This window comes from Zonotrichia leucophrys, chromosome 1 (genome assembly GCF_028769735.1).
Source record: "Zonotrichia leucophrys gambelii isolate GWCS_2022_RI chromosome 1, RI_Zleu_2.0, whole genome shotgun sequence".
Taxonomy (NCBI): Eukaryota; Metazoa; Chordata; class Aves; order Passeriformes; family Passerellidae; genus Zonotrichia; species Zonotrichia leucophrys.
This window is the reverse complement of record NC_088169.1, coordinates 7,220,216-7,364,394: the sequence shown is the minus strand read 5'-3', so window position 1 is coordinate 7,364,394 and position 144,179 is coordinate 7,220,216. Positions and strand designations below refer to the sequence as shown.

The 144,179-nt window shown below is 41.8% G+C and overlaps 2 protein-coding genes across 2 annotated transcripts; both read right to left on the bottom strand.

The window, feature by feature from the left end:
* Nucleotides 1-34,202: 34,202 nt before the first annotated feature.
* EFHC2 (EF-hand domain containing 2) lies at nt 34,203-91,178 on the bottom strand. The gene is made up of 15 exons (XM_064703509.1): nt 91,113-91,178; nt 83,170-83,355; nt 78,103-78,253; nt 71,416-71,639; nt 68,201-68,455; nt 66,561-66,671; nt 66,094-66,232; nt 57,414-57,579; nt 56,249-56,391; nt 51,969-52,165; nt 48,154-48,287; nt 43,879-44,076; nt 43,207-43,299; nt 36,124-36,229; nt 34,203-34,474 (listed from the first exon to the last, which is right to left on the bottom strand). Exons 1-15 carry the CDS (start codon nt 91,152-91,154, stop codon nt 34,379-34,381), a joined length of 2,241 nt encoding a protein of 746 aa, XP_064559579.1. The 5' UTR covers nt 91,155-91,178; the 3' UTR covers nt 34,203-34,378.
* A 24,283-nt stretch (nt 91,179-115,461) lies between these two features.
* On the bottom strand, nt 115,462-127,071 carry FUNDC1 (FUN14 domain containing 1). The gene is made up of 5 exons (XM_064706330.1): nt 126,957-127,071; nt 125,178-125,334; nt 123,296-123,371; nt 117,625-117,753; nt 115,462-116,096 (listed from the first exon to the last, which is right to left on the bottom strand). Exons 1-5 carry the CDS (start codon nt 126,985-126,987, stop codon nt 116,019-116,021), a joined length of 471 nt encoding a protein of 156 aa, XP_064562400.1. The 5' UTR covers nt 126,988-127,071; the 3' UTR covers nt 115,462-116,018.
* Between the last annotated feature and the right edge of the window lie 17,108 nt (nt 127,072-144,179).

Below are 144,179 nucleotides of genomic sequence, written 5' to 3'. Positions count from 1 at the left end.
AAATAATCAGACCTCATCTTTGTTCTAGAAGTTCTGATGATATTATGGATGTTTTTATTTGTCATTTACACGTCTGTGAAGAGTCAGATGGTTTGAGTCCTCAATGGTTATTTCCATAAAGAAGTAGTCACTGACTTATGTGAGCACTGACAGAAACCAAAATCAGAACAGAATGTCACCAGAACAGGAGACAGACTGGAGCGACACTGGGATATCTCTTCAGCAGGGGAGCATTTTTGGCTCAGTGAAGAACAAACCCTCTGACTGAGCATCTCCTCCCTCCGAGCTGCCCTGTGGCCACTCTGGTTTTTTGTAATGCCACCACTGCTCCAGCTGTCCCACCAAGGCAGCACCTTCCAGCAATGCGAGATGAAGGAGATTTTCTGATTTGTCAGCTCCAGAAACCACATGAGAACTGAGGCAGTGCCAAGGCTTTGGGGCCCAAGAAGATAAAAAGGCTCAGGCCAGGGCTTTGCTCTCCCAAGGGTTACACACAGACCAGCTAAAACTTGTCCTGGTAGCTCTGGCTGAGTGAATCAGCAGCCCCTGTGTGCCCTGTCCTCCCCTGTCCACAGCAGTGTTTCCTCAGCTTTGCCTCTGGGCCATTCATGTCCAAGCTGGTGCTTCCAGAAGCAGAGAAGGAATTGCCCAGCATCAGTGCAGGGGCTGTAAAATTTGGCCACTCAGAAAAAATAAATTCTTTATAAACCTGAGCAAGGCTGATGTTCAAAGCTGAGGCTTGGAGGGTGGTGTCTGTGAGAGGGGAAGGGTTCAAGAGTAATTAGATATGGTTGTGTCTCACCCAACCCTTGATCTCTCCAGAATATGCACTTTTTGCAGGGTATTTTGTAGGCAAAAAAAAGGTGAAAGAAAAGCAGTTTTAAAGTCCTGGTGTATGTACAGGATGTCCATCTCACCCAGGCAGCTCTGCTGGGAACATAGATTCATCCACTCATCTCTTTCACTAACAGATAAAGATGAACGCTTAACAACATAATGATATCTCCTACTGGTGATTCTGACATGAAAAATACATGATGTGTGTGTCAGGTATTCCGAAACAACTCACATTCCTGGAAATAGCCAGTGCAAGTAGAGAAGCAGATTAAAATTTGATGGCTGAACCAAAAAAATAAATATTTTCTTTATCTTTTTACAAAGCTGTTTTCATAGAAGTTATTTCCCCTGACACCTTGCAAACTCATGTTTGTATTAACAAATATTGTGGACAAGCATTTTCCTTTCTCTCCATCACAGTTTCAATGACTGTATGGGACAAAAGAGTGTATTTTCCTTTAATCCAGTTCTTCCTCCAAACTTAATCCAAGATTTACAGAGCTAAAACTGCATTTGTCCTCTACATACTTCTGCCTTGGCAATGTCAGCTGTGGCATGAGAGTGCTGGCTCCCCAGTGGAATATGTTTGTGGCTCTGAGCTTACTGTCTCTCAGACCAAATATCCTCCTTGGGCTACTAGTAAATTCAGTGAGAAATGTGTCAGATGTGATGGATGCAAAATTTATTATATTATTGTTAAACAGTGGGTGAGTTTAATCCTGGTTTTATGAAACCAAAAAAGAGCAGCAAAGCTCTTGCTGTCTTCTGGAGGGCCAAGCTTTCACTCACTGTGGTTTTTCTACTTAATGGACAGACAGTGCCACTCACACAGGTTTCTTTCTGTCCTTACTCCTCTCCTAGGAAAAGTCCTACATCCCCAAAATGCCACACTGCTGGCCAGAGATAGGAGATTTATGTTTTATTTCTTTGGACAAGGCAAAAAATAAGAAATAATTTATTTTATTGCCTCTGTATTGTGCCAGATGCCCCGGGGTGGCAGAAGAAAAAGGCATACTGTTACTCAACTCAGCAAGCCCTGCTTTGAAATGATGCAGCAAGACATAGTGGCTTCTTGGAGCAGAACTGCACATTATCATTTAGCTGGATGAATGCATGACACAGAAAAGTTGTTCTTGATTAAAAACAAATATCCAGCATGGCAAGAAAATGAGTAAGGATAAACAGTGATTAAGTGTGATATGTCTGAAGGCTTCCCACAGTATAAAAGCCATATGTGGGAGGCAAGAACCTAAAATTAAACTCCTAGCAGTGTGAGTTAAGGTTTTTGAAAGAGGCACCTGACACAATCCAAGGGGGAAAGTTTGAGTAATTGGCTCATCGAGGGTGGTTCTCACCACTTTCCCATGATCTTCACCTTCTTTCTCCCCCTGTGCTCATCCAAGCAGGGAAACACCATCCAGGGGTCAGCCCAGACAAGCTGATTTACTCATCCCTCCAGCCCTGCCCCTCCAGAGGAGTTCCAGTGCAGAGCTGAGGCAGACGAGCAGCTGTGGGCAGCCCAGGCTAAGCCATTCAGGCTGAAGGTGGAACAAATGCTAAAGTCAAGTCATCCTAAGGCAGCCCAACCAGCTAAAGCCCTCACCACAAGCTCCAGTAAGGGAGAAAGAGCTACAGTTAAAAGCTACAGCAAAAGCAATTGCCTGGGACAGCAAGTAATTAGCACAGGCCCTTCCTTGCAAAGAATGAGCTGGTGGTTGTTTTTGTGCTGGGGTTGCCTCAATGCCTTCACAAGCAGGAAGGAAGAGAGGCCTGGTTTCACTTGAAGCGGGCACTTCTTATTTCCTTGGTGGTGCTGCAGTCTTGGATTTCACAAAGAGCCTAACAGGAATCTCATCTGCCTTTTCTGGCTCCGGGTGATCTCAAGGACAGGCAGAATCCCCAGGGCCTACCATCACTCTCCACTCTGCCATGGGACTGGATGCCCTCCCAGAGCTCTCTCCCTAACAGCAGAGGAGAGAGGGCCTCTAGTTATTGGGAATGTGTCTCCCAAGGCTTCATGACAAACTGTTTGCACTGGCACTCACACCATGTTTTGAGGCAGCTGCACAATCAAGGGCTCATTCACCCAGACCAAACTCACTAACTGCAAACTGCTTTGGCTTGTTACACACTCAGTATTCAGATGTCTTTCCCATTAATCTTCATTGCAGACCCAACCAACAACATCTTCTCCTTGTCTCCACTAAGGAAGAAAGAAACCAGATATAGTCCGGGTGTATTTGTTAGCAACTGGGAAATCCTGAAGCTTTGGTTTCTCCCTGTAATGCTGAAAGCCCGATTCCTGCTGCCAACACCTTGTCCCAAGGCCTTTGCAGAGGGAGGCCACAAAGCAACCTGGAGACTTTTCCCCTCCTCCTGGACATGCTCAAGGAGTGAGACTGAAATCACTTCCATGAGCACCCTTGCCCACACAAAGACCTGTTGTGACCACAGAAGGAATTCCAGCTCAGGCAGAGCATAAGGAGCCTGCACATAATATGTGCTGCAAAATAAAGGTGTAAATTTACTCTGCTAAGAGAAACAGTGGAGATGCAAACGCTGAGGGGGCCACTATGACTCCCAAAATATGAGCAAAACTTGCCAGGCTTTTGTTACTGACCCCTTTGCCAGTTCAATAGCTTTCCTCTCTTTGGCAGCCCCCTGTTGCACACCCTGATGCAGGATCAGCCTCTGCACTCTGCTCCCATAAGGAAATGCAGTGACTGGATTTGTTATTTGAAGCTATCACCCATTATTAATTTGAAGCTATCACCCAAATTTATTAATTTCAGGCATGAAATTAATAAATTTAATAAGGAGAGCCTTCCCTCTTCTCTGCCTGTGGAGGAGCTGTCTTCATCCAACTCTGCACTGCTCCAAGATGAAGTAATTTTGGCTTCTTGAGTTTTAGCTATTTGAGATAACAAACTCAAATTCCTTAGTCATCTTAAGGCCAAACTGTCTTGATGTTATGGCTTCATTTTCACTCTGACCTGTGCTCTTGGATTAGCAGGACACAGAAGCTGCTCCCACACGAGGCAAGTTTCCTGAATGAGATGTTGAGGAAGGGCAAGAGGTGAAATTCAAGCATTATTAGTAAAATTTCCATGCAATACCCACACAACTGTTAACAGGAGAACTTAATTACTTAATTTGGTAAAGTACAACCAAACAATCAGACAGAAAATTGTGCTGGGGTTTGCATTGTTGCTCACAGGCTGCCCTCTCTTAGTCATATCTGTTTATTGAGGTTGGACACAGCAAAGGGATTAAGGGAAGGAGCTCCCAAAGCTTTAACTGTTACTAGAAACCCAGAGCCCCAGCATGCTCCAAAATCCAAAAGAAGCCTGTATTTTTTCCCATCTATGTTGCACATAAAATTTTTTCAGACAGCTAAGTGCACCTTTCACTGTGTTACATCACAGATATAGCTGGATAAGAGGTATGGTCACTAAAAACCTGATTTTTTGAGCTGCATTTCCTTAGGCAGAGAGCAAATGTGTGAAACATAATAAAACACACAACCAAAGCATCTACTATTCAATGTGGCCTGCTCTAGGACAAGACAGCAAGAAATACTTTTGAAAAGTTATGCAGAAAATATTGTTGATTAATGAATGTTTTCAAAATAATGAACTCTCATGAACAGGCACTTAAAAGAAAAAAAAGATAGATTTATCAGATAATTTTTCCTGACAAATTATTAAGACAGCTTTTTCGAGTAGCAACAAAGGACTGTATGAGCTTCTTTCCTTTAATTGTCCTGTAATTGCCCCTTGTATTCTCAGTTGGGTAGAAAACTTTTTCTCTTCATTTGAGCTTAAAAGAATCTTCCATCAAAAAGAAAAAAATTGGATTTGAGTTCACTAGCCTGCGTATGATTAATTTCCATCTACTTCATTCATCTTAGTCACAGTGGTCAGCCAAAATCTGAGATCCAGAAGACTGTCACATTAAATAGATAATAATAGTTGACATATTGAAGGCATCTGTTTAACTAACAAATTAGGCACAAAGAAGAAAACCACCAAAATTATAAAGACCTGTTCTCTTCAAGGTAGGGATAATCAACATCAGGAATGGAGCTCTTTGCTGGTACCCCTCACAACACTTCTGGACAGCAGCTGTTCACAAAGTGCTTGGTCAGAGCTGTGTTACCTTTCCATCATCATCATCATCATCATCATCAGTCTCCTTCCATAGTGGTCTCTCTTTCAAACATCAGTTCTCCCCAAAAATCCCATCTATCCATAAAGTTTAAATTCTTGAGCCAGTTGTGACTCTCTGAGCATCATAATTGATACATCTGCTGTCTCCTAAAGAAGTTATATCACCAAAAATGTGCTTTCTGTTCCTCAAAAAAAGTTGCCAGCATTAGCTTTATGGAGATATATTAAAGGTTTAACTCAGACAAATTGAATTTGCTCTGGTTTGTGTTGGCCATACAAATATGTGCCAAACTCTTCGTGTGTGTGCACAAATGTATTTTTATATGTATGTATGTATATATATGTATATATACACACAAAACCAATGCACATACATATTTTTATGATCACACAGGACATATTTCCCTACAGTTAGACCCATATACCCCAAACAGTGAGTCTGTCACTGTTTTATCTTATCTACTACTATCAAATAGTATATCACTATCTTATCAAATAGTATGTCACTATTTTGCCACCAGACAGAAGCCTGCAGGTATTACAAATCTTCCATCCCTTGAAGAGAGAGAGAGAGGAAACTGATGAGTTCTGGGCAGATTAAGACACCCACAGCTGGTGAGGAAACTGAAGGTTTGTGGAGTTGTTGCAGCCAACTCAGTGTGTTAGCAAGATAAGGGGAAGAGATCATACACAAAGGTGCTCCAAAACAGGAACATGAACAAAACCTAAAAAAGAAAATTCTGCTTCTTCTTCATGGTGAGACCATCTCATGTCACGAGGTTTTAATTGAAACTATCCTCTGGGGATGATCCTTTTATTTCCCAGTCTCCTACTATGAGTTAGCTAAGATTTTATGACCGGATAATGTAGTCTAGGATGGCCAATGCTCATATTCCTCACTTCCTCACCATTTCTTTTCTCTGTCCTAAGGAATCAGAGCATGGACAAATGCCACTGATGCAAATGCTGTGGAGCAGGAAGAATGTTTGCCACCAGGCCATGCTTTGGAATGACAAATATGCAAGAATTAGCATCTATAACCCTCTATAAACATTGGGGTTAATCTCCAGGGTTTACAAGACTCTTTAAATGTGTTTTAATAGGACAATATGTTTCAGAAAAGACCCATCCAACACTTCACATATCAGTGAAGTTTACAAGAAGGTAAACTGAGCTGGGCTAACAGTTCAAATGTACAGCCAGGGCCCTAATGAGAATGCCAAAGTCAAAGTAATAAATTGATTTGCAAGTCTAATACCTTCCCAAATTGCAGAAGAGCATTCCAAGTCTGGCAGGACATTTGGAAGGGAAGAGCTGTAGGAATTCCATTGTTGCCTCTCAAACTCCGAAATGTAAGAGGATCAAATCACATTTTCAGCACACAATGATGACTGGCTCAGACCTGCTCTCTGCCCCCCTCACCCAGCCTGGGCAGGACTCTGCTCCTGGGACAGTCCTGTTGAGGGGACAGCAGAGCCTCACAGAGTTTGGGGCTGTTGAGAATAAACAATAATGGTTAATTAGAACTGAATTAACTCTGTGGACACCCATGTGGGCACCTGTTACAGGAAACGAAAAATGAGACCCCTGACAAACCTGCCATTCCCCACTGATGACATAAAAGTTTCCTTCCAGCTTCCTAAAACCAGGGGAGATAAATCCTGCCCTGGGTTTATTTGAGCCTGGAGTGCCTACTTGCTTCAGGCAGACTCCACCTGAATCTACCTGAGCAAGCCATGAACCTCAAGTAGATTTATTCTAGAAAATGGTTCTTTAGATGTCCAGGCTCAGCCTCACCACTACCATCCAACTTTTGCATGTACAAAATGAAGAGTAAGCATTTGCTAATAGGTGACCAGTTTGTTTCAAGTTGTGTTATTCTTTCTGTGTTTTTCACTCAACAGTGAATATCAACAAGAAATTAAAGTTGAGATTTTAAGAACTGATACATTCCCATTAAATCAACATGAAAACCAGCCAGATAATCCTAATAAATAGGATGAATGAGACACTCAGAGAAGGATGACTTCATGTTTCCCTTCTTTATCCTAATTATTGCAGAACATTGGTCTAACCTTGACTATTTTTCCACATCTTTGTAAAGACCTGAGGGGACTTTTTGGAGGGAGTCAGCCAATATTTTAGCTGTGTTTGCTATTGTTTCTGTTTATCACTTGGGTAGACTTGCAGTGAAAGGATGATTGCTTCATTATAATAATTCAATCTGCACTGAGACAGGCTGTCTCCTGTGTTACGTGAGAAACAGCTAGAAACTTTATTTCATAAGCAAAACCACCACTGGCCATTTTAAAATACCAAGAGCAGCTGTCATGACATTGTGGTTTGGCTGGTTCTGTTCTCTGGTGCAGGGGCTGTGGTGGGATGGGGAGCCTGTCTCAGGAAGGGACTGACCTCCCTGACTCACTGGAGCACAGGGGTGAAAAGCAAGAAAAGATCCAACCATTCATTTAGCATCCAATCAGAAAGTCTAAAAACAAGAAAAAAAACTGTAATTGCTCATAGAGTGAATTGGGAGTCATTTTTACTCCTTTAGAAACACAGGTTTGACCTGGTCACCATGACTGAAATCTGACAGGAAGATTCCCATGGCTGGAATGTTTCAATCAATCTTTATTGGGTATTTATTGAGCTCAATATATATTAATATATTATATATATTATATTGAGTACCATCTGAGAAGGACTTGCACTGTTGGTGAGAAGAGTTTTGGCCTGTTTCCAGATTTCTAACAGCCTGGGAACAAACACTCTGGAGTGTGTTCTCTGATCAATAGTCAGTTGAGAACCTGTACTAAAGACCTAAGTCCAGAGAAGTAACTAATCAAAAATATTGGGTAAATTGGTGGTAATGACTATGAATTACAGGCTGTAAATTATAGCATCATGGTAAGAGAAGGACAAATGTAGACATCTCTGGTCAGCAGGCGTTCTAAAAGTATGTTAGCTACAAATGGGATCACTAAATAGGTATCAGATTTCTTCTAAATGGACAAAGTCTATTGGATGAAACTGTCAATAATAAACCCAAAGCAGTAAAAATTATGAGTAAATATTTCCCACTTCTGTTTGGGAAAAAGCCAGATAACGCATTGTATCTTATGTAAGAAGAACAAGGCTTTCTTTTATAACAATGCTTTCTAAACTTAGAAATTTTTAATTGGCAGTTCCTGAATAATTTGCATCCAAAAGGGAAAGATACTCACCGAACCCCTGCTGCTGATTTTGAATAAGTCTTGGAACACTAGAGAAGTTACAGATGTGAAGCAAAGATAAAGTTGTGCCAGCATTTAAACACAGTAACTAGGATGATGTGAATAAATATAGACTTGTCAGCCTGACACCAAGCTGAACAAAATAATAGAATGGTTATTTGGGAACTCTCTTAAGAATTACAGAGAGAAAATAGAATTACATTGAAATTATCATGAGCTTATCAAAAACAGACCCTATCAAAATAACTTTATAATGCTGGAACATGAACACATTTAATCAGTAAAGGTGATAGATCTGATATATATACTGCTGGACTATTTTACCAACTGGACTGTTTTACCTCAGATAAAACTGTGTTTGGGGAATTGTCCAGTTTCATGAGCAGAGTTCTTGGCTCATCACTGTTTAACTGTTCCCTGCTGATGGCAAGAAATAGAGAGACTGAGGGGCTGGTGAATGGCAGAGCTTGTTTGCCCCTTGACTGTGGAAGAGCACAATCAGGGAGAGCAAAGCAGCCCAGAATTGCCAAGGGAGCAGACTAGGGAATCTGCAGAGATCTCCAGATCCTGGTAGAAAGTCAGACAAACGTCAGCTCAGGGCCTGAAGAGGTCAAAAGAGCTTTTAGCTGCGCAAAACAGGGTCCACCAGGGAGCAGGTATCTGCTGTGTTTCACAATGGTGTGATGGCTCGTACAGTTGTTTTGGTGTTCAGAAAAAATTAAAAAAAAAAAAAAAAGAGGGGATTTAGACAAAAACACACTAACTTGGTTAAGGACAAGAAAACATGCCTTATTCTGAGAGATTCAAGAGCTAAATTTATGTGACATGTCCAAAGGAAGGCTTAGGGATGACATGATGCTAATGAGTTATGTCTGCACAGACAGCAGAACTTGCCCAAAGACAAAGTCCTTCACTTCTTGGACAAAGGTTTAAGAGATCTCATGGTCTGATGATAGATAGATTTATTCTGATGCAAATAAGACATTGTTCTTCAGAGGGGAAAATAATTAACTGCCAGAAGTACTTACCAGTACTTGTTAACTTGTTATTAATCAGTTTCTAATGAAGCCTATAAAACCTAGAATATTCCCTAAATTAAAAAAAATAAAAATAAAAAGGTACTCTAAGACATTGATATTGGGAATTTAAAGCTGAATTTGGAGAAACTGATGTAGGTTCCATGGGCTGCATTACAATGAATTCAAGAAGGCCCTAAGGTCTATTCTAACCCCCCAAAAATCTGAGAAAATAGAGTGGCAGAGTGGCAATAGTGGCACATTCTTTCAGTGGGTTTTCCAACCATCACACTGTCTCACCACTGAGAGAACTGGGAAGACTCTGTTCTACACCATAGAGTGCTCAAACATTCCCAAAGCTGCTCTTTGCTTTTACCAGAGAGATCCTCTTACAGACAAACAGAATGTTTTAGCTAGTGCAAGCACCATGTTTACTCAATGTTAAGCTTTTCAGCCGTTGTTCTTTTAATTTTGTCTTGACCACACAGAAATTTCCTCAAGGCAGAGGATTTAACCGGTCTTGCAAATCTGCGAACATTTAGTAGCAAGGAAGGTAGAGGTTCAAAACCATTCATCCCATTTCTTCATACTCCTCAGCTCCTTTTGTGGCCTCGTAGGACTTCTTGCCCACTGATTTTGGGAAGAAGCTGGGCATGTTTTTGTGCTTAAAGGTAATGAACTGATCTGAGAGGAAGCACCTCTGTGAGTAGATCTGCTACACTTGGGGAAGTTTCCATTTACAAGACTTGTTCTTTTATTTCACATGGCCTTGCAGCCCATCAATTTGACCAAGTCTAAAATTCTAAATCACAACTCAAGCAAAATCACTGTGGTTTTTCCCTTATTCCCATTAAAAATCTGTGTAACTACCAAGTTTTCCATGGCTTTTGCTCAAAACCACAACCTGCTGCAAATTCATTGAAAAATAATTCCAAACTTAACCCAGATTAATAAAGCTTCCAATTAGGATAGCCAAGTTTTGCAGTTTAGCAGATTAAAATTTGTCAGGTTTCATGTCTCTTTGGGAACATTGTGTTCCACTCAAACCACAATCTGACAAGAAATTATTACTGTCAAACTAAAGCTATTTTAAAAAATCCACCTTTGCATTTTGTAAGCTCCACACTTTGGAGTTCAGTTCTGCAGTTTAATTTTGTCCTGTTGCATAAATATGGGAGGATCCTACTTCTAGATCCAGAAGGGTTTCCAAGTCATAGCCCTACCCAGGCTGGGGTATTTGGACCCATATGCTCTTATTTGGATCCTTTGCTAATCTTTTCCTTAAAATGGAGGGTGTGACCAGATCATCTGCAAGTGTTTCAAGCTGACATGTTTTCAGCCATCAGCCTCCCTTCAGCTGAAAATCATTGCTCCTTGATGAGAAGGGTGAACACCAACCAATATGCTAATTCAAGTATTTGTGATCATGTTGGATACCCCATACATTTTTCCAATGTTTTTTTTCCCCTGGCCTCTTTTTCTCCCTAGGTATAATATTTGGAGACAGAAGCATAGGCTGATGATGACTGAAACTGCACTTCCCTGAACAGGATGGCCCTTGCATTTTCTAGACCAAAGCGCTCTCTGGCACTGTGCTGGAAAAAAAAGATTTATGGTTTTTAATCTCCTCATAAGGTATGACTGAAGTACGCTATAATATATAGGACAGGAATTAATCCTGAATTTATTTATTATTTTTTTTCTTATTTCATCTGTCAGAAGAATGCCATTTCAATTATTTATTAAGAAAATTATGTTTTTCAAGGTAAATGCATTATTTCATTATCTGCTTTCAATTAGCTGGGAATTCACTATGTTCAGCCAAATGTCCATTCATCAACAAATTCCAGATTCCTGGCAGTCTGAGCAAATTCCCATTTTCTTCTTTTATGGGTACAATAAGTGAAGATATTCATGCCTCACGCTAAATTATGGCTGGGGTTAGACTACCCTGGAGGGAGGAGAAAACAACTGTGGAAGGTCTTGAAATGTATTAATAGATGTTTTTATTGAAGTACAGCTACAATATTTCATATATTTTTTCTTCAGGTGCTTTGTTATTGTTAGCTAGATGCCCTCTTGCCCTTCTTTGGGGGCAACAATGATCTGACCTGGTCATCCTCCAACATGTGTACCATGGGCTCATGAGGACAGCTCTGGCAGCAGGGACAGGGACAAAAACCATGGAAAACACATCTTTCACCACTTCAACTCATGCCCAGTGAGTGCATTCCCATTTTTTCGTGCAAGGCTGTGCAAAGTCTCTCCAGCAGTGTCACAGGCTGCTCCAGGGCCACGTGGACACCCTGGAGCACCGAGGGAGGAGTGAGCAGGGAGAAGGACAGCATCCAGCCGTGTGCCTGGACAGAAGAGGGTCTGCCTTGGAAATGTTGCAGTGCTGCTCCTCCTTTGTCCTGCTGCAAAAACAGGGCCCCTGAGCTGGGTGCCAGCTCCCATGGCCTGTGGGATCCAGCTCCTCACCCAGCACATCCCACCTTGTGTGGCTGCTTCCATTCCAGCCAGCTCCCTCCCCAGGCAGCTGCTCACAGCGAGGAGAGAGCCCCAGTGTGGGAGCTGGGCTTCTGGCAGAGGGGCTCTCTCTCTCACAAAGGGAGAATGAGCACTTTTCAAAATGCAAACCTGCTTTTTAAAATGCTTCATGCCCAAAGACACTTTTACTACCTACTTGCAATTGACACTTCACCCTGCACTGGGCCAAAGTCCTTTAGAAGGAGTCTCTTGGGCAAAACAGGAGAAAAGCTCTCTCCCTGCCAGCTGTTGGGATGGAAGGCAGCCAGAAATGTTTCTCCAGCCTCTGTGTATGCCCACAACACTCTGAGCTCAGTTCCTCACCAGGCACTTCAGTGTACAGTGTGAGTGTACAGCCTATGGGGAGAGCAGAGGAGTTGGGTGATGTCACTGTCACATCTCCCTCTTTTTGTGGAACTGCTTCTGCCTTCTTCTGTCTCCTCTGGCTTCTTCAGCTGTTGTCAAAAATCCTGTGTCCTGTCATCTCCTATGGGTCATACAAAGGCACCTTGCTTTTCTGCTGCCTTTCTGTTTCCCAGCTCAGCCACCACTGACCCTCTAATTATATTTGCTTGGTCACCTTCTCCTTCCTCCTTTTCACTCACAGTGGGTATTTTCTGCTCCTTTTGTTCTGTCTTTCCAATGATTTGGGGTCAGCAATGCTTTGCTTACACTGTGGAGCAGGAGTTTTCAGCCTTTCTCATCATACTCAGGTGTTTGTAGGCCTCTCCCCCTCCATGCATGCTCTGAGAGAGGGCTCTCTTGTGCACTGTATTTTTCATCATGTGAATGAAGAAACAGAGCCACTGCTCTGCCTCATTCCCCAGGTTGTACAGAACCATCCTGATGTAGGCTGATACCTTTCCCACCAGATGTAGGAGTTTTTCCCTTGTGTGATTTGTGTGCATCTCAGCCATTACTCTCAAGGAAGATTAGGCTGATTTTTGGGGTTAAAGCTGTGCCATCCTCACTTCTCAGGGATGCAGAGTCCTGAGAACCTCCTCACCACTCAGCAGCTCTGCCAGTGGTGAGGGCTCTCCCAACAGGCAAAACCATCACCATCCCACCAACATCTGTCTAATGTCCTATAGCCCAGACAAGTGAGCCCATGTGTTTGTTTTACTGGTGGAATACACCTGCAACTTAAATATTGTATGATAAGCAGATGTTCACTTCTATAAATTGAACAGCACGCAAAGATTTATGGACCCCAGAGGTTCAGATTTAGTGAGTGGGAGCCAAGGTCACAACTGGACCTTCAGATTCAATAAATCTTGACATTACTGGAGCACTGGGGGAGGGGAGAAGAGCATAGTTATAGACTTATAACAGTTTTTAAAGTATGCCAGTGATGATCTGCAAAGCAGATGTAAGCCAGGCTGATTTTGATACTTTAAACTTCCTCTGCCAGGTAAGAGATGAAATACCTCAGGGGCTGATGTGGAGCCACATATGTAATATAGGAGTGGGAATGATGATAATAAACCCCCGTTCACTTGGGAAGCAGAGGGGAAAAAATGCTCCATTAAAAAGAACAAATGTTTTGTTTTCATGTTTTAAGAAGAACACTATTGGTAACATTAGAGGTGAATTTATTCTAATTAATACATTAAATGACATATCTGTGCTGTTTCTCTTTCATGCAGTGCACTGATGAAAACCACTGGTTTAACTCTGATAAAAATTAAGTCCTGAATGAGCAGAGTAGGTACATCCTGATGGTGTCTCCCAGCCCAGGAGGCAGAGTCAGTGCACTCAGAGGACTGGCAAAGGGAATAGACTGCCAGAAGTTATTCAGACTTTAATGTCACTTCAGACTCTAAGAATTGTGAAAGTTAGGGAGAGTGAGAGGCAATGAGGAAGGTTTTAAATGGGCACCAAAATGTCCTGACACTGGTGTGTTATAGACACCTTTCTAGGGGCAGCTCAGAAGCCACTCCCTTGTGACAGATGAAGAAAAATAAGGGTGTAAATAGAAATGGTTAAAGCCTGAAACACCAGAGGCTGCCTGAACTGACTCCTGCCAGCCCAGAGCCCAGCCTGGGCTGTGAATCCCTCCAGAGGATTGTACAGGTTTGTCTGCTCCAGACTCCACAGCAGACCCAGTGACTCTTAGGTTAGGACACTCAAAGATAAATTTCATCAGCCAACATGGAATGTGTCACATGTGACACATGTGACCAGCTGCAAATGCAAACAATGGAAAACAAACACCAAAATGTTTTACTCTTTTTTTTTTTCTCAGTGTAAGAGCTGTGCATGTGAAAAACTCCCCCGAATTCAAGTGTGTGAAAGCAGAGCTGTCTGAAGAAGGAGCAGCCAGGAAGATGAAGCATTTGATGGCTTCTGTGACAACTAAAATGAAAATTTTCAAGCCAAAGTGAAGTTATCACTAATGGGCAGGTGAGTGTGGGATATAACCTGTCTGCCAGCTGTAACACAGATAACTCAGAAAGTATGATAGGCTGAAGCAGCTTAAGATTTTCCAAGTGCTTGCACAAGGATGCTCCAGATGTCCATGAACAGGTTCCTTCATTCCCTCCTGAAGGGAAATCCAGTGTGAAAAGTTGGAGTCAGGCAGGGGAGGTCAGTGTCCAGTGCACTGCCCTTTTTAGCTCTCGATCTGGATCAATCCTCTCCCTTCTGGGCACAAGGCTCATTTCAGCTCTCACACCCTGCATGCCAGACATGGGTGTATTTTGCTCCAGAGGGTGTAGTGAAGCTCATGATGTCTACAGGCCTGGAAAAGGCTGCTCTCAAACCTGATGGACAACAAACCCTCTGCCAACTGGCCTTGCATGATCAGTGATGTTTTTTCTGCACCCAGCTCCCAGGTGATGGGATGGAGGCACAGGGAGTGATTTCCTGCCCCAGTGCCACCCAGCAGTCCCCTGCAGTGATCCCAGTCACCACCTCCCCACACCTGGGGAGTTTTTCACTATGACCACAATATCCAGGGTCATTAGGAAAAGGCATTTCTCAGCGGTTTTTCCACTGCTCCTTGTGAAAGTGTCACACAAGCAGGGCAATCAGGTAGTGTTTACATTATCTGGCCTTTGTTCTTGTGTCTTTAAACACTGATTCCAAAATAATTGTCTTTTCCATGCCAAACAAGCACATTGTGGCCTCTTTGCTGGTGAGACACAGACTGTGGATTCCTCTGCTCTGGAAGTGGCAAAAGACAGCTCTGGTAACTGGAACATCTTTTAAATGATGTCCTTAATGAAAAATTCACTTACGTAGGTCAATACTCAGCTTCACTGTTGTCCTATACCAGACCAGGCTGCAGGTATGGGTTTAGTGTTTACTGTTTATCCCCAGAGGATTCCCACTGCTGAAAAAGGCGTTAAAAACAAAAGCAATGCCTCTCTGAAAGGAAGACTTTCCCAACAGCTGTATCCTTCAAAGGCTTTGGCCTTTTCTTTCCCCTTACCCTCTCCCTAGGTAGCCCTCTGGGACCCACGGTTATGTGGGATGCCAACTGCTTGCTATTCATCACAGTCCTGCTCCCCACGGGCCCATTGACTCTCAATAATTTATCACTCGATGCTTTGTGTGCTCCTGCAGAAATAAATCAGGGCTGGGAGCACCAGATGCTCCCTCATCCCATCACACTGTGTTAATTTATTAAAAAGGGGTTTTCTCAGCCCAGCCGAGGGGCGCAGGGATCTCCTCCACGAGGAGCAGCGAGGACAGGGGTTAAGGTCTGCTGAGCCAAGTGCAAAGAGTGCTGAGAGAGAGAGTGGAAGCTGAACTTGGAAACCCTGGCAGGGTGAGCAGGCTTTCCAAGCAGAGCTCACTGGGACTGCGCTCCAAGAAAAATACATTTAGTCCTTAAATGTGTATTTTTCGTTCTGGGCTCACGGTCTCTTTTTGTTTCTTGGACTGGGTCTCGCACCCGGATACAGCAAGTAAATACCAAGCCATAAATCACAAATTCGATGCTTGCTTTTCTTTCTTCAAGGTTGTATAATATAATGGAAAAGATCAAGCAAATGCAGAGCTATTTTATGCTGCACATGCAGAGTGCAAAAGGCCCTGGGTCTCTTCCAATGACCCCGCAGGAATGATAGGCCTCCTGCTAACACGGAGATCTGCTTTTCTGAGGCATCACACAAATCCTCTCATGGATTGAAGAGTTTCTCCTGCTCTTGTTTTCTTTAATGTTCTTGCAATACAGTTAATTTAACATATAATGACCCTTCATTCAAACCTTCTGCACATATATATTATGGCTGTTTCATCAAATGTGTCTCTGGCAGAACAGGAAACACAAATTTCCTACGTTCTCTCCCAGAGTCCTGAACGCATGTCAACAGCTTTTTGGTACTTATCACCTTTGGTCATTTCTCATCTCCTCTTCAGAGGGGGAGGATCATGCCTGCTAACACACAATCTTGCCTCTGACACCAGAGAACCAAGCTGACTCCACCTGGAAGATGGAAGAGTGCTGGGAATTCATGAAGCTCTGGGAGTTTGTCCTTGAAATCCAGCCTTGCCTAGGTTGCACATTCTGTTCCAGCACTCCCTCATGCAGCAGGGCCTGAAATCACACCACTGCTCCTCTTACGAAATCACTTTCTAGTTACCTGGAAGAGCCAAACCAAGAACCGAGGTTCATCCTACCCCCCAAAACCCTGTTCAGGATAATTCCTCTTCTCTAGCACGGTGCCCATTGCCCAGGAATGGTATAATGGGATAGGAGCATTGCTGTTTCTGCTGATGCATTGCCAGCCTCTCTGTGCCACTATAGGACGGGCAACAACACGACACACACACTGCTGCTCTCAAGGAGAAGAAAAGGGAAGTTTATTTTCTGACTCCAACATTTATAGTTTTCCAAAAGTGACAGTGGATTGCAGGGTGACAGTGCCACCTCTCCAATGACACTGGACAAACCAACAGTCTATCAAATTTCTCCTCCTCCATAAAAGAGTGCAAAACAATGAGTTATTTACAGAAAGTGTGTGAGAAAGTTTCCTACAAGAATGTAAACATAAGAAGGCTTAGAAAATCTGAAAAAATCAGGGCGACACTCTCTGCTCATCTCCGAGCATGTAAAAATGGGATTGTAGAGGATCGTGTTTCTAAATGACAACTGTTTTTTGTGGTGACACCAAGAAAACTCTTCCCAGGTTTTAAGTCACTGCCACACCTCCACAGGGACTTCATAACTTTTAGAGGAATGAGCTGGCAGGTGGGTTGTAAACCCCCATTTCTGCTTCCTTTCTCTCCTGCTCCTCAGAACTTTCCATTTGCACTGACATTTCCCCAAACTTCTAAGCTGGGCAAAGATATCCAGTGTACATAATACTAGTCTAAAGAGCTAAAGCTTGCCAATGTTATGAGAAAGCATAAGCAAGAGATTATAATGGGAAATGTTGGGCAATGCTGTCTTTACTTAAGGCAAAATCCCCCGCTGGGCCTGCCACCAAGATTAGTTCCAGATTTCCTTAGGTTCTTGTGACATGCACAGGGCCTGTCCCAGCCCTGCTTAAGTGCTATCAGGTCTAATGCTTTCTTTCAAATCTCTCCTCCCTAGCATCAAGAGCATTATTCTGAGGAGATCTTTCCTGAAATCTTCACGAGACAACGTTGGGAAATGCTGGTTAGTCAGTAAGACCATTGTTTATCCTCCTGGTAAAACACAGCTTCCTCTGAACCAGAACCCTCCTCTCCTTGAAGATAAGCAAATGTTAGAGAAATGACTGTAAATCATGAGATTTCTGGTTAAGGTTGCAGCAAAACTCCATTTGCATCTTAACTCTGTTTTCTCTCATTTACGGTCTTCTTCAAATGTCTTCTTTGGCACTGAAAGCATTTGTCTCAACCTAAAAGTGAACTTTGGAGAGGGGGAGTCTGAACAAAACCCCTACAGCTGTTTTTGAGTTATCCAGGAAGACAAAAATGCACATTTCCCAGTATAAACATTGTCTTGGTTTTATTTTGGGGCTTTTTGTTGTTTTGTTTTTTAAGTTCAAGGAGAACATTCCGTTTATTTAGAGTTAGACTGTTTTATTTTATTTTATTCAGAAATCAGCACAGCACATCTGTACTTCTTGGTGAGACAGAGGGACACAAGAGTTGCTCTGTAAGGTCAGAACAAGGATGGGCCCAACCCTGGGTCCTGTTCCTGACCATGGCTGGTAGCAGATGCTCAGAGCACAGCAAAGAGGAAACCAGTGCCATGGGGCCTTTCCTGGTGTTCCTGCTGTGCTCCCACCACTCCATGCTCACCAGGATTCCTGAGCTGGAGCTGCAGTGCTGTGTTTGACAGTCACCAACAGCCTGGTTCTCTCTGTACCTGTCGAATTTGGAGCCCCTCTGCCCTCTTGGCCTTTGCAGAATCTTGTGGCGAGGGCACTGACACGAGGCAGCTCTGCTGTGAAATCAGCAAACCCTCACCCTCTTTTTAAACCTGGTCATGTCCTTGATGAACTCTTTGTTCTTACATTGAGAAACACTGAATAGGCTTTTTTTCCCCTGAACAGGCTTTTTCATAAGCTGTTCCATCACCCCTCTCATGCAAGCTTGGTCACAGCCTCCTTGTTCTTGTTTCAATTCTCTCTCTCTACCTCTGGTTCCCCCATACCCATTTTAGGGTGGTTGAAGCATGGCATGGCTTGGGCTTATGATTCATATGACATTTTCCTGGCCTGGTAGAATCCAGTGCTTAATTTCACTATTTTTTCCTTCCACTGCTGAATATCAGAACTCTGCTTTCAGAGAATTTTCCATCAATATTCCAAATTCTTTTCTGAAAAGCCAGAGGCATGCTGACTGCCAGCTGCTGGCTGAGCTGTGGTCATTTTGTCACTTCTCCTCTGTTTCATTACTTTGCTCTTCCCTGCACTGGTTTTCTACTGATATTTGATGTCCCAGTCACTCAGCTGAGAGTGAGGGAGATCCTCCTTCAACTGCTGTTGGCAGTTCTGGAGAGCTCTGTACCTTCCACAAATGTCATTAATTCACTGCTTATCCCATCTTACAGACATTTAATTAACCCATTGGAGTATACCACACACATCTACACTGTTTTCTAGACTGCAGCAGCTCCATGAGGGAACTTCAGTCCTTTTTTCATCCTCACTTTGGGTCCCCAGTGTTCCTGGGGCAAAGTGCCAATTTTGGAAAGCTGGATGTGCTTTATCAGTGATGCCTTGCTGACATCCTCACTGACCTCTGCAAAGCCTGCCAATAGATTTGAAAAGCCTGGATCTCCCCAATAAAAGCAATATTTCTTTCTTGCCACCATCTCTCATGCATACAGGATCCACCCATGTCTGCCAGTTCTAATGTGGGACAGAATTTTCAATTCCCTGACTGGTGTAGAAGGTCAGCACATTAGTTTGTAGTTCTTAGTTTCATTCTTGAATTATTTCTAGTTATAGTTATTATATATGGAATAAATGTTCAAAGATGAGGTTTTATTAATAATTAAAAGGACAACAAATATTCCCTGTAGACAAGTTCAGTTATCTGTGATAACTTTCCTGTTAAAATTTCAGCTTCTTCCACAGATTGGGCCAAGGTACATCCACAATTAAAATACTTTGAAAATTTTCCTTCTTTCTTGAATAAAGCATTGATTTCTGCAAAATGCATGGAAAATTTTCCCCTGTAAACTCCAATTTTGTATTTACAATTTTCACTCCTATAATCTCTCATGGTTCAAGCATAACATAAGACACCAACTGAACATCCAGACATTGTCAGATTGTTTGGCATCTGCAATTAATGCTATGATCTGAATTCATAATTAGAGCCCTTCTACACTGGGAAATGCACTAATGTTGTCTTGCCTTTAAAATTTCACATATATGGATGGAGTGGTTGATGCCCCAAGCTTTCAGTTTCCAAGGAACATTCAGACAATGTCCTTAACAACATGATTTATCTTTTGGTCAGCTCTGAGGTGGTTAGGCAGTTAGACTAGAGGACCTTTGTAGGCCCCTTCCAATTGAAATTGTTCCTGTCTAGTCTAGTCCAGTCTAGTCTAAACCAGACCTTTCCCTATGCACAGTCAATGCCTGGAATAATTGTGCATATTTATTGATTTTTTTTTTAGCATATTTTCCTTCAGCCTGATTATTCCCAGTTTTGCAAAACAGAAATTTGCATACTTTTAAAATGTAGTCAGATGTATAACATTGGGTAAAAATATGGAAGTCTAAATTTGATGTGTCTGTGTGTCCTGTACACCCCAGCACATGTGTGAGTATGCAAAATATTTCATGAGCATTCATGCAGGTATTGGAGAGAATGAATGTAAAAACAAATGCATATGTAGTGGTGGTTGGGTATTTTTATATTTATTTATATATGGAGTTGTGGTTTGGGTATTTTTTCCTGAAAACTACTAAATAAAACCCAAAAACTAGAAGTTACCTATAGCAGCAAAGGCACCAAGAATTTAATCATGAACAAAACTATGAATATGAGAGCACTGCCCGTGAAATTAATGCAACCTATCAGCTGCCTTAAAAATAGGCTCCCACTTAAATATTTTGCCCACCCAGGGCTTCAGTGAGTATCACCATGGTGCCACCCAGGCAAATAAAAGCAGATTAATGGAGGAAGTGGAGGTGCTTTCCCCTTGCTCCCTCCACATTGGCAGCGCCACTGCCCTGTGCAGTTCCAGGAGATAACACACCAGGGCTGTGCAGCTCTGCCTCTAGCCCTGAGTCACTTCAGGGCTCTGTTTGTCTCTGGGTAATGTCAAATTTAGGGCCTGAGTCTGAGGACTACTCGTCTTCATTGCTCAGCTCTCCCAGCTGCAATACATCACTGGCAGGCCAATACCCCAGCCCATGGCAGGGAGTGTCCCATGTGACACACACTAATTCATAAATGAGAATGATATCTGAATGCATCACACTGCAGGAAAGAAAAACAAACCTTATGGACTCTTTTAAGGCTGTGATAAATTAGAACGTGCATGATACAAATATTTATCTTGCACCCTTATTACAAGTATTTCCTTTTTGCTGGTTAATTTAATTAAGAGGCGTCCCTTTGGATTAAAACTTTGTAAGATGGATATCTTTTTCTCCAAGCCATAATTCATTTTGAGTGAAGAGAGGAAAACTCATAGCTCCTGAACTTATTAATAATGATCTGAATTAAAATACATTCCTGGCTTCCTTGAACACTTACGTATGTTACAGGATAGCTGGGAGGAGAAACAAGAGGGATTATTTTTGTTTGCATGAGGAGGACCTGATCCCAGAAACACTGCTGAACACGTATGATGAGGAGTTAGTCACAATGATTTCTTTGGCAAGGGAGAAAGAAGCAGAAACAAAAACAACACTGACCCAACTTTCCATCAAAGCGGGCGGGTGGGGGATGAGAGGGCTGGTGTGGCATCATTCTTCTTTCTCTCCTGAAGCCCAGGATCCCACCTCACCCCAAAAAGCCTCCCTGGGCTTGGCAGCCTGTGGCTGTGCAGGACACCAAGGACAGGAGCAGGAGAAATGGTCAAGCCGGCCAGGAGCAGCTCATGGCCCAGAGTTTGTCACCCTCCTGCATGGCCCTGGGAGATGTTGGACCTTCCTTGTGTCCCCTCTCTGCACAACACCCAGTGCAGGACACTGGGCACCCAGGGAAGACAAAACCCACAGGAGAGCCCAGCTGGGAGGTCCTGGGGCTCTGAAGACATTACCTGGGCTGTAGACCCAAAAGGAAAGAGGTAAAGACAAGGACACTGGAGAAGGAGCTTTTCAGGGCTTCAGAGGGTGAGGGTTTTGCCTCTGGTTGCTGTGCTGATCTCAGATGTGCCACTTCAGCTCACAGCTGGGGAACCCTTCCTGACTTTCGTTGGGTGTACCTCCAGGGCAGCACCTGTGGATCCCAACCAAGCTCCTGCTGTGTCTGTGCAGAGACAAGGAGGCTCAGGGATCAGATTTGCTGAAAAACAGGCACCACAGAGGGGTCATACCAAAAATGCAGCTGCTTTTCCAAAGTCTCTGCTTTGCCTCTGCTCACAAAGCAATCCCTAGAACTGTCCACCAGAAAATTAGTCCCCAGCTCAGTTCCCATAGAGGGATGAGTGATTTGGAGCCTGATTATGCCTTGGAGGTAGACTTTAGACATACAAATGTTTAGGAGATGCAACTATTTTGAGAGGCCTCTTCTTCCACAAAGGTTTGTGTTTAGGACATCCATCACCACCTCTGTGGCATCTGATGAGGGGTGATCTTAATAGCACTCAAAGTAGAATAACTGAAAAAGCCTTGTCATTTCCTTTCCTCTTTAGAAGAGAATTTTCTGATCAGATTTGGGCATTGTGTCAATAAACCCTGTCACATTTCCTTTCATTACAGAGCCCACTATTACACTGTTAGCAGACTCATTAACAAGACAAGGGGCATCACTGTCAGAAGAAAAGGCTACTGAAATGTAAATACAAAGTCTAGCCAGACACCTCACTCTTATAGGCTTGAACTTGACTCATTGCTGCAGGCATAATTGGAGGGGTTTCTCCACACATTATTCAAATTCATGTTGAAGCTGTTTTGCTTCCCACACCCCTCCAACACCTGCAGAAACCTCTCTGGTGACCCTGAGACTCTTGGTGAGAATCAAGCCAGAGTGTTTGGTCAATGCCAGCTCTTACATCAGTGACTGGCACCCCTTCATGGCTCCCACGTCCCACTTTTAAAAGAATAATTACAGCAATGCTGTGAGTTGAATGACAAAACTCAAAGAAAAATGAACTTGAAGATGTTTCCTTAGCAACTGTGTGCAGCAGTGTTTCCACCAGGCCAACATTATAGCATCACTCTCACAAACTGAAGAAAACCCCAGACTGAAATCCTTACCACTTGAATGGCAAGTGCAGCCTGGCAGAGACTGAGCCCTCCTTGGTCACAGCAGCCAGTGCCCAACTCATAATGTGGCTTTCATCTTATGTTGAAAACTACTCAGCATAAGGAACAGCCACAGCTATGAACAGTGGTCCAGAGAGCATAGCAACCTCATGAAAATAAAATTTAAAAAAACCTTCATTTCAGTTTTGCTAAAATAACTGTTGATTGTCCCTTTCACTTTCCATTCCTGATCCTTCTCACCACTACATCAGTGCAATTCCAGCATATGCTGTCTAATGAGTCACCTTTGGCCATCTGATTTTCTTGAAGCGGTGGCTGTGAGTTCCCAGAGGGTGAGCCAAGGCTTACTCACCCAACTGTAATTATCTTTGTGCAACCAGTCCTTCCCAGTCCTTCTTGCTCATCATTCCTAAAACCAGCTCTTGGAAACAACACATCCTGCTGCAACCCACTCTTGCTTTCCTGGCAGACCCTGGGGTCCCCATATTTCCTGCATCACCCATAGCAGATACAGTGAGTGAGGCAAGCAGGAGGAGGGAAGAGGCAACAATCCCATTACTATCCTAATAAACCCATCTCTCCTCTGTTTACCACCATCATTTTAACTGATGTAGTCCAGAACAAGGCAAACCTTTTATGCTGACTCCTGCATTATTACCCTTCAGAAAGACAATGACCATTTCACTCAAGGATGGTTTGAATATTTAGGCACACAGATGACATCATACTTTAAATCTATAGACAAGGGCACAATATTTATTAGTTATACTCCTGAGATAAATGCAACTTTATACTATATCATCCTGAAAATTGTTTTTGCTCACCTGTGTTGAAAACCTTCTGTTCCACAAACTTTGGGATCCAGCTTTTGGACTCTAAACATTCTGAAAATGTTCCCCAGTGGTGGAAAACTGATTGCTTTCTTTAGTTGATGCATGGTCAGCATCACTAACATGTATTAAATTAGCAATATTACATCCAAAAACATGTCTCTTGCTGTATGATTTATAGCTTACCTCCTGCAAGAGGAGAGGCCTTTGGCACACTGAGCCTGAGATGCCTCAAATGCCACCAGTGTGTCCGGTTTTCGGCTGTTTGAAGGGCCTGGAAAGGCCCGGAGTGGCCTTGGGGCAGCCCGCGTATCAAAGGACGAGAAGAGGATTCAGTTCTTCTTTCGGTCTTTATGTTTATTAAATGTTTATCTAAAAGATTTTCTTTCGGCCCGACAGAGGTCTGCTCAGCAGCCAGCCATGAGCACACTGTGTCCTGCCCTCCGGACAGTCACCTATCTTTATACCCATAGTTACGTGTACAATATTTATCATTTTTCCCCGATCCTTTTTACTCTTATTATCCGGTGCACTTTCAGTAATGACCAATCCCAAAGTGCCACCATCACCACAGAAGATGGAGGAGAAGAAGAAGAAGAAGAAGGACAGGACACGCCCCAATTCCTCCATCTTACTTCTCTAAACCCCCCTGTACATAAATCCTAAACCCTGTGTCTCACCCTCTAATTAACTAATCCCTTCACCATTCACCCCGGTGAAGTCCTCCTATCCTCATACAGGTGTCGTCTCCCGTGTAGGATCAAAGTCCAACCACCAGACACTTCTGGCAACATTCCAGGACTCCCGAGCCCCCCAAGGGTGGTCTCGGTGACTCGGCACCTCAGTCCTGAGGTGCTGAGATCCCACACCAGTGGTACAATTTTATAAAAAGATTATGAGGGGAGGGAAGTGTTCATCAGCACCCACACATCAGTGGTGCAGCTCTGCCCCTGCTTGCTGGGTGTTAATGCCCATGCCACTCGTGCTTTCCATAGCTCTCCATGTGCCACCAGTGCCATGTGCAGGAAAAGCTTGGCCTGGGGCTTTGCAGGGCAGGGCTCAACAGCCCCAGAGTATCTGAAAGCCTCAGCTGATGGAGCAGGAGGAAGACTGTGCACTCACCCTTACCTATTGTAGCAACAGTGCCCAGAATGGGGAATAATTGCATTGATTCCATGATTGCAGGAGGCGGATCAATTGCTTTATTGCTACTACACTGTATTACACTGTTAAGAAAAACTCATTGCCCTTACCAGACAGTCACAACACACACGTGGGTTCAACTGGTCAATAATCCAAAACACCATCCCCAGAGTTCAATTAAGAAACCACCCTTTGATAAACAATCTCCATAACACATTGCACATGTGCACAACAACAGGTATAGCAAGTGAAGATAAGAATTGTTTCTCATTTTCTCTGAGCTCTCTCACAGCTTCCCGGGAAAATCCAGAGAGACAGCTTGGTCTCTCTCTGTTCAGATGATGATATGTGATTGCCACATTACCCCCAAGAAAGGCAGTGCTGCCTCTTTTCCAGGGAAAGGGGGAGGTTTGTGACACTGAGAGGAGCAAACCAGGAGGGGAAAAAATCATCAAAAAGCTGAGGCCTCTCCTTGGTGTGGAGGCAATCCTACAATTGCTGGGCTTGCTTTGGGAGAACAGACCTCCATCAGCTCCTGAGCCACACAAAGGGACCTGAGAGCCAATAAGAACCACAATCACCTGCAGATTTCAAAAGACAAGCTCCTAACCCTGCTCCTTGGTGGGTCTTCAGAGGACAGGCTGGAACCGGAGACTCCTCCACTCCTCTGGGCCCAGTCGTGGCTTAGGCCTTCACCTCCTTTGGAGCCAAACCACCAGTTTAGTTAAGGGGAAGAGTGAATCTGTCACAAACCCCCACACCTAAATATCTGTGAAATAAACACATGCAGAAGACTTTTCTCCTTTTTAATGCCTTTATTAAAAGTGATGAGCTCGGGTGGGGAAAATCAACAGGTCCGCACTCACGTCACCACTGCTCCCAGGAGTGACTGGGAGGAGAAGGAAAAGTGCAGCTTTTTCCACTGGTCTGTGGGCAGAGCTGGGGGTTCCGTCCTCACAAGAGCATCAGGAAAATCCCTTTTTTCCTGGTTTGACATTTGAGGTCCTCTGTCTACCAACATCCTTAGGTTAGGGTGAAGGGTAAAAAGGGTCATAGCAGATACTAGATTCTGTTCCTCACGTTTAGACATCATTTTGATTCGTCCATTTTGTGTTGGCTCATTGTTTTTAGGGGTTTTTGGCTATGTTTGGTGAGGGGCTTCTTCCTTTGCATGCTGGATCCGATGTCATTTCCATGCCAACTCCAAGGTCTCCTCCTCTTCACCATCTGGGTGCCATCCTCCAGGAAGCAGCAGAGTGCCACTCGACAAAAGGAGGAATTCTTAACCATCAACAACAGGTAGTTAACAAAAACGACACGTGATTACAACAACAGTTAGAACTGCACCCCGGCAGCAACTGGCCCAACCTGTGAACTGTGCAACCTTTTAAGAAAATGGGCAGCTTTTCTACTCATAACATCTGCAATACTGAATTTTGAGGTGTGATCTGCCAGGATCTGACCCAGTCCTGGGACCTGGCTGATGCAGCTGAAGCATGTGGGCTATCCTGAAACAAGTCAGGGATTTTGAGTGCAAGGGTAGGAATGCAGAAAAGCAATTGCCCTTTCCCAGAAAGTAAAGCCAAACCCTGTTCCCACAGGAAATCCTGCTCCTCTGTTTCACAGAAATCAATGGTGAAAGTGTTGGGGCCTCTGGAGTGACAGCTCAGGTCCTTCATGATTGTTTGCCTTCAAAAAGGAATTTTGCTTCATTAGGATGCTGAGTCTTTCTAATTCACATACTTGATTTGCTTCGGCTCTTGTGTTGTCTTCATTCCGTGCCTGACAACAGGGAGTCAAAGGGACCAACAAGGAGTCAAAGGGGCATCTCTGAACCTGCTGGGATGCTGTGAAACTTTACTGGAGAGAGTTTAAATGGATTCTCGAGAATTGGCTGGGGGGAGAGAGTTCATGGGATATTACAAGTGTGATGTGTGGGGTGAGAGGAGGCAGGCACATTCCCGATGCAGTGCCCTCTCTGTTTGATACCATTGTTATGGAAAATTGAAACTTCAGGAAGGCCAGTGAAATGGAAATGCCAGGAAGCCTAAGAGAGACTGTTTGCTCACTCTTTACCAGGCCCTGCAGAACAAAATGTCTGAGTTTCTGTCTTTTGGAGCTTTCCCGGGGTCCTGAAAGCCAAACTCCCTCGTAGGTGTAAAGGTCAGGAATCCAGCAGCAGGGAGGTGAGAGACACAAATCCCAGCAGTCACTTGAGATGCTTACTCTGGAAACAAACTCTCACAACAAAAGTGGCTGGAGCAGGAGACCTGATGCAATGGCAAAACAGATGAAAACTGTGTGCTCCATCCCAGGGTGAGTTACCCACTGGGAGAGGGAGTGCAGGAGCAGTGGCTCTGTGTGTTCCTCCAGCTTTTCACAACCACTTCAACCCAGATGGTGAGGGAGAAAAATAAAAACTTCCTGCATTTTGATGAGCTTGAGCAATATGATTTTAACAACACAGGGAGAAATGTCTTTCAGCAGCAAAGCAGGACACCAGATAGAGGTGGTGGTTCCTTGCACATGAATTTGCTAAGCAGAATAGTGCCTTACACACTGCAAAATGAAGTTCTATTGGACAAAGTGCTCGTTTTTTATTGAAAATAATTAAATTAGTCATTACACCCAGTCCCAAATGGAAAGAGGCTTGAGCTACAAAAGCTCTGCTTGTATAGAAATGTCCAGATGAATTTCCTAAAATTCATTTAGCTGTCAGAAAAAAAAAACCAAAACCAAACCAAACCAAACCAAACAAAAAAAAAAAAAAAATTAAAACCAGCACCAGAGATGTTCAAAAACTATGGACTCTAGGCACTTCAGTGAGGATTTTCCTTCAGAATAATAATAAATGTAATAAAAATAATAGTAGAAAAAGTACACTGAAACCCAACTCTAGAGAAGATTTTGTTCCTATTTCTCCCGAGGGAGAGGCAGGGTGAGGACACCACCAGGCATTCAAATGCAATCCCTTCATGTACATGATTTCCAACGGGAGCTCCTGCCCTTGCCTGCAGACAAAAGCAGAATGCATCACTGTTGCCAGACCACCTGGGACACCGGGAGGAGAGAAAATTTCCAGATGGGTTTTAAGACAATTCATTTATATTTATATAGCCAAAATAAATGTTGGGGTTTTTTTTTCTGCGATAGCATTTCCCTTTGCTCTATCCAGACCACCAAGAGAAGAGGGAGGCACAGAATTTCTATTGCATTAATAGTCCTGGTGTTTACAGTTTTGGCTTTTATGAACTTGTGGGAGCTGTTTATTGAGTCATAAACTCTACTAATGCGAATATTATCTCTAAATTATAAAAGTACTATAGTATTTGGGTTAGTTAAAAGAAAGGCTTAGAACAGATACACACTTACAGTACATCTCAATTACCAACATGATCCTATAATGGGAATTTAATTGCTAATTGCTGGCTTATATTGTAGAAGAACTGCAATAACAACACACAATATATGGCCTATAAACATGTCCAGACAGTTCTATATTACCTCCTTTCACTGCTACCTTCTTATATGGTTGGGGGGGAGGAGGGTAATTACAATGATTTAATTCCTAAATCCCTCAAATTAGGGATTTCTCTTTGTAAGGAAAGCATTACCAGCAGGGCTTTGTGTGACAGATTTTAGCAAGCTGCCTGCACACACTCAGGTGGCTTTGAACAAACAGGACAGCCTTATGCACACGCTTAAATACTTGGCTAAATTAGATTCTCAGAGAGCTCTAACAAAAGAAATTGTAGTTCCATTTAAATCAACCCAGATACTCCTGTTTACCCAGCTGGGGTGAAGTTTGAGCAATACCTACCAGGCAGAGTCAAGCCCAAGCACAGTCAGATCCACCTGATAAACACAGCACTGAATCTGCTCCTCCTGAGCTCCAGGTTATCCCAGGAGAGGCATCCTGTGCATGCTGGGTGTGGACTCCTGGTCTCATGGACTTGTGGTTCCATGGTCTCATGGACTCTGCCCACTCCACCCTGCCCAGCCCAGACTATCCACAGCTGTCCATCCTACACATCAGCCACAACTGCCCACGGGCAGGGATCAGCCTGGTCTCCCTGCCTGGCCTCAGAGCTCCTCTCACAATGCCAGTGGACCCCAAGGGTGGCACTCACTCCCCCCAGCAGCGATGCAAACATCTACATTTAGCTGGCTGTTCCCATCCCTTTGTTGGAGCGCTGGGACAGGACGGAGATGAGAGATCCCTGCAGCCAGGTCATGGAACTTGTGGTTCATTGCCAAGGGCCTGGGTGCAGGGCCCTGCTGGGAGCTGCCAGGCACAGCTCAGAGCAGGCCCAAGAGAGAGGAGAGGGGCAGAGAGGATGGGAGGGTGAGAGCATAAGGAATTAAAAAAGGTAAGAGCGTAAAAGGGTAAGAGAGTGAGGTTCCCGTTACAATACAATAAATCTTCTTCTGTGCTGAATATTCTAATTCTCACTAACCAATCTAGTACAAGATACAAATCCTATAGCATTTCCATACAGCCTATAAGAATCACTACATTACCATACTGTGTTACATTTTAAACCCTATAAACTCCTCTTTGGACCCCTTCTGCCAAGCTGTAGGGTCTGCTCTGACCCTTGGGCCTGTCTGCAGGCAGAGGGAATTGTTTCATCAAAAGGGGGTTACCTTCAGCCAGCCACACCATTATTTTCCCATTGTTCAGTAACTGAGGTATCTCAAAGCTTGCTTTCATTTCAATTTTGCTTATAGTTTCTATAGTCTCAAAATCTTTTGCCAGACAATCATATTTATAAGGCTTTCCTGTTTCATCTTCCCCAACACCCTTCAGTTGGTGCAGAGGGATGGGCAGGGAAATCAGGCATCCCCTGAATATTCCTGTGGGCTGGTCACTGTCCAGAGGTGCTGATTTCCCTTCCATCAGCAGTGAGGGATCCAGAGAGCAAGGGCAGGTGCAGACACTGCACTGCCAGCATCTGAGCACAGGGGACATGAGTGTCACCCAGAGACATTCTAATTTGGGGGTGTCCTTGTCCCTCCTGCAGCATGGCAGCTCTGCAAAGGGTCTTCCTCTTGTCCTCCAAGGCAATGCCATCCTGACAGATTTGCTTTGGAAGTGGGAGTTTCTCAAGTGCTGTCAGGTGATACAGTGAATTTTGTGTTGTTGCAGATCATCCCACCATGCTGCTTGCCAGGGATCTGCATCAGATTTCAGGCAGGTTTGTGAATCAGCTCCTTTACCTCTCTTTGTTCATTGTTCTAAATATGAAACTATCCTGATGAAAGAGAAGTGCAGAGAGGACAGATGGCTGGGGTGAAGGGCAGATGAGGATAGCTCATTCGTGTGCAATACATACCAGAAGAAACTTCCAGATGATTCAGAAATGACCAGAGATGTGTGCAGAGGAAGAGTTCATTTAATCAATCCATAACCTTAATATATTATAGTTGTATTAACTTCCTAAATCTTGATTATGCTTCCTAGTTTTAAACGTTACATTGGAAACTAGCAGGGACATGGACCTTCCCCAAACATCTCTCTGTCTTCTTTGACCATTGCCCAAATCAGGAGGGCTGCTTTTGACTGGGTCTGAGTCACTCCCCCAAACAAACTACAAGAAGAAATTGATTTAGAGCAAAGAATAACTTTTTAAAAGTCTTTTTTCCAGATAGTTTTCTCTTAAATGTTATCTATACTGCCCTCTAAAACCTAAAAACAATTTTAAAAATCTGACTGAGCTCATATTGTGATACTTTTTTCCTCCTGATGTTGTAAATTCTTCACAAACAAGCCACTATTCTGTCTTTCTCATTGTACTGAAGCTTGATGGTTAAATGGCCTTGAAGAGGAAGAAATTCTGCAAGTAATTATACAATAGTTCAGTTACTGAGGGTACAGGACATTATTGCTTAAAGAACTGATGCTTCCCTCCATGGCACTGTACTACAAAATGTTAAAAACTGGAAAATTCTTCTATTAATTCCATGTCTCAACCCACAGAAACACTTAGAAGGGCCCAGCAAGCTCATACCTGGTGAATTACTGCTAATGATACAAGGATTGCTGTTCTCTGAATGCAGTCAAGTGACTGAAAACATCCAGTATTTTGGTTATTGTGGAATTAGGATCCCTGCAGTTTTCCCACAGCAAGTTTTCCTTTGGGAGGCAGTGATGTCTCCTGGGCTAAAAGGACAAAACAGAGAGAGCAAACACAGGAGCCAACTGAGCCCAAACTTTTTCCATGAAGTAGGATGAACTCACACCAGCACATGAGAAACAAATGCAGGATGATTTTCATCCTTTCATTTATACAGATGAACATCTCTGCCTGATGTTGGTGCAAGTGGCACTGCCTGGAAAAATACAGTAGCTGGCTGTATGATGAAAAAATATTTGCCTGGTGAGGAACACCCGTGTCTTGCCTGTTGCCACATTTCTCTTCACAGAGAAATGAAAGGCACAACTCTTCCCAAGGATTCCTGAAATCCACATTCTCTGAACCTCAGAGAAAGAAAACACAATTCTTATCACTTGCTGGGCCTGTGCCAAAGTAGAATGCAACACGGAGATTGTTTATCCAAAGTGAGGATGTTTTGTTTGTGAGAGTGTGTGTGTGTGTTGGGACTGCCGGGTGACAGCCATGAGATTCAGTGCAGTGTGAGCAGTTGTGTGCAGGGTTGAGTGCTTGGCAAATTCAGTTTTAGATGTACAGAATAATATAGTATAATAAAGTAATTCATTCCCTTCTGATATCTATGGAGTCAGATGCATAATTCTCTCTCCCTCACGATTGGAGTCACCGTTGATTTGCAATATCTTGCCCACAGCAGATGCCCCACGTCCGAGGGGACCCAACTGCAGGTGACAGCGCAGGCACTCTGAGCCAACCTGTTTGCAGCCATTTCCTTCCCAGCAGCAGCAGCAGCAGCTATCCCAGAGAACTTGGAGCCTCCTCTTCCCAAATGCCAGGCTGAGGAAGCAAACATTAACACTGAGCACACAGGGGGGTGAGCGGGGCTGTAACGTGAATCCCTGAGCTCCTGCCGGGCCAGTGCAGATATTTGAGGAAAGGAGATACCCCTGGCTGCCCTGCAGAGATCCAGGGCTGAGATTAATGGCAACTGTTGGGGCTGCCCTCCCCTGTGCCAGGCGTGCTTTAAAGCCGTGGCCTCCTGCCATCCCGAAACATAACCCTGTGGTATTGTCTTCATTCAGGCCCCTCATCAGCAATGTGAAAAGAGAGAAGAAGCTGGTGGCAGGATTAGAGGAGAGGTTGAAATATTCTGGGCAGCATATGCTGTAAGTCACATTATACAAAGAGGATTATGGGGCTGTTCATTGGCCAGGGCTTTCCATTCTGGAAGCAGTGCTGCTTGTCGGAGAGAAAACCTGGTGAAAAGTGTTTATAGCATGTTGGACCACAGTGTATGACACACTGAGCACAGTGACAAGCAATGAAAATATTTTTCAGGCCCTGTCTGGCCTCTCCTAGGAGATTGTTTTGTGTTTGTCAGGGTTATGCAAGATGCATGGGAAAAAGGGAAAACCAGAAGTGAGACCGATAATTCAGAATGGTGTCATAAACCTCCTAAAATTACCATCATCAGATGAACCTATCTCAACCTTAAAACTGAGTACATCAGTCCTGGAAGGCAGTTTGAGACCCTCCTTGTTTTAGAAGTGAGAAACCACCTTCTGTTGTCTGTTCAGGTTTAATTTATTCATGGCAAATTATACCCATTTTTTCCTTAAGACTACCTATGTTCCTACCTGAACCAGATAATTTTCTTCACCTGGCAACAAAGTATTTACAGAGAGAAAGGATATTGATTCAATCTGAGCCTTCATTTTAATACACTAAATAAATTATGTTCCTTCAGTCACCTTTCTTATCTCCATTCTCTTGGTCACCTCTCCAGCTCTTCTCTGCACTGGTTCCAGTTTACAGTCCCTTTTCTTGATCATGACCAGACAAGACCAAACCATGACTGAATAGATCTATGAACATGGTTCCACATTAAATTATAAAATATTCTATTTCTTGAACTGGTTTTTCTTTAAAAAATGCTCCTTTTGTCTCATACACATAAAGAGAAACAAACTAAAGGGAATTTATCTTCTCTACAAGCTACTTGAGAGGTTTTCAATGTTCAGAGTCCCCTCTTCTTGGGAACCCTCAGCTGTACAAGATTTCCACAACTGAAAAAAGTCCTTCTGAAGTCCTGGGAACATTAAAAATTTACAAGGAAAACTGCATCCATTTGGAATCAATCTCAGTCTTGGTGGCATGTCATAAAAACATCCAGCTTTCACCAAAAGACAAATTGATGTTTTGGATCCTGACACTTTCCCTGTGGTCAGATATATTTTGTCATATAAGGAACCAATTTACTCTTTTGAATCAAAAAGCAATTCGTAGTCTTTTCTACAACTTGGAGCACTTTAGTTTTTGCCATTTTCATTTTGAGCCTCTGGATATAGAGACTCTTAGTCTTTTTATTGTTACCCCTCCTCAGCAGCCACATTGTTATTATGCCTTGTCTCAAGAACTTTTTGCTGCAAGAAAGGCAAAGAGCTTTCAAAAGCTTTTTATTTTGCCATATAGTAAAAAAGAATAAGAATTTCTTTTACATTATCACGCTAAGGTGTAGGAAGGTATTCCTGTATGGAATCATAAGTGGAAGGGGGATCGCCAATTTCCCAAAAAATTACTATTGTTTCTCCCTCAGTTTGGAGATTTAGATACATTGAATTCTCATCTTTCTAAGTCAAACAATTCCTCCCCAAAACTGTAATTTCAGATTAAAGAAAAAACAGGGTTCTAAGTCTTCCCAAGCACCACAAGAGGTGCACTGGCTCACACCTCATGCCCTTCCCCAGTGGAATCTCCTGGATGAATCAGCTCCACCTTCACCTCAGCTCTTCCATTCTTCAGAGTGGGGTAATTACTCCTCTCACAAAAGCACAAAGTAACTCCAGAGCCAATTATGGCTTTGAGCTGTTATAAGCTTAAAAAGATACAAAAATGCTAACAGGAACTCCATTAAGCCATGGAGAAAGAGAAAGGCATCAGTGAATTTCCAAAGGGCAAGTACATTTCTGCTGCCAGAATGCTGCACACTGGAATTGCACTGAAATCCCTTCTCTTCAGACATGTCCCACCCAAGTAAAGCTGGGTGGGACTAACCTGAGTCACATCTAAAACAAAAAGCAAGAACTGACAACTTCTGTGCCGTGCCTGGAAAACATTTGCTTCCACTTTGGAAGGCTATAATTATCTCTGATACCAGAACAGCTTTATAGTTGTGTGCAAAAACCTTGCTGGCATTTCCTCCACAAAATAACCAACTTTGACATGAACAGCACTTGAGCATCACCAGGGGGATAGAGCAAAACCACAGATAAGAGCTGCAGAGCAAGGGAGGAAACGTGAATGGAATGGCATTATTGTGCTAACACAGTCAAACCCAGTTCTGAGAGGTCATCCAACAAGGTTTGTTCTCAGAACAAAGCAGGGTCAGTCAGATTTTGCAGTGTTTGACTCAAAGATTTCTCAATACTCACAAATTCTCCATGCAACCAGGCAGAGATTAGAGGATCTAACTTTAATTATGCTTGTATAAGTGTGACAGAGTGCTGTTGATTTACAAAGAGTTCCAAAAACATACAAGTATACATCTCTGTTGGAACAAGAAATTAAATGCTGTATCTACTTTTTTCTCATTATACAAGAAATTTTTTTGGTATCTTTCTAAGTAATCTTCAGAGCTGAAGCACCACTCTTAAATCAGTGCCTTGCACAAATGAGATTATTCTTCTTTGCCAAAGAGATCATCCAGAAGAGGAGGGTATCTGATCCCAGTCACAGGAGGGGATCGTGGTAGTTGGTTCCAGATATCTTCCCTCTGAAATTAGTAACCCAGAGAATATCTTAGTATGAAACAATGAAAACAGGAATCATTACAAGCTGGTCAACATAAGATTGAATGAGCTGCTTCAATTCCACAGACAAATCTGTGGAAAAATTGGGTCTTTACAAAGACATCTTCTTAAAAGATTACAACATGCACATTCTTGAATGTTACAAAATATTTTATTCAAAATATTTTCTATTACTAGCCCTCTTGCAGATTTTTAAAATTAAATAATGCTACATTTTCTTCATTAAAATGCTTATGCTTCAAATTCATGTCTCAACACCAAAAATCATACAAAATAATGGGATAAAGAGAAGGAATAATAAAAAAAAGCCAGCTAAACAAGCACAGCTCTGCTGCTGAAATTTATCTGTCAAACACAGGTACTATAGCCTCAAAATACTGGTATTCATTCATGGTAAGTCATGCACAAAATGACAATTGAATTCTAAAGCTGAACAAGATTTAAAACTTTTCCTGTCTCTGATTTTTTTTCCATTTTGTAGTTACCGCTCTTAATATATTAAATATTTAATTATTGCTTAAACAATAATTCTTCTGTAAAAACAAAGAATAAGCAAGAATTCTTCTGCAAAAACAAAGAATACTCCCTCAACAAAGCCTAATCAACACCATGATTCTCAGGACTGCTGTATAAAACATGTGGGAGGGTTCTGATTTTATCTGTACAAGACAGAAAAATTCTTCACAAAGACAAAGCAAAAATAATCAACCATGCAGAACCATGCTCTCCAAAGCAGAGCAAGCCAACAGCCCTGGGCCCTCTTTAGACACCACCAACAGTCTGAGATGCTACAGAAGAAAGTCTTGGTAAGGCAGGCAGGAGTCAGGAGTCAGGAGCACATTGCCTGGTTTAAACTATGCCATGAGTGAACTTGAATTTAAAGGAATGCTGTGTTTCTAAATGCTCTGAACACAATCAAACATATTCTGTACAACACACTGGCCAGGCTAGAACAGCAAAATGATGTGTTGGCAGAAGTCTTTGGATTTATTTGTTACAAAGTATTTAAAATTCAGCATAATTGCCTTATGGACCTTCTATTTTAAAATGTTCCACTCAGCACAAGATGGCAAGATCAGATTAGTCTCTGCAGTTTGTTGATATTGCATTTTTTTTTACCCTGAGTAGCAAGCTGAAGACATACAAAGTTTATCCACCATCACTTCTCTCTGTGCACGCCTACCAGAGATGTGGTGTGCTATGTACAGGTTTCTGAGGAGTTATACAAAATGCAGAACTATTTTCTGCATATGTCTCAGTGGAGCTTAAAGTATTTTCTGTCTACCTCAGCAAGGGAACAGATCATTTGACATGTGACAATGATATTTGTGGGGGAAGCAGTACTCATGCCCATTGTCCATGGATAAGTACACCAGCTTCCCCTTCTCTTTTTCTCTTCTATAAAATGTCCCAGAGATGTGATATCTACTAGGCACTTCCTCATCCCTGTTTGACTTCTCTGCTTCACCCTAAACCTCCCTATTAAATCTATTAAAATTAATTACTTAAAGAAAATAGGTACAAATACACAAACAGGAAAAAATACTGTAGTGTGTTCTGGCTAGGACAATTATGTTAAAGTTGGAGAAATTATACTGAGACTTTTTTTTACCTTAGGTTGCTCCTTTTCCTCCACAAAAGCACGGACTTGATTCTCTCTCCAGTTCAGTGCATGCACAAACTTTTTATAGTCTACCTGCTTTTGGTTATCTTCAAACCTGAGAAGAATATCCATAAGATGACTCAAGGTTAAAGGGAATTTTTAACAAAGTTATGTCATGTTATCTACAGCATACTAATCATTGCCTTTGGGATAATAACTTTTATACTACTTTATTCCCAAACACTGGCAGGAGTGAAAAAAAGGTATAAAATGTCAGGAACACCTATATTATACATGATTTTCCATATTCTTACAGCTTATTATTGTCTCTTACAGAAGAATTCACCTTCTTCAAGTTTGACTTCATTTCAGCTATTTTCATTTTAGTTTTGAAGCACTGCCCAACATTTCCAACACTGATCTCACAGCTTTTGATAAACACAGAGTTGGGATGATCAGTATATGATTCCTTTGTGTAGGAAAGAAACAGAATTACACAGGAAACCTGTGCTGTAACACAGCTGACCTGCTCTCTGTTCTATTATTATTTCTACAACAACCTCCTGAAAATAAGTAATCCTTCAAAAATGCTGTTTGCACACACCTTGGGATCAATTTGCAGTTGACAAACAGCTCACTAATGTATCAAACAATAGCCAGATTTTAAAATCACTGGGTACCAGGTTTATGGTATTGTTCTTTAATTCTACGGATAAATAGATATATTTCTATCAGTTGTGGCTGTCTCCTAAATGCACATAGATACTGCCAGCAGATATATATGCCAGAAGATATAGATGCTGCCAGCTAAGGTCTACAGGTCTATAGGTACATGTGGAAATGCTATTTCCCTCCCTCAGACTTCTAAAATCTTTACCCTGCAATAATAAACCACATGGGAATTTTATAAGTTATAAGTATAACTTATAAGTTATAAGTATGGGAAGATTTATAAGTTACTTCATCCTTCTGCCATTGATTTGGATGAAGCAGCTTCAGAAATAGAAGTCCTCAGTTCAGCAGTGCCCTGAGGTGACTCTTGGGCACCACTGTTCTTCCAGTGTCACCAGGCACATGTTGAAAGACCCTTTGGGTTGAGGCTTGAAAAGAGCAGCTGGAATGCTCTGCCATAAATCCAGCACTGGCACTTTCTGAAGGACACCTGTCTCACCCAACACCTCCCACCTGCAAAAGGGACCCAGTTTGGGCACAAAAACATAGCCTGGAAGTGTCTGTGCTTCACTGGGGTCCCTGGAGAAACACAGACACCCAGCAAGGCTCAGAATCTCTTACCTGGTGGGAGACACCAGGCCAAACAATTCTGCCCTGTTATCTGGTGAGACAAAAACCACTGCACAGGAAACAAGTGTTGCTAAAAATCATTTTGCCTTGTCCTTAATGAAATACCAGTGCACAAAACACAGGCCTCAAAACCCTTCAATCACTACAGAGGGTTCTAACAAAAATTAAGCATGAAGGCACTTTAAGGGAGAATTTACAGCATAAACTTGGAAAACAATACTGGAGGAGAAATAGATCTGGTGACAAAAATAAACTGCAACAAACTGCAACTCATCCTTTCCTTCTCCTCCCCCCCACACCTTTCATTTAATAGTCAGCAGGAAAGATAATAATGAAATATACTGAAAGCCATAAACAGAGATGGCAGAGATAAACTGGAATGTTAAGTACAGTGAGTTATGCTGAAGATGAAAGCAAAGTCAGAAAAGAATGCTACTGCTACCAGAATTAAATGAGTCTGAAACACTGCCATGAGAAACCTTCCCATGACAGCCTGCTTCTTCACCACAGTTCACATGCAAGTTAATATTTCCACAAAGCCTTACTTTTGGGGAATATATCCAATACACAAGAAAATTTCCATTCTCACTTCCAGTGGGTTCTTAGTTTCAGGTTTTTGGGGTTTTTTTTGCAGGTGGCAATATGGAAGACAAACAAGTTTTGCGTGAGATGTAATAAAACAACCAAAAAGCTTAAATAAAAAAGCTTTTTCTCTTGGAAAAATAATGGCAGACAGATTGGAATTTCAGAACAATCAGGACAAATGATTTTTCCTTCTAAGATCATGTAGTTACCTTTTGCTCATTGTGAAAAGTCAACAGATTAATTCTACCACCAAGAGGCTGAGCTGTATAAGCAGGATTTTTAAACAAAGACCAAGTGAAGGTGTAACTATTCAAACTTTCTGTTGAAGAAAGCATTGCTTCTGCTTTTGACACACATTTACAAGGAGAAAAGTCCTTTGATGTGACAGCACTAGTGAGCTGAGATGACAAAATGGGTTTGAAATTATCTATAACCAAGAATTTTAACATGGGCAGAGGAAATGGGATTCCTAAATTTCATAATTAAATAGCTACAAAAAGCATCTTAAAATACTACTCTAGGATAACCCAGACAGAAAATAAAAAATCTGCTCTTTAGATCTTTTTACTACTGTGACTTATTGTATCAATCTACTAAAAGCAGACACTAGAGATTTGGCACAGAGCAGATGGACTGAGATGTTATCAATTTGTGCATTATTAGGACAGAGATGTCATACATTTCAGAGGCTGGAGTTAATAATGCTGAGACAGTGCTCTTCAGAAAAGGAAATTAGATTTGTCTTATCAAGAAGATGTGCCAAAGATAGCTTTAAACCACCCTTCTCTTCAGGTTTTCCCCTGTTACTTCACCAATTCATGGGATTTTAGACTATGAAAGTCACTGCTCCATCCCTATCACAGTTTGCAGGGCTTTTTCTTTTCTTTATCATTACAGAAATAATCACACATTTCTGCTTATAAAAATACATCCATAATTAAATACTGCAGATAGGTGAAAAATCTGGTCAAACATTATGATCATTCCTGAGGATGCTTTGGTGAGTAAAAATTACTTACTAATAACTTTTTCTTTGCCATCAAGAAATCTATACCCCAAAGATTTATGAGAAAGTTTAATGTATGTGCAGAGTTTTTTTAATTCCTTCATTTCAAACATTTATTAACAAGTTAATCTGATAACAACAGAGCAGAAGCATCTGCTGCTGTAACCTTAGAGAAAATGTTGGGATTCTTCAGTCTGTTTGATACTCTCTGTGCAATACAGTTCTACAGGGACTGAATTGCCACAGGTGTACACCTAAATTGTCATAAACTGCTCATAATTAAAGGACTTAAACCAGCAAGAACAACAAGTCACTATTAAATAATAATGGCTACCATCTCCTTTTTAAAATATTTATTTATAATACATATACTCATGTCTTGAACAACCATGAATTGCACTATCAGCTCCTCAGCAAACTGAGTAACAGGAATAATTTGTCTTAAGAGATTAAAATATGAATTTAGAGCTCCTTTTAATCACAAATGGCATAAGGAGTGTCAGGCACCAAAGGTAACAAGAAGGCAGCAGGAGAAAGATCTCCTGATCATTTCCACTGCTGCTCCAGCTACGGGACACTTGCTGTAGCAGGAAAAGAGGGTTTCTTCCTGAAAGAAAACGGTCAGCCCTAAAAATAAAACATTACAGGTAGGAAATCAGGTAAAAAAATTGTTACCCAGTCACATTCCTGGGGGAGACTGAGCAGGCAGGAGTGGCCTGACCTGGCCTGGCAGTGAATGGAGAGCTGGGATCACCATGTAGGAGCCCCTCTGTCATCAGGCACTGCCACCTGAGAGATTGGAGGTTCTCCTTTTCAAAAAAAAAACCCCTTTCAAACAGACTCCCCCCAGCAGTGCAGAGAGGTGAAAAAAGACTCAGCTACTTTAAACAGAAATTTAAAAACATAATTTAAAACACTAGGGACCTACAATTAACAACTGAATTAATGCAGAATAATCAATGTGTAGTGCTTGTAAACTTGTCATCCATTCTTTCTCCTCTCAATTTTCCCCTTCCTTAGCTACCAGCTGTTTATAAATCCTCCAGGGAAAGATTGCTTCTTTTAAAGTTCTTGTTAGCATCAATTTAGCATTGCAGAAAATAAAAATAACAGAAAAACCCCCTAAACTCATTACTTAAGCACTTTGCAAAATTTATTTATTAAACAAACTGTAATTGTTCATTATGCCTGCATAAATTTAAAGACATGTTTATAATGACTACTGTAGTTTTCTGGCAGAAACAACTGTGTACTGTCTGCATTTTTTAATGCAATGTTATTAATTCTGCATTGTTCTGTGATTTAAAAAGTAAGTGAGAAAATGCTGATGGACAAAGCAAATGCTTTTTAACATGCCAGCTCAGGTAAATTGGAAGAATGTTCACATTGTTGGGTACCTAAATCCTCCTATTTCAACATCCCACAATTAAAAATATAAATTTACACTAGATGGACAATATGAAAAGGTCTTATGAAACCCCAGTTTTTGTGCTAAGTCTCCCTTCACTCCATGGCAACTGAGTGGTCTTTGGGTACAGTAAACAAAGTTCTGGGTCATTTGGAGGTGACCACAAAATTAGACAGCAATTTCTAGTCCCATCTCATGCGTGTAATAAGTGACAGATCATTGCAGTATAATTTCCAAATGTAAATAATAAATACTTTAAAAGTACTACCTTTCAAAATAGAAAAATAGAGTCATTAAGTCCTGGAGAAAGTCTTTGCCACCTAATCTCAGATAGCAAAGCTGAATAAACACAGAGCTTCAGCCTTCAGCTATTATCTGATCACATTGTCCAGCATCATTTTATAGCTGAATGGGGTCCAGCTAGTGCATTAGCTATATATACTGATTTTGTGGGACTCAGTCCAGCAGCTTTTATTGCTCCACTTTCTTCCTTCATAAATAAAGATTCACGGAGTAGGACCACCACCACCACTTGTTTCAGAAAGAAATATCCGTGGACACAAAACTACATGGTTTCTCATAAATAAAAAATAAAATAAAATAAAATAAAATAAAATAAAATAAAATAAAATAAAATAAAATAAAATAAAATAAAATAAAATAAAATAAAATAAAATAAAATAAAATAAAATAAAATACAAGGAAAGAATGCTGGAATACTGTTGACAAACTTGGCCCACACTGAATTGCAAACTCCCCAGGAAGGAGACTGCTCTTCATTAACAATAAACCTGCCTGTTTCATGATTCTTCAGTATTGAAGAAAACTTAAAGAAAGCAGAAAGAAAGGAAAAATTTAAATCTCATTAAGATGACTCACCTCTTCAATTTACAGACTACTAGAAATTAAGTCCTATTAAATAGAGTTCAAAAAAATATTTCCCTGGCTCTGCACCCTCATAACACAACAAACTTCCCAAGCAGTGCCAAGTGCACACATGATGAAAAATGTGACAATTCCTCATTACCTGCAGTGCTGTGACAGCACCTGAACTGCCACCTTTGAAGCAGCTGATGCTGTAACTTAGAGGTGCCTTACACAAGGCTCTCTGTCAAATGAAGCACTTCCCACACTGATTTCTGAGGCCCAGCTTCACACCATTCTCATTTACCTTTCTCATACAGAAATCTGTAACACAGGCTGGCCTCAGCCCCTTTAGAACTAAGGAAAATGGATGGGAATTTGGAAATGCAGCTCTGATGCTGGCTGAGGAGATAACTCTCTCCTCCACCACCTACAGAAAGAACCTACAGGAGCTGAAACCTCATCCAGCTATCATGGGTACCTTGCTAAAGTAGGGTGAAATCCAGCCCTTCATCTCCTCCCTGTGTTCTAAGCTTATCTCTAATTTTTATTACAGTGTACTGGGCTTTTTCTTTTTAGCTGCCTACACTCACTCCTTAGTAAAGTAGAGGTTCAGGGCACAGAAGTTTTACCTGGTATAAATTCACAAACAATAAACATGTCCCCAGAGCCCAGGATGTGTCAGGCTTGCCTGCTTGTTATCAGAACTGAGTTAGTACATAAAGGAAAACTTCCAGTGCCTTGCTGTGCATTTATTCAAGTTCAGCCCTTAAGAAATAGAATCTGTGAGAACCCCTTGTCTAACATGGGATGTCAATTGTCCTTCAACAATTGTGTTGGGCAGCTTGGTGGGAGTTCTAAAATGTCATTTGTAGATTACTGTTAAAATTCAGACATTTTTGAAGACTAATGCTTGTAACTCAGGGTAAGAAGTGATGAACAGCAGCACAAGGAAGCTTTATCAAAATGGATTCCACATTTCTGCCTGACAAGGGTGTTTTCATTATTTACTAAACCCAGGTGCTTAATTTGCAACTCCTCCTGAAATCAAGAAGTATATTTACCTGAAAGCATCTAAACATGACAGAAGACAAGACCTGTTCCTGTTTTTAACACATTATGAAAGCACAGACAAAACATGTGATTTAAGGATTTCCCTCAAGGGAAAGAAGAAATCAGCAAGTATGCATTTAATTTCTATTACCAGAAAATCTGGCCAGGAAAACCAAATTCAACAAGACATGAGTGTTCAGAGCACCATAGCTTACTCTGAACTCTAATACAAATGCACTAAATAGTTCCTTTCACTTCTTTTCCCATTAATAAAGGAAAGCACAGTAGCAAAGCAATTTGTCTCAAAAAAGCTAAATGTGCCATGGGAAAGTACCAAGGCCATGCCAACACTCCTTTTCCTTTTTAAAAATGGCAATAAAATATGTTTCAGGTGAGATTAACAGGAGTAGCAAACCAATTTTGTTTACTGCTGATGCTGTCAACTTGATAAAGACACTTCATTTTATTCATGTTGGTGTGTTACTTGAAACTCACATGATGTGTTTTCATAAGATTATTGTTTTTACCTCACATCTATATACAGGAACAACTAAAGCAAAAAAAAGTCAATCTTATTGAAGATGATAATTATCAGTAACTGACTCTGGAAAGATGAATTCCATAGAATTGTGCCAAATCCCAAAGATGATTTACTATGCCAGGCAAAATGAAGAGAAGTTGCTAAGATGGATGCATCTCAGTTGATTATAAATATTCTATAAATAGGAAAGTCTGTGTGTGTAGGAACAAAATCTGCATCATTAAACGATTCATATTAGATAAATGACAAATTCTGAAGATTTGTGTCCACAGCAGATATTTAGCATTGATTTGCACCCTTGCATGCAGGTCCCCCTCTCTGCCCTTAAGTTACCTGGCCAGTAAAGTTTCTAGAAGATCATCAGCAAGTGGCAACTTAAAGGATTTGAAAATAGTCCTGCAGGTCTCATTGGGCAACAATCCACACCTGCACATAAGAAAGAGAGGTAGAAATATACATTAGGTATTTTCCAGGTTTACTTCAAGTGAATGTTTCTGTGCATAGGAAAATGTGTGAGGAACATCATGATAGAGAAAAAGACAACAAAGTTTCATGAAATTTTGCTATTGCAAAGCTGAGAAACTTGAAGGCCACATTGTAGCCTTTCTCATACTGAGATCCTCAGTGATTCTCCGTGACTCTTTATGTGACATCAGAGAACAAAAAGGGTAAATGAGTCACATAAAGATTCATTCTTTCCTTTTTTCCCCCTTAAATCACTGTTTCTCCTCTTTGATTTAAAGTCCTGTGTTTTGACCATGAGCTGGTATCTGATGTAACAGAATGTTCAGTCCAGAATCTACAATAAAAAGCCCATGTACAAAATTTAAAATAGAAAAATAAGCTGTCCTCTTCTTGTCTATTGTCAAGTGCTGAGAGAAGCTTAACATTACACATAATATTTTTTGGCCATAATAAACCATTTGCTCAGCAACAACAGAAAGTAGGAGGGTTTACAAGAAGAGCTTCTCAAACAACAGTTTGGGATAAAGAGAAGAAACTTACTTTTCTCGGTCATTGTACAAAAACACTGTCATCAGTTGTTCAAAATTTTCAAAGGCATTTTTCTTTAGTTTTTCTTGAGCCATTGAAAGGAGGAGGAGCAGGTCTGTTTGACTGTTATCTCTGATGCCATAGTGACGCCCAAGAGTCATAATTTCATGTTCTGAAAATCCTCCAGCAGCAACACTGACTATCCAATTTCTGTGCACAAAAACAACAACTTACATTAGTTTTAAGTAAGTTAAAACCAGTTAATAATCACTAATTTTGGATGAGGATGTCCAAATTTCCTCAGTAGCCATCTATACATACAAAAATACATGAAACACTTGGATGCTGTAAGTGGAAAATGAGATCCCATGCAAGGATGAGTCTGGGATGTGCTCTCCCAGGCCTGTGTGTGCTGCTCAGACAAATCAGCCCAGCTGATTTGAAGAAAAAAAGAAAAAATTTCTTCTTCTAGAAGAAATTTTCCTGAGATCCATCTGATGGGACAGTGTCAGCTCCCTCAGTGTCAAATCTGGATTACTGTAACTGCATTGGCACTATGATCCCAAACATCTGCCTCTGGTGCACTCACATTCAACCAGGCTTTTTAACAAGCAAGCATCAGCAGAGGCCCATGTGTTTCAGTCAAAATTAGATTAATTATATATAATACTTCTGGATAAACTGCACTAAGAATAAACTTCACTGTAATTGCTGGTGCAATTAGTGCTGTACCTTGTGATACCCATGAGGACACTGAATCACTGTGATTCAACTCCAATCCTTGAAAACAAATGGAAGAAATTAGTAGTGATGCACAAAGTTCTGACACAAGAGCTAAATGGCTGCCTGGAGAATACTTGAATTGTTGAATTAATCTGATGAGGGATCTCTTTAACATCCACATGTGAACTGAAAGCATTGAAATTTAGGACCCTTCCAAATTTGCAAACTTTTAACAAGAAACATAGTTCTTCACTTGCTTCCTCTCAGAAGCTTGTGTGGTCCTGTTCAAAGGAAAGGATCATTTCATATAATCAGATTGCACTTACACAACTATTAAAGAAAGGTTAAATACTGTAGAGTGTCTACTTAGATTCAACTACTTCTTTATCCATATTAAATGAATCAGAATTATCTTTTATTTGCAGTGGCAGGAAATAAATACAAGGAAGTGACAAGCTGTTGACAGTAGCAAACTTTATTTGAGGTTACACAAACTTAATGGCCAAGACCTGGTCCATCTCCATCTACTCATATTATCATTATCTTGTCAGTATTATTTTTCCACTTACTGGATATTATTATTTATATTGCAGCAGCATTCAGAGATCCAGCCAAAGCTGGAGCCTCCTTCCAGCAGCCTGCAATAAACACCACTGCACACACAGAGAGGACAATGCTGCTGATAAGCCTGGCACTGCAGTGCTTCGGCTGGCAGAGCTGGGGGCTGTAGATAACATCAGCCATTTCCACAGACTGCATTTCCATCCATGGCACAGAATTTTCCACTGTCAGGATTTTAAAAGTCTTTTATTTTCTCAATCCAGTCAGTGACAATCAAATCACTAAAAGCCACAGATAAAATTATTTCACTTGGGAATTAAGGAATATTTTAGGGATTGTGAGGAACTAATGAGTAAGACCCAAGACTCACAAACAGAATGACATCTAAACTCTCCCTGACCAAAAAAAACCAAGCTCCAATAATTGTTCCCACAGCTTAGCTATCTCTTGTTTTACTTAATTTTTTGTTCTAGAAGAATAGGACAGATTGCAATCTGAATTTATTACAGAAAGAAGTCATAATTAACTGCTCAAGAGAGCTGCTTCTCAAGCTGAATTGAAGATAGGCATCTTTGTTAGACCCACATGGTCCTTTGTCTCTAACAGCAAACAGTCTTGCCAGTAGCATAGGAGAAAAAGCAGCCCGGATAGGGCTGTGTGATGCACAAACATCTAAGTTTTAAATATTTTTTTTAATTCTCTTTTTAACAAAGATTTCAATAGTTCTAATGATAGCTTAGGGGATAGCTTCAGTGTACATCACACATTGATTTCCTGGATGAAGTAGTGAAGATTTGGGTTCTGAAAGCAGTTAAAGTAAATTGTATAATCACAATTTTCTTCACTACATCATACTTATAAAATGTAGTTTTACATGCAGATTATATAAAATTACATAGGTAGAAAGGAAGAAATCTGAACAGTCAAATTCAGAGCTGAGTAAAACCTCAGCTGTATTTAAGATAAGGAAAGAGGATTATCATTGAAGCTGTCACACAGATAATTGCCTGCGCTAAAAATAATCATTTGTTGTTAGTTATAGTAATCAAATGTCATGGTAAATTGAAAATAAACAGAGATGTACACAATAAGAAACTGAAAGAAAAAATATTCAATTCACATAGAAGTATCTTGGAATTTTCATAGATGTAAAGAAGTGCTCTTGTTTTTGTCATTCAAAATGCTTCTTTCTTTCTAAAATAAAATTCACAGATAATAATGAGAACCTTTAGATTACTGGATGTAATACAAACTAACAGAAACAAAACCTACTGTCACTGTAGAGCACAAATGTTCAAAGGCAAATTCTTAGAGGCCAATTCTTCCTCTGGCAGTGTGAACATCCCCTGTTAGACCAAGGCCTTCCCCCATAGGAGGGATGGGGACCCTTAAAGGGTGTTGGGACTGGCCCAGATGAGCACTGAGGCCCAGAAAACCCTGATTATTTGGGTTCCCCAGGTTTCCTGCTCATGGAGAAGCCTCCTGCATTTTTTGTGGCTGAAACCAAGTCCCTCCATTCCACATATCTCTCTCCATGTCACAGAATAGCACCACCCTAAATTAAACCACTGAGCTGTTCGCAGCTGCACAGATTATGTCCACGATTAAATTTACACCCAACTCAGACTCTTCTGGATAAAATAAAAACCTTTGTCTGCCATTTAAAAGCACAATCATCTCTTCTAAAAGTTTGCTCCCCTGATTCTATCATACAAATGTTCCAAACCTTTGAGTTGCTCTTAGTGCATGCACAAAGTTTTGCAGGTGATTATTCCATAATTTGAACTAAAACAGTATTTTCTTTATTTTTAAATAGTTACCTTGTACATAAATTAAAAACCTTTTCCAGGTGCCAGGAACTTTCTCCCATTAAACATGAACTTGCAATTTTCTCTCTTCTTATTCAAGTAATAACATCTTCCCTCTTAATACAATTAGCAATTCAAAATCTCACTTCTGCTGAGGAAAATATCTGAGTTCAGAAATATTTTGACCAAAAGCTGCCAAAAACTGTGGCCTCTTTTAGCTTAAATCCTACATTTAAATCACTTATTTTTCATTTCTGAATACCAGCTTGTTTTAATTTCTCACTACTTTCACTTTGAATTGCTGAAAGAACCTTCTGCTGATCTATTTCTCTTCTGAGATATTTCAGAAGCAATTCCTGCCTTGGTTAGCATTCCTATGGAGATGACATTCCATGCAATATTCATCTACTTACATGCCTTAGTTATTATGACAGTTCCTAAATACAGTGTATTACTCCTGTGAAAACCAAATGCTTCTAAGCAAAGTTTTCTCCTCTGTTTCACATCATTAACCAGTACTGTGCCCACCACAGTTCATACACTCAACTATTCTGGCTGTGGGATAAACTGAAATCAGTTTGTATTTGAACATTTTTTCCTCTTTCAAGTATCTCTACATCTGCCCATTGCCATGTCTGGATCATTGCCAGAATCCAGATTTCTGCTCCCTTTATCTATGCCTAAATTAATACCCATGTATTAATTATGGTTCTCACTACTGCTTTCCAATCTTTTTGAAACATGCTTAGCACTGCCTTCTATAATTTCAATACACTTAGTTCTGTAAAGACTGTCTTCTTTACCAGTGGTTCAAAACGCAAACACCATTTTCAGGAGGCAATTTGAACTTTCCTACTTGAATTTCAAAACCACTGTTTGACTCTCAGGATGGATTTTTCTTTACCTTTCAGCATCTATATTACTGCTGATTGTGCCCTTCTTCACAACATTGTGTCAGCTCCATAAAAAGCAGACAGATTTCTCTTGTGCTTTTCAGCTTATTTGAAACTATCACTTTTTTTTTCTGGAACATGGATTTACTTTCTTTTTTACACATAATCTCCAAGTAAATGCAAAACAAATCTATGCCATTTCTCAGCTACTGGGCAGAAAGCATCAAAACCCAGTCATGCTTTATACATTTTGGGGGAATGTGGCTTTTTTAAATCTTAAAACCCCAAACCCACTGTCTTACCTGAAAGTGTCATACCCAATCACATTGGTATGCTCAGGGTCAGTAATAGCAAATGCCTTTCTGATTTCTTTGCCATGAGATTCAGTCATGCTCTTCAGTTTGTTGAAGACAGCACAAATATCAGCCATGGGGAACTTAAAAAAAGAAAGTAAGACGTGGATTATATAGACCTGAAGGACAGGATGCCATCCAGAGGGACCTGTCCAGGCTGGAGAAATGGGCCCATGGGAATCTCAGTAAGACTATCAAGAATATAAACAATTAAACAAAAATCATCAGATCATGCATTCTCAGAAAGTTTAGTGCAGCAGCATAAAATAAACCACTTTTGTTTGAAACATTGCATTTTTAAAGCAGAAGTAGAAACATTTAAAGTACAGTCCTAATAAGTTGGTCCTCATTTTATGTTGGTGCACCTCACTGAATTCTCAAGTCATAAATTTCACCATGTTAAAGCTAGTTTTTCACCATTGGCTCCAGAAAGGTCCAACAAATATTCTCATTCATTTTGGACTACATTGTCTTACATACTCAGAAATCGCACATTGGAAAATTTTTAGGAACCAATTTTACCAATTTTATAAAAATACTTACATGTATATTTCTTCCTAAATAGACCATTAAAATAAATATGAACTCAGATTAAACAGAACTGAAGCACTAAGGCTTTCAATCTATATTCAGATTGTGTTAGTGCTCTACCAAAGATTTATTTGCTATACCCATTTTTAATATAAAACATAGAAGCATTTAGTAATTAAATTTGGGGTGACTTCAAGTATGATTATCTGCTATGTCTTTATATCTGTCATGCTCTATCTAGCTTAAAAAGCACAATGAACTGCCTGAAAACACTTTTCTCCCATTTCTTCCAACAACAATTATTTGAAAATTGGTATGACTACTATTAAGGACCAGGACATAAAAATCAGGCCTCAGCCCCAAATGTGCTGAAGTGTGTCTACACTTTGTAACAGTTCAAAATGCTCTAGAAAAGGGTATTTAAAGTCCCTGTGGCACTGCCAGAGAAATACAAATTGATCCAAGTTTAATCAATACATCAGCTCTTGCAGGTTTTTCTCAGAATTGGAGAAGACAATTTCTGCCTCTGCCAAAAGCCCAGGTGCAGCCCTGGCAGGCAATGCCCTGCAAGGCAGTGGCTTGGAGCAGCTGGACCAGCAATCAAAGAGTTTTAGAGGCAGCAGCTTTTCCAGGCCCCTCTCCAAGATGTTTCTGTTTGGGACATGAGCACAGAGCCTTCTGCTGCTCAGGCAAGGAACAGGGAGAAAAGACTGAGCAGAAGGGTTCAGAGCGCAGAGTGATTCGGGATGGACAAACTGTTCTGAATATTTAAGAGCCTGTTTTCTCTACATTATCAAAACAGCTATTTTTACTTTTTTTTTTTTCCTAAACTACATATTCCAAACACCTTTACAGGCATTGAGTGTCCAAGCAGCATGGCAATAATTTCACCAGCTTTCCCCCTTCTCATGTAACTCCTGACATGTTTCTAGTCACAGTCTAGTTTGGTTTGGCTGCCTTGCTTAACTCAGAGGTGATTATGCTGAATTCAATGGAAGTAAAATCCCTTTCTGTGTTTGTGTTGCAGCACACAGCAAAGTTAGAACAATTGATACAGTTCAGAGATACTGAATTCCCTTCCAGTGATGCCTTGTTTGAAAGAGTCCTCCCCAAATCTGAATAATACCAGTAGGACTGCACACAACATACCTGTTCTGTTTTGCAAGCAAATCTACACTTTCTAAATAAATATTTTTTTCCCTCAAATTGAAAAGTAAACCAGAAGTGCTGAAAAGTTTTAAACTAAGTCCTTGAAGTTACTTTCGGTAAAGGTAGCAATCAAAATGACAAGACTCTGTGATTTTTCTCTCCCTTTAACACACAGACAATACAATAAGTATAATTTTGAAAAAGAAAACTAAAGCTTTCCAACTATCTCAATGGTTTCATCTCAGATGGTTTCAAACAAATTTTCAATATTCACCTGCACTATGATTACCAATCAAAATTTCATCTAAATCAGCATATGCCTATAGAACTGTGGTCAAAATTTCCATGAAAATTTCCATGAAAAAACATTACATACCGATTTCTTTTACCAGTTTTAGAAAACATACTGATATGTTCTGCTGGAAGGAAATCTCTTATCTATTCAGAAGGAAAATTATTTGTTTTCTAATTTTAGAAACAACTAAAAAACAGCCATATTTATATTGTTTCCCCTTTTTCCAAACAATCTTCCAGCTCTGATCTTCTCTGGTAATTGCTGAAGTTGATGTGATTTGAGTATGTGATCCCCTGATGAACTGAGACAAATTTCTGGAGCTTTAGTCAAAGGATATCAGTGAAGCACCTACCTCTGGGAGAATCAATTTTTTTTCCTACCAGCCTCATTAAAACCTTAATTGTGCAAAGAACCTTTCAAAGGTTCACTGTCTTTCAAAATTCGCTTTAAGGACATATTTTCAATGTTGCCTCTTCGCATTTTGCAGATTTTATTTTGATATTATATAATCACTCAGTCTGGAGAAATAAAGTCTCATCCATTTGATCCAGGACAATCAATGCAAACAACATTCCAAAGAACATTTACAACCTAAAGATGAGCTCTGAATTTTGGAGAAAGAGTTTGGTTTTGATTCTACCAGGAGGAGAAACCATTCAGCAGGAAGGAAACACAATGGATTGCATTTTTGAGGTTTCAGCTTTGTATATTACTGCTTTAAGCTTTTAGCAGTCTTAGCATTTTACATCCACAAGCATTTTGCAGCTCTTCCTCATTGTTTCAGGGAAGGCAGATGGTGCTAATCCACATTAACTTACAAATCTACATTAATTTACAACAAATTTCACCATTCTATTAAAGTATAAAGCAGCAGAGGCACCCCAGCTCCCAATTCATTGCTCTCCCCTCTGAAGGCAACAAGAAAAGACACTGTAAGCTTGAATTCCTGAATGGGATATGAATTTTTAATATTACAAGGTTTTGGTAGAAAAATGTGTATGAACCCAAAAAATCAAATTAGGACATAAAATAGCCTCATCAGTAAGACTAAATTGGATGTGTCCACATCTTGAGTACTGAACACTATTCCAGTCTCCACATCTCACAGTTACTTTGCAAGGACAGACTAAAAAAGGTGAGACTCTAACTTGCACAGGAATAGGCTGAGGGGGAAGAATGTCTTAGATTTACAAAATTATAAAGGGGGTACAGAAGGTGAATGGGATCTTCCCCAAATCTCAGAACAGTATAACTGGCCTTGAAACTAGTGGGAGGCTGGTTATAAACAGATAAAAGATACATCTTTTTTCAGACATTTGTTTTTCATAGCAGGCAGTGACCTTTTCAACCTACTGCCACAGAAAGTTGTGGAAGCTGACAGTATCGGTAGGTTCAGCAAGAGTTAGATCAACTCAGGGACAAGAGGTTCATGAAGAGCCTCAAGAAGGAATAGGCAGGGATATCCCTTGTCACAAACCCTAATGCAGACTGAGTGGGTTCTGGAAAAGGAAAAGGAAAAGGAAAAGGAAAAGGAAAAGGAAAAGGAAAAGGAAAAGGAAAAGGAAAAGGAAAAGGAAAAGGAAAAGGAAAAGGAAAAGGAAAAGGGAATGGACAGTAAAGAGTGGCCAGACTTGCATGCACTCCCAGCTGCCATCCCCTAAATCCATTGCTAGACAGAGAGCACTGGGCTGTGAGCCTTGGGGGAGGAAACAGGATAAATAATTCTGAAAAACAAATGGATAAACCACAGTCCTGAGAGATAACAGAAATTAACAAGAGCCTGCTTCACCTCATTTGCATTCTTCTCCATGTAGTTGAACGTGTATTCATCAGCATCCACCAAAAGAAAGTTGTGACCATGGAAACAAAGTCTGGCTCCAACAAACAGATCCTGAGCCTGGTAGTATTCAGATGGCTCACTCTTAAAGAGTTCCTGCCCAGGCTTCTTAATGCGACTTCTTTCCAGGAACTTCCCACCAGCTATCCCTATGGGAATAGAATTAAAAATAATTAATTATGGCTTTACTTGGGAAAAAAACCACACACACACAGAAAACCTGCAAGCCATCTGCAAAAAGACACCCCAAACTAGATTATTTGTATTTAAATACCACATTTTGTGCTCCAGTTTCCTGTGTCAGAACACTCTCTTCCCCTCCCTCTCACTGCTAAAAGGACTGTCTCTGCCAGTGTCCACAGCAACAGTGACATTGTGCACATTCTGTGACATGTCTCATTTGAATGCCTGCCAAACACCTTCCCTGCTTTGCTTTTCTTTAAAACAGGACAGAAATGTGCCTCTTCAAACTGTTCCCATAACCTTGTCACCAGCCTTGGAACTGGCCCTTGAGAAACCTACATTCCAAACACTAAGATGCAGGCAATTATCCTTAAACTGTTAAAAGCAGAAAAAGGAAAATAAAAATCACAACTTAAGAGAGCCCTGTCCTACAAAGATTGTGAATTCTAATGTATCTTAATTCTAACTTCCTTTAAAGGGCTTTTGAAATGTTTTAAAGATGTAGGAGTGACATGATCCTGTCTTCCACACATTGTTCTGCCAATGCAATTTACCTGTGATCTGCTCTTTGCTTTGTCAGGTGGGGATGTCACATAGTTCCTTTTCACAGTATAATGATTTTATTTGTGTCACTAGAAACTGCACAAGGTGCTCAAGGGTGAGTAAGATGCTGAAAGGAACCTTTCTCTTTCCTGTATTAACTTCTGGTGTACCACAGGAACTGCACTGCATGTACTAAGCTTTCTGGAAAACCTTATGTCACATGTTTAGTTTCACTGGGATATGTGCCCTACAACAACTCTGGGGTTTGCTTCCTGTTGATATTTCAGCTTCCAAAAGCCAAAAATCTTCCTTTAGTAACATTTAATGATGCCTTAATACCAGGTACTGATGCAAGCCCAGTAAAAGGCTGATGAACAGTGTAATCAAATGCCTTTTATAGTCAAAATTATAAATTAGTGTGAAACCCAAACTACTTATTAAAACATAGTTTGGAGCAGATGTCTGTCTTAATTGCTTTATTAGCACCATAAAAGACAAAAAAACTCTCCACTATGGTAATCATCAGATCTTGCTTGAGTCAAAAAACAATTCAAATCATTAATGTGACTTTAATGTTAACACATTCCTTTTCACCCAGCTATAAAAACAAATAAGAAATTTTTAGGTTATATAATCCTGGCAACTGTTTTTAATATTTAATAGGTCTCTGTAAGATTGGAAATTCGCTCTTGCCTCTCTATTTCCCTGCAATTGTGCACTTATATTGGAAACCCACTTCTGTCCCATAATGGTTTTTTAAATGTTACAGGTTAATACATTACAAGTGGTATAAAGAAAAATGACTGAAAATATCTCATTAAGTTAGAGATTTTACACTGAAACCTGATAAGGAGTTTTGATAGAAATCTACAAAAGCCAGGCTCAAAGCACAAAATAAACACCACCACCAAAGACCCTATTCCATTAAGATCAGATCAGAGTTTGCAGGTGTTTGTACAGCTGTTGGCTGGGTCTTACACTGAGTAAAAAAGGGGGTTGTGATCTTCTTCATGGGGAGCCAAAGTTCTCAGGCTTTGATCCCCATCTCAAGAAGTGCTTCAAGATGTCCAGCCCTGTGAATTTCATAGAGTTTCAGTGTAACTAATATTACAGTGAAGTAATTCTCTGAAACCTTCAGGTTGCTGAAGCAAGAAAACTGAGAGCAACTTACTACTTCCCCTTTAGGATTGGGATTTGAAGGATTGGGATTTGAAGCATTTCTTGCCAACTTGTACCAGTTAATGTAAATAAAAAGGTAAAATTTCAGCCCTCTGAACCTGTGCACAAAAGGGATGGCCAGGTTGTAATTTTGGATGTCTTACTCCTTTTTCTTAGCCACTATTACCTGACCTTTACAAAGCCTTATCATTCTTAACATTGAAGAAACTCATTCTCTTTTCCTTCAGTCATGGCTAAAATGAGGGAGGGATAGTGAGAGAAAAGAAGTAGAAAGAAAAGGAAGGTGGGAACAAACAAACTTGAGCAGACCCAGGCCTCTTTCCAACTGCTGCTCTACCTCCTCCACCACATTCATTGCTTCTTCAATGCTGTTCTCACTAAACTCTCCAGTGGCCAGTTCTTAGCCATATCCTTCCATTTCACCTTTCTGCCACCTCTAAAAGTCAGCTACTCCATCCATTTTAACAACCCAGGGAAGTTAAAAGTCCACTTACAGACACATGGCCTTTCATATGTACCTTGAAGCATTTGTTACTATTAGTAGGCAAATTTCCCTATTTATTAATTCATGTTTTATTTGAGCAGTGTTCAATGCACTCCCAGATGAAATCCCAGCACACATTCTCATTCCAAAATAAAAGGAAGGCAGGCAGCAACCTCTGGCCTGGCACTCCTGCTGCTGATGTCTTGACCAGCTGACCACATCTGCTCTGCAGTGTGTGGTTTGACTCTTCTCTGGGTGCTGCAGGATAAATCTGGAGTCACAGCTATTATTACTGTGTATTCAAGGCTCTCTGGGGCCTTGTCTGATTGAAATGGTGCAAAGGAGAACTAGAAGTGACTGAACAGGCAGTACACATGCTTGGGGTCCAAGATTCAAACTGTTCCCTGGACTTCTTCAATTTAACAGTGCAGCTGTACCTTTAGCACCCTTTATGCCTCTGGACATCAAAAATGCCAATCAGACATGTCATTCAGTGGTGAACTGAGCTGCTCTTGAGCCTCACAGCAGCATTACATATTAAATATATGTACATAAGTGTGTGTGTGTGTATTTAGCTGCAACAAAAGAAGTTGCATAAGTTTCAGGCCACTGGATCCCAGAAGTGAGTAAAGTATAGATAAGAAGACACTGCTGCCATAAAAGTGCTAAATCTTGATGCTGTAGTGGAGCAGGATTAACTGGGAATACTCATCAAAGTCCTAAGCAGGTACTCTACACCTTATCAAAACACTTCTCAGAGAATTGCTCATATTTTAGCTGGGGTTGAAGTCCCTATTTATGCACTCATAATATAGCTGGATACAAGCAGAGATGCCATCAGAGGTTCTCTGGATTGAAAAGGCACTTCTGGAGATTCACTGCTCTGAAACTGTTGCTGATGATGTTTTGTGGGCTTCACAGAAATACACTCATCTCTCCACCAGGGTCATGCTCAGCCAAAGCTCCCCCATCTCTCTGAACTACAGAATGAATTCCTGACATCCTTCCCACTGCTGTCTCCTTCCATCCAGCCACAAGACACTTCAGGGAAATAAAAAGATGCTTGAAAATAACAAAAATCTTCATATACTCAGCTGGAGGCAGCCTAAAACAGACAATAGAGGCCAAAAGAATTTAAACACAACATCTGGTGAGCATGCTCCAGCAATAGGATAAATGTGGTCAAGGAACCAAGAAGTAACAAAGCGTTTGTCACTTCAGAACTGTCAGTTTGGCTCTTGGAATACAATTCAGTATTGTACACAAACACACATCCAGACTCTAGCACAGGGCAATCTTCCCTCTTTAAATGCTCAGCACTTCATGATTAATGGTAAAATGTGTTAGAAAGTGTCCCAGTTGTTTGGCTTTCATGAGCTGCTTCTATAAAATGGATGCTATATGGGTTTCATAACACAGTTTTGCAAAACAAAGGATTTAGTCTTTCATTCTTGATGTCTTGTATTTCCTGCCCCTATTTAACATCAGTTACAATACTATTCCTGTATGTTATCCACAACAAAAGCAAATGTTTAAAGGTCAGATTTTCAAATTAAAATGTAATAAAAGTTCTAAGGCATTACACTTGCAGTTCCCAAAGGATATTGTGAAGTACTGTTATGAAATGAACAATGTAATCCTGAGTGAAAAAGATCATCAATTACTATGACATCCAGCTAGTAGATAATAATAATGCAGCAGGTCTGCTGATGTAATTCCCACTGCATTTAAAAATCCATATCCCTGCTCCTGCTCCTGCTGAGTCTGGCCACGATGTTTACTGCAAAGTCCAACCAAATGAGCAGGGAAACTGGGGCTGGTTAGAGACACTGCCACCTCTTACCTGAGTTTCTCTCTGCATATTCAAAAACAGAAATGGTGTCATCACTCAGGAAGTAGGAAATGATGAATTTACGGTCCTTGTCCACGGCGATGTCCGTGATGAGTTTGGCCGCGTAGCGCAGGATGAAGCTGTCCATGCCATACCTAAACAAGCAAAGGAGCAGATAAGGAATCACAAACAGTGTGAGAAAAGTTTTCACCCCTAAGAGATGCCTTCTCCTGCGTTTTGTAACATGCATTAATTGTGTTATTACTGCACCAAGAAGGAAAATGGCATAAGATTCACTACTTTGTCAAAACCCATTTTCAGCTTAAATTAACAGAACCAGATAGAGTTGGTCAGACAGAAAGGAATAACTTTCACGGGAAAATTACTTCTCTGCCACAGGTCTGGAATTAATTTTTATTCAAGTTGAGTTGCAAATCAAGCCCAAAGTTACTTTCCAGAAAATTTTTAAAGGAAGAACACATTTAGCTATGTATATTTTCAAAGCAAATTCTGAACAGCAATTCATACAAGGATTATCTCCCACAAATTCAGGTCCACCAGATGACCTTACTAGCTAGATATTTATTAATATATAGCTAGTGTTTTAAATAACTTGCAGTGTTTGTATACACTCTATCAATACATTCCCAAGCCTTTTTTAACTGCTTTCCTCTTTTACAATGATTTTCCAGGTGAATCTGTAACAGGAGATTTTGCTTTTTTGCTTTGGCTTCCACAACTGCTGCCTAATAAATCATTTCATAATGGAAAGTAAAGTGTTACAGCTTTAGTAGTGCTACAGTAAACTGCACGAAATTCAGCAGATAAAAAAAATAAGTATCAGAAAGTCAAACAAAAACAAATCTGTGTTGGTCCGCTGGATCATCCAAAATTCCTGACTAATGCCTGGACTAAGATTTCTGTCAAACTCCCACTGAACACAGCAGAGGGAAGGAGGTAGAGGATGGAAGGGTCATAACATTTGCCTTCTCTAAAGAGAAATTTTACAGAGTTCACAGAAAATTGGAGTACCATTTTCCAGGCCTCATGCACCTGTCCTTTAAAGTCTGATGAGCTGCATACTTTGCTGAAAAAAAATGACATCCTCACATAACATTTATCTCCTTCACAAAAATACATAATTTAAAAAACTGAAATAGTTTTTCCCACAAAATACCTGTCTTTCACCAGGAATTGCCTGTAATCCTTATGGGGAGTCTGGATGACCACACTCTTACAGGAGTTCAAAGAATCTTCTTCAGAACCAAAGCCATTATAAGGAGGAATAATTTTTTCTGGTTTTGGAGGTGGTGGAGTCTTATACTCAATTGGGGTGAAATCCACTGCAGCAAAGAGAGCAAGACTTATTTGTTACTGCTGTGATGAAGGCATTTTACCAAGCATTTAAACTTCCAATATGAACAGTTATTAGCCCACTTCTGTAACAGCCTACAGATCAAAGTCAAACCAGGATCCCTCCTACTGTTACAGGGTAGAAAAAGACTCCATAGAGCCAATAGCAAAATTATTTCTTCAAGGGTTTCAGGATTTCATCTATAATCTCAAAATGTTTGAAAAATATCATTAAGATACACAGGTAAAAGGAAAGACAAATACAGTTTCAAAATGGGATAAAATAGTAAATTAAAAATTCTAAATTAATTTTTCAGTTTCATCCTTTGAGACAACATGATTAAGTAAATAACTGTCCTATGAGTTTCCTGCCCTATGCTTTTGGCTAGAGGAAAATAAATACATAAATAAATAAAATTTTATTCATTACTTAAAGCAAATATATATTAAAAATCTTTGGTACACTAAAACCAATAACTTTGGCCCACAACTCACTATACCCAGAGTTTTGGGAAGCTTTGTTTTTCCTCATTTTCCCCACACTCAAGTCTTGTCCTGCAGTGATCAGTGGCCCTGACTACCCCAGGTACACAGCAGGAGCTGTCCTGACCCAGCAGAGGCACATCTGGCCAGGGAGCTGCACTCAATTCCTACAGAGGCACCTCCCAACGGTGCTGCTTCCCTGATTGTCATTACTCCTCTCTTGGTGAAATTCTTGTCCCATTTGGTCACTTGCTGCACCCCTGCACTGCTGCAGGACAGCTTCCAGCGCGTTCACATAAAACTTCAGAGAGGAGCTCAGTCTTCTGCTTAAATGAGGTTCATGGAAAATGGAAAAGGGAGAAAAAAAAAAAGGAACTTGCATATGGGAGAAAGCAAATGGGCAGATCTGAGGCAAAAAAAGACAAGAGCCACGGGAACACAGAATAACTCAGGTTGGACAGGACCTTTGGAAGTCTGCTCAGCACAGGGTCTGCCTCAGGTCAGAGGAATTAAGAGATTTGAGAACAGTGTATTTCATGGACCCCATGAAATAAAGCGTTTTTTTCCTTTAAAACTTAACTTTTCTACCCAGAACTGAAGAGAGATGGATAACCTAAAGTTGTAGCATGGGTTTCAGTGCAAATAAAGGAGGGTGACAAAACTGCTGGCACTTTGAACACTGAACTGGTTTGTGATTAAAATGTTTTAGACATGGCTATATCAGGAGATCAAAGAACAACACTCCTAAAATCTGATTTGCCTAACAGCGGTGTGAGTTGAAAAATAAAGCAAGCATTCAGATGTCAGAATTTTTCTTTAGCCTGAAAACAATGAGTTCTCCTTTAGCCTTTACCTCTCAGAATATGGTCTGACTCAAAAAGCTGATACTTTCACCTGAATCAGTCAAAAAGGGTTTTGCAAAACCACACCAACATTCTTCTCCATAAAAACTTCATGTGCCCTTTCTGGGACTCAGAAGCAAAAAGGCCAAGCCCAAAGAAAGACCATTCAGAGATCTTCAAAGTAATTTTCACCATGAAAGAGTATGTGTGTACAAACATGCACCAAAATCACAGACTCATAGGATCATAGAATGGTTTGGGCTGGAAGGGACCTTAAAGATCACTTCATTCCAACCCCCCTTTCATGGGCAGGGACACCTTCCACCAGACCAGGTTGCTCAGAGCTCCATCCAGCCTGGCCTTGAACAACTCCAGGAATCACAGAATCAATCAGATCATCTGAGATCATCAAGTCCAACCTATGACCAAACACCACCTTGTCAGTCAGACCATGGCACAGATTGCCATGTTCTATCTTTCCTTAAAATCCTGGTGGTGACTCCACTGCCTCCCTGGACAGCCTATTCCCAGAATGTCTTCCTAATGTCCAACCTAAACCTCCCCTGGAGCAGCTCTAGACTGTGTCCTCTCAACCTGTCACTGGTTGCCTGAGAGGAGAGAGGGCTCCATCCTCCTTTCAGGGACCTGTAGTGAGTTATAAGGTCACCCCAGAGCCTCCTTTTCTCCAGGATGAATACTCCCAGCTCCCTCAGTCACTCCTCATAGGACTTGTGCTCCAGACCCTTCCCCAGCTCTGTTGCCCTTCTCTGGATCTGCTCTGGATGGGGCATCTGAGATTTCTCAGGACAATCTGTTCCAGAGCCTCACCCTCACAGCACAGAACTTCCACTTAATATCTAATCTCAGCACACCCTCTTTCAGTGTGAAGTCATTCCCTCTTGTCCTGTCACTCCAGGCCCTTGTATAGTCTCCATTTTTCTTGTCTGTTCTCTTCAGGTACTGAAAGGCCACATTTAGGTCACCCCAAACCCTTCTGAACTGCCCAGTTCTCCAAGCCATTGCCCATAGGAGAGGTGTTCCTTCCCTCTGATTAGCTTGGTGCCTCCTCTAGACTCCCCAACAGGTCCATGTGCTGGGACCCCAGGGCTGGATGCAGCTCTGCAGGTGGGGTCTCAGAAGGGTGGATAGAGCAGAGAGGCAGAATCCTCCCCTCCCCTGCTGCCCTCGGTGCTTTGGATAGAGCCCAGCACAGCCCTGACCTCTGGCTGAGAGGGCACAGGGCCAGGGCATGTCCAGCCCCTCATCCACCAGCACCCCAAGTCCTGGATCTGCCTGGATACTCTGGATCTGCCCATCCCACAGCCTGGATTGATACTGGGGATTGCCCCAGCCCAGGTGCAGCACCTTGAACTTGTTCTCATTAAACTTCATGAGATTCCCATTAAACTGTATGAGATCCTCTATTTTCTAAGCACTGTTTGTGACCAAAACACCACATTTTCACAGCTGCACAGCGTGTGCTTGATACAGGCAATTCCTGATAGCATAAACAGGGAGCCTGTAAATCGCATAGGCAGAGCAGGAGGGTAAACCCCGACGCCTGTAGGTGCTGAGCACCGCAGGTAACAGACAGGATCCGCCGGCGAGATTCCTGCTGGATTCTCCGCTGGATTTCTGCCTGTATTACCACTGGATTCCCGGCTAGATTCCCACTGAATTCCCGCTGGATTCCCACTGAATTCCCGCTGGATTCCCACTAAATTCCAGGCTAGATTCCCACTGAATTCCCGCTGGATTCTCGGCTAGATTCCCGCTGGATTCCCACTGAATTCCCGGCTGGATTCCCACTGAATTCCCACTAAATTCCCGGCTAGATTCCCGCTGAATTCCCGCTGTCCCTCCCGCTGGATTCCCGATTCCCGCGCCGGGAGCGGCGGCTCCGCGCTCCCACAGCGCCACCCGGTGGCGGCGCGGCGGAAGCGGCGCGGGGCTGACGCTGCTCATTAGCCCGAGCGCTCGTTTTTAATTAGGGATTATGGAACGGCGGATTTTGGCTGCCACAAGCCTCGCCTCTTTGCTCAGGTGTCACAGGTCCTGCCAGAATCACGTACCAGGTACTCCTTCTCGGGGCACCAGGGCACCTGCAAGGGATCCTGGCTGCAGAGGACAAGAGCTCCTGTGTTTACACGCTGGTCACAGTCTGCATATTCACACCCATGCATAAGGCATTCATTAAGAGTTGCTGAAGCATTTCCCCTTTTGTAAACTTGAGCACATGTGGGTGAAAATTAGGTTTATAAACTAGAAGGAAATTGAAAATTAAGAGGAATAATGTTTTGTCCCTGGAGGATGTGTTGAATGCCTCTCAAGTGAAGCTTGGTGTAAGTTAAATCCAAAGGGAAGTTCAGCCCTTTGGTTCTCATCTCATCTCTGAAGTAAAATGAACTTGTGTCATTCACAGAATCACAGAATTACTAATTTTAGAAGAGACCTCTGAGATCACCCAGCACTGTCAGGTCTACCACAAAACCATGTCCCTAAGTGCCACATCTACGCATCTTTTGAACATTTCCAGAGATGGTGACTCCACTCCACTACTTTCCTGGACAGTCTGCACTAGCTTGACAACCCTTTCAGTCAAGAAATGGTTCCTAATATCCAATATAAACCTCCTCTGAGGCTTTTTCATATTGTCCTGTCACTTGTTTCCCAAGAGACAACCCTCACCTGTCTAGGTTCACTAAAGAGAAAAATACAAACATCCAGCCTTGTGTCACCTATATTTTCCAGGATTTTAAAGGATTACATATTCACATTCTCTCCTGTGAATGAGGAAATTCAGAAAGAAGTTGCCATGGAGAAATACAGGTTACAAAACTAGTCAAAAACTAATTTCTGGAACTTGTGAAGAGCCAACTACACAAGCTCAAAACTCATTTCATCTTTGCTCTGCCACACAGCATTAGAGCAGAATCAGACAGACAGGTGGCACTTAGATATAAAATGTACTCTTCTCAGGGTGATCTCTGGTGTTTAAGAAAATTACCTCTGTCCAGTCTGGAAAAGGAATCAATTCTCACTTCTTCCAGGCTGTAACATTTTCAGTGTAAATTTACAGTGGGTAAAGAGTAAAGTGAAAGTCTGGGATTACAAATTTTACTTCCAGAAAGAATAGCACAGGTATTTTTGCCATGCATATTTTCATCCCTTGTTACTGCAGTAACTTGGGGGTTATTTCACCTTGTTTATCAAACATGGACCACATACTTGTAGATTTCTCACAACTTCAAAACCTGAGTGAGACTGGAAAAAGTACTGGGAACAGCAAGAAACAAAACAGCTCCAGCCACATCTTTAGCATAGAAACAATTTGAAGACAGCAAAGCCTTCTTAGTAAGAAAAACTAAATTCCTCACAAAGAATTTGTTGCCAGAGAGGCAGCATTAAACCAGCTTGAATGAGCTTGTCAGCTTTCAATTTCAATATATATTCTGAGATTCTGGTATGGAGTGTGAGATTACCTTCTGCCCTCATTGAAGAACTGCAGGAAAACCCTCATGTGTTAGATAAGAACATATTCAAGGAAAAGCCAAGTGCCACATACTTTGGATTAGAATGATAACTACACTGAATATCAGGGTACAGAAGCAGGAAAGAAATTCTGCCTTCAGAGGAAGAGGACAGGCACCTCTGAGCAATAAAGCCAGAAACAGGAAAGAGAATAAAAGAGGTGGTGATAACCTGGGGAGATGGCAGCTGGCATAGTGTTCTCTATACATCAGAGGAGATGTATGACAAACAGCTGGGACTTTCTAGTGATAGTCTGATTCACAACTGAGGTAAGAAGCAAAATAAGAAGGCAAAAAAACCAACCATGTCCACCTTTTACATGCAGGAATAAAGAAAACCTAGTGTTCACAGAACTGTCCATGCAGCTGAAACATCACAGTGTTCATCCTGATTCAAAGAAAACCTCCATTTGCAGTCTTACTTCTTAATGATTATTTCAGTTACCTGGGCAAAAGAAGGAATCTATACATGCACAAGTGCATTTAGAAGCTGCTGCTCAGTCTCCACCACGTGCAGTGGAGAGGTTAAACGCCAGAGACACTGACCTCTGCCGAGCCCAGTGAAAATTGGCAGCCGGCTGCGGTGCCCCGCGGAGGGAAAGCAGGGAGCCAGCTGTTCTCCCGATCTCCAGGAGCAGCTGCTGGCCAGCAGCACAGAGCCCTGCCCCGGCAGCGGGTCACGGCCGGAGCCTGAGAAATGAGGGGGTGGGAGGGGTGGAGAGCCGGCACAGGAGAGGGATCGCAGGGTGCTCGGAAAAGCCTCAGCAGCCAGGCTTGGGAGGTGCTGGGACAGGGAAGAAAAAGCTGTAGGAAACCAGATTTTCCTGGTTTTGTTCCATCTTGAGTAATGTGTTATTTAAGAAAGAATACTTTCTACTCTGTGCTAAGATATTGTATTAGGTGAGAAGGACAAATACCAGCTTCCCCCACTGTACATCAGCCTGTTTTCCATTTCAGCAGGGTGACCACAACACCCACGTGGCTACAGAGTCTTTTTCTCCTCCTCTGAGGCTGCACTAGCAAGTCTGGACAGATAATTCACATATTAATGCATTTTCTTTTGCATTCATAGTACTTCTAGGTGACAGTAATGTCATCAGCTTCCTACTGAAGAGCATTAGCTACATTCATCAATGGAGAAAGTCTGCTTCTCACAAACATATTAAAGCAGGGAAACCCCACATTAGAAATACATCACTTTCTTCAAGAAAAATCTAAACTACTCTTCATTCTCCTGAAAGGCAAATTCTGTGGGCAAGAAGCTTGTGCTGAAACTGCAGACTCAAAAATAAATGTCAGCTTCTCTAATGGCTTTGGCAGAAGAGTATAAATTGAAGGGGAGTAATATAAAAACACAATAACAAAACAGCTGGATTGGTGCCATGAGGTGCTGAGTACTGTTCCTTGATGTAAGAACTAATTTATCCACTTGCTTACTCTTGCTCAAGTAAATGGTCTCCCTGGACTGGAACTGCAATTAAGTCAGTTCCAGTTTTAATTGGATGGGAGTGGAATTCTGAGCACTTTGTGGGACTGAGCCCACTGAGAGTACCTTGTACATCCACAGACACACACAAAATGTGTAAATCACTAAGAGTAAAAGGTGAACAGTCACTAGCTCTCTCTAAAAACCTGCTTTTAAGCCAAAACCTACCCTGATTGTACTCCCGGTCCCTTCCAGTTAAAAAGTCATACCTACATTTTTTCAATCCTTGTGGGGAAATCAGGAAAAGAATTTTACAGCCAAGGGTGTGAATCCCTTAGCTCTAAGAAAGTATTGTCTGTGAACAAGGCAGGTTGCATCAAGATGGATGGTTTTCCATGTCAGCCAGAGTCTCTGCCATCATATATCCTTAAAGGTATGTGTAAAACACTTCCCTGTTTCCCAAAGGTCTCAGCTAGAGCACATCTTTGTGTGTTTTGTGTCAACAAGGCAGAGAAACTGGAGAGAGCACTGAGAAAAATTATCACACATAGAAAAGAATGGACTATAAAGAAAGACTAAAATGCTTTCCCTTAGCAGCAAATGGCCTGGGATGGGGGCAGGGGAGTAAGGTTTTGTATTGGAATCTTGTACAGATATGTACAAGATTATTAAAAGAGAGTACTGAGCAGTTGCTCCCCATGTCCAACAGAGATAAGAGAAAAAATTTACTCTTTCAGTTTACACAAACCAGCTTCAGAGTGGCTTTTAAGCAGCATTTTAAACTATGAGGTTAGGACAAGATACCTCAGGAGGCAAAGAAATCTCCTTTACTGCAGAACAGGAACAGACTAGACCACCTACAGTTTTCTAGAATTCTGCACATCAGCAACTTCTGAATTCCCCTAACTTGCAAACCACCTAACTTTCAACATCCAGAGACATAAGCAGTAATTACTGAGCCAGCATTAGGGAGGGGAAGGGCCTTTGCATTTGTGTGTCACTTGGTTGTTTGATCCAGGATGGTCAGCTGCATTTCATTTATTGCCTGCCCTGAGTAAGAAATCCCCACTCTCTGTTTGGGATAATTTGTTCAGACAGAGGATATTGCTGCCAAAAAGCAGCAGTGGTCTTGGCTGAAGAAATTCCCAGAGCAGAAGCCCCTATTTTGCATCTCTAGAGTTAAAATTGCTATTATTACAGGTAATACCATGGTCATTGAATGTGGCTTCCTCACACACTGGCAAGATCAGGATTACTTTGGTACAGACATGCCAGGGTATTGTTGAAAAAGTCCTAATGAGAAATATTTTGCCAAATAGTAAATCTAGTGTTTGAATGGCAATGCTACACCATTTAATTCCCCCAATGCAGCACACAAGCTCTGATACACACACATCTATTTGACCACAAGGTAACAGAAATAGTCTGCTCATTTTATTTCACAATGGCAAGGAAAGGTCATAGTAAGATCCTTCCAACCATCTCTGAATGCTCAGCTATATTTATTGAATGAAAAAACTGCCAGAAAATAACTAAGTCATTTTTGCAGAAAGATGTCCATGATGGAACCATTAGCAAGTCTGACTGGAGATACTCAAAGACAGATAAATGAACGCCCCTATTGTTATTCATTTCCAAAATGCTTTTCCATAATGGACATAGTTGCTAAATGTTTCTAGAATTTAGTACTGAAATTTCACAAGATACACACTCTAATGGTCCAGAATACACAAAACTGCATTGTAAAAACCAATGATGTGGTAGACTAAAACTGTCATGTCAGAAAATCTTATTATGTGAGGATTCTAACATCCATATAAAATGAAATTTAAGGGGGAATGATTGAGCTCATTCTACTTATCCACTTACTACATGCTCTTCATTATTTTGTGACTGCAAACACAGCTATTGGAATGGGAGGGGGAAGGAGAGAAGAAGAAATGCCAGTCTATCCATATGACTATTTTGTCACTGCAGTTTTCAAATAAAGGCATTAGGAGCAGAAGACATACATTATATGCTAGTTTTCAAGGGAGCAATGTATCAGAAAGCCCTTCTGGATTACCTGCAAAATTACTGCTTTGCTGCTAACAGCCTACAACAGATTGTTATTGCTAAAGGTTTTAATGAACATGTTTTGTCAGTAATAAAATTTGAAGACAGCTCTGCTAAATTTGGAAGTATAAAAATGCTCATAAGGAAAGGATAATGATCACTACTTACCAATTCCATACTTTTTCCTGTAATGTTCTTTAGTGAATTCATCACAATCACAAAGTAATATTTGCCTTCCCCAAACATTAATTACTGCCCCTATTTTCAAGTCACTGTCTTTGTAAAATTCCTGACGCACTGCTCCTGTCTAATAAAAAAAGGAACATTTATACAGCAGTTCCATAAATCTCAGAATCACACAACCTTTGTTAAAGCCCAGGTCATTTAGAGTGTATGATTTAACAACCTTTGAAGTCCATTGTTAAGTGTATTTCACCCCATGTTAATTAAGCTCCTTCACTTGTACAAATGTGGGATTTACATACAGTAAATCTCAGTAGCTCTCATTTGAGCCACTCTCCAGTGGCAACACAATTTCATAAATAACTCTCTTTGTTGCAGAGGATAACAACCATAGAAATTACAAATCTATGATACAGATATTCAACATCTGGAGGCATTCAATAATTTCTGACCTGCAGAACATCCCGGATGTAATAGCTTTTGTTTCTTCCTGGCTTTGCCAACACATTGAGCAGGGTGTAATTGGTGATGGTGCCTGGATGATATGGAGCAGTGGGAGCATTCTGCAAGGAAAGAGACCAACTCTTCAGAAATATGGGTGACAGTGAAGAAAGAACCAGCAGGTTTGTTATACACTGGCTGTTATTGTAGTATTTTCTGGGAGAATTTTTAGTTAATACTAAGATTCTACTACCAAACCTAAAAGCCAAAAGTGTATATTCCAAAAGCCAGAATGTATATATGCCAGAAACAGCATTCAGAATCTTACTGTCTCTCCAAGGGTAAAGTCTCCTTTCTCTTGGAAGCAAACAGAAAGCCAAGGTCAGCATACCCAAAGTACCACATCATTCTCAACATCTGCTCTAAAGGATATTATTTTGATTGGTAATAATTATAAAAACATGCAAAGGACCATCCAGGATTGGTGCTATCCACTACACAAACAGAGGAGATTTAAGTCAGCATGATTTTGTTGGCAAAGATGTGTTTTTGTTTCTATTGTTAGTTTTAAAATTTCAGAAGTAATTTACCCCAATAATATCAAACTTAATATATATTTATGTCACATTTTTTAAAATTATGAATAAACTGCTGATGCAGAGTAATCAAAATTAGTTACTTTGTCTTACTACCTCTCCTGACCCCTCAACTTTTGATTCCTCTGCTGCCATTCTCAAAAATTCCAGAGGAAAAAGCCAGTCCTTAAAATTGCAACATGAACCTCTGTGGTTGAAGGAGTCTGATATCATAGAGCCACTGCTAAATCAGCATCTCAGAATACAGGACTTACAAGGTGAGAAAAGTGTAACATTTTGCTGGTAGGTTTTTATTACAAAATCTTATGTAAATCTATGGTATCACAAATAGATTATCAATGTTAGAAGGAGAGGAGGAAAAGGCTCCCAGTATTTCATTCCATCTGTTGGCGGATGTTATTCTATCATCAGGATCTGTCAGGAGTGATACAGAAGTGTATCCAGATCAGTAATTTTACAACCATAATAGGTTACAGAAGATACAAACCCTTTGAAGATTTCTCTGAGTGAAGCCTTTCCCATGATTAATTCCCAAGAAAGCTTATAGATGGAATCCTATTGATTTTAATTGGCTTTGCTTGATGTCCCAAACCCAGAAACTCAATTTTAAGAAATCACACCAGATTTGCTATGAAGAGATAATGTTACAGAATACTAAAACTGACTTTTCCAAAGTCTGCAAATGTAAGTCATAGATCAAATCTGTATTCACCTCAGTTTTACATAAGCTTATCAATATTAATTTTCTTGTCTTCCAATATTGCAGAGTTTTATTAATATAGTTACCTTAATACATTAATATAGGAGAAAGAAAATCATAAGACACGTCTATAACTAAATGCTCCTTTTAGTTTAAGCATGAAAAGCCTCAAGATATTTTTCCATCACTTATTAATTTACTACATAAGTATGTGTGCAAAACCTAAATCATTCAATTATGATTAATACTCTGAAAACACTTTCTAAATATCATTACAATCTTAATACAGGATTTTCAAAACAAGGCATTCAATACTTCTTAATTAGTGGAAGAATTTGAAATTTTCACTGCTCACCTTTGGAAGCTTGTCTCTTTTGAGGAAAAATGGAACCACATCCCGGCCTGAGTTTGGTGGTAAAATTTCTCTGATATCAATGGTGTCATCAGACAAATAATAACGGAGAACAAGTTCCCGTGGGTCAGGAAGCTTTGACTCTGGGTCATTCCACACACAAGAAAACCCCAAAACTTGTCCATCAAACTCCAGGAATTGTTTCAAAGTGTCAAAACGCTCATAAGGGTGGAAAGGATTCGTGCTCTCCAGGTATCTCTGGTAAAGGAGAAATTAAAAGAATTTTAATTAATGTATTTTTAATTATTTATTCCTAAAAACAGGATCACAACTGCATGGTGCTGTCTAACCTTAGAACACAGGTTTAGGATTTTCAAATCACACCTCGCCATTACAACACATGAAATATGATTTATGTCATTATCAGAGAAGTATTTACAGGGTTGCTGTACCCTCAGAAAAAAACATGAAAACCATTTTGGATTGGTTTTAATCCTTGTTTTTCTTGCAACAAGGTCCTCTAGATCAGAGAATTGTTAAATTATTTACAGTACAGCTCATATTTTCAAGAAACTGCCTGTGGTAATCAGATGACTAGAACGCCAAATAGCATCACTCTTCCTGATTTACTCCCTTAAAAATGATTTCTTACAGATAATGTGGTGTAAAGAATCAATTTATTCTTTTCCCTTTGGTATTTTCTGTCGTTCAACTTTAAAACATAGATTTTTAACTTTTCATGCTACACAGTTGGCAGGTACTGAGTATGTTTGTTCTCCTCTCAAAACACACCCATGGGTCTGATAAGGAACAGCAAATGTTCAACCAAAGCCACTTTCCAGCTCATGTGGCAAGGTGCTTCCTGCAAAACCAGTAGCACTGGGTTAAACTGGGTCCCAGGATGATGATCCAGTCCAAGCACTGCATTTCTGTACTGTTAGTTCACATCTATAAATGGTGACCTGAACAGAGAGTTTTTCACAAGTCCAAATCCACATGACCAAAGTGCATGAAAAGGGATAAGATAATCCTGCTCATCTACAAAATTGCTTCCAAAGAAAAATGGTGACAGACATTGATGAGACAATGTGAGTTGAACTGTCTGAACTGAAAACAATGTTGACTGTAAACAACTTATATTGTTGTCTAAATTTCTCTTTATCCACTAACACACCTTCTGGCCTTAAAAATCTGTGAGAAAAGGTCCATTCTTTCAGAGCATCAAATCTTAAAATAACGAGAGCAGAACCAAGTTATTTACCTTCCCAGTGCTCTCTTCCTTCCTTCCTGACCCTTGAAGATGCAATAGGCAACAAAACACAGCCACAGACATTGTCATCCATGGAATACCATCTCCAACAATACAGGAGGAATTTCTTCATGAAAGGGTTTTTAAGCAGTGGAAGGGGATGCCCAGGGAAGTGGTGGAGGCCCCATCCCTGGAGTTGTTCAAGGAATACATGGATGTGATATTCTGATCTGGATGACAAGGTGGGGACTGGTCACAGGTTGGACTTGATGAACTCAGAGGTCTTTTCAAACCTAAATGGTTCTGTAAATCTGTGAAATATGAGTCTAAATGGTTTACTGCACTTTCCACTGGCCTCATTTTCTATCCCATCCCATCTCATCCCATCCCATTCCTTCCTTCATACCTTCATTTTCTGGCCATGTACTAGGAGTCCAATGAAAACCAATTTAATTTTGCTCAAAGTAGCCCAGAGCAATCAAAAAAAAATTACCTTCCACAAATTAGGTGGTAATTTTTTCACTGAAAAGTGAAAGCATAAGGCAGCCAGAATCTACTAAATAACTTTTCTGGAATTTCTCAACAACTGAGAACATGAAGACATAGATTTTTGTAAATTTTGGTCTTCTGAAGCTCTTATTTCTCAAACCTTTTCTCCCTCTCCATTCTCTTTAGGGATTGATATGCCCAATTCTTGAGTGTTTTGCTTGTGGTTAAAAAAAATTAAAACCTAAGTGGGTTATGCAGTATCATACAAAATGGTGACACAGTCTGACAGTATCAAGACAACTCAGCATGTGTTTATATACACAGCTGTTACCTACAGGGGCTGAGTAAGGAAAAAGAAACCCATGGCCAGGCTGAGTCACCACAACACAGAACCAGATGTGTTACAAATGTGCTTTTCACTGGGGGACTGCACAAGCCTGGCTGCATGAATGAAGAGAAATCCACTTGTTGGCCAGAGAGTGCCTCAGAGACAGGCAAATTGTCTTACACATCTCAGTCACAGTCACCTTCCATTACTGCTGCTGAGGCCCACAGCAGTTTTCTCCCTGGGAGCACTGAGGATGCCACAGACACAGGGAGGATTTGCTGCTTCCAGAGGACCAGCTGGATCTGTCACAACAGGCTGCATATGGTGGGCCAGCAGTCCTAAGAGTCAGGTCAAGTGCCATTTGCACTCATATTAATCAAGAAAAACAGAACTGAAGGAAGCTTGTCATTATTCACAACAGAAAACATCACTCCCATTACTATTCCCGGAGGGGAAAAAATATTAATAAAAACAAACAAATCCTGCAAAGGGGAATCCACATAGAATCTAGGAGTTGTGAGTGAGACTTCTGGAGGTGTGTGTTTGTGTACATGTGATCCCATACACTCACAAAAGAGGGAGGCAAATAAAGCCTCACAAGTCTTAAAACTGCAGAACACTGGGCTCTGTATGGTAAAAGAATTTACTTTACACATGTAAAGACCTGTTAAAAACTTCTTGGAGTAGAGATGAAAGATAACATATGAATAGAAGAAAGGAGACTGCAAGAAGCCATGGGTGTGTTGGAACCACAATTCCAATTAGATCATCCTTTAAACACTTTAAAAGTGTTTATTATCATTAGATTAGCTCAAGCAAAATCATAAGTAGAATATGTAAATTATTGTAGAACATGTAATAGGTACATCCTTTTTTTCTTTTCAGATTATTACTGAAAGGCTTATATTATTTTTCCTAATTAATTTTATTCTGTTTTAAAAGGTTTACAAACACATCAAGAGAAAATTATGTATATAGTACAACAAGGCACATACCAAAATGTTTAAATCCAAGTTTTCTCTAGGGATTTACTATGTTGAAAAAGCTACTTTCTATTTGATATTAAAGAAATAATGTATGTAATGCATATAAGTAATATGCATTCAAATCAAGTTTTATTGAAATTATTTCACCACTGCTGCCCCTCCTGACCTTTTGCCGCTCTGTGGTGTACGGGTCGTCTGGACGGCTGGCAGGAGGATTTAGTCTGATTCCTATCTTCCTCAGGAAATTTTTTGTGTACAGGTCACAATCTATAATCTTATATTTTCGGCCATAAATGGTTATTTCTGCGTTGATATTGAAATCATACATAGTATAGAACTGATCCTCATTAGGAGGTGGGAGTGGAACCAGGCCCCGCCGTAAAATAGTTCCTGGAAAACAGAGTAAATTCATGAGGTAAACAATATTTGCTCTAAGGATCCCAACAGAACTAGGCTTAGAGAACAAAAACCTGCCTTAGAAGGGAAACAAGTTTGATTATCAAGGGACATTGAACTGATATTGAGCTGAGCTTCCTTAAGGAGCACATGGAAAGTAGAGACAAGAGAGGTGAGTTGGGCTGATTGCTGGTCTGAAGCAAAGAATCCATCTCAAAAATACAGAGCCACAACTTCACAACCAACAGTCTCACAGAAACAGTATCCAAAAGAGAAAGAATGAGAGGAGAGAGAGGAGAAAAAAGAGAGATATTTTAACTTTGACAAAGTAATCAAATACTTAAATTTTGTTATTCATAGTCCTTAAATGAAAGGACTGTTATCCTGACAGCACTGAATTTTATTACCTTTTGAAGATTAAAAGACAAGGAAACTGCTACTGGCCTATCAGCTGAAAACTCTCAAATACCCAAAACTCTCAAATACCATTCTCAATGATTAACTGGGTGATGCTTCAAAAGTACTCACTGCTTGTGAGCAAGACTGGAGCATCTTTCAAATGAGGAAAGGTTGAGTCTGGAGCAGAGATGACTTGAGGTGGGGGAAATGTATCAAAGTTTACAGACACCTGATGGGAGGGAAGGAAGAAGATGGAGCAAGGCTCTTCTCCATGGTGCCCACTGGCAGCATGACAGCAAATTAAAAGACACAAAATTCCAGCTGAGCACACAAAGCCATTTTTTTACTGTGAGGGTGATCAAATACTGGAACAGGCTCTCCAAAAGGGTTGCAAAGTCCTCATTCTCAGAGAAACTCAAAAGGACATGGGCATCTGGGCATCTGATTCTGCTTGGAGCAGGAGAATGGACTGGAGAATCTTAAGGTATCCCTTCCTACCTCAGTGGTTTAGGGATATCACAAATATTTCAGAAATAACTTACAGGAATTTTAGAACCAGCTTAAGAGGTCCTAGGGAGAGAGGGGATAGAGAGGCAGAGCAGAAGAGAGAAAGACACCACTGTGTGCTTTGGTGTTTGAAGGGCCTTGTTCCTAGGTGAGCCCATGGAAATTCTTTATTGTTCACTTTATTTCCTTGTAGACTAATTTCTATGAAATACCTTTCTTTACCACATTATCAGAGTTGTTTGTTAAGTTCTAATTCCTACAATAAAAATATATCCTTAATTTTTCAGGGGAATAAAGCAATAAAGCAGATTTACTTTATGTTCCCATTAAAATAATTATATAAGACCCATTCATCATCCTGATGTTTCACATGTACCGAATCCAACATGCTGGTTACTGACCTTTGACTGTAAAAGAAACTTGAACCTCCATCTGCTTAAGCATATTAAACACCTATTTAGGATGTATCCTCATGAAAGGTGTTAGAAAATGTGGGATGTAGCACATTTTAATGAGATTTAAAACTGCATTGCATTAGATTTTAAAAACCATATACTTTAAAACATTTTGCCTGATTTTGGCTAATTCTTAGGTTAATCAACAGATAATGGGATAAGTCAGAGCATGCAAATCCTCTTGAATCATCACTCTAGCTAAAATATAATGGTTGATGATTTTCTAATATGAGGTGTTTTCAGAGATTATATTCACTTCAGGTTTGGTGAATCAGTCTCAGCTTGTTTTTCATATCACTTTTAAGGGTGAAACACACATATCCATTTTGTTCTGAGGGAGAAGAATTTCCTTCCTAATGGAAAATGTCTTGTAGAGATATTATCTGTAGCAATCCTTTACTTTTATTAGGTATCACTGTGCCTGATGTACACATGTAGAGGGTACATTTCATAATGTTGAATTCGAAATTTAATAAAACCTGATCAGCTGGGGTTAGGTCTCATAATTTTAAAATTGTTCTTCCTTCTGGAAAATAATACATTTCGTTTAGAATTTTGTTGCAAGCTGTTAAAGGAGCATCTGACTGTGCAGTTTTCAGGTTGCTCAGGATGGATTGCTGTTCCTGATGGTTCTTTGGTTGTCAGTTTATTGAGCAGGACATGCTACTTCACCACCAAGCATTGATTTAAATATTTGCATCTGGTCAGATAAGGCCCTGCTCTACTTTGCTCTTGGAAAGGGAGTTGGGGTACTGCTTTGCTCTGGCAGTGGTGGTGGCACTGAGCTCCCACACCATAATTTGTGGCATATCATCTTGGCTCTCGGGGCTTTGGGTTATTTGGCAACCCCAGCAGCTGCTTAAGGAGATCTCACTAGAAGTGAAGGCCTTTTGACAATGAAGCTGGGCAGAAAATTATTTGCTGTCTGCTGCTTCTCTTCTCTGAAGAAGATATTAAATGTTATCCAGAGTTTCCTCAGCACAGCTCTCTGACTCTGCACAGCTCAAGAGTGCATTAGAGAGAGAAGAGGAATGAGTAATACCTGGAGTTTGTACATGCTTTGTTTGCACAGAAAGGAGGAGAAGCTACCACTATTATTCACAACAACACAAAGAATTAATCCCAATAAACAAGGAGGCTTCTTACATTCACTTATTCACCCTTCCAGAACATAGCAAGGTCATGATTTGGCCACCATCAAATATGGCAGAATCACAATTATTTCAAGGCCTTGGGGGAGGCTTAAACTCTTAGATAATCTGTTATATTGGAGGAGCTGATGCAACTTCACTTTCCCACTTGTACTTTCCTCTTCAGCCAGGCGGCCTTGGGAACCCAGCCAGGAGGCAGCTCCACTCTCTTTTTCAGCTGGCTGACCTTGGGGAAACCAGCCAGCTGCTCCACTCTGCTCTGGCTTGCAGGGTCTGGATTGCACTGGAAGCTACAGTCATCCCCACAGGAACAGAAATGACCTTTTGATAAGACAGTATCAGCCAGCCACAGTCCTGTTAACTGGGAATTATATGTACAAAACACTTGCAACTGCCATACATAGCCTGGCTCTCTATGGGAGAAGTTTTTTTCTTATACTGAAAGAGTAATTATCATTCTGGCTGTGGAAGCAGCATTTGGAGTTTGTTATGTGGTCACATTTTCTGTCCTCCTCTCCTTATCTTGACTTGGGCCTTGTGCACTGTGATTGTCCTGCTGTTTCTTGCTTTGGTTCTGGTTTCTCAAGTTCAAGGTCTCTGCGTTTCCTCCTCAGTACAGACTTCCTCTAATGCTTCTAATATTTGCCAAATAGCAAGGCAGTATCCAAAATTAAATGAAGTTTAAATTTCAGCTATTTAGTAGCAACCTTGTAAGTCCAAATTAATGTCCAAGTACAGCAGCCCGTTTCATAAAGCAGTTTTTAAAGTCACTGAAACATTTCCCACAGATCATTTACTTCATTAGTTTGAGATTTTGATCAATGGTAAAAACATGTTTTCTTGCTTTTTTTCTCTGAAGCCAATTTGTTTTAATTTTGTAAAATCATAATTCAATTTAGAAATTCTTCTAACTTCTTTGACCACTGTTCCTTCACCAGATCTTCCTGCAGTCTGTAAGTCTGTCCAAATTTCTTTCCACAAAGCCATAAGCACTGCAAGAATACAATGGGAAACTACTGCATTTCTCCAATCCCACCATTCCCAGACACCCATTCAGACCATCAAAGTCTAATTTGTGGGTTATGGCACAAGCACTCGTAATCCCATGGCCTCAAGGCATTAACCAGCCAAAATATCCTTGATCTACCCTGTCACAGCTCTATCTTCTCTCCAAGAAGCCTCCCAAAACCAGCCATCCCAGCTGTCTGGTTTACATCTTTTTTGACAGGGCAAACATCCAAGTTAGTGTGACCAGCACCCTCTGCCTTCAACAGCTCAATTCTACTTTATCCATCACTGGTTTTTGCGGTTCCTCTACACAACCCCTTTCCTGGCACTGCAAGTCTCCAATTCCCCACACAGACCGAGCCCATCCTGCTCCTGATGTCCTCACACATTTTTCTTCATGCACCTGTGCTCTTTTGTTCAGTGCAGTTTGCCTTTTAGCAACCCATGCTCTCCTACAGCTGAACTCTCCTCTACAAATCCCTGGAATTTTAATTAACTGAAAAGTTGTATTTCAGCAGATGTGCAGAGAGCAGCAAAATGGTCAGGATCCTGAACTTCAGTTCAGTTCAGTTCAGCTCCTCACCCTGTTATGACCTTTACTGTATGATCATGGGTAAGATTTTCATTCCTTTGTGCTTCACTTTACCAGCTCCACAGTGCAGACAATTCCACTCCTGTTGTTCTTGGACTTAAAAATTCCAGTCAGGATAAAAAATTTAAACAATGTAAGACAGATAGATAGATAGATAGATAGATAGATAGATAGATAGATAGATAGAATTATAGTAAAAGAGGAAATGGGACAATTCTTTATTGAAAATGGTAAGATTAGCAGTTAATGATTTAGTATATATTTTTAAGAAATATTGTTTTTGCATATATTCAACAACAAATATTTAGAGCCTTTAACATAATAACTTTGTCATTGGTCTTCACTTATGAAGACAAACTCCAAGTGCATGTGAGTAGAGAATCTTCTGATGAGTGTCTCCATGACCCCTTTCACTCCTCATCATATTAATTTCTAGGACAATAAGAATATTTATGTAGATGTTTATGATAAAGTATAGGCCCTGTATCTATGCATCATCTGTGAAGCCCAAACACATTCCAAATAGTCCTTGGGCCTTTCAACCTACAGTTTTTCTTCCTTCCTAAACACAACCAATACACAGAGCTTCTTCACCAGATAGGCACCAGTGACAAATAAATTAAGAGCACTTTGGAGATCCTGGAGCATTTATTTTTAATCCCTCAGATAAATATGTTGCATATACATATTTATCCCACATAAAGTACTCAGACAATCTCATAGAGACTTTCAAAACATCCTTGCATGGAAGACTGAGAAAATTCTTGTTTCTCTCAAATACTCTTCAGTTAATTTTAGGTCCAGTATCAAAGGTGATTCTAAGAATCATTAACACAAGATACAACTGAGGAAACAGGAGGAAATTGTAGCCTTCCTGTCACCAAAAGAACAGGACTAGACTGCCAAGAACATTAGGACTGAAAGAGGCAGCCTGCACAACTCATAGTATGAAAACAATGAAAATAATTCCTTCAAAGGAATCAGCTTTGAATTTGCTTTATCCTGCTCTAAAGAATCTGGCTTCCACCTTGTCTCTCAAAGGCATCACCTCTGACTCTCTGTACTTCCTTTGTCAGTGGACATTTCCTCTAAGCCACAAACCCCAGAAGCAGCTGCTCCCACTCTTGGGGCACACAAGTCAAGGAAAACCTAAACCCAGTGATGCCTCCCACATGCTACATATGTGTGCAGGCTGGGGGTAAGGGAACAAGCCCCAACATGATTTTCTTCACATGAAAAAGCACTTGCCCAGGTAGGAGTAGGACAAGGTTTCATTGCATTCAAAATCAGTCCCTGTTGATGAGCTTAGAAAACTTCAGGCAGGAACTACTCAACACAGGAACAGCAGTGCCTGAAATACTGTTTTAAGAGATTCACAGGCAATTTATCCCAGTCCTAACAGTAATGATGCACATAACACCTTTAAATATTATCTTTTTCTGTAGACAGAGAAATTGATAGCATCTGCTGATCTGGGAAAAGAATAGGGTAGTTAAATGGTTAACTTATTTTTCAAAATTGCTGTGCTAAGAATGTATAAAATGTACAAAACATCTTTGGGGACTGGGAGGTGCAGTCATCCCAAGACATCCTGCTTCTCTGGATTATATCCCTTGAAAACTTTGAATTCTGGCAGCAACCCATAAACACCAAGAAGCAGCAGCTGTGTTCCCCCTGTGCAACAGGATGTTGACCGCTAGATCACATTTTCTTAATATAAACCAAGTCCAGTAATACCCCAGTAAATCAGCACAGCAAACCCCCCTCCTGAAGCCCTCAGGCTGGTCCCAGAGCAGGGCTGTGACACTGAGGCAAGGCAGCTCCTCAACTTAAAAGGCATCAAGGAAGAATTACTGTGCCAAGGGCACTTTAATCATAAAAGAACCAAAAGCCAGAGGCACAGAAGACTCTTGTCCTCAATAATGGCAGAGACTCTGCAGTAGCTCATGAACAATTACAGAGCTGCTGCCACAGAACTCCCTGTCAGTGCCAATAGGGGAGGAGGCAGGCTCAGGAATGGAGATCTAGAACACAAATTGTTTTTGCAGGATTGACACAACACTGACAAAGACCTTACCACCATGACTTCAAACTACCATATCAGAGAAAAAATTGTATGTTTGAGTATGGGAGAGGTTTCAGCCTTAGAAAACCCACATCTTGAGAAACGAAGACAACAAAAGAATTCACACCATGATCTGTAACAAGAAAAGACAATTATACCTGTGCATTTACACCCCATTTTAGCTATAAGAACTCCCATTATATATCCTTTAGAATGGACCAAGACTGCAGAGAAGAGAGATATAAAGGGGAGGAAAAAAGGTGCCAATAAAAACAGATACCTTGATTTATGCCACTGTCTTTCACTACAGGCTCTGTCACTTGAATTGTATCATCTTCAAGGAAGAAATATATTTTACAGTGTCTGATTCTATACAGCTCTTGATGTTTTTCAGGCACTTCTTCTTCAAAATAGGCATCAAAACACAACACCTATTACAAACAATAAATAAATATAAAGCAGCAAAATCTCCAACACTTTTGCAAAATAAACTTGTAAAGGTGATGAGTAACTAAATGTATGGATTTCAGGAGGTAGATTTATTTCTCAGAAATGTAAGAACAGAAATCCACATTAAAGCACATAAATATAAAATTCTTTGCTTGGCATTTTTATTATCACAACATGTAAGCAGAGATGCAACTCTAAAGCAAAGAAATAAATCAAATACAAAATTATCAGCAGGTTGCTTGGAAAATCTCCCAAACAGAGCATTTCTGATAACACAGTGAGCTTCCCAGGTACTGAAACAAATTTTAGACTCCTATTCTATGAATTACTGGAAAATACAGTGCATGATGACAGCAATGGCTTCACCATCAAGGTAAGTGGAAAAAGTTCTTTTTAAACAGATCCTGCAAGTGTTCAAATGAATGGTACTGAAGACTATCAGAGAGAAATGACATTTTTCAGGAGGCATTTATAGCTGTGCAATGTTGGCATTTCAAAACTTCCCTGGTTCTGCAGTTCAGTGAGTGGGGAAATCACAGTGTAGCAACTTCTCTTCATGGTCTCTTGTGACAGCAATAATGCAAAAAAAAAAATCCCTTCACAGGGGAGGTGCTCAGTGGCACTCATACCTGGAGATCCCAGATCTAACTCAGACACCATTACACAAATTTTGCACTTCTTGGGATCAGTTTTTAACCACCAACACCAATGTTAAGGGACCATGAGAGATGTATCTACTTCCTAGGGCCTTATCTAGCAAGATGCCTGCTTTGGTAAGTATGTGCAGGAAGGCACTAATTAAAACAGCTTCCATCCTGCCCCCCCAATGCATTTGAGTCAAATTATTGTCAATTTATACTTAATTTTCCACACTGGTTATATTTAATAAATGCAATTACCTTTACTCTTGATTCATCACACAACTTGAGGCATTGAAAAAAAAGTCAGTTTAACCATTCCCTATGTTTCAACAAGCATCTAGCAGACCATGAGCTGGAAATGCCTGAAATCTAATAAGCTGGCTTATTAGAGTTCTCTGCATGACAGAACACACTGGTTAATAGTCTGCACTCCTTTTGCATGTGCCTTTGGGAATCTCAAAGTACCTTCTGGAGTACTCAGGAGTACTCTGTCATCCAGAGATTTTGTAACACCTCATGGACAAGAACAACCTCCTTTTCTACAGCTGGGCAGAGAGAAGTAGCAGCCTGCCCAGGGGCACACAACAGCCACCCTGTGTCCTGCTCAGACTTCTCAGTCACATTCCCTTCTCTCAGGCAGGGTAAGTGCAAGATGAGAATAATTCTGTTTCCAGAAATTATTTCAAAAGCTCAGATCCCACTGATATCAGTAACCACTGAACAGTATGACAGACACATTTTTGGCATCAACTCTCCTGCACTGTGACCCTCCACTACTAGAGAAATAAAATTTAAATTATAATCAAATTACATAACCATTACCTGTTAAACCTGATGGCATTAGATCTTCACACAAAGGAATCTAGAAAACTCAGTTATAGTTTGTTAAACTAGCATAACATGCAAGTTTGTGAACAATGTACAGACTTGAAAATAAATTTAAAAACTAATACTTGTCCACAGTTTTTAACTGGGGATTTCACTGTTTCATGTATCAAACACAAAAACACTGGACTAAACATCTGACATACAGCAGAGACAACACAAACTATCAACCTGCAACATCTCTTCCTCTTTCCCTTTGTCTAAACACTGGTGCAGAGTGCCATTTTTGGTGACCAAATAATCTTTCCTGGCCTCCAGCTACTGCTCTGGAATGACCAGGAGCCCTGTATAAATCTCTTGAACACTCCAGGGGACATAAAAGGGCTATGATAGAACCACTGTATCCCAATCTGAACATCCTGGGCTTCAGCTGACAAGGACCAGAATTTCATTCCTCATCCAGCTGCTGGTAACCCATGAAATCACTCAAAACATGGAAACTTCTGCACCCTTTGTCCCTATTCTGCCAGTCCCACTAGAATGCTCTTCAAGAGCTCTGCCTCATCACTAATCGTTCTTTATTTTGTCAATGACCTCTTCTGAGAGCAGTTGTCTCATGAGACACAGCCAGGCAAAGCAGTCTGCTTGCACAGAACTCCAAGCCCAGTCACATCTTTAATACATTGGATTTATTTCTTTCTCTGAGAACACACCTATGCCCTGGTTTATCCCATCTGAGGAGCTTGTGCAGGTTCTTTTGCACTCACACTTTATTCTCTTTACACCCTTATCAACATGCTAGTGTGTGACTGAAATATATGCAGCAAGCAACTGAAATTTTGCAGATCAAAGCAGATGATTTGGGAGGTGTGAGGAGAGGAAGGAATAGAAATGAAGATGACTTACTTTTCATTTTGGACCAAAGTTACTCTTAAAAATACTCAAAATGTAACACTTACTACCTGGAGTCTCATCTGCACTACAGAACTACAAAGTTCCCATCCCACTCCTTAAAAAATTAAATGTTACCTATGAAAACCAAAAATAACAAATATTGACTAAACTCTGCAGCACTTTGCAAAGTGCCACAAAGTTTGCCCTGGCACCTGTGGCAGTCAAATTATAAATAACATTCCAAGCCCAGGAGGCCTTGTGTGTGTACTTAATCATAGAAGAAATTAAATTTACACCTGCTTCCTATTAGGCAAGTGAAACCACAAAGACAACTTCTCAGCTTACTTAATGATGAAGTTTTATGCCTGTCCTTCTTCCAGTTGCTATGGTACTACTGAAAGTTAACAGGCAAAGTGGTAAGAAAGCAGCTTACATTTCAAAAGATAAACACCCACTCAAGCCTTTTTTCATTAAGTGCATTCTGCTGAGTCCCAAACTGCAGCACTGGAGGACAGAGCAGCATTCCAGGCTCTTAACTGGGGAAGCTAAATTACTTGGAGAGTGAGTGCCTTGTAACAAACTGCCATTAATACAAACACATGAGCCCTCCAGAGGCCAACTCTGAACCTGCAGACTTCTGTCCTGGACTGCCCTGTGGATGGATTAGATCAGGAATGGCCAAGCTCCTCTCACCAGCCAAGGCCAAGAGCTGATGCTCACTGGTGTGGGAACCCAGGACATCCCTCTGGCTGTCCAGGATGGCCAAGACCCCTGACAGAGGGCTCAGAGACCCTGGCACAGAGCCCAGAACACCTGTGGGTTTGATTATGACCCATGGAGCAAATCACCAACCTTATAGGAAGATCAGCAAGCCACAACAGTTTAGGTAGAATAATAGTGAAGTTATCATGGGGTGAAAAAGTAGATTTTGGGGTTTTTGGTATGGGGGTTCAGGAGACAAGATGGAGGGATCTGGGCATGTCCAGCCTTTCTCCTTCTTCTTCTTCTTGGCCTCCATCTTCTGCTGTGATGTTGGCACTTTTGGATTGGTTTAGAGTAGAAGCTCACTGTCTAACATAGGTGATAGGTATTGGAAAGTAATTGTAAACATTGTACATGTAGTTTTTAGTTTAAAGACATAACACTGCCCTGGGGGCAGGCAGAGTGCCTGGGACTGTCCTGCTGGATGGACCTCGGCTGGACAGGAGAAAGAATTTTATAGATAAGATACAATAAACAACCTTGAGACCGAGAAATTAGGAGCTCTGACTCCTTCTTCAAGCACTGGGCTGGGAAAAGAGACTTTCTAACATTTCATGGGCGTCACTGTGACAAGATAAAGATCCCAACACACTGGAAGGTCCCTCTGCCTCCTACTGAGCCCCTTTGATTCCACAGGCTTGGATCCAAGGCCTGAGGAGGAAGCAGCCTCCAAGAAGGGAGTAGGAAAAGCAAGTCCAGGTCTGGCTGAAGCTTCAACACCTGGGCACACTGGAGCAGGTCACACCCAAGCCTGTTGCTCTGGGAGCAACACCAGGGGATCTCAGGCAAAGCCACCCAAAGGCACGTGAGCTATTCAAACCCAACATTTTCTTGTTGTAGTTCTGCTCTGCCAAAAATGAATGTGTAATTGTACTCCAATTACCTGCATGGCTTCTCTTTTAAAGCAAAAACTATGAGATTTGCCTTTCTTCTCAATATTTAAATACCATAATCATTTAGTCATGCAACATTTCTGCTATCTGCTGCATGATTCCTTTTTCTGGATCATTTTCCTTCCCTGATTGTAGGCTTTTTGCTTTAGAAATAAAACATCTCTAAGTAGAATTTAATGTGAATTTAAACATAGCAAGCAACAACAATGTACTACAAAATTCCTATCATCACAGGTTACAGTTATTTGATAATTCTCTAACTTAAAAAGTGTCACTAAATTCTTGCAAAAAAAACCCCAAACCAAACAAACAAAAAAAAAACAACCAAAAAAGCAAAACCAACCAAAGAAAAACAAGCCCTAATTTTAAATTTCTGTGTCTGTATCAGACATACACAATTATACAATAACAAATCATACAGAAATCCAGAAGTCAACAGGACTTTGAGCATACAAGTATGATGGGATGAGTGAATCCCAAGCATGGAGCACTCCACTGAGTTTAATGATTCCCAAGTGCCCAGACACACTTTCTCCTGGACTGAGGATTACCTTACATTCATTCTTAGCAGCTTGCCAAATAATTCCCTTATTGTCATCATTTTCACTAAAAAGAAATATCCTTCCCACCCCCTTATTTTTGCTAAATCCTGTAAGAGATGTATCCCAATACAGAAACATTTTTATAGATTGTTTTTATGTTTATATTAATTTTCCAATACATTAACATAATGAAAAAAAAATACCCACTACCACTATTTTGTCTATCTAGGAGCTTCTTTTGCATGCACAAAATAATCTTCTGAAATATCTAATGGAATGTCATTGTTATACTCTGTCATATTGTGGCTATTCATCAAAAAATATATATATTTCTACATACCTGCTTGTCAAATGCTATCCAAGAAGGAGGACCACTTCCTGATGCTTCAGGATGCACACTGCTGCCAATTTTCAGGGTCTGACCAGGTAAAGGTTCACCTCCTATTCCAGGTTTATCTTCAAACAGCCTCCGAACATTATTGCTGTACCCACAGATCTGTGATCTGTGGAAATTTTCTCCCCCAATCTGTCAAAAGTGCAGAAGAAAAAGAGAAAAAAAATTCTGTGTTTTTGTTTTTAAGGCCATGGCAGCTGACCATTCAGGCAAGGAGGATTAGTCATGCAAAAGTTTCTTTATATTTACTTTTAATACAGGCTCTAAAAGTCTGTAACAACTGGAATGCTGCAAGTGAAGTGACATTTTCCAGTGGCAAATTTGCCAGTATTATAGACAAAAATGGAATAATATTCAATAATTTACCTAGGCTGAGAGACTGGACAGTAGCAGATGTTTAACCCCATACTCCTTCCCTGCAATAAAGATTGAGGTGGTAAAGAAATAATCAAATCACCCTCAAGAACTGCTGTAAAAGGTAAAGGGGAAAGGCCTTTCCTACAGCTCTCCAGAGGACAAATGGAAGCAGTTCAGCAGCACTCAGAGAACAGCCTGCTCTCCTTATTCATGTCAAAGATCTTATTTACACTTGCATCCCTGAGTGCAAATAAATTCCTCTGCACTAGTGAATACACTTGAATTTTGAGAGGCTGGACCTGAATCAAAAGGCAGACATTCATTTCATCTGGGAGTATTTCAAAAAAATGTCTCTGTAGTGATTCCTCTGTATTATTACTATTTTTTCAGGCAATTAAAGATGGAGTGCTTAAAAATATAGGAACAAGCAACAGCAAAGAAAACCATCTTGCCCACTTGAATTTCTTGGCTGGGGCTGGAGCCAGTCTTCAGTGGCACAGAAAAGATTCTGGGCTCACACAAATATCACTCTTGTCCCTGGGAATGTCCCTCCTCAGAAGCTGCCTGCTTTGCTGGCCACAGGCATCTGGTGTGAGCTGGGCTTGGGCAGCAAGCCCCTAGTGACCCCACACAGCAGACTTGTACAAGAGGGCAGGGAAATAGGAAATACCAATAGAAAACTCCACTTCCTTCCATGAGCAGCAATCCTGACTTGTTAGCCCCTCTCACTCTGCTATTCTTTCCTTTCTTGCCCTCTCAAAACCTCAAAATACTTTATCTGGGAAGCAGAGAGGGGGCGCTGCACCCTGGCATGCCCATAAAGAGGAGAGAGGCCATCAGAGCCCTCCCTCAGCCTGGGGCAGGGGGAACATGAGGGAAGACCAGGCTGAAGTGGGAACTGATGTTATGGCTGAGAAAAGCAAAGGTAGAGGAAAAGGCTGGACAGCAAAATTTTTCACAGCAGCATCAGAGCAGCATGTCAGTAAGGCAGCAGGGGGACAAAATTGCCTCCCCACTCTGTTTGGAAGACGGGGCATCACTGATTATCACATGCACTTGTGTAAACCACTACTCCCCCAAAAGGTGTAGACAGTTCTAAGTTAGTATCATAAATCAAAAAATGGTACAAATAATCCTTTCTGATGATGGCAATGTTCAAGTGCTCCAAGACAACAAAACACACACCCAGCAGAGCAGTCCTGGGAACAAGTGCAAGCAGCGAAGCAGCAAAACCTGAGAGTACTCAAGCAGTAATTTCATTCTGCCAGTATGAGAGAGTCAGGAATTGAAAGGCAGGGAAGCAGCCTCATGGCACAGAATTATCAACACCAGCCTGCAGGAACTCTGCACATTGGGGTCACAGGCTGAACTGTTCACCTGCCTCCAGGTGCTCCAAATCCAATGGCACAGAACAGAGAGGGCTGACACAAACAGCCCAATCACTGCTTTAGCTGAACCTTGCTTAAAATCCTGTTGTACACCACTTTGGGAAGGACAGCAGTATGAAAAAGAATACTTACTATTTTTACAAATCATTAATTTTAATACCATGATAATCAATGCCTATACCTTTGCTTAGGTTAAAAAAAGCTGAGCTAGCCAGTGCCATTTGAAACAGTTATTGCAAAGGAATAAGGTTCACATACTGGGGTTAGGAACAATCAGAGCTATGAGAGCACATCCCCAAAGAAGATACTTTAAAGGTAAGCAGTGTTTTGAACTAAGGTGGATAAAAGAGCATGCCGAAAGTATCACAATTTAAAGAATAATACAAAGGCAACAGAAAATTTCTCCTCAAGATATAACCCAAGAACAAGAGTTACTGAATAAAAGAGAAAATCAATAAAAGGAAATGCTTGTATGCAGACTAGGAGTTCATGGGGCATTGCTCAAGCCAGGAATTTAACCAGTCCCATTTGTAGGAATGATGCCCAAAATTAAATATTTTATATCAGCACAGATTTGTGAGCTGTGACATAAAATGCCTTGCTTCAGTGTGACACTGACATTTAGGCATCAGGAGCAGAGCTCCATGTGGCCATCCCTCCTCTCCCACAAGAAGTGAGGACAGCTGCTCTCCTGGATCTGGAGCAGCCAGGCACTGACAGGGGCTGGCACCTCCTTTGTAGCACATCTGCACTTGGGATGGTTTCCTCTCTCTCCTTTGGGTGCTGCTGAACTTCCCTTTGTTCTTTTGCTTCTTTTTAAATTAATTTTGTTCCTCTGAGAAAGAGCTGAGAAAAAGCTGGGGAGAAGTCAGGAAGGAAGGGAGCTTTCTGCATTTATCAGTTCAACTGCACAATAACTACAGTCAATCTGAATTTTAAAAGGGGATTTTCTAGTCAGAAACATCTGATTTATAATGAAGGTGCTACAGAACAGATCCACTTTCCAGGACAGCAAGTATTTCATTATTTTGCCTCTATTACCAGAGCATGTGTTAGGGAGAAAGGCACAGTTAGCAAAGGACAGTGAGGGTGGCAGTTTTCCTGAGCAAAGGAAAGCTTTTCATGTCCTCAAAACTTCTTCTAGAAGCATTTGCTGTTCATATGTTTTTGGGGTTTACCAGCAAAAGAATGGCAAAGTGTTCATCAAAGTAATCCAGGAATGATCCTGCTGGAATTTCCAGAATTTAAGGCTAAATTCACAACATCCTTAAAATTTTATGTGAAAAATACATGTTGAAACAGCTTTAATTCTGCTAAGAATCTTTTGTGTCATTCCTGTAACTTTTTAGGGTTTGACAAAAAGACTGTTTTAGATTCCTGATCACATAATTACCTACCCCCTTCTTCCAAAAAGCACCTAGACCCATAGACAAAACCATCTCTTCTCAAAATCTGTGCAATTATTTCTTAAAAAAAAAAACCAAAAACAGAACAACAATAACAAAAACAGAAAGTTTAAACAAAGATTAGTTAAAATTAAGGATCGCAAAAGGGGAAAAATCACATTTGGGGAACTTCAGCTAATGAACTCAGACCACATCTGGCCTAAAACAGTGACAGAACACCATGCCACCTCCACATTGAATGGCTTCTAACAGAAAGCTTCCAGAGAGCAGGGAAGGAGCTTGAATGTGTCTGCTGTGCTAATGCAGCTCAACTGAACTGTGGATGTGCTGAACAAAGCTGGACATTTTCTGTGTGCTGAGCCTGAAAACTATTGAGGCTCCACTCAGTAGTGACTAATCCAAAGGTCAGGGCTCTCTGACTGCAGCTCTGGGCTCTGCACTCTCAGCCCCTGCAGTCCTCGGGGGACGCTGCCTCGTGCTCTTGCTCTGGAATGGAGTCACAGCAAACTCCCCAGGGAGCTGCACATTCCAGCTGAACCAAACTCAGCTGGAAACCTTCCAGCACAGCAGCTGCAGTGGTGGGAGAGCCCTCAGTGAGCTCTCAGAAGCCACTGAGAGAGAGTTTTTAACTCAGTCCCACAGGAGCTATGGCAGGAGTGGCAGCACAGTTCTGCACCCAGCATCCATCTGTAATTCCCACCTTGAGAAGAGCAGCTGCACCCTGGATGTCCTGCCCAAACCCTGCATCAGGAGGAACTGTGGCACCTCTGAATTATCCTAGGCTGCTGATAAAGTCTGCTTCAGCTAAGTGATGGAAATAAATGCAAATGCTACACACTGTGCCAGTCAAATTCACATGACTGATTTCCAACTCTTTTATCACCCCCTGCTTGCTGCAGAGGTCTCAGGGTGTTCAGGGTTAAGTGGAAATGGAAAAGGAGGAACACTGTAAGACATCATTGCCAGCAACTCTGGTGTCACTCTAAAAACATCACAAAGCAAGCTGCATCAACACCAATTCCAAGCTGCTGCAATAAACAAGAAAGATGTGGAATTTCTGCTGTGCCACTAAAGTTTATAACAGAACTTTTTCAGTTTTTTAAGGATGTAGTTTCTCCCTGAGATCTATAAAATTATTGGCTGATTCTCTATGGATCTGTTGCTGCAGGTCCAGAGGAGCTCCAGAAAAATTAGCAGGAGGTTGGAGAACCTCTCCTTTATAAGGACAGGCTGAGAGAGTTGGGTTATTCAGCCCAGAGAAGAGAAGCATCCAAGGAGACCTTACTGTGGCCTTTAAAGGGGACTATAAGAATAAAAGGAACAGAGTTTTTAGCAGAGCCTGTTGCAACAGGACAAGGGGTTGTAGATTTAAGTGAAAAGAGAGCTGATGCAGGCTGGGTATAAGGAGGAAATTTTTAACAATGAGGGTGGTGAAACACTGGGACAAGTTGCCCAGAGAGGTGGTGGATGCCCCATCCCTGGAAATACTCAAGGTCAGGTTGCCCTGAAGGTGTTCTGCTCATGGGCTGGATGACCTTTAAAGGTCTCTTCCAGCCCAAACCATTCTGTGATTCTGGCCTGCTCTTACTGCCTGGGAGAACACAACAGAAGGATAAAGGAAAGGGCCCAAAATGCAGCCACAAGGGGCAGCTATAGGAAGATTCAGGTTTGGGGGTCATGAACAGACAGATCTGGGGGAGCAGGGCTGAGGGGCAGGAGGTAGGGGAAGGAATTCAGGGAAAGGTGGCCAGAGAAAGAAAGGACAGCAGACACAATTACTTATAAAGAGGTTGGGAAATGTTCTTGGTCAAGAAAAACTAATGTCCTGTTTTGTGGGTTACAGAGCAGCAGAAAATATTTCAGAGGCAGGAAACACAGAGCCACAGCAGCACAGTTGAAGGCAACTCCACGGTGCTGCAATGAACAAGGAAGATGTGGAATTTCTGCTGTGCCACTAAAGTTTGCAACAGAACTTTTTGCAGTTTTTCAAGGATGTAGTTTCCCCCTGAGATCTATAAACTTATTGTCCAGTTCTCTAAGAAATGCCAAGGAGAATTGTAGCACAGAATTTTCTCTCTGAAAGAGATTTCAAACATCAGGCAAGAGACTACACTGGTCAGCCAGCACTTGGCAAATCTGAATATGAAAACGTGTTTGCCACGCTCCTCGTTAGCTGCTGACACAGGCAAGGACATCAATCCACTGCCAGAAGGAGCAGCTGCCTTTGAGAGCAGGAGGCAGATGAGGAGCACTAATAAAGGGAGTACCTGTGTTGTAACCAGTGCCTTCCCTGACACAGTCCAGGCTCCAAATGCACAAAGTTTTTCTTGCAGTAATGAAGCAAACCTTTTATATGCTGTGTTTCCATCACCTGTTCAAAATATCTGTATTGTTAGATTTCCTCATCACTCACAAAAAACACGGACACTGCTGATGAGCAGCTGATCTTTGGACTTCTGTTTTAAAAGAGGTGGAAGGTTTTTTTTTTTTTTATGAATGGACTTCTGTGTACACAAACTACTGTAATTTTGATTATGAACACTACCCTAAAGTTCTGATTTTCTGGAAGCCACCTTATTGAACACATCCAAGGCAGACAGAGCACACATGTACTCCCCTTCCATGCCCTTTGTGGGTCTACAGATGAGGCAGGTGGAAGCATTAGGAGCAGAGACAGGAGAATTTCACTAGGAGCTTGAACAGCAATGAGTGGAATTAATATCCACACAGCAGTCTCGTAGAAGAGGACAGGGAAATAGGAAATGCTAATAGAAAACTCCACTTCCTTCCATGAGCAGCAATCCTGACTGGTTAGCTCCTCTCACTCTGCTATCCTTCCCTTTCTTGCCCTCTCAAATCCTCAAAATACTTTATCTGGAACAACTTTATAGGAACAACCATCCCCTGTCCCCTGTGCATCCTTCTTCAGGGAATGCTTTGCCACTGTTGTTTCTGTGCAATAAGAGGCATTGGTGGTGATGCTCACAGTCCTGACAGGTGGGAACACTTTCTTCCTTTTCAATTTATCTATAGCAGTGACACCTTTTTTCTCCTTTAAATATGCTATTTTCAGCTTCTCATTTGTGGAGGTGAGCTGTCATTATTAACTCCAGTGTCTCAGGGACTGACAAAAAGAGCAATCTGGAGCCCTCACAAGGGCCTAGCCATGGTTTTATAATGTTGTCTCATGGCACTTTGTGACAGCTTTCACATGTTTAGTTTTCATACATACTCACTGCATGCATGTCAGCATGGAGTGTTCAACAGTGTTAGTAACTCTTCCCAAGCATGTGAAGTTAAATTAAACCAATTAAGTGAAATTGAAGTTTGGAGAACAGTAAAGCCACAGATATCCCTGAGCTGAGCTATTCTGCTTCCAGCCAGCAGGTACCAATGGCACACACCTATTCCAGTGCTGCTGATACACCCACCTCAAGAGTGGCACACAAAACCAATCCTTAACAAAACAAATCTCAACTCAGCAAGAGACTGAGTATTCACCACCAGACCTTTTTTTATACCCCTTCCAAAACAACAGCATCCAGCTGTTTCCAGGGAAGAAGATGCTTGAAAGATCCTCACAGGCTGTGCTTGCAAGAGGTCCTGTGTTTGCACACACCTGTGCAGTGCTGGGAGTCCACATAATCCTACACAATTTCATGCTCCCTGTACCTGGGCAGCTTTGTGTCTACCTGCCTGGTGTCTATCATAGAATCACAAAATGGCCTGTGTTGTAAGAGACCTTAGAGATCATTCAGATCCAACCCCTTTTTCATGGGTAGGGACACCTTCCTCTAGGGCAGATTGCTCAGAGCTGCACCTGACCTGGCCTTGAACACTTCCAGCAGTGGGGTATTGACATGTTCTGTGGGCAGCCTTGACCACAACATGTCTATAGCATGAAAATTACAGATTCTCTTTCAGGTATTTTAACACTATTAACATTAAAATAGTTTCATTTGCCTCCTGAAGGCATTAGCTGGAGTGCTGTGCACGAATTCTGCCTTACCCCTTGCACTGCTTCACATTAGAGTGTGTTCAGCAAATTCCTAGCTATCCTTGATGAAAAATTTTGAAGTAGTAATGGCAGCCTTCTCTTGTTTGCTGTGATAAAATTACCTTCTTGAATATTTAGCCTGCATTAATGGTATTGGAAACCTTGAAACAGCACATAAGCATTTCTGTCACTGCCCTCTCTGGCAAAGCCCTTTTGGTTACTTATTTAGAGGGTATCTCTCTCTCCCAGTTTTGTTCTGTTAGAGCTGTTAGAGCTCAAACTGCCCCAAAGCAGTTGCCAGGTCACAGAATCAGTGAGGATGGAAAAGATCTCTGAGATCAACGAGTCAAACCTGTGACTGACCATCACCGTGTCACCCAGCCCATGGCCCGGAGTGCCACATCCAGCCGCTCCTTGAACACCTCCAGGGACGGGGACTGCACCACCTCCCTGCTCCCTGGGCAGCCCACCCCGATGTCCAATCAGCGTTTTTGTGTAGAAACTCCTGCTGGTGTGCAGCCTAAACCTGCCCTGGCGCAGCTCTGGCCTCGTCTCTTGTCCTGCCGCACCGCACCCGGACCCACCGCTGAGGCCGGGCGAGCTCAGCGCACCCAGGAGCGCCTCCCCCTGCGGGACCGGCAGGAACGGCCCCGCCACGCCCGGGACCGCCTCCAGCGCGGCCCCCACGGCCCCGGGGCAGGGCAGGAGGGCGGGCGGGAGGCGGCCCGGGCGGTCACTCACGTTGCGGCGGCGGGAGAAGCCCGGCAGCAGCGGCAGCGCCATGGCCGCCCCTCAACCGCCTCCACCGCTGCGCGGAGACCGCGCGGCGCTGACGTCATGCGGCCGTGACGTCACGGGGCGGGGACAGGCGCGCGGCGACGGCGGGGGCTCATTCCGTGCCCTCATCCTGAGCCCTGATCCCGAACGGCTCCATCCCGAACCCTCATATCGAATCCTCATCCCGAACCTTCATGCCGAACCCTCCTCCCGAACCCTCATCACGAACACTCATCCCGAACGGCTCCATCCCGAACCCTCATATCGAATCCTCATGCCGAACCCTCCTCCCGAACCCTCATCCCGAACCGTTCATACCGAAACCTCATCCTGAACCTTCATATAGAATCCTCATCCCGAACTGCTCATACCGAACCCTCATCCCGAACCCTCATCCCGAATCCTCCTCCCGAACAGCTCCATCCTGAACCATCCTCTCCCGAACCCTCATCCCGAACTGCTCCATCCCAAACCGCTCCATCCCAAACGGCTCCATCCCGAACTGCTTGTTATCCCGAACCCTCATATCGAACCCTCATCCCGAACCCTGATCCCGAACCGCTCATCCATCCCGAACCGCTCATACTGAACTGCTCCATCCCGAACCGCTCCATCCCGAACCCTCATCCCAAACTGCTCCATCCCGAATGGCTCCGTCCCGAACGGCTCCATCCCGAACCGCTCTATCCCGAACCGCTCATCCCAAGCCCTCATCCTGATCCCTCATCCCAAACCCTCATCCTGAACCCTTATCCCGGGATATGGCCCAGGGGGATGCAGGCAGGTCCCGGCGTTCCTCCACAAAAGCCCCACCAAGTGCAGGGGGTGCCTCAGGGTGGGCCCAGAGTCAGCAGTAGCAAAGTAGAAATAAATCCATTCCTATTTTTATATATATATAATGAATATGTATCTATGATTATCAATTCTATATAATTAATATGTATAATATTAATAATATTAATTAATATGTATAGAAATATATCTAAATATTATATGTATATATAATTTATATCGTTTTTATTATAATATAAAACCACATCATGTATAAATGTATCACAATATATAAAATATATGTATAACATATATTTATATAATATTTATTACACATCATTATTTACCGAATGCTTAATTAACATCATATCCAACAGTAGCATACACTAAATCAATTTTTTCAATTTTTCAGGATCAATGGCCATTTTGATCACGAAAAATTTACAGAAAAGGGGACTCAAGGGTGACCTCATGGTCCCCCACAACTCATGACAGGAGGCTGTGGCCAGGTGGGGGCCAGGCTCCTCTCCCAGGGAGCAAGTGACAGGAGGAGAGGACATGGTGTAAAGCTGTGCCAGGGAAGATTTAGGTTGGACATCAGAAGGAATTTTTTCATGGGAAGGGTGATTAAATGTTGGAATGGGCTACCCAGGGAGGTGGTGCAGTCACCATCCCTGGAGATGTGTAAGGAAAGGCTGGATGTGGCACTCAGGGCCATGGGCTGGGTGATACCGTGGAGTTTGGTCACAAGTCACACTCAATCTCAGAGATCTTTTCCAGCCTAAAGGATTCTGTGAAAATTTACCTCCCCTGGCGACGAGCAGTGACTCCACTGGACATGGACACGCTCAAATACCTCTGGAACTGGGGTCACAGATGGGACAAATCTCACCACATTTGGCATTTTCTGCACCAATTAATTGTTAATGTTTTTCGTTTTGTGACTTTTACACAGCACATTTTACTCTGGGGCCCTGTCAGGCAAGGGGGGAGGTGGGATGTTTTTACAGCTTTTTGTTTGGTTTTTTGCATTTTAGTCCACTGGGATGGGGAAACTGGGTCAGTGGGTTTCCACCTTCTGGTTTCCCAGCGCTGTACCACACATCTGCATTTGCATTTAGTGTGGAAAGGTAAACACTTAAAATATATTTTAATTGAAAATTAGAGAAACCATCATTTAAATCACATTCATTTCATACAGTGGGCGGCATTACACAGAAATTTAAATTTCAAACAGAAAATACAGTGAGAGTTTCTCACGGATGGCTGGTGGGGGGAAGGGTTGTTGTTCTTTAATGGAAGTAACATTTTCCTTGTTAATAAGGGAAGATGCATTCCAGATCACTTCCAAAGCCATTTCCAGAGAACAGCAACCATGCTATCTTCTGTTCCTCCATTTTACATAAAGCTGTTCATTAATATGTGTTTTTTTAAATTAGACTGCTTTTTACAGAAAAAATAGTTTATGGATAAAATAACTTCAACCAAAGTGTTCCAGTTCTGATCTGCCATCACCCTGTCTCAGAGGAGCTGTACTTCAGCTGCTGAATGTCCTTATTCTCATGGATGGAGTGGGTCTCCCCTGCCATATTTTGTACTCTATGATGCATCAGACCATGAAATTCCCATAATGTGTCATCCCTCCTCCCCCAAGCAGAGGCTCGTGGAACAGCATGGGAGATGTGCTCAGTCTGAGCAAGCCTGGGAGAGACTCCCCATCCAGTCCCCAGGGAGCATTTGTGAGCATTTGTGCAGAATTCACTGTCTGAATTGGAATTTCGCCAAAAATGTTCCAATTTCCAAAACTGTCATTTATGGGGAAATTATTTTGGGGTTGTTTTGGGATTTTTTTTGCCAGATATTTGGGAAGGAAGGAAGGAAGTGGCAGAAGGAAGTGGCGGAAGGAAGGAAGTGGCGGAAGGAAGTGGCGGAAGGAAGGAAGGAAGTGGCGGAAGGAAGGAAGTGGCGGAAGGAAGTGGCGGAAGTGGCGGAAGTGGCAGAAGTGGCGGGAAGGAGAGGAAGGAAGGAGAAGGAAGGAAGGGAAGGAAGGAAGGAAGGAAGGAAGGAAGGAAGGAAGGAAGGAAGGAAGGAAGGAAGGAAGGAAGGAAGGAAAGGAGAGGGAAGGAAGAAGGAAGGAAGGAAGGAAGGAAGGAAGGAAGGAAGGAAGGAAGGAAGGAAGGAAGGAAGGAAGGAAGGAGGAAGGAAGGAAGGAAGGAAGGAAGGAAGGAAGGAAGGAAGGAAGGAAGGAAGGAAGGAAGGAAGGAAGGAAGGAAGGAAGGAAGGAAGGAAGGAAGGAAGGAAGGAAGGAAGGAAGGAAGGAAGGAAGGAAGGAAGGAAGGAAGGAAGGAAGGAAGGAAGGAAGGAAGGAAGGAAGGAAGGAAGGAAGGAAGGAAGGAAGGAAGGAAGGAAGGAAGGAAGGAAGGAATTGCTATCTCCTGTTTGGTTTTTGTGGTTCAGTGCATAACAGGGTGGTTGAAGTGTCACAATATTCCCTCTGATATCAATAATAGACTGTTATTTCAAGGTTTCAGGCAGTAGGGGCAGAGGCTGCATGTGAAAAGCATGCAAAGGAAAGTCAGTGAAATGCAGAGTATCAGTAGAGTCCAGTGCATTTCCAGCAGAAAATCCTGTGAATTGTCCCTAAACCCTTAGGTCAAATCTTTCTGCGCTTCTGCCTCCCCCAGTAAAGAATCCACAGGAGGTTGTGGAGATGGGGAGCATCTTCCCTGTGCACCAAACCACCACTGCAATTTGATGTTTTCTACCAGTCTTCAATTATTTTGTTTTCTTTCAAATGAGAAAAAAAAAATAGTGTAATCTACTTTAGAACACAATTGCTTCTTTCTGCATTACCTTCTCTTTGGGGTTTCTCTCACATGTTTATCTTTTTTGTTCCTTGCTGTATTCACTCAGTAGTACAAACTGAGTGAAAACAAATTAATTTTAATGCCTTTTCTAGGAAAAATGAAAGTACTCCAGGAAAACCAATTTTAATAAAAGCTTTTTATTAAATGAAGATTGTTAATGACAACAGTAAGCATTTGGCAGTGGTAAATTAACCATGTGTTCTGACTACTGCAGATGATAGTGGTGGATGTACATAGGACTGCATTAGTTGTGCAGTTCAAAGGAGAGAGAAAGCAGGAGGGGAGCTAAAGCTGGGGAAAAACATGGAAAATGCTGTCTTTGTGATAAAAAGACAGCTATTATAGTCTCTTTGTGTTGAGATTGAATTTTACTGGCAAACTTGAAATAAGTAGGGGAGTAGAAATCGTAAAGTGAGCCGCTCAAAACTTTCCAAAGAGGCTTAATTAAAAAAAATGTATATTGGCTTTCAGTCTGACCAAGTGCTGCAGGCTCCAGGCTTAATCCATTTGTCTGAGTGGAAGGCCAGGTCTGACCAAGTTCTGTCAGTTTAGAACAGGAAAATTTAGAAAAAAAGAGGAAACCAGGAACGTTAGACTAAAATCAGCATAATTTAGTGTTGCTTGTCTGTGAAGACGTCTCTGCTTCTGTCATATGTGTGACTTATCCTCTTCCTGGGACTGGTTTTACAGGCCAGGTTAAGGCTGGGCTGCCCAAAATCAGATTGTTCCCAAGCTTCCCAGTTTAAAGTGAATTATGACCCTGCATGGATCATCATACAGCACACTAAAACATGAACCAAAACTGAACTGTGGCATACACTTAATTAGGTACCAGAAATTAAGAATGGGAAATTACCACGCATTAATACCCTTTTCCTTAGGCCTGTCTTAGGAAAATATTGAATGCTGTGAGAGGCATTGCAGAAGGCAGGGAGGGGATTGGATCAGGGGAATCAAACACTGCCTGTGGTCAGCTCATGCTGGGGAAAGAGAGCAAACCCCAATGTGGATGCTCACTGTGGGTCAGCTGCTACCTTCAGTGAACAGCCCTAGAAATACTGACTCTTTGTTTTCCTGTGTCTTCTATCACCTCATTCATTTTGCTTCTACCAGGCAATGAACGTGTAGCCCATGAAGATAATTCTTCATGGCCAGAAAACAATGCTGAGATCACAGCTGTGGAGTGCTCCAGACAACCCACACTGGGAAAATCCAGCACCTTTGTGGCCATGGATCTGTGCTGGCCATGAACCACAGGGATACTTGGAGCATCATTCCTGCAGCTGCCTCCTGCCCCAGGGAGGCAAAAGGTGAATTTCCACATCTCATGGCCTGGAGCCTTTTCCTCCTGGCAATGCCATGGGGGAGAGGAGACCAGAAAACAGTTAGACCCATTTGAGTCTCACTATAAGGTTTCCTTAGCTGGAATGAGCTTTCCATGGGAAATTTGTCCAATTCAGCCTGTTCTACTGAGGCATGTTTGCACATGAGCCCCTCAGTGAGATTCTTGAGGCCTTTCTGGATCACTGTGACCCCAAGAATGCTAAAAGCTAAATGCTCTTTTCCCAGCCCAAGTGCTTGAAGAATGAGTTGGAGCTCTTCAGTTCTCAGTTTCAAGGTTGTTTGTTGCATGTTATCTATAAAATTCTTTCTCCTGTCCTGCCAAGGTCCATCCAGCAGGACAGTTCCAGGCACTCTGCCTGCCCCCAGGGTGGTGTTATGTCTTGATACTAAAAACTACATGTACAATGTTTACAATTACTTTCCAATATCCATCACCTATGTTAGACAGTGAGCTTCTACTCTAAACCAATCCAAAAGTGCCAACATCACAGCAGAAGATGGAGGCCAAGAAGAAGAAGGAGAAAGGCTGGACATGCCCAGTTCCCTCCATCTTGCCTCCTGAACCCCCATACCAGAAACCCCAAAATCTACTTTTTCACCCCGTGATAACTTCACTATTATTCTACCTAAACTGTTGTGGCTTGCTGATCTTCCTATAAGGTTGGTGATTTGCTCCATGGGTCATAATCAAACCCACAGGTGTTTTGGGCTCTGTGCCAGGGTCTCTGAGCCCTCTGTCAGGGGTCTTGGCCATCCTGGACAGCCAGAGGGATGTTCTAGGTTCCCACATGAGATGTGCCATGCCCTTTGGGGACAGAGGTACTGTGCAGGGATGAGGGATGCAGGCACAATATCCCCACAGGTGCTGCCTGCCTGGCACAGCCTGGGTGTGAAGGGCCCTGCACAGGCTGGTTTTCCTGTCCTTGTGCCCCCACCCCAGCACCCCATCCCACAATCTCTTCAGCCTCTGGAAACTTGACAGAAGAAATGCTCTGTCTCACAGAACAAGCTCAGTGGGCAGGTTCCACTTTGCTGAGCCTGTTTTTGAAGTGTTTTGAAGTCTCTACTCATCTGATACCCAGCTCCTTTACATAAGGTGTGAGCTTCTCAGGGGATATTTGCAATCAGCCTGACTTCCGTGTCATGGGAGTCAGGAGACTGTGAGGGGCCACTTCCCTAAGTCCCCCACACTTCTGAAAGTACAGGAAAAGAGAAATATTCTGGGCCTGGTAGATACCTTTGAGCTGCCCCTGCTGCATTTATTCAGTGAGATCTGCATCAGGGAGTAGCTGTTCAGTTCCTCTTCACCCTCCTTATGTGGGCTGATTTGAGATGCGGGCACGCTGGTAAAATGAACCTGACAGAAAAGCCTCTAATTTAATTCAGAGCAGAATGCAGATTTTTTTTTTCTCTCTCAATTAAGCTATAGACATGCATTTAACACAGCGTGCAGTTTTAAATGGGAAGAGTTGGAAAAACTTGTAAGACACTTAACAGTGATGGGAATGAAGTACGAACATGGAGCTTGGCAGTCAAAGTGCAGCTGAGGCCTCCCAGTTGTGTGTCACCTCTGCAAGAGCCAAGCAGCCTTCCTGCCTGCAGATAGCATCACTTCTAGGGTGAGGACAAAGCACTTGGGAGCACACAGCCCCCGGGCAGGGAGGCACAGTGGCTCTCACAGCCCAGACAGTGCCATGGGAATCAGGGAAATGCTGCTGTCACGCAGGGGCAGCACCCAGACCCTGTCACACCCTGCAGAAGGAATGGGAGCTGCTCTCATGGGGACAATAAAGGAGGGAGGCAGCTATTACGCTCCTGACTGGACTTATTTTCCTTCCTTCACTCCTGACCTGTTTGGGATGTCAATGGGACTGAGCTTATGCAGGTCAAACATTCCCTGGCTTTCCTCTCACGCTGCTTTTCTGACAAAAACGAGAGGTTTGGCTCAGCAGAAGTGCTAACACACCTTCCCTCCTTTCCACCAGGGTGTAACTTGCCACTAGCCTGACTCTCCATTAAGAAAACTCTCTCATCCAGCCAAGGAGGCACTTCAAGCCCTAAGAAACCCCAGCCCTGGCTCTGCTCAGCCAGACTTACCAGTCTGCTCCCTTCTGCCTAGGAAAATTCTGTCAGCATTCCCCAAGTCTTGCAAGTTGCCTTGAGGATACGCCGTCAGCTGAGACTGCATGACTGATCAATTCCTCCCTCTTCTCCCATCCTCCATTTCCAAGCTTCATCTTTGTAGCTGGTGGATAAAACAACAAAAAAATACCCCCCAGCAGCCATATTTAAAATTCCCATGGCAATAAATAGATAGATAGATAGATTACAGTCAATTACCAGAAACTGCTATTGATCAAGGCTGGTTTAGAATTATACTTGCTTTCACGATCAAGCTTACAGTACAATTTGCCCTGCATTCATCATCTGTTTCAATCAAAATGAGAGGGGAGGAAATGACACTTATTTTAAATAAAAGGCTTTCAAGCTATTCTTGCAGGCTGCTTTGAGGATCTAGGACAGATCAAAGCTGCTTTGAGAATTCATCCATTCTCCCTCAGATATGATAGCTCATTGTCCATAGGAAAAAAAATTAAGGCAGTGTAAGTTATCAAAGCAGCAAGTGGATTTTGGGTTTCCAAGAAGTGGTCTCAAAATTGGTGAAGCCTGCCAGGATAATAGCAGAGCAGGAGTGACAGCAATCCCCTCTGTCACAGAGACCAAGATATTGGCAATTGCAGGCACTACACCAGAAATCATTTCTTACTCAAGCTCTGTCTCAATGGTGGCTGGGTCATCTGTATGGATCAAAAGCCTTGGTCAATACCAGCTTCCCCAGAGTGCCTGACATTGGTCAATTATGAATGGGTTAGGAACTGAGGTTTACCCCAAACCTAATTCCTTTGCTGATTAGGACTTTATTCTAACTTCCAGCCTAAGGGCACTCTTAGGAAACAGATCCTTTTGATCCTTGTTTTGGCATTGTCTTTTGAATAATGTATCTTTTTTTTTTGCCATCCAATGCCTTCTCCTTACATAATGGTAGATAGCAATCACATCTCCCTTTAGCTTTTGGCCAAGTTTAGTGAGGCAGACTTTTTGGCATGCTGCCTGTGTGATAGTTCACGTTTCTCCTGAACTCCCAGCTCTGCTTTTTTCTCTGCCTGTTCCAGTCCAAGTTCGTCTTCCTTGAATAAAAAGCAGCAATGCACAATAACCTAAAAGAACTCTCTCTCACCAATGTGCTGCACTGCTCCAGTTACTCTCATCTCTGCTTTCCTCTGCTATGTCTTCTCAATATTTCTTTTCAATATTTCTTTCCCCCTGCCTTCCTGCTTCTTAGGTTTGTGATTCCTCCTGGCCCTTCTCATTCCCACTTGTTCTGTTTCTTTTCTTCACTGCTGCTTTTCTCATAGAAGGCCAAAATAAGTGAGAAAAGTGTCAGGTCCTCCTTTCCAAACCTGTTGATTGAACGTGCTGAAGAATAAGTGATCTGCAGGGAATAGGATTTATTGGGCTGTTAGCTTGAATGGAGACGTCTGGCTCAGCCTGCTGAGTCTCTGAGCACAATTTCTCTCTGCACGGCTCCACTGCTGCTCTTCCCCTCTCTAAATGCACTTTGAAGGGCTTTGCTTTTGTATCAGTGTGTGAGGAGTATGGGTAAGACCTAATTTCAGGCATGGGAGAAGCAGACTTCACTATGTATCAGAGGTGGTTTCATGCCCGTATAATACATTTTTCAAGGCAACTGATCCTGATGCTTCATGGCTAACTTGGCTTCCATCCACTGAAATCAGAGCTGCTGTCCTGGTGCGGCTTTGTCTCTTTGTTTGGAGGCAACCTGTGATAGCACAGAAAGAAATGTCTTCACCTGGAGTTCATTCTGAGCTTGTGATTAATATCAGTTCTTTTGATGAACGAGGTCCCTATTTTGCTATGTTTCTACCTTACAGATGGGCCAAACTCCAGATCCTATCAATGAAAGGATAAAGAAGAGAGAAGAAACCCTTCTGCCAGGCCAGACATTTGCTGGTCACTAGCACATTCCACACCACAGCAAGACCATATTTATTTTTGTGTGCTTAATGCTGTAGCAAGGTTAGTCCACAAATAAATAAATGAGTAGAGGTTCAATATTTAAGGGAATTTCAACTGGAATGAAAACTACTGTGAAAGTTGAGACTGTAGCAGCCTCGACAGTGTCCCTTTAAATTACACTTAATAAATACCAGGGAGCTGAAGTGTTCTGTGGTTGTGCATATATTTGTAACAAATGGTTGCACAAATATTTGGCTCCTAACGATGAACTAACTGGTATGACATTTGCCAGGGAAAATTAATTACTTTAACGTGTGTTGTATAAAATATGAGATAATCATGTAATGTATGTGTGTGCTGTAGAGTGTTGCTGAGTGACTAAGTTATTACCAAAGGAAATTTATGAGAAACAAACAAGAAACACTCAGAGATGCTGTAAATGTCATGCTATGCTCAAGGGCCTTTTGCGGCTGAATAATTTTTATGTGGATGAGGAGGATGGGATCATGCTGTGAAAAATCAAGTTAGAATGAGTTAATCTTTGTATTTGCACATAATTTTATTGGTATTTAATGTAGCTGTGATGTTTCTGTTTCAAATTGTAGGGACAGTTCATAGTGAAGATGACAAGATCGAATCAGACTGAGCTGAGTGATCTCAGCATCAAATTTTGAGCGGTCTATGTTCAAGAAGAAAAGCTGCCTATTAAAGAAATGGGAAATAAAGTGGTCCTGATAGTCAAGTCATGGCTGCTGGTTTGTGCAAAATTTTACTGCCTAATTTATGTGACTTTTTGGAAGGGTGAAGTAATCTCCCTTGGAGGTCTTGCTTGTGAAGAGGCACTCACTGCTCTGAAGCAGGGAAGGGTCAGGGGCTGCCAGGGCTCTGCCCTCCCCTCTCACCAGGATGCTCTGCAGGGTCTGCATGAGGCTGTGGGCAGCAGGGAGAAGTGGAAAGCAGTGAACTGAACTGGAGAAATAGGAGCTGGCGAGGGAAAAGCAGACACACACATCCCTTCTCAGACAGGGAGTGTGGAGCATGGTAAACCTGGTCTCTAAATGGTAGCAGGAAATAATGCAGTGAAAATCACATCCATTACATTCTGCCTCTTACCCCTAACTACGGAATTCAGAGAGGGGAGACTCTTGAGCAGATAATACAGTCATTTGAAAAAAAATATAAAACCTCAACAAAGAAACAGAGCTAATTGGTTTGAGGGGGTCTTTAACCACTCTCCTAGTTCTGAGGGGACATGACAAAGAAGGGCAGAGTCCTTGGTGGGTGTCACCAGCATTTTGCCAGGCAGCAGCTTCCCAGGTGGGGATCCTGGAGGGGAGAGGAATAACTTGGGAATGTGAAAGTGAAGGACAATGTCAGTGAGAGTTACAGGATTTGTAAGCCTCAGGGAATGTGGGGAGAATAACACCAACCTCAAGGCAAAGGGCTTGAAGGCAGCAGACTTGATACAGAGGATAAATTCCTGTGGGAATCAAATCCATGGAAGAAAAGAGTTCCAGAATGAGTTGATGGTTCATTAAAAGTAAATAAATAAATAAATAAACAAATACTGTAGCAGCAGAATCACAAAATATCCCAGTGTGTAAAAAGGATAGGAAATGCAGTCGGAGATATCTGTGAAATCACAAGCTCTTCTATGATCTCAAGTGCAAGAAGGGAGAGTACAGAACATAGAAACTAGGTCAGATATCTAAAAATGAATGTAAAAAAATAGCTCAGCATGAGCATACAGAGACAAAATCAGAAAGCACAAAATAAAATACTTTTCCTATTCTTTGCTTATACTAATAAGGCACTTTCAGGGTATTTTTTTAGTAACAAAAAGGGAAAACAAGGGAAGAATTACTCCATGGGTAGGAAAATCAGCAGATGATGCTGAGAAGCTCAGAAAGCTTAGTGGCTTTTTAAAAGAAGACTAGAAGGGGACAAATCTAGTGCTTCTGTTAAAAGGGGCAGGGAATTGTAGAGTCAGGGAATTAGAAACAAGAGGGTCAGTGGGATGTTGTAAATGAGTGTGTGCATTGTTTCTCACCCAGGATATCTTGGTGTGCCCCTGCAGTTACAGCCTGGCAGCAGCCTGGAAAGGTGAGGGGATGGATGGCCTTTCACTCATGGCAATCTGGCTCATCATTTGCTCCAAGGTGCACATTCAGGCTTCTCCCTGTGGCCCCTTTTCCTTCTGTTCATCTGACAACTGTGTTCTCACTCAGAGCTGGCTGAGGAGATCACAGGAATATCCAGAGGGTGGGATATCTTGTCTGTGATGGTGGTCACAAGGGTTTCAGGATGAGAGAGAGAGGAGAATGTTGATTCCATGTTCAGAAGGCTTGATTTATTATTTTATGATATATATTACATTATGACTATACTAAAAGAAATAGAAAGAAAAGTTCTCAGAAGGCTAGCTAAGCTGAGAATAGAAAAGAATGAATAACAAAGGAGCTCTCTCCGACTCTGTCCCAGAGAGAGCTCAGTCCTTGATTGGTTATCAATTATACACATCCAACATGGGCCAATCATAGGTGCACCTGTTACATTCCACAGCAGCAGATAATCATTGTTTACATTCTTTTTCTGGCGCCTCAGCTCGCCAGAAGGGAAAATCCTAAAGAAAGGATTTTTATGAAAAGATGTCTGTGACAGTTGTCTCTGGAGGTAGCTGGAACACACATGTTGGGAAGAAGCACAGAATCTGTGTGAGGAGGTACCCAGTGATTAAACTGCTTGTTGGTGAAAGAAGGGTAAATGAGAAAGCCCAGCTTCAACATTAGGTGAAGTTGTGATCTGACATGCAGCAACCCCAGCCCTGGGGCTGCTCCAGCCCTTCCAGCACAGCTGCTGGGTGTCCCATCAGCTGAGGAGAGGATGATATTTTCTTTAATCCTGCAAGGCTGTCAAGGCAGTGAAGCTTCATCCCCTCATTGTGTGGAACTGCTTCCCTCTCTTCGCACCCCCTGCCTCTGTGTCACTAGGGGGTTTTGCTGGCTTACTATTAAAAAGTCAGAAGAGCCAAGTCTGCTGCTCTTGGTTTTCTTAGCTTGTACAGTTCTGATTGCTCCCTGTGTAAATCAGCTTCCTCAGTTTTCATTTGGGTTTTTTTCCCAACTTCTCTCATAATTTTCATGAATTACATTTCTGTGTCTTGATAGAGAAAGGGCTGCCTCTGTTTGAAGGAGAAACCCTGGTTGTTCTGAGGGGTGATGCAGAACAGTCACCTACCCTGAGATCCTTGAAATATCTCCTAGGAGAGAGCCAGAGCCCGTTCCTGTCTGCAGAGAGATCTGAGTAAGCTCCTTAGGCTAAATCAGCTCTTCTGAGCAGGTCTCTGCAGAGCATTAGGCTGACCAGAACCAGACCCACAATTCCAGGGGAATCACTAAACCTTCACGGCACTGAAATGTCATAACATTGAACCTGTTCTCTATTCCACTGCAAATATCCCCCAACATCCTCTTTGGGATTTCACCACTGGTTTACACTGAGCTTCCAGGTGAATTTCGCAGTCGTTCCCTGACTTTGCTGCCTGTGATTTAGGACCAAGCAATGTGCAGAGAGCTTCAGGTCACTCCATCTGCTGGACATGATTTTGCATAGATGAGAACCAGCACAGCTTTATTGTCCCACTGCCTTCATCCTCAGACTGGACGAAACTTCTGGGAATTCTTCTCTCTCCATTGGCTCAGCCTAACCTGAAATAACTTTGTGTCACCTTCAAATGTTGCTTCCCCACCTCTTTCTAGATCACAGTGAGATACTGCAAATGCCACTCATTGTTTTATACAATTCATTGGCATACAAATACAGGCTCTAAAAAAAAAAAAACTGAAAAAAACATTCCAGTTACAAATATAGCAGATGCCAGGATTAAAGGTTCTTATGTCATTGTGATTTAGTGATTTAAATCCCTCTGTGCAACAATAGAGATTTTAGTCAAGGGTATATAAGGGCATTCCTGGGTTATGTCTTCCAGAGCTGCATGATTCCCATTGTAAGGAAGTTTTCTGTATTTGCTGTCCTAAATCTTCTTTACTTCAAAGCTGATTTGTTCTTGTTCTTGTTTTGATGGACATGATGAGCAAGTGATGATAATCCTCTTTATAACAACCTTGTACCTACTGGAAGACTGGGAGACAGATTTTCTGAGAACCTGATTTCAGCTTTAAAATAACTCTTCCAAATTATTTTGCTTTTGTACCACTTGGCCACAAAACAGGCAGTTTTCATAAAAGAAAGAGACAGGAATGACCATTTGAAAACCATCTCTATCCCTCTGCAGCACAGGTTTAGTCCTTTGGGAGGTGACCTGTCAGACATGAAATTGATACTCTCATTTTCCAGTGCCATGTGCAATCTGTAAATTCATTCAGTGACATAAAGGTTTGCAATTTTGTTCCAACAAAAATGTGGGGAGACTTTAACTGTCTGGTGCCTCTGATCCCCTGCTGAACTTGCAGTGGCCAAAGTCACTGATTGCCGAGCCAAGGAAAGTCACATTAGGTAATCTGAGTAATAACACCACAGGCTTCCTACTGCTTACAATGCTGGAAATTGGGAAAAGCAGTGCAGATAAACAGCAAACCCAAACTACACTGATTTTGGAAGTCACTCAGGAGCATTTTCTCATTGTGGTGGGACTGAAGCTGCCACTTCAGCTGTGTGTGTCTGGCTCTGGGTGTGTCTTCTCCTCTCTTCAGAAAGAAGCTCCTTGCACAAAGCACCTTTTGCCTTCTCTGAGGAATGGAGCCTGCTTTTCAAGGAACAGGAGCCCCCTCTGACATCCAGGATCAGTCAGCACTGCTGCTCATCCATGAGAAGGGCTGGCAGGCTTTGAAAAGCCATGCAGCACCTAGGGATGCCTCACACCACCATTCCAGATTAGATAATGGCTCTGGGGGGACCAATTCCATCACTGCTCTCTGTCCTGAAGGGGATCAAGGAAGAAGCAAGGAGAAAACGAGACTGTGAGTGTCTCCCAGTGCTGAGCAGGCTGGAAGAAAGCCAGCCCCAAAATTGAAAATAATACATGCACAGGAATGATATCACTTTTAGCAACTTGAAGAAATACTTGTGTTCAAGTTTCACTCAGCAAACACCAGTTTTGCATGTCACACAGCTCCTGAGGAGCAGCAAAAATGATGGGTAACCGCTGTGGGCATTGCCTTGTCACCCCCAAGTCAATAAGAATCAGGGCAGTGCCCATCTGTGTGACCTGAGGACCAAACCATGGTTTTACAGGATTGGTTGTCTTTCCCAAAATCCCCACACCATAACACCACACCAAGAACCCAAGGCCCAGCTCTGGCTCAGCACAGTTGTGTAACCTCGAGTCAGGCTCTGAAAAATCCCCAAAAATTCTCTGCACAGATTAGAGAGGTACAGCTACAGAGGTGGGAAAGATGAGAACAATTTAGGGTGGAACTCAAGAATTCAAGAGGGAAAACACCTGCAGGGAAACATATTGAATCCTTTAAAATAACAACAACAACAACAGAAAAAAGATGAGGCAGTTTGGGGACTGGTCCCCAAATTAGGAAAATTCGGGATTATTAGAAATTAGGTATGATCAGGTTGTGGTTTTGGTGTTATCTCCCACTGTATAACCAGCTTTTTTTGGAATGCCTGTTGTCCCTTGAGGTAAATCTGCTCTGAGCTCCTGATGTCCCTGCCAGCCTCAGGGGTTCTGTCCCACACACATGGAGAGAAGCTGCTGCTGAAAAAAAACAGGGGTATGGCTGTGTCTTGTTCATGTTCCATGGTGTGGAAAGGCAGGAATTGACCTTCGAGGTGGAGCAAGGACTCAGGTGGGTCACAAAGCACAAAGCCCAGGGCATGGTGCCTGCTTGGACACACACAAGTCAATTCCAGCTGAATTCAATGATGCCTTTAACTTTCCTGAGCGCTGAAACTCAACCAAAGATGAGCTTGGACATCCAAGCTGGCACAGAAGGTGCTGAGCAGAGCAGAGGGGTGATGGAGGATGAGCTGGTGCCCATGGGGAGCTGGGGAGGAGGAAGATGCTCCTCAGAGGGCAGCAGGGCAGGGCCTGCCCAAGGTCCCCACTCCAGGTGTCCTGTCAAGGGTGGCCTTGGCAGCTCTGTGGCCTCTGCAGTGCAGTCCCATCGTGTTCCCCAGGCTGGGGAACCACACAAGGATTGCAGGATCTGTGGGGAACCACACGAAGATTGCAGGATCTCTGGGGGTTTCACCTGAACCACACGAGGTTGTCGTAGGATTGTCACAGGCACATTTTATGAAAAATCCTTTCCTTAAGATTTTTCCTCCTGAGAAGCTGGGAGGCCTCAGGAATGAAATGTAAACAATGATTATCTGCTGCTGTGGAATGCAACAGGTGCATCTGTGATTGGTCTCATGTGGTTGTTTCTAATTAATGACCAATCACAGTCAGCTGGCTTGGACTCTGTCTGAGCCACAAGCTTTTGTTATTCATTCTTTCTTTTTCTATTCTTAGCTGGCCTTCTGATGAAACCCTTTCTTTTATTCTTTTAGTACAGTTTTAATATAATATCAATCATAAAATAATAAATCAGCCTTCTGAAACATGGAGTCAGTCCTTGTCTCTTCCCTCATCCTCACACCCCTGTGTACACCATCACACAGGATCTGTGGGATACCACACCAGGATTGCAGGATCTCTGAGGGTCTGTCAGCCCCTGCAGGGATGGTCCTGTCCCTCTGATGCCTGTGGGGTCTGGGCCTGCACAAGCATTGCAGAAGGAGCCCTTCAGGCAGGGGCTGTGTCAGTGCACTGGGCAGGGGGGCTGCTGCAGGTGGGGTGACTTTGTGTCCCTGAATGCTGCTCTCATTGTCCCAGTGGGGATTATTCTGCTCAGGCTGTAGCTCCCACAGCTCCTGCCTCTCTGGTTTGCTCTGGCCAGCCCAGTCAGGGCTGTGCTGCTGTGCTGGGCACTGTGGAAGCACTCTGGGAAACATCTTTCCACCCTTTCCTTGGCATCTTCTGGCAGCTGATTCCTCCTGCCAGCTGGAGAGGGACTGGTTTATCCAAACACTTTCTGCAGAGGCTGCTCCACTCAAAAGGTTCAGATTTTTCCATCCCATTTCCTTATTTCCTTATTTTCCCCTTGAACAGAGGTCCCTGTGGTGCTCCCCCAGGAAGGAACTGAATGCAGCTGTAGGAGAAGGTAAATGAAACACCCTTACAGCTTCTGACCTTCCTCCTGCCTGCTCTCATTCCTTCAGCCCTTCTTCATCTCAGGCTGCTCCAGTCTGGGAGGAGGATGAGCCTGGGCTGTCAGTCCATGCCCTGCCAGCCCCACCACAGGCAGCCCCCCCAGCTCCAGCCCCTGGGATGGATGGGGATAACGAGATCTTGCTCCTCTGGGCAACACAGGCTTCAAACAGCCCACAATTCGAGCAGAGAAGTTTGCCTGTTATTTTATTTTATTTTATTTTATCTTATTTTATTTTTCAGCAGTTAAACCATAGATATAGATATAGATATAGATATAGATATAGATATAGATATAGATATATGAATTGTGTTTCTTTCTAAAATGCGTCAGGCAATCCAAAGGTGTTGAGACCAAAAGAACGTGTGGGCAGGTATAGCATATGAAGGATTTGTAGTCCTCTCCCTTCTTATTCAGCCTATGGATGAAAAAATGCAAGTTCACATATTTACAGAGCTTTGCAAAAGGTTACCAGTTACTTCCTCTCTAATATCCCTAATGTAGGGAAAAACACAATTTGAAATTGTAGGAATGTCAGAAACCCTTTGCAAAAGTAAATCATAAGCTTGCCATTGCTCTTCTCCTTTGTCAAGAAAGGATTTGCGCTGAGAAATCCTATTAATAGAGATTATTTGCATAAATCTTTTGTGCAGCAGACTCCAAATAATTTGTATTAAATACTTCTCCTGTGGCATGTATGTTAAAATGGTGTCTTTTTAATAATATATTCATGTTGTCACTTACAAATCTACACAGCCATGACTCACCAGTGTCTGGTTTCTCCTGGGGTCAAGTGCAGTCAAGCTTAGAGATCTGTAAATGCCCAAACTTCATTAAACACTCGCCAGTCCTCAGTAATTCCCATTCCAGTAAGTTATCACAACTGTCCCACCAAAGCTTTCCAGCATCTCCCACTCCCTTTACAATCCTGGGATGTGATTTATTACTCCAGTCTGGGTGCTCTGAGAACTTTTTGATAGTACTAATTGCCTTATTATCCACTCCAGTGCCAGAGTAAAACCTTTTGACATTTTCCTTCCTTCCCTGAGGAAAACAAATCCCAGTTCCTGGGATATTGCCTTCTGCTCCCTCTGTGATTACTGGGGCGAGGAATTCCTCCAGGCCCTTTGCCTTATCAGCCTCATCTGTCACCAACTTCCCATTCCCATCTCTCTTGGTGCTCCCTAATCACTTTGCATCTTCCATTATTCTGTGTTATTTTTTTCCCTCTCCCTTTTTTTTTTTACCCACAGTGTCAATCTTCATCACATATTCTATTCCTTATTTTCTATCGATGTGTTTTTTTCACATCAGGCTCTGTGATACTTACCTTGCCCCAGTTTACTATTTTTAAATTAGTGTAGGAGTGCCTATTGAAAAAAAAAGAAAAGAAAGAAATGCTTTTCTCTGGTTGTTCCATATTTAAGAATTTGCTGCAACAGCTCCAAGCAAACCACACACGTGCACGAATTTCTGTGTGTCAGCTACCAGAGGATCTTAATTTTCTAAAAGCAAAACTAATACCATCAAAAAATAACCTGGCAGGTCTCTAACCTTTCCAATGCTGAGAAAATAAATAAATTTGCCTTTTTTTTTTTTAAGTGAAAACCTGGAATTAATTGCAGTGCCACACCCCTTCAGTATCTATTTTTCCTGCTGTGTGTGAACAGTAAGAAGAGAGCGGCCACAGAAAATGTTTCTGTTGCATGTTCAGATGTGAAGGAGCACAAGGCTAAACCCAGGAGAAGGATGGAGATAAAAACACCTGATGTTCTCAGGAGAGAAGCACTGGAGCTCTCTGCTCACAGCAGGATGGTCGGGCAGCATCCAGGGCTGTGTCAGGTCAGCTTTGTTCATCCAAATCCTGTAAATTCCTGAGGAGGGAGCACCCACAGCCTCCCTGGGTGAGCTGTCCACTGCTGCACCACCTTCCTGCTGGAAGATCTTCTCCTGATGTCCAGTGTGACCTTCCCAAGCTACAACTCTTGTGGTTGCTGCCTCTCGTTGGGAAGGGTTTGGCTCCATCACCTTTGTGGCTGTGGCTGCCTCAGATTCACCCTGAGCCTTCCCTTCCCCAGCTGAACAACCTCAGCTCCCCTGGTAGCCCTGGTGCTTTAGACCCCTCAGAAAAACACCCTTAGGTGTTTTTCTCTGGACCCTTTCTTCTTTCTCAGCCTCTCTCCCGAACTGGAGGGCCCAAATGCATTCATGGGATTGCAGGTGAGGTCCACCAGGGCTGGGTACAAACAGGCAGATAACAAATTTCCATAACTGCTGACCATGCTCCTCCTGAGGCACCTCAGCCTGGGTTTTGTGTCGTCTGCAGTGACTCCAGGGTTCCTTCAAATTCCAGGTCCACCATAACCCCCAGGCTACTCATGCAACCTCTGCCTGTGGGGTTCAAAAGGCCAAGGAAAAATGGGGATTGTTCAGCTTGGAAAAGAGAAGGCTTTGGGGTGACCTTATTGAGGTTTCCCCTAAAGGAGGCCTATGGAAAAGTGTGAGGTTGTTTGGAGGGACGTGGAGGGGTAGGACAAGGGGGAATGGCTTCAAAGTGGCAGAGAGCAGGTTTAGATCAGAGCTTAGGAGGATTCTTCCCTGTGAGGGTGGTGAGGCCCTGGCACAGTTTACCCAAAGAAGTTGTAGATGTTTCATCCCTGGGAGTGTCCAAGGCCAGGTTGGATGGAGCTCTGAGCAACCTGGGCTGGTGGAAGGTGTCCCTGCCCATGGCAGGAGGTTGGAATGAGATGAGCTTTAAGATTCCCTCCACCCCAAACCATTCTGTGAGTCTGTGATTCCCAATAAGGCAGATTTGCTACAGAGCATGGACATAAGCAGGATACAGGGCACCCAGCCTGACACCCATATTCTGACAGACAAATTCCTCTTCTTGTGCCTTGCCCTTGACTCCCCCACCGTGAGCACTCCCAGGCTCCCTGATTCTGTGCAGACTGCCCAGGGGTCTCAAACCTAACCAGAGATTCCTGTAAAAACACAAAAAGAGGAAAGACCTGTGCATTCCCTTCCCTGGTTAGTTCTACCTGGGCTTTCACATACAAACCAGTGAGTCACTGAGGCACGTGCCTGGCTGTACTTGCACATACAGCATCAAAACAAATCTAAAAAACCCACATGCAATTCAGATTTTAAGTTTGAAAACTAGATCTCATATGTCATATGGTATATTTATATTCCACATAGATAGAAAAAATATTATTATGTTGGGGAAAGGCATCTTCTCAATGTTTTTTAACAATTATACATTGTTATAAGAGCATTAAGAATATAGAGTCCCTGATTGCTGTTAATTTTCCTTCTTCCTTTTTATTAGCCCAAGTGGATTTTGAAATACAATTTGGCAGCTCTTGATTTTCAAACATTCTTTTCACACATCTGTAGGGCTTTCTTACATTTACAGATTAATTCAGATGTATTTTGGCTTCGATTTCTGTCTCAGCGACATGTAGGCTATCAAGGCATTTGATTACCTCACTGGAGAGGATTTGAAATCTGTAAATAAAAATCTGAAATTTGGCTGTAGTATGAGTTTGGTGTCTGTTTAGCAGGCAAGAAAACAGAATAATCTCTACTCCATCATTAATACTTCAAGAAAATAAGATGTTCAATAACAAATCATGCTAAATATATTGGTCCTAATTCTCCAGGTCCCATGAGTGTGTAATGGCAAGTGTTCGAATGCCTCTTGTTGCGACAAAAGTTCAAATTATCTATGTTAAATGGAAATCATAGAGTTCAATACTCAATTCTCTGTGTGGATTAACATTTTGTATTAAGTATTTTTTTAAATATACAGTCCACATGTGCAGAAATGGGTTTTTTAACAGATTAGGGCTATGAGGACCTAAATTTGTGTGGTTTGATGGTGAAATCAAGGACTGAATGTAGAACAATATATTCCAGTTCCCAGGTAGGCATCCTACCAAATGGGCAGCAAAATATCCTGGCTGTAACCTGCTTTCCTTTCTTCCTGTTGGAGAATTCCCACCTCAAGCAGCTCATTCAGCTGTTCACAAATGACTTCAGGAAACTTTGAGGTGACCAGACAGACCCAAGTTCCTGGCCATGCTCCATGAACACTGGGATACATCCACACTCCAGAATGTGTCAAGGTTATGTCATGCCAAAACACTTTATGGTTTGGGAGGCAGGGCACTGGTCTGGGAAGAAGGAGAGGTTTTCCAGGAAAAGGTAATAGAATATGGCCTCCAGCTTCCCTGAGCTAAGCCAGAGGCTGAACTGTTGGGAAGTCCCACAGCTGAGCTGATTTGGGGCATTTATTCCCAACTTCCCCTCATTTTGAAGCACTGCATTTCCTTTTTCACAGCTCAGTGTATGATGTGGTGCGCTGTTCCTGGGAGCTGTGGAAAAAACAGAAGGCAGGCAAAACTCCAGCAGGGAGGCAGGAACACACTGCTCAAGGAACTGTGAAAAGGGGAGAGGCTGAGGGAGGCAGAAACCTCTGAGTGCAGAATCCATGAACTGTGCAAATTTGTACCACTGCACTGGTTTACCCAAGCTATGAGCTGGAGTCAGCCTAGGTCCAGCAAGATTTCCTAGTCCAAGCCTGGCACCAGCTGTGCTGGAGTTTGCTGTGCTGTGTCCAGCCCAGGCTGTGAGCACAAAATCCCATCCTACACCTCTGTGCCACGTCCTGCAGCACTCCAAGATTTAGGTGCCTCCAAGCTTCAATGTGGGACCAAACACAACCAAGGGTTCAGCACCAGATGTTTTGTGCACACTCACCCCATGATTATCTTAATTTGAACTGGCTTCTGGTCTTACAGGTCCTGATGAATGTCAGCTGAGTCACTTCCCAAACTGCCCCAAGGGAACGCCAGCTCTCCCACACGTCCCAGGGCTGGGATGTCACCACACTGCACTGGACCTTCAACAAGGGAGGATGGCACCTCCTTCCCCTGGAAGGTTTGGCTCTTATCCTTCCCCACCACCATGCACAGTCCTAGGGTGAATAAACCTTTTTTTTTTTTCTTTTTCTTTTTTTTGCACCCAATCTCCCTTCCAAAATGTCATGTTGTTCTAGTTCAGGCAAACATTATTTTTTTCCACTATCACCTACAGACCCCAGGGAGGTGCGTACCATAAAAATTTGATTTTTACAGTAATTCTTTGAGATTTCCAACAATTTTCAAAAGGTTAGGGGGAGGTATTACTGATGCTTTTTCACATTACTGAATTCACTGTAATTTATGGAGTCTGCACAGGCAGAATTACTGAATTACAGTCCTGACTCCTGCATTTTACTGTTTGCCTCTCCCCCTCTTAAGCCCTCATGACAAATGCACTTGAATCTGGGAGACAGCTCTGTCTTTTAACTACAACATTTTAATTTTCAGTCTGGCTGCTGAAGCAGAAACAGCCTTCAAAGTTTTAGCCAAATTTTGGCCTCTTAAAATTCATTAATGAGATCATGCTGGCATCTCACCTTAAATTAAAATGTACTGCCCAATGCTTCTTTCACTAAAAATAAATAATTTCAGGAAATACATCATCACATTAAGGTAACAGTAAACAAATAGATGATTTATTAGCCATCTCTCCCCAAATGCACTATTTAATAAGCTTTCAAAAGCTGTTCACTAGAGGGATATCTGCCATGCCTTCCTCAGTCATTATCTTAGCATTCAACTTTGAAAAGTGGCTGCTAACTTGAGGGGAAAAATTTATACAGGTCTGTAGAGGGAAGAGGTAGGATCAGCTGGAATTTTATCATGAACTGCACCAAACTATGGCCAGAGAAATCTAAAGTGGTTTCTTCTCCACCTTTAGATACAACTGAGACTCTTGTAATGTTGCCCCATCTTTCCCTAATGAAGGGCTCATCCTTGATCTCAGTAACACACAACAGAAATTAATTCCACAGACCCACTGGGCATCATGGAAAGCTGTTTGCCACTGCTAGGTCCATGTTTTCCACCTTTCAGTTCTTCAGCTATACAATAAAAAACACAGAAATGCTGGGTCAGTCTTTCATTAATTTAAGTATTTCTAATCACCATTCTAAAACTGATTTCCCCCCCTCCCAAAAAATGCTCTCCAAAAATTTTTAATCCATGTTTTTCCTTTAGAATCATGGAACCATAGAATGGTTTAGGTTGGAAGAGACCTTAAAGATCATCCAGTTTCAACCCCCCAGCCTCAAGCAGGGACACCTTCCACTCTCCCAGGCTGCTCCAAGCCCTGTCCCACCTGGCCTTGGGCACTTCCAGGGATGAGACAACCACAGCTTCTCTGTGCCAGGGCCTCACCAGCCTTTCTCCTCTGAATCTTCTTAGCCTGGATTATTTTTTGTCAGAGAGGGCAAGAGTAACTCTGAAACCATCCCAGAAACCCAAGATTCCCAATGGGGTTACACTCCATTCTGTTCCCAACCCCATCAACATCCATTTTTTGACTGTACTTTACAGAGCATTCCCTCACATAGGTGAGACTGGTCTGAGCTGGCTCATTAAACAATCTCAGGTGTTTGCAAGAAAAGCTGCTCTTACCTTGGTGCTTCACCTCAGCTGCCACTCCATCACCACCTCACCCTGGCAGCTGTACCTGGAGCTGCTGGCACTGTCCCCTCTGCCTCAGCAGCCCAAGGAACTGCACCAGCAGGTCCTGCTGTGCCAGCAGCCACTCTCCTTTTGCAGTCAGCACTCCAGGACATGAAGCCAATCCCAGCACAAAGCACCAGTGTTCACCTTTTCAATAACACCATTTCTCCTTGCCTTCTTAGTCCCTCAGACAATTTTACATTATGTCTCTTAAGGCTTAAAAAATGAAATCTAACTCAAAAAATAAAACTATGAAAGCCTCAAATGTATTTCAATCAATTCTTGATCCATTGACTGAAAATCTCAGATGATGCCAATAGAACTGCACAACAACTTTCCTCTGCAGAAATCAGTCTTGCATCCTACTAATACTTTTGGTTTTAATTCTGCTTCTAACAATTAAGTAAATTCCTTGGTCACATGAGCAGCCTTTTTAACAAGCTCACTGAAGGATGCTCCTTTGAAATCCTTTCACAAAGTGCACCAAAAATGCACATTTACAGGCTCATGGTACTGAAGTGGTCACTACAGCCCCAAAGCCCTTCAGGATACCCAGCTCATTCCAGTCAGGGTGGATGACTCATGTCAGTTGGCTTCAGTACCCTCTGGATGTGCCAAAAACCCATGAGCTTCATCAGCAGAAAAAAGCTGACTGGTTGTACCTTCCCATTATTCTTTGGGCTGAACATCACAGCAGAGGTTTTCATATTTTAACATTTTCATCCTTCTTTCTTTAAATCCCAGACAACCCAGCAGACACATTCCTCCTTGGGCTTCCCATTTCCAATAAACTGCAACTGTGCTTATATAACTTCAGATAGTTACTTTAAAACAAAATATTTAGGATCCATAATTATTCATGTACCTTGGGTTTGGTTTGGGGGTGTGTGTGCTAAGATTTATTTTCCAAAGTCTTAACCAGGCTTGATGAAACCCTTAAAGCTCAGAGGAATGCAGGACATGCTTCATACCTTACTCACCTTGGCCACAAGCACACCACAAACATGATGTCAACATGTAATACAAACCTCTGGAGCCCAGGGATGCACAAATCTAAATATTTACAAGGTTAGTATGTCCAACATCCCATGTCCTCTGCATCCAAGCTCATACCCATCCATCCATCCATCCATCCATCCATCCATCCATCCATCCACTGCTACTGAACCACTATTGCTGCTCAGAGAAGGGAACAGCAACCCAACAGAACCCTGGTGGGAGACATTCTAGTTCACATTCACCTGCTGCTACAGTAAAGACCAGAGAAATCAGGGCAGAGCAAACTCTTCCTTGGGTAGGAATTTCTGAAAGGTTCAAGTCTGAAATGCATCAAAATGCACTGAGTGTTTGTTTGGATCATCAGCTTCTTGAGAATAACTTGGTAACAAATCACTAAAACCACCTTAAAAACCTGCCTGGGAAAACACTGGCACCAGGTCCCTGCAGGCTAAAATTGAGAGACATTCTTATTTTTTATGTACACAAAGGCCAAAGTTAATTTTCACCTTTAATAAGCTCATGATTCTTTGTTATTTAATACTCTGTAAAAAGGTATTACAGATTATTGCAGTGACTTCTAAAGAAGATGGACAGCCAAGAGGCTGAAACCACAATATCATATACAGTATGTAGTCATTGATACTACCTACTACAGCATGAAGAAAAATACTTTTAACATAAACAGTATTTAACTGAAAACATAAAAATGGAGCTTTCATTCTTATAGTATGGTTACACAGCTATATTCCAAGAATAACATTTTAAAAAATGCTAGATCTTGAAAGGCCACAGATAAAAAGAGACATGATGAGGATGAACCAGTTTTGCCCAGAAACGCTATAAATGAGCACACTGCACAGTTTTTCAGCAAATCCTAGTTTTACCAAGCCTCAAGAGGCAAAAGCCTGAAATGTAAAAGCTCCCAAGTTGTCTAGCTAGTCCTCCTGTGTTGCTCTGGCAGGCCCAGTGAGCCACACTGCTGGCAGACAGCGTGTCACAAGTGATCCTGGCTGACACGGATCCCATCGGGAAGAGACGTCCGGCTCCTTACGACGCCAGCCCCAGCAAAAAGCCTCCAACAAAGCCACTGGACACCACTATGTTCTGCTTGATAAATTCTGTTGACTGAGAAGAAAAAGGATATTTATAAAGTTAATTGTGTCTGATGCTAGTATTTAATACTTATCACAACAACAAGAACACTGAACTTGTGGAAAAGGGTGCAGGGGGAAGCGATGTGTCCAAAACCATATAAAAATAGGTGGCACCAAGGTACTGCAAATTGATTCTCAGCTGTTTTAAAATATTTTCACTGTATTTTAATATTTAATATTAATATTTAATATTTTAAAAACACAGTGAACCTTTAAAAAGGAAAAATATAGAGGAATTATTACAGCAATTTCATGCCAATACCACTCTTGTTTTGATTAAAATAAGACATGTTTTACAAACTACCTTGTCAAAAAAAGCCTGAGCATCACCATGACTTCAACTGCAATTACATAGTAATTGTTTAAAAGAAAAAATACTGCTTTTTGGAAGATCATTGGAAAAGCCAGTTTCCTAACAACCTAATCCTAGGAAAAACCACTTATGCATGATGACATGGGTGTAGAGTATTTAATGAAGTAGCAGCACAGAGTATAACACCTTTTATCAAATGTGCCATTTCATAAATCCTCTACTTCAAATACTCCAGACTGGCAACTAAGACACAGTTACAAGAAAGTCATATAATCTGAGAGGAAAAAAACACAAAGGAAAACCAAAAGCTCCATCCTATTCCACCTATTTCTGCAGGGCAATAGTTAAGGAGAGGTTGAGCTATTTAAGGTACAGAAGCAGCAAGAAAACCCTCAAATCTTGAACTTTCAGTTCATATTCACATTAAAATTTCAGGAAATTTTAAATCAATCTATATGCAACTCCATACAGACTAAATCTGAGATGTCAAAACTCATTAATTACAGAACACCAGTGTGGCTGCTGTTTCACTGGCTGCAGCACAGTCAGGATTCTCAGTTATTCAGAATGAAACTTAGATTGCATGCATGGAACTGTGAAAAATATGTAAAAACAGTCTTTAAAAAAAACCCCAAACAGCCACAAAATTGATTAAATGGAAGTCTTCAAATGACAGGGTGAAACAGCCCCAGTGACGCTGATCAGTATCACAGCCACCTCTTCTCAACACAGTAGGCAACTGGCAGATTCTGCAGCCAGATATTGTCCAAAATGTGGAAAAGTGAGATACAATCACAACTCCTGCTACAAAATAGCTACAGCTTTTCTGCAGAAAAAGTCATTCTTGTCCAGACAAGTAATTTTATTATCAGCAATCTAAGAAGATTTGGGTTTTGTCTTTGTAGTTACCATGTTTTACCCACACCATCCTGAACCTGTTACCATGTCATGACCTTACTGCCTTTGTCACCTGCCAAGAACAAATTCGTGTGTCATTTTTAACAGTGACCACACCAGAAAGGTGAATGAATAAAAGACAGCACAATCTGATAACTTTAAATCAATTATAAAGCCAAACTATTTTTGATGTGTTCCAGTTTTGCATCTGCATTTTCAACTCATTATCACCTGCAGTGAAGATAAGAAAATCTGACTGGTAAAAAGGAGTTTATCACCTCAGACTCACCTCCTCAATGAGAGTGTTGATTTCAGGAGCTGCTTTATTTGCACGCTTTTTTAACTGTTTTTTTGCTTTGTTTACATCTTTTTCAACTCTCTTCCAGTCAACTTGTACATATCCACTATGGCTAGCAATCTAGGGAAATAAAGGCAGTTAGTACAGCTGCAATTCACATTTCATGAGTCAAAATACATTGTCTTGGTGCCTGTAAAATAGTTTTATTTGCACTTATTACAGATACAGGAAAAGACATTCTTCCAATTTCAGCAGGTTCTCTGCTTCAAACCTTTCCTCAGTGACAGCAGTTCAAATTAGAACAAGCAGTGGCAAAGTTCAAGAGCAGACTCTTGTTAATTTGCCCAGTTCTCTGTTTTTTAGTTATAAAAGCTTTGCAATGTTTTTCCTTCAGTATTTACTGTTACTTTACTTGTAAGAAAAATACATTCATAGGACAACAATGAAGAAACTCTTTTGTTTCAGCTTCTTTCAGAATTGTAGACTTCTGATTTGTGGCAGAGTATCCAGGGCTAATTAAAATCATCATTAGAAACACTGGAAACTCTATTTTATCCTACACAATTTAAACTGTCCAACAACAATAAAAAATGTACTCATTACAAGAGAATTCTCACCCTTCTTACAAAACAAAACCATTAAGTATAAAAATAACACAGCCTGAGAACAGCACAAGTTCTGTAAAATCAGAAAAATGAATATATTTGAGGAGACTGGTTCATACCAATTTAAACATAAACTTCCAAAATTTTTAGCCTGTCTAACCCAAACCTTTGCCTTATTTCTTTTACTAATTTTGATTGGTGAATGTTCTAGAAAACAGTTAACTCATTATTTGGGGAAAAAAAGAGAAGAAAATAAAAAATTAAGGATTACTGCTTATTTTAACTGTTAGGACAAATAGCTATAAACACTGAACTGACATGTAAATCAAAAATGAGGTTTTTTTATCCAAAAACTCTCTGTAAAGTGTGAGATTTCTCAGGTACTTCTCAAGGTCACATGTGGGTGGGAAATCCACCCAATTTCCCAACAGCCTTGTATGCAAACTGTCCAGTTGGTAAACATAAGTCACAGATAATGAACTTTTGTGGAACAGATACTTAAATATACAATTTATTAGGTTTAGCCTAAATACACAATTCATTATGTTTAGTTTCACATCACCTACAGGCTCTGAAGTTTTGACTTTCACATGGATTTTTCTACCAAATAACTGAAATTAGACCATCAAGCTTGTACTACAACTGCCACAGTAACTAAGCAACCTATCTCACCACAAAGTGAGGATTTCATAATCCAGAAAAAAATAAAATTAAACAAGTGCCAGACAGATTTTGTGTGAATTCAAACCAAAACTTCTAGAAGATCACCTCTGCACGAAAGTCAACTTCAGTTTCCACCTCTGCAGAATTAAAAAACCAATTCACTGGACAAATGCAAGATGAACTTAGTATATTTTAAACTCTCTTTTACTTTATGCTTCCAAATGTAATTAATAACAAATTAATTGACTTTGCCTGTCTATAAAGCCATTTATTCACATGGGCACTAGTGCCAGGTAGGGACAGCTCATTAAGGGCTGTCTGTGCAGTATGAAAGCAAAAAACCTGTTTGAAAACTGTACTGGCTGCACATCCAGCCACTGCATGACATACCAGGCAAAGAAAAACAGCTGCACATTGTGGCAATTGTTATTCTGTGAATTTAACATGACCACAAGAATTTCAAAAAGGCCCCAGCATTGAATTGGTGCCTTCTCACTCACACAACTGAAAATTCAATGTGACTGATCTACTCAGTCCAACACAATGTAAGAAATGCTAATGTATCTGCTTGCTTGTAAAATGCAAATGGCTCTTGGAAGAAACATTTCATTAAGACAACTTTAATTAGCTCAGTTATCCAGAGAGCACAAAGATGAGGCAGAAGTTTTTAATTAAGATCTGTTTGGAACTACTGCAGAGCTTACACTTGTATCAAAACCAGACATCTTTTCTCCCTGAACTTTGTAGCCCTGAAATAAGAGCTTCCAAATTCTACTTATTGAGTGTTTATAAAATAAGCAACAGAGGGTAATGTTTTGAATATAAATTTTTAACTGAGAAGAAAAAAAAACCTGTACTTTGGCAGTGACAGAACCTCTGTCATATCTACTTTGGCTGCAACCCCACTAATTACATAATTTCATATATAAGTGCAGAAATAATACCCCTGAACTCAAATGCTGAAAAAGTAGATTTCAACTTTTAGACTCCAATGTATCATAAAAATCTGCTTGCTTATAACAGCAAATTTACATAATGCAAATTCTCAACATTTACTATTTTTTTTAAACTCAGGTCCTACAACATCCAAGGAAAATACCAATATCCTATTATCATATCCATATTTGGATATATTAAGGGGTCATATAGGTCTATACATATTAATTGTACATGGTATTAAAGAGACCTAAGGAAGTGGATTTTGGGGTTATACATGAATTTCTCTATATATGATAATAGAATAATAGATATATTATATACTTATATATATATTTCATAGTTCATTATTTGTTCAAGACCTTCCAAAAGTGTTGAAAAAATAACAGATTTTTTTCAAAAAGGCAATTGAAGAAATACATCAGTGCAGGAACACTAAGAATGTATCATCTTTCTTGACATTAATCAAGGAAAACTGAGAATCCTCAAGGGCAGAACTCATTTTGGGGGTGACACTGGAGAGGCACACAGGTATTTTGTCATTGTGAAACACTAACATGAATAATGAGCAGAAAAATGGTTTGGAGCAAAAAATCTGTACAGCAAGACGGGAGAAAAGAATTTTAATTTCTTCAAGGCAAAATTGAATATCCCACTGAAAAGTGGGATATTCAACATAAAACTGAATCCAGCTCTTCCTCACCAAGCCCCCAGCCCCAGAAGCAGCTTGTCCCTCCCTGGGAGTGTCACTGGGGTGGATTTACATGGTCCTTAAGGTCCCTTCCAAGCCAAGCCAAGCCAAGCCATGCTTGGAACCCCTGATCATCATGGTGCACTGCACAAGATAAAGCCAAGGACATCTCAGAGTTTATTCTGTTCCTTGTGCTGTTTTCACATATTTACCTTTCCTAAATTAGAACATAATTTAATGAAGAATTCAATTTAATTCATCAATGGCATATTAATGGACTGAGGAAAAATGTGTTAGTGAAAGCACAAATAACAGAATAAAAATCCAATTTCATTATTAAATAATAGACAATGCAGAACAGAAAAAGCTGTAATTTGTATGCTCACTGCAGAGCAAAAGACAGTGAAACTGCTCTTGAGGATTTAGGATTTCAAAAATAAGAACAATTGTTTTTAACCAATTCATTATAGTAGAACCAAGAGTACTTGAGTTTGTACCTCCTACTCCAGGATTACACCAAACTGTGCTGTATAAATGAGAAGTTACACAAGGAAAATCCCTTACTTGTTATGAGAAATGCACTATATTTCCTTAATATAGTGCCTGGATATTCCTATTATACCAGCATTTTTGAAGAACTACATCTATTTCACAAAAAAAAACATAGTTAATAATCAAATAAGAATGAATTAAATTAAGGGGTGGAAATATTCACCACAAAGATGTGATAACAGACCATTATTTTGAAAAATTGTGCAAATTTCACATAATTTTTATTATTTTTCTCCAACTACTTTTCATATAATCTGTATAAAGACTATAGCTCTAAACCACTTACAAAAACATGAAAAAATTTTTTTGCTTCCTGTACAAACTGACACTGAATGTATTGCTTTCAGTTTCCTACTACATTTCTTGAGATGAAGTCATCACCCACTGAAGAAAAAAATGTGTTTTTTAAATTTTAAGACTGAAATGTTTCACTGAATGGGCTTCAGCCAAGAATCTTGCCTTCTGTAGTTATTATTCTTGTTCTAGCATGTAATTATAATGTCAATATTGCAATCAGCAGTTGAAATGAAATCTGCAACTTCAGAGAAATTTACAGATAAAAAGGAACTTTCTAGTAATGTGCTGAAATACTCTTCTGCCCACTCAGGGGAAGCACTGAACACGTATTCATAGAGTCAGGATGTGTGATCTTTAAATGAAAAAATTAAAGACTACAGAAATGTAATTACACCACAGAATTTATGACTCAGCCTTAAAATGCAAAATGTTTTGAATTAAAAGAGAGACCAAGGCATTTACTTCATTTCCTTTCAAGAGAATCTGATCTTACTTAAGATATGGACAATCCAATCAAAATACTTAACTCATATTTCCTCTTGGATAATGCTCCTTCTTGGATTCAGTGTAAATGACATCAACCAAGAAAGGAGACACCCAACCACGTGGCAAATCTACTGCATGGACAGGAACAGATGCAATGTACTCCCCAAACTTCAGCGCTCAGCAAGGAAAAATCCTGCACAAGTGATGTGTTTTATTCCATTTCCATTCTCCTTTTCCTACAGGTCTCAACTTTAACTTTCCAGCTCCCTATGGTCAGGAGCACTGAGGAAGGCACCTGCAGCAATCTGCTGCCTCTGTCTGGCAGCTCTTCAGGCATATTGATAAGAGAATTATCATTAATAGAATTAAGACCAATGGCATACAAAACATGGGAAGAGGAAAAAAACAAAGCAGCCCCCAAACCAGTGGGGACCATGATGATGAAGGAGATTTGTGTACTTCACACAACAGCAACATTGCAATGTATTGCACAGCAGCAGGCACCACCCCACCCTTGCTGATCAGTGCTTGACTGCACCAGCCACTCTAATCAAAAGAAATAAAGCAGGATATGCCTTTCAGAAACCCTCCAGGGTGATGGTGGAAAGAAAAAATGTATCTTGAACCTCCCCTCTCAAGAAATCGTCTATCATTGAGCCTAAGTAGCACCAATCTGTATCACCCAGAACAATGTGAGGAAAAATGAGAAGCTCACAGGTATTAAGGCATGAGAAATGCCAGTAAAATCCTGGCATCTTATAGAAGGACACATGAAATTCTCCTTCACTTAAAGTTTCATCTAATTCAAAGGTTTTTTGGAAATATATCCTCCCCTAATCACAGTATCTGATGAAAAATGCAAATGATCATGCCAGATAACATAATTAAAAACTTCAGAACTCGAAAGCCAGCAGAGAGGAATGCAATGAAGCTGTCAAAATTCAGCCAGGCTTTAGAGATTCAATAGATAAAACATGGCAAGGGGAGAAAACAGAAAACCACAGCTCATCCTGGGACCAGAACAAGCTTTCCAGGCAACTGCCAAAGCAGCCTAAAGCTGTGATAAAATTCTCAAACCAAGGTAAAACAAACACATTTTAAATTCTCCCTAACCATGGGTTTCCAGGCAGTTCCTCTCATCTGGCAACATCAAATCACACACAGAACCTCAGCTTCTGCACAGAAGTTCTCTTGTCTTAAACAAACTATTTCACAGGACAGAGTAGATTCTGATTTACCACTGAGTTTTAGAAATGTCTCTTCTGTACATTTGCACCCAATACTCCAGCTCAAATGCAAGGTTTTGACTGATAAGACCAAAAAGATAAAGTAGATAAGAAACCTCCCTAATTAAATGTTACCCAACAGCTGTGTTTTTCCTATTGTTTAGTAAATATATTTGCCAACTTACAAAGCATGAAATGCTACATACTTGAAGCAGAAGGAAGCCACCACCTACTGCAGTTGCTGCAAGCTTTCCAACTTTCTGGAACAAAAATCCCGCACACCTTAGGGGAACAAAACAAAAAAAAACCCAGTCTAATGAAGTTTTCTGCTGAACAATGCCACACTACACAATTACTGACTGCAACTATTGCTATTATTTCATTTAAAAAGCAAATGTATCATTTCATATTTACAGATTTAAAAATCAAGGCTATTTAATGGAAGCAATATTAAATTAACAATTTCTAAAGCAAGACAATGTGAGCAATGGTTGCTTGTTCCTTGCTGTCTGATGGCCCCTTTAAAGTAAGCTTGAGATCTCTAGATCTTACTGCTATTAAATGCAGCATGTTAATAAAGCACAGCATAATTACATAACAGTGCTACTGTAACTGTTCCCAAGTGGAATGGAAATCCATGATACCATAATTTATATTAACTGCACAACTCAGAACTGAAAGATCTCAGTAAAAGCAGCACATCCCTACCACAAGAGTTAAATCAGCCAGGGCACTCTGCTGGGACATGGTGTGAAGTCTGTTTTTAATGGATCAAGGCAACCAGAAAATTACCTTGTTCTCAGTCTCCAAACCCTCCCTCATCAAATGGAGAACAGCACAAATATTGATATTGCAGAACAAAGATAAGGCAGGAAGGGGCCTCTGGAGGTCACCTGGGCCAGCCACCTTCCCAAAAGTGCTGCAGAGCCCAATCCAGTCCCAAAGCCCCACCAGGCTGCCCAGAGCCCTGACTCAGACATGAATCCCAAGGCTGATGGTTCCACAACTTCCCTGGGCAATTCCAGGGTGTCTAAACACTGGCCCACACACAGAGGGGAATTTTCCCCCTGCATATAAATAGTGAATTCTTATTTATATACATCACTAGGCACCCAGAGATGTGCATCTATAGATACTGAAATGTGCATTTTCCAGCTCATTCCATAAGTCAGTTTTTATGGATGCCAGATGAACTATTCCCTAAAAACTTCTGAGTTTACATGTACCCATGTAACTTTTAAAAATAATTTTAAGGCTACAGAAGCAAATTAAAAACTCTGACTGAAAGCTAAACCCACTTCACAAAGCTGGACTGAGCCTGGGTACAACAATCTCATTTTTAGTATATTTTATCTTCCAATTCTTGCACAATCCCTCTTTAAAAGTCACTGTGCTACCATAATGGTGTTTTTCAATGAATTTACAGTTTTTCTGTGTACTGGAATGGACAAACACCATCCAAATACCTCTGAAAAATAACAAATACCTTTGCTGCTCAGGCTGTGACCACATTTTCCAGTTTAAGTTCTCATCTTTACTGTCTAGCTTTCACCATGAATTATTCTAGAATAACTAGGCTATGTATCAGTTAACATCAGAGCAAACTGTGAATTCACTCAACAAGGCTGCAGCTCAATTTAGAAGAAAAAACAGTGTCCAGGAAATGGGGCTCTTAATTAAAAGTATATTTTGTCAACCTTTTTTCCTCCCTTCATTTCTTTCACCTGTAAAATATGTCTCAGCCATAATATAACCAAGTTTCTAAATCCAGACTAGTAAGGAAATAAGCTTTTCCATACAAAATAAAAGCTACATGCATTTTCCATTTATTTCTTGTCATTTTAGAGCTCTGACATTTTCCCAAATCCTTTCCACAGTAACTACTATGAGTTCCCTTGGATAACTGATGTTCCACCACTATTAAAAACCACTTCACAATGATGAGTCAGAGTAACAAGCTAAAATTGTTCACACACGAATAATCTTGATCAATGCTAAAGGAAATCCCATTAAACAGAAATTTATCTGCTTCAAATACCCTTGGAAATGGATCTTGTAACAAAGTTATGGGAAGGGAAGCTCCCTCACCAGCCAGTCACACCTCCCATGACAATCTGGGTGGCCACAGAGTATTTCTCTACAATGGGTCCTGAGCTGCGGCCAAACAAGCGGTTCCACCAGTGGTGACGCCGAGCGTATTCTGTCAAATCCAGCACTTCGTAGGAGTCATCGTCACTGTCGTGCTCTGGGAAGGAAAAAGCAATTTTAAAAAGTTATTTTCTCAGTTGTGGAGTAAAATAATGATTTATGTCAAAACCCCAGACCCAATTTGGGAATTAACTGGGTAATCCAATGGTGTAAATTGTAGTGTGCAAGCTACCCATGGTCCAGCAGCTCCCAGAGCAAAGGATTTGGGGATGCTGTGCCATCACCAAGGAAAGATGCACAAGGTTATAGCAGTGTATAATCTATAAAATCCATGACTGGCACTACAAAGGTGAACAAGAATCCTCCACCTGCTCAAGTACAGGAACCAAGAGGCATCAGATGAAACTATCAGTTAGCTCGTTCAACACAAAGAGAAAAAACCCAACAAAAACAAAAACCAAAGGGACAGACAACACTTGGAAAGATTAAGAACTTGTGGCCCAGTGCTCTCCTCAGAGGACCAGGCATTAGAGACTTCTGTCCCTTTTCCAGATGATGCTGAGACTTCAGTTAAGTTCCATGTTCACAGGACAATTCTGCCAATGTTTTCAAAACAGGCATCACACAACTTCAAATTAACAGATCCTCAACACCCTGTATACCTGAACATCAGAGGAAAGAGATGGGTCTAGATTTTTAAAGAAACATATTTTAAAAGTGTATCACATTCTGTGACATACACACATGAACTGAAGTCCACTTTGTTTAAATATATTTAAGGTTAAATCTAAACTCAGCAATACCGGTTGGACATTCCAGAAATTAGGAGCAGTTATATTATGACCTAGAATTATTACCTAGAATTAAAGTAAGACTGTAGATATAAACATTTTATTAGAATTTTGACAGCTTTATAACTTGTACTAACAGTATGGGTAAAAATTTCAAAGACTGCAAGAAGTACACATGTAGGTGTGCATTATTTGCCTTTATTACCACATGGGGTTTTTTTGAGTATTAAATAATAAATAGTGAATCCACAATGTTAAAATGTTGTTATTGAGTGTTCTTTCTTTGAGGTACTGAGGACAACATATTTAACTTCTTTAGATGGAGAATATGAAAACACTGTGACGAATAGCTACATTAATTCTGCCCCTAAATTATTATTATTTAAACCAAAACTCGTGTACACAAGTATAACACGCTCTGTGGCAAACAACACAGCCAGAGCGTTTTCTACTGATAAAAGATACTCCCTGCATGCGGCAAATGATGTTCTGGACATGGCCCAAGCACATCGAACTGTGCCAGTGCCGGGAGGCGCCGCACGACGAGGCCACGGCGATGCCCCGAGAGCCCCGCACGGCGAAGGATGCGGCGGCCATGGGGGCTGGAGGCTCCCGCTTCCCGTCCCGCATCCCCCCGGCACCTCCGGCTGCGCGGCCCCGCGCTCGGCCAGCACTCGTTCTGCCTGCCTAGAAGGGGTTTCGGTGGTTAAACCAGGGAAGGAGATTCTGCCCGGGTGATGCGCCGGGCCGCGCGGTGAAGGGGGGAACACGCAACGGACTGGGGAGGCGCAGAGCCCGGGCCCTCCCTCCCCGCCCCCGGGACGCAGCGCGGGCAGCGGGAGGGAGCTGCCCGCCGCCCCCGAGAGGAGGAAGAGCGCCCGCCGCGCCGCCTCCTCCCCGCTCCCGTCAGGAAGGGGCCAGCACTGACCTGAGGCGGAGCGGGGCCGCCGCGCCGCCATGTTGGCCGGTGCTGAGGCGGCTGGCGGCCTCCCCGCTGCGCCCCCAGCGGCCGCGCGCGCCCCGCCCCAACGCGGTGCCGCCCCCTCGCGGTCGCTCCACGCATGCGCCTCCCGCCCACCCCCCCCAACCGGGGTGTCCCTGAGCGGGGAGGGGAGCTGAGGGGAGGGGGTGCGTGGTGTGGATTTGGGAATCGTGGGGAGTCCCGAGCGGAAAGGGACCCGCAGGAATCATCGAGTCCAGCTGCCTGCCCTGCGCAGGACACCGGAATACTCCAACCATGTGCCTGAGAGTTATCCCAGCGCTTCTTGAGAGTTATCCCACAGCTCCGTCAGGCAGCTGTGACCGCTGCCCTGGGGAGCCTGTTCCATCCCCAGCCACCCTCTGAAGGAAGAACGTTTTCCTAATACCCAACTTAAACCTGCCCGGACACAACTTCAGGCCATTTCCCAAGTCCTGTCCCACAGAGCAGAGATCAGTGCCTGCCCCTCCTGTTCCCCTCACAAGGAGCTGTGACTGCACTGAGGTCTCCCCTCAGTCTCCTCCAGGCTGAACAGACCAAGCGCCCTCAGCCACCTCTCACACGGCTTCCCCTCAAGGCCCTTCAGCATCCTCGTTGCCCTCTTTTGGCTTCCCATCAATATTTCAATATGTTTCTTGCATTGTGGCGCCCAACACCGCGCACAATATTCAAGCCTGTGCCGTGAGGGGCTCATTGATCCCAGTGATGGGGATAAGAACCCCAAAGCCTTCCGAATATCTCCAGCTGTGTGTGAGAACAGAGCACTGGCTGCAGGCATGGCTGGACAGCAGCTGCATGCCACGAGCCCCATAAAAATTAATAACCAGAAAAAAACAAACACAAGGCCCCCTCAAAGTACAAAGGTTAAAGCCAATGTGAGCTGTGAAGCATTGGACAAAATTAAATTTGAGCCGTGGTGTGCTCCCTCCAATGCATTGGTGGGGTTTCAATGGGCTAAAAGCCACATAATTGTATTTTCTTACTTTTTTTCAACTGTATGCAGCCATAATATAGAGGTGGCTGACACAGTACGTGCACCTTCAGGAGTGTTATCACAATGTGAATGAAGAAAGCATCAGTGAACATAATTTATAAATAATAAAATTGAAAACAAATTATTTAAAAGAGTTTACAGCCTCTCTCCCACTTGGACTCTTACACTGCCAATACATAAGACAGGCAATTATAATGGAAAAAATCCACTTTTCCCCATGTCATAAGGCTATTTATTTTTATGGAGAAAGCATTTAGGATTTTAATTAAACCCCTTAATTACACCAGCCTTTACAGACATACCAAAAAAGGAGAAAATGTATCTTCCACAAGAAGGTCCTTCTTTAGTCTGCTCTGAAACTGAAATTAGCATATAAAACTTGAAATTAGTGTATAAAGTGGTTGTTTGCTTATTAAATTGTTTTTATTACAAACATTTGCCGTTGTGATAAGCAGGTGACAGCATGCCAGACAGAACTAGTAATATATTGCTTTCTCTAAGATTTTCAAGAGATATATTCCTATATGGAACACAGATTTGTCTCTTATGATTTGTTTTGACAAACACTGTGCATCTTGAGAGTTTTCTTGTTTAAGCATAAAATTGCTGGGTTTGGTATTCACTTCCCAGTCAGTAACAAAGTGTTTATTCACTTTTCCCAGTCAGATGCCAGTAAGGTAAGAGAGGTGACCAGAAAGTTTTGCTCAGGTTGTGTGAATCTGGCTATTTTTGTACCTTTTGTATCTTGAATTCATAATATTTGGCTTCCCTATTTTTAACTATGATCAGTTAAAAATAGCAGCACTTCTCAGATGACTTTCCCCGTGTCTGTACAAACAATTATATTAATTTTCTTTCAGAACAGGGAGGTTTGTATAATTAGCACTTTTAAAAGATTAACATTAGAAGCTGCATTGTGTTCTACATGGGACTTCTGTTTGCCTCCTTTTGCACCCCTCTTGCCAAGTCAGGGCGGTGTGGCACGTGACAAGGAAGGAGTTTAGGAAAGACCCAGTTTTTGGCAGATTTTAGGCTTGTGGTATCTCTGTTCTGGGATCAGGGTGCACCCCTTGCCCAAGACAAGACATTTCCCAGTGGGTTCCAGTTGTGTAGGATGCAGTGGTGCTCCCAGCCTGCTCCTGGTGCTGTGAGTGAGCCTGGTGTCTGCCCAGGATCTGCGGACACTGCCTGGGGGGTTGGCTCAGTGCTTGCCTAGAAAATGCCATCAGGATTGTTCTTGCTTCCAGCAAAATCCATACCCTGTGCAGAGACAGCAAAACTCGTGGCTCCAGAGACCAAGAATAACTGGGAGAGCTTTTACCAGCCCCACTGTGATGTATAAAATTCCCCAAGCCCATTCAAATCTCTTGCACACTGATGCCTCCTTCAAGCTTTTCATGGCAGATTCTGACAGATTTTCCAAGGAAAGGTGGACAGTTTAAACTCAGGCCTCATTTTGGCTTCACCCTTAAAGGTTCTTCAGGAACAAAATGTTTTTCTGTATCATCAGAAGCACTGATGATTGCACAGAAAAATTGTTCTCTTTGCTCTATAAGCCCTGGCTACAAGTTCAGGCTGTGCAGCCACCCTCTGTCTTTGTACGTGTGACAAGCAGGTTTGCTGTCACAACTTGCAAAGGAACATATATGGCACACACATACCTTACAAATAATAAAAAGCTCCACAATATGCAACCAAAACCACCAAAAAACCAGAAGAGAATCCCTCAATCTTCAAATGCCTATGTGACTCTAATCCTAGCAGCTTCTTTGTGATGCTGACCAGAATTCTAATTTGGGACACACATCCTTTAATTTTTTACCATCTTGCACGATTAATTATAAAAACTAAAGGCAACACACACTGTCAGCTATCTCACTAGGCCTTACTTGTGAGTGAAACTTGTGTTCTCCACAGATTTAACCTAGTAAATGCAGTCAGAATAACCTGGCAACAAAGGTATTGGAGCAAATGGATGATTCCTTTTTAAAAACCTGAGTGGACGTGCTGTTATTCAAAGCTCAGTTGGCTGGAAAATGGCAGAGAAATGCCTGGGAAGGAATTTGGGTTCTAAGTCCATCAGGATCCTGGGCAAGGGCTGTTGTGGGGCAATAACTTGAACTGTTAATGCTTTAGGAAGTTCCATGACTTCCTCACAAAGAGCAGTGCAAGGGCAGGCACTGATCTCTGAGGTGACCAGGGACAGGACCTGGGGGAATGCCATGAAGTTGTGTCAGGGGAGCTTTAGTTTGGACATCAGGAAAAGATTTTTCCCCTAGTGGGTGGTTGGGCACTGGAGCAGTTCCCCAGGGCTGTGGTCACAGCTCCAAGCCTGACAGAGCCCAAGAAACATTTGAATGCTTCATATGGTTGGATTCTTGGTGGATGGGCCAGGAGCTGGACTTTGATGATCCTTGTGGGTCCGTTCCACCTCAGGATATTCCGTGATTCTGTGATGTTAAAATTAAGATAATCCTCCCTGTAATTATGATGTTAACAAATACATCCTCATGTCTCCTGCCATCTGCATGTGAGGTTTTGGATGACTTGCTTGTATTTCTTGTCTTCAACCTTCCTTTGTCAGTTTTCTTTGTAAAATGTTTGTTGTGAGGTTTAACAAAATTTAATTGTGAGAATTTTTTTCTTGTTTGTGAACATCATTAAATTCTGCTTTTCGGTTTTGTAGTACTCTAACTCGATAATAGCCTCTTTTATCTTAGAATCACAGAATAAAAGAGCTTTAACATGATCAAGCCCACCCATAAATCTTAATTCATTTATCTTAATGAAATTTAAGTTTATAAGTTCCCACCACAATCCATGTGGAGGATACAGGGGCAGAGAAAGATACGTCTGTTGTCTCCATTAACTAACAGGAGTTTAAATTGTGTCTTGCTGAAGAATTCAACTGATACAAAAAGAAAAACCAAGTTTAGTGTGCTGTGGGAGGTGTTTAAAGAGGTAATAACCAAAAACATCACCCAGGTAAGGTGCACTGGATCCACAGCACCTGCATTTTACTTATTAAACAAAACTGATGGTTAGTGTCAGGTCAGGCTGCAGCAGGACACATTCCCATGACCCTAGCCTGGAAAAGTAAGGAAATAAAAATTAAAAGTTAAGAGGGGGATTGATCTTTTGTGTTAGTTTTGTTTACTATATTGTTAATAATGCAAGCTGATTACCCATTAATCTTTTGATCTCAGCTCTGATGAGTTACCAGGCTTGGGCTGCAGCACGGAGCTCTGACCGTGACCTCCTGCTATTGTGTGAATCCCATGCATGCCCTGGGATGGTCGGTGTGCCGTGCCCGTGGAAAAACGGTGGGACCACGGCCAGAGGGGAGCCGGGGAGCCGAGCCTGGGGCAGAACATCCCTGGGGCGGAGCTGAGCCCATCATTCCTTCAGGATCCCCCCTGGAGGCAGTCAGGGCTCCAGCCGTGGCAGCAGGGTGCAGGAGGAGATGACTGCAGTGGCTCAGGAAGGTTCATCTTGCACCGTCAAAATGCTTAATAAAAACTGGAGCGTTCAGCTAAATTTGAGGCTTCGTGTGATTGCCCAGGCAAATAAAGGGCAGTGAGGGGAACTGAATCTTAGGAAGTCTTGCAAGGCTCTGGAAGGTTGTCTTCAATCTGATACAAGTGTCTCTCTGTTGTTATATTCTTGTTTAAAACTTTTCTCCACATGTAAAGTGACTTTTTTTTTTTAATGAAAGGGTTCTGCCAAGTCGGTATTCTTAATTTGGTTTTTTTATAAGTAAAACATAACAGATTTTAAATTATCTGGAGGTAACCTTTTGTTTGCTGTATGTCCATATGATAAAATTTCAGAAAAGTGTGCTGACTGTAGTACTGCATTATTTTAGGGAAGTTCTTTAAACAGCTTTTAGCTGTGATCGTGAATGTAATGATATATTTTGATTTCAAGTTCTCCTTCAGAGACAAATATCCAATTCCCTTGGTAAATCCTGTAGGTGTTCTGGAGTTCCCTGCTACTGTCACTCAAGTACTCGGACAAACCAGCAAAGTGAGAACAGACTGATAGTCTGGCAGTCTGTCTTGCCAAGCAAATGTAAGGAATTACTTTTTAGAGGAGCTGCAATGATGAATCAATCATACACACCACTTCCACAGCTAACAGATGTTCCTATTTTCTGTAGCATAAGTGAACATAAACAATGAAAAGAAAAATGAAACTTATTTTCCATGGCTTTTTACAAAGTTAAGGGTAACAGGGTAATAACTGGGCAGGCAGATTTAGAAAAATCCACACTGAAAAAGTTGAAGACCCTCCAGAAATACCATCTAAGAGGTGAAGAGCCCAAAGAATTTCAGATTTTTCTGTTTGTGAAGCCCTGCACCAAGAAAAGGTTAAAAATCCTAAACTGAAGGAAAACATGGTAATAATGTTTTCCATTTTCTTGCAAGAAACAAAAACCAATACAGAACAGTAATGAGTAAACACTAGACAGTACACAAAGAGAAAGGATAATTACTGTGAGTCATCAGTGCTGGCAAGGAAAACCTTTGATCAGATGCTGCTGTGCCAATCACAGGTAGCCTTCACTGAAACACCTGGCTGCTCTCAGGTCACCTCAAGCTTATGAAGAGCCCTCCTACAGCTTCTTCTTCCGTGCTCCCTGGTTTTGGCTGGAATAAAACCAAACACATTTCCCCCAGATCACTGAAAACTTGCCAAGACAGTCAAACATGAGACTCCCGGAGCACAGGGCTGCCTCCAACTGCCCCGTTCCCCACAGCTGTATCCCCTTCCTAGATGGAGATCTCAGAATAACATCTCTCTGGCCAAAGGACTAGCTTGCTTTAGTGACCCTGAGATCAGGGGAGCTGGATTTGTTTCCAAGGGTAATTCTCCTGCAAAGACTGAGGCCCCTGGCAACTGGGGAGACAGCCTGACAAGCTAGAGAGGCATTCCTTATTGTATTTGTGTGCAGTAACTGTAATTCATCACCAAGACTTTCCCTAACTTTACAGAGGCAATGCCAAACAAAATTTAAATAATTTCTTTATAACAAAGCTTGTCTTGAAAGATTGCCCAAAGGATCAGACTCTCATTTCGTTACCTTTCAAAGCTCAATGATAATGAAATAACTGTATCCGAGTATTGTTTCCAGTAGCACTGCTAATTTTTCCAGGTTTTAAATACTCAAATCTTGATTTCTCATAAAATACTAGTGCAGTTTGACAAAAATTGAAAGCATCCATTGCCCCTGATAAAACTGTTCAAAGACAGATGACATTCAGCTTTTCCTCCTGGTTTTGTCCAATGTTTGTTTCTGTGGAAATATTGCACCCACTGTGACTCATCACCACTGACCACCTTCCAGCACCTACAGTCTCTACAAGGACTTGATAACGATTTGTGCAGAGTGAGAGCTGCACCCTCCTAAAGAAGACCAAGCACTACTCTGCAGAGCTTTCAGCACATGGCAAGACAGAGGCTGAAGCTGTTTGTGACACAGTTCAGAGTTAATAATCTGTAGAAGCAGCAATCCTGACTCTGATTGAACCTGAAAATGGTATTGGTAGGGATTAGAGGAGGAAATCTAGTTTGTCTTCCTGTCATTAACTCAATGAGCAAGACATACAGGCTGTATCCACAGAAGTTTTTGTGCCATACGTTTCCTGGCACTGACACCATCTGCCCAATCCCCCAGGCTGCAGCAGCAGTGACAGAGAGGTGGCAGCGGCTCCAGTCCAGCCATTGGTGTTTGAATGCTGTTCTCACTGAGTCTCATCCAGAATTCCTCAGAGGAGGAGGAGAAGTGTCGGATATTTGCTTGGTCCACTGTCCAGCTGGAATCTAAACAAGCACATAGAGTTCTCTAGTCTGCTCTTGTAGTCACAAACCACAGATTCACTCAGAAGAGGGCAAGCAAAACCAAAAGACCAAAGTGCAGCCAGGGTGACTTTTTGGAGGAATCTCCCCATGTTCATTTTTTAAATTGTTTCTTACTGAGGGCTCTTTCTGGGTATTTGTCAGATGGAACATTAGAAACTGTAGTGGTAGGACAAGGAGTAATGGGTTCAGATTGAAAGAGACAAAATTTGGGTTACGTATGCAGAAGAAATTCTTTACTGTGAGGCTGGTGAGGCCCTGGCACAGGGTGCCCAGAGAAGTTATGGATACCCCATCCCCGGGAGTGTCCAAGCCAGATTGGATGGAGCTCTGAGCAACCTGGTCTGGTGGAAGGTGTCCTTACTTTTGGCAGTGTTTTGGATCTTTAAGGTCTCTTCCAACCCAAACCATTGTATGGCAAGCCCCATTTTGAACATGGAACTTGTTTGCTCCCTGTTTATTTCACACCAGGGCTTGCCTGGTGTTTCCAGGGAGTTGTGTGGAGGCTGCACTGGCAGCTGCTGACAGCCAAATGCTAACAGCTTGCAGTGCTCAGCCACACGTGAGCTGCACAGGACATGCAGGAGGACTGACCTGTGGCTGCCTGGCAGAGGGGGAGGTTATGGAGAAGTAGTTCTTAGGCACAGTCTCCAGCACCTGCATGAAAAGATGCAGGAAGCAGAGACAGGGACATCCCGATCCAAAGGAGGAGGGGAGTCCTTCAGTTCATGTACATTTCTATGTGTTATGTGGGGTAAGATCAGGAGTGACAGAACTCAAAACCTTTCTCTGTCCATTTACCTCAACTTTGCCATTTCTAAAGACATGGATGCTTTCAGGGCTGCCCCATGGTGAGAAAGCATGGATGCTTTTGTTGCCAGGGTTTTTTCTGTGTGAGCATTAAGCTCCAGAGACCAAGTCAAGTGTGCTTTGGGACTCTGCCTCTCTGAGGTGGTGCTCACTCATCACCACAGAGCTGCTCCAAGAAAGGAACAGTGGTCTATGAATCTCAAAATCCTTCACACTCATGTGGTCACCACTCACAGCATCCTGCAGAGAGAACTGCAGCAGAGATGCACATCAGGGGAACAGAGGAATTTCTTCACTGAAAGGGTTGGAATGGGCTGCCCAGGGAGGTGGTGGAGTCACCGTCCCTTGTTCAAGAAACAACTGGATGTGGCACTCGCTGCTCGGGCGGGTGCCAAGGTGGTGATGGGTCAAAGGTTGGACTCGATTATCTCAGAGGTCTTTTCCAATCTCACTAATTCTGTGATCCACAGGGACCTCCCCCCAGAGTTACCAGGAAGGTGGTGAAACCAGGAAGGATGTTCTGATAACAATCACTAGGGTAGATGTACTTCTTACTTACTCATGACATATCACTGAAGTTAAAAAGTAAACTGGTGAGGGAATGATAAAGCTGGGCATCAGCAGCTCCCTATTAGTGAAACACAACTTCACAGCACATTGTCTATAAACTTTGTTTTGCAGTGTTTGTTTTCTGGTTTTGCTTATTTATATTTTGCATATTTTATGTGCATTCTAGATCCCATAGGCAATTTCTGCATTCAGTTCAGCTTTTTTTTTCTCTTTTGATTGATCAGGACCAGTAAGTAACCTTTAGAAATTTTGTTTGTTCTATTTGTTCCTGTCTTCTTCCTAAATGTTTGATGAGTGGGTGATTTGTTTGTGCTGTCATTACGAAAACCATATGTTGATGTGGTCTTATGGGGGAGTGTTTTTATTATTTTAAGAGTTCAGCTAAGGATGTTTCCAAAGGAGTCATAATTGCTCTTCTAAGTACAAAGGCTGAACAATGACTGGCTTACAAATAATGCCAAAAATCTGCTCAGCTCAGTATAATTATTTCAAAGACTAAAATCTGTTTCTCAGAAATGTCTTCTTTCCGCAGTCTGAACTTTTTAATATACTAAGAAATTTATATTTCTAGAAGTTCTTTATGGTTCGTAGTCCCTTGGAGCAAGGAAAAGTATCCAATTTTTCATGTACATCTCAATGTACGCAAAAACTTTAAGGCTGTCCCTGTCTTGATGTGAAATTTATTGTGCTTCAGCATAACCAGTGCTAGGGGTTTGGCTGTCCTTTTCATGGCTGTGATCAAAACTGGAGGGAATTTCCTGCTGGGAGAATGGTGCCTGTGCTGGTGCCATCTGCCCAGTGCTCCTGGGAACACCTTGTGAGGCTCTTTGGTGTCACAGATGAGCAGGACACAAGGGCCCGACATGGGTGCTGTCAATCTTCTCCATAAATATGAGATTCCCACTGACACCTCGGGGACTGCATGAACTACAAGGAATGCACCATGAGTGTAATGGCACTAAAATGATCCCAAAATTGGCTGGTCTGTAAGGGACTGGGTATTATCCTGGGAAAAGGAGAATCTCTGGAAGTGCCTCAGTGCCCAGTAAAGGCAGCTAAAGAGGGAAGTATATAGTAGAGATCCACCTATATATCTTATATCTAAAATATTAAATAACAGCTATTATTCAGTGCTGCAGGAGTAAAGAAAATGAAGAGTGGAAAATAGCTGTGCAGCTGGCCAAGACCTTGAAAAGGACAGGCTCTTCAAAACAGTTTTCAGAAAAACAATTTCAAACCTCCCTGCTGCAAAGCCTCCTACACAGCCCTTGCAGAGAACCTTTCAGAGGAGAACTTTAAACAAAGGAGCAAAATCGTGTGGCCACGTTTTGAGAGCAGCAATGTGGCAAATCAATGCCACTCATTTATAGGTGCACAGCAGCCAAAATCAGTTACTGATAAAGCTGATTTCTTGTGGATTGCAAGGAAAAATTAACAAGGGGGGAAAGTAGAAAATAATAATTCTGCACTGAGGGACAATGTGCCATGCTAAGTGTCATGCTAATGCACTTTGAAAACATATGTGTGTATATGAAATTTAAATGTTACATTAACCATGCATGTATTATTATATAAATGCCATTAGGTTGTAAATATTACCTGAGAAAAATGTGCACATGCATTTCATTTTTTTTCTGTATGTGTGTATCTATATATATATATACATATATATATTTATATTTATATATAAATAAAATGTAAGATCTGTATTATTAGATTATTGGCAAAATAAATTGTTTGTTTTTCTCCATAATCCAGCAAAATTACAGAGGAAGTTGGCCCAGTGGTCAAAGCTATCCAGGTATTATTTTGTCTCAGACCTGCTATGTTGTGTAAGGTGGGGTCTCTATGCTTTACATGCTTAGAGGCCAGTGGTTTTAGAGTATAAATAATATATAACCTCAAATCCATAGTGGTCAGGGCTAGCTGGATACCTTAGATGGACTAACTGGGAGGGGTTTAGAACTAGATGGTTTTTAAGGTCCCTTTTGACCCAAATCATTCCACAGTTTTATGAAAATAGTAATAGGTAATTTTTTTGTGAAGGATTCTTTTATGGAATTTCTTACTCCATGTTTCCCAACCTCCAGAAATATCTTGTGCTGATCATTGACTTTAAGAATATCATGATCAGGAGATCCTGAGGGTCTGGAAGGTGATGTGAATGAAAACTCTGTCACAGTTCTTGGCTGAGGAATAGGAAGTTGTGTGTCACTATAGGGCACAAAAGAACAGAAGCGCACACCACTGCTCTCAAGGTGAAGAAGAAAAGGGAAGTTTATTTTCTGACTCCAACATTTATAGTTTTCCAAAGTGACAGTGGATTGGAGGGTGACAGCGCCACCTCTCCAATGACACTGGACAAACCAACAGCCCATCAAATTTCTCCTCCTCCATAAAAGAATGCAAAACAATGAGTTATTTACAGAAAGTGTGTGAGAAAGTTCGCTACAAGAATGTAAACATCAGAAGGCTTAGAAAATCTTAAAAAATCAGGGTGACAGTTATGTTGCTGGCTTTTCTTTGCTTTTGATCCACGTTCATCATGGTAAAGTGCTGTAGCCTTTAAAAAATGGCTGAGGCCAGTTGGGGTGTTCTGACATCACCTCAGTTCACTGCAGAGATCTGATGGGAAGCCTCTGTCTCCAGAGCACCAGACCAGGTCTCTGTGCTGCCAGGGATGGGGTTCAGCCTCGCTGAGGTGGTGCCTGAACCTCCAGAGCTGCCGCTGGCTTCTAACACTTCTCTGGAACTCCCTGGCCCTTCCTCATGCCCGAGCTGCCTCTTCCATTGCCACTCTGCTAGCCAGAAGCCATTCTGCCCACAAACCATATGTAGTGCAGGAAAACACATCAGGAAAAGACCCAGCCCCATTCCTGTGCCTTAGATTGGCAGTTTCTGGAATTTCTCAGACCCCTCAGTCTGTGGTGTGAGCAAGGACAGCCCAGCACTGCACGTGGGCTGCAACCAACACACAGCCTGGACTTTTCCAACATATTCTCCCTGCTTCACAATTCAGAACCATCCCACGTTATTATTTTGCTTTGGTAATTATGATAAAAATAATTCCTTTTTTAGAGTTCAATGAAAAATGGATTCACTCAAACTTACCTGAATTTATGGGAACAAATGCCATCATTCCCTGCCTTATGAAGGCTGTAGGTTATCAACAAAGGGATAGGCATAAGAGAGAGCTGGAGGGGAAGTCTGAGAAGCAGGTTTTTATTTTTATTTATTTTTCCACCAGGCATATCTTAAAGCTCTCCTTGCTCAGCTTGATATGGGGTACATTGGCATTTCTAGCTCCAGCTGCCAGCTCTAACAGTGTCACTCATATTTGTTAGACAAACCAAAGAGCAGAGTCGTGTCCCCAGCTGGCTGTGCCATAGGACAAAGACAAGCAACTTTAAAGAGAAAAAACCCCACAATGTTGAGCTCATTGCAGGATATTTTCTTGTTGGATATTCCTTTTGTTTCCTTTGGGGCTGTAGTAGCCAGACCAGCCAACTTGGGATACTGGTGAGCATTGTTAGTCTAAAGCAGTGGATCACTCCTTATGAAAATAGAGTGTTTTCATAAAGGAAAATACTATTTTCTGTTTGCTGTAGGCTGTGTTTGTGCCATGACCAGTGGAAAGCACTATTGTAGCAACTTTGGTATAACACTACCCCTGAGTTTGCTGCCTGGCTCCTCATCCCCATTGTGGGTGGAAGCCAACAGGATGGATGGAATGGTGGCTTCCCCAAAGCTGAGCTACAGCCAAACCCTAGGGCAAACTTCTGTTTTAGCTCCTAGACAGAAACCCACCCACCAGTTTTCTTTGGGAAGAACAGGAATTCAAATGTTGGTTTGGCCTGAAAATTGTTCTGGCTACCCTGAAGGCAAAGGGAAGGTGATTCTGCAAAGCCACAAGAAGCAAGTATTTAATTCACAAATCATTTCTCTGATTTAAAATGCTAATTTTTATCTAACATTTTCCTTACTCCAAAACCACATTGGGTTTCAGTTACATTTCCTTTGAAACCAGAAAGCGATCATGCTGAAAGGCAATAAAAGGAACTCAAATTACATTTTTCTTCCTTCCTTGTGCCTTTCCCTGCCTCCCCACATGTTAGAGGGGGAAAACTGGATGTTGCTATCGCACAAATTTGGAGGCAGAAGCAAATGGTGCAGGATGCCGTCAGGGAATCAGTATATTTAGCAGAGGAGGGGTATTTCTGAAGAACTTCTTAGCTAGAGCTCCTTGCAGATGGCTTGGGGCTGGGGTGGAAAAGCTGGCAGGTGCTGCTGGGTTTTACTGAGCTCCCTGAACACGTGGCAGAGAGAGCCCTTGGACTGTGCCTGCTCCATGCAGTCAGTGCCCCAGGTGGACCAAAGCCCTGCACAAAGGGGCACAAAGGGGTGGCAAGGGGAAATGTGTCCCTGTGGCAGCGAGAAGGCAGCAGCTGCTCAGGGTGCCCTGGGCAGAGGCAGGGCTGGGACTGCCGAGAGACTGAGGGATGGTTTCACAACCCATTTGTCAAGAGGGATAATTCGGAGCTAATCCGTATCTGAGATGCTGCCTTCGTGCCACTAGCAAGGAGATAATATCCCTCTGTCCCTGCAGTGTCTGCTATCTTAAAGGAGAGAAAATCAAGTTCCTCTTTGTCTCAGGAGCAGAAGAAATGCCATTATCCTCCATGGAGGCAGGGGTGTACACTCCATCTGAAAGGTCTGCTGGTGTTTTGATGCTGAATGTTCTCACAGCTTGCATTGTCATGTTCACATTTGCAACACAAATATGAAATATTGCCCACATTGTCCTGGTAGTGTTTGCCCATGCTTTGTGAAATTGTATGTGGCTACAGATTACACAGAACAGAGGGAATATGGGCCTGCTCCTGGCAGGATTCATTCATTGCCCTTTAATGGGATTTTATTGGTTTGTAATGAAATGCGATGAATTAATCACAGCTCAATTATACTTACAAATACATTGCTGTATTTTAATGTGTGCATGCATGTTGGTCTGTTTTTAATTACCCAGAAAATGTGAAGTTAGCATAGTGAGATCAAAGAATTCAAATTTGTCCCTCAGTGAACAACGTCACAGGCTCACCACACAAAGGCGGGCTGGGAACGAGCATAAAGAAGCAGGGAGCTGGGGACTTCCCATCTTGGCAAGGATGAGGAATGGCAAATGCAAGAGGCCAGACAATCTGATGAAAAGCTGATCCTTATTCTCCCTTCTTGTTTTTCACTCCCACATCTCCCTTTTTCAGCCTGAAATTCACTCTGCTTGTTTCCAGTGAGTCCCTGCCTTTCCACTCTGTCAGGAGTGGGGTAGGAGGTCCTGAGCTTCATCCTCACCTGCTGGGGAGTCCAGCTTTGGTTTCAGGCACCTCTCTGTCCTTTCAGCTGGTTCAGATTAATCCCAGGGTCCTCTTTCTTTTTTTTAATCTATCTGTATCAGTACTACTGGATAGCCCAGTTTGCTTTTGGTCTTGCCTACTGGGAATGTCAAGTGAGGATAAAATAAAACTGTGGGTAGATAAAACATAAGGAGGTTTCTACAGTGAAATATGATATGTATTAAAATCAACTCATTCATTAGCACTCACATTGTGAATTTATTAAGCACTCTTAGTTAACAAACAGGGTTCCTAGTTCAGTGTCTAGTGTTGCAAAAAGCTGATTTCTGTTTACAAAATAAATTGCATCTTCTACTGAATAAAGAAACAATTTCATATGGATTTTTAATTCTTTCCAGCTAAGTGCACAAAACAGTCCTCTGGTGCCTTACCTTACACATGGAGCAGCCACAGTCTGCTCTGAGTAGCTGTGTTCACTAAAGGGCCTCCTTGTACAAACTCTGCTTAACACATTATATCACCATTTTCACTTCTGCATAGTCATTTCTGCTTACATTAGAAGAATCAGAATAACATTTCATAGAGCTTCCTTAAATTCTTTACTCACACTGAGATTCCTGGACAGTGTCTGTGTCTAGCACTTGGCTGTGGTTAAAGTAGCTCAAGCAATAACAATACTGAAAGAATGAATGGGAATGCTCTGTTGGACTTGACCCTACACCCAGCTCCTCTGACCAGACCAAAACATCTTCTAGCCTGGGTTCAAATGGACATTTAGAACAACTCAACCATAAAGGGGAAAAGAAGGAATTATTTAAGAAAGCAGTGAAATTAGAAAGCCAAAATGTTTCTGCTCTTCAGGTGAAAAAAATTGAAGCAGGCAGCAAAGTCCAGTAGAGGAGCAGGAAAGGGGAAGGAATGGGAGCATGATGTGATCCAGGGAGGCAGGAGCATCCAGGGGCTTCGGCTGGGCACCTTGGGATGCTGGCTGCTGGAAGGGGACTCAGCACACCGTGTAAATCAGCAGAGAGGCAAAACCTGCAAGCACCTGCTCTGAGCTGGAAGATTTCTGCAGTTTCTTACTCATTATTAGAACAGACACAGAGCTGTTTTTCTAAATATAGAAAAACATGCAGTAGAAATTACTACAAAGCACTCTCGATTACTTGGGTATAAATAAAGCAAGTCATGTTCTACTTTTTAGTGCAAATGCTATTTACAGCACCAGAGCCTGTGCTAATTTTCACAGTTACACAACACGCTACTGTTCCATGGAGTCAATAGGACTTTGGAAGTGAAAATGAGGAAAGGTCTTAATCACAGCAAAATATTAAATGGCTACAGGCAACTGTTGTGAAATCAGAAAAAGTACATTTATACTACACATAAAACTGAGCTTTTTTTATTTTTCTAGTCAAAGAAAATAAGTGCAAATAGATCCTTTGGATGGCAGGGGTAATAATTAATATTTACACTGTAGTTAGGCTGTTTATGTCCAAAGTATTAAGTACAATTCTTCAATGTCTTAGGCTGGCATTTGATTGATCTTACAACTGTAAAACATTCTGGTTTCTAAGCTACCAAACCACTTTTGTTGTTGTTTTTGTTTTGGTTTGGGGTTTTTTTGTTAACTTCCATCTATTTTTATTTGGGAAAGAAGAATATTTTGCAGCACTGTGGGCATTATATCAATTTCTTTCATAGTGATCCTAGAGCAAGCTCTATACTAATGACATCTGAATTAAAAACAACAGAGCAAAAGATTTTTCACTCATAACCTCCCAGCAGAAAAATAGATCAATAATCCAGAATTACTTGCCTGCTTCGTAATTCCCTATATAAAATAACTACTTTATGCTTGATGTAAGAATAAGATGACAAATCCTGGCTTTTGTGGAAAGCAGCTGTTTGCTAAATCCATCTTCAACTCACTGCAAATGAAAATGTCATCTGTAAAGGTCTCTCATTTTTTTAGGATAATTCATCACAGTGATTAGGCACCTCCTGAAGCAAGACCTTATCGACTCCTGGTTTGGAAGAGTTAATTCACTGTGCTGCAAACTGATGTGAAATGAAAGAGTTGCTGGGAAAGAAAGTTTTGGCTTTGATATGGAAAATGAGCAGAATGAAACTGAGACATCAAAAAGAGCTTTTTATAGAAAGTACTCTGTAAAGCTGAATCAGAATCACAGAATCAATTAGGTTGGAAAAGACCTCTGAGATCATCGAGTCCAACCTGTGACCAGTCACCACCGTGTCACCCAGACCATGGCCCTGAGTGCCACGTCCAGTCTTTGCTTGAATTCCTCCAGGAATGGTGACTCCCCCTCCTACCTGGGCAGCCCATTCCAATGTCTAATCACCCCTTCTGTGAAGAAATTCTTCCTAATGTCCAACCTAAACCTCCCCTGGCACAACTTTGGACTGTGTCCTCTCATCCTGTTGCTGTTTTCCTGGGAGAAGAGACCAAACCCTGGCCACAGCCTCCTGCCAGGGAATTGTAGAGAGGAATGAGGTCCCCTCTGAGCCTCCTTTTCTTGTGCTCCAGGCCCTTTTCCAGCTCTGTTCCCTTCTCTGAACATGCTCCAGCCCCTCCTGAGTTGAGGGCCCCAGAACTGGATGCAGGATTGGAGGTGTGGCCTCACCAGTGCCCAGTACAGGGGACAGTCACTGCCCTGGTCCTGCTGCCACACCGTTGGTGGCACAGGCAGGTGCCCTTGGCCTCCTTGGCCACCTGGACACACCTGGCAGAGGTTCTGCTCCAGTGTCCCTCTGGTCAGCAGGAGCACTGACTGATGCCCTGTTTGGTGCTTCTTACACCTGCTCCAACTGAGCAGCATCAGGGTGGGAAATAGTCAAGGTGAGGAGAAAATTCCTGTTTGTGACAAACCCCAGCACACATCAACACCACCAAATGTTGCTGCTGAGCCCTGCTCCTTGCCTTCCTTCCAGTGAATGCTCAACACACAAAATGTACACAGGCAGGGCTGCATCCCCCAGGCCCTGGGGTAGCAAGCAGAATGCAGCTCTGAGTGGGAACAATGACTGATTAAAAGTGCTGCCACTTCCTTCCTCCTGGAGGTAAAGGGGTAAGCTCGGCCTCCAAACATTTTTTTTTCTGGCAGATTTGGATTTCCAGAGATTGAAACTCTTGTAGTCAATCTCCCCATATGTAGAGCCTTTAAAGTGAACTGAAATAGATGGCAGAACTGAAAAAAGAGACTGACACAGTAAATCACAATGATTTATGAGCATTTAGGTATATGGGAAAATTTACTCATTCCCATTTATTTAAAAATAAATACATTACTTATTTATAGTCTTCATTTTCATGCAGCAGAGAGTGCTCTGGGGTTTTCTTGACAAATTGAAGTCATTGGATTTTACCAATTACAGGGTCAAATTCCTCTATCCCTTGCATGGCTGTCTGTGCAGTTTCAGAAGGATGAAGTACAGATTTTAGATTTTAAAGCCTTATTTTATTAGTCATCCTAATACATCCAACCAATACAAAATGAATCACTGATTTTTCCATGTCTCTTCCTATTTAGTTTAAATGTTCAAAGGAATGCTTTATGCTGCCATGTA

Coding starts and splice junctions, on each gene's coding strand:
- EFHC2 (XM_064703509.1), bottom strand. CDS start 91,154: ATGGCGCTGCCGCTGCTGCCGGGCTTCTCCCGCCGCCGCAAC. Junction 44,077..48,153: donor ATTGGGTATGACACTTTCAG/GTAAGACAGTGG, acceptor TTTTGTGCACAG/AAATTGGATAGTCAGTGTTG. Junction 43,300..43,878: donor TTGTACAATGACCGAGAAAA/GTAAGTTTCTTC, acceptor TCTTATGTGCAG/GTGTGGATTGTTGCCCAATG.
- FUNDC1 (XM_064706330.1), bottom strand. CDS start 126,987: ATGGCGGCGCGGCGGCCCCGCTCCGCCTCAG. Junction 123,372..125,177: donor ATGGGAGGTGTGACTGGCTG/GTGAGGGAGCTT, acceptor TGTTCCCCTAAG/GTGTGCGGGATTTTTGTTCC. Junction 117,754..123,295: donor GTGGCTTCCTTCTGCTTCAA/GTATGTAGCATT, acceptor TTATTTCCCTAG/ATTGCTAGCCATAGTGGATA.